The 143381-nt window shown below is 47.3% G+C and overlaps 3 protein-coding genes, 1 long non-coding RNA gene and 1 pseudogene across 4 annotated transcripts in view; 3 read left to right on the forward strand and 2 right to left on the reverse strand.

Annotated features, from left to right (window-relative positions):
- Positions 1-13602: 13602 nt before the first annotated feature.
- LOC119940796 lies at positions 13603-32409 on the reverse strand (annotated as a pseudogene).
- LOC119940797 lies at positions 19802-24885 on the forward strand. Its single transcript, XR_005455046.1, has 3 exons — positions 19802-19886; positions 24053-24243; positions 24547-24885. It is a non-coding gene; the product is annotated as an uncharacterized LOC119940797 (long non-coding RNA).
- Positions 29132-49956, forward strand: NR2E1 (nuclear receptor subfamily 2 group E member 1). Its single transcript, XM_038761129.1, has 9 exons — positions 29132-29156; positions 34044-34189; positions 37105-37192; positions 38283-38521; positions 39501-39647; positions 42871-42967; positions 43357-43506; positions 43785-43890; positions 48551-49956. Exons 1-9 carry the CDS (start codon positions 29132-29134, stop codon positions 48711-48713), a joined length of 1161 nt encoding a protein of 386 aa, XP_038617057.1. The 3' UTR covers positions 48714-49956.
- A 1680-nt stretch (positions 49957-51636) lies between these two features.
- On the reverse strand, positions 51637-76149 carry SNX3 (sorting nexin 3). Its single transcript, XM_038761436.1, has 4 exons — positions 75815-76149; positions 55416-55511; positions 53804-53928; positions 51637-52368 (listed from the first exon to the last, which is right to left on the reverse strand). The coding sequence occupies exons 1-4, from the start codon at positions 75974-75976 to the stop codon at positions 52263-52265; spliced, it is 489 nt and encodes a 162-aa protein (XP_038617364.1). The 5' UTR covers positions 75977-76149; the 3' UTR covers positions 51637-52262.
- Positions 76150-92548: 16399 nt separating this feature from the next.
- AFG1L (AFG1 like ATPase) overlaps positions 92549-143381 on the forward strand; it is a 77197-nt gene continuing 26364 nt past the window's right edge. The window contains 8 exon segments of the mRNA XM_038761165.1: positions 92549-92617; positions 92619-92679; positions 101143-101369; positions 108416-108467; positions 110732-110833; positions 111637-111767; positions 119905-120004; positions 128522-128580. Coding sequence (XP_038617093.1) covers positions 92549-92617; positions 92619-92679; positions 101143-101369; positions 108416-108467; positions 110732-110833; positions 111637-111767; positions 119905-120004; positions 128522-128580 — 801 coding nt within the window.

Below are 143381 nucleotides of genomic sequence, written 5' to 3' on the forward strand. Positions count from 1 at the left end.
AAGAATGTCAGCGTCCACACACACACATACACACACACACTCAGATTCCCGCACAGCGACTCACTCAGTCTCACGCCCGCACAAACTCAAGCGGACTGCCGCACACATAGTTTCACACACGTCACACACACGCAGTCCTACTCATACATACGTACACACACAGTGTTACACACACAATCGCACCCACACAGGCTCACATCCTTAGGCTCGTTTATCAGCAACATACACACTTTGCACTTCTCCCCGCCGCCCCCCTCGTTCTTGGAACTTTTTGTCTCTCTGCGTCTCCGAGTTGCTGCCCCAGGACCCTCTTCCCCCTCAACCTCCCCCTCCCCCTCTCCCCACACACACATAGAATAAAGTCAGTCTGTATTTAATGGTCATGGCGGATGTGAGGGGGATTTGGCAAACTAAGGGGCTTTTTTGCTCTCCGATATTGCTCCTGACGTCGTGTGAGTCTCCCAAGTCACTTGGCCCCACAGTCTTGGGCGGAGTCTGACTCGCATGACAAGCGGGCGGATTCCTCAGTTCATCGCTGGGAATTGGAGCGGCTGATAATAGAGATTTCGCTTTCATTTTTTACGCTTGACTTGGTTATTGTTGCTTTTCTTTTCCAGTGATTCCTCCTGAGGATTAGCCCTGACTCCCCCACTCCTGGCGGCCGCAGTGGCCCGAGCCGGGTGACAATTGACGGGGATCAAGGGATTGTCCTTCTGTGTTCTGCGTCCCTCTGTGTCCCCGTGCGTCCCTAGGCTTGTTCCTCTGTGTGTCCCTCTGCATCCCTGTGTGTCCCTCTGTACCCTTGTGTATCCTTCTCTGTCTCTCTGCCTTCCTCTGAGTCTCTGTGTCTCCCCCCGTGTGTGCCTCTGTTCCTCTGCATCTCTGTGTCCCTCCATGTGTCCCTGGTTGTCTTTGTATGCCTCTCTGCGTCCCTTCGAGTGTCCCTCTGCCTTCATTATGTGTACCTATGTGGCACATATGCCCCTGGTTTCCCTCGGGTGTCTCTGGGTGTCTCTATGAACCTGTGCGACCGCTCGGGGCCAGATTAGCAAAATCAATCGTCAAGGTCCTGGGGAGAGTGAGTGAAAGGCGAGAGGCCGGCGGGTCGGTCCATTGAAAACAGCTAGTCCAAATTGCCTCCAAGTTTCTTAATGAAAGGTAGCGATTGCTGCAATCAGCGGCTTTTTGGAGGATTACGGAGCGGGAAAGAGCTATGAGAGGCGGGCGGAGGGAAGGGGTGGGGGAAAGCGCAAAGGCAGGAGGCAAAGCGCCAAGCGGAGGTTTAGGGAGTCGAGGCAGGGAGGTGAGGGGGCTTCAGTGGAGAAGCGCGGCGGCCCGAGGGAAGGGACGGCTCAGTGCGGGGACAGGCAGACCCGAACACCCTAGCCTACTCCAAGCCCCGTCGCGGTTTCCTTCCTTTAGAGTCCGGCGGTCTGTCCACTTACACGGAACCGAGAAAGCCGGGGGAAGGCGAGGGGGAAGGTGGGTAGCGGGACCGCGGCACCCACCCGGAAAGGCGAGAGGGAAAGGGAGAGGGGAAGAAAAAAATAGGAAGGAGGGAAAAAATGAACTGAAGGAAGAAAGGAGGAAGCCGAGGAGAGGGGACTGGGGCTGCGAAGCAGAGAGAGAGAAATTCCCCCACGAAGTAAACCAAAGGAATTTAGAGCCGCGGAGATCTGAGCACTCAGAATGACTGTAAGGACTTGGGGTGGGAAGTAGCGGGGACGGGACCTCTCCTTAAGGCTGAGCATGGGGGACGTGTCGGGGCCAGGGGTCCTAGTCCCCCTGAGAATGGGCTCTCCCTTCCCCATCCTCTAGACAGCCGGTCCTTACGACCACCCTCCGCCTCTGCCCACGGGGAACGGCGTCTAGTTTCCGCCCGCTCAGCGTGGATTAGTGACAAGCGCACGGGTTTGGGAGTCTGAGGACGTAGGTTCTAATCCCGTCTCCGCCACTTCTCTGCTGTGTGACCTTGGGCAAGCCACTTAACTTGTCCGTGCCTCAGTACCCTCATCTGTAAAATGGGGATTAAGACTGTGAGGCCCACGTGGGACAACCCGATTATCTTGTATCTACCGCAGCGCTTAGAACAGAGCTTGACACATGGTAAGCGCTTAACAAATACCATAATAATAATTATTATTATCATCACGGCGCTTAACAAATGCCATAATTATTATTATTATCCCGGGCCCCAGGAGGAGATTGCCTCGGGAGGACTGACTCCCCTCCAACGGGGAGAGGGTGCCCGGAGAACCCCCAGGACCTTCCCAGGCTGGGGCCATTTCAGCGGGCTGTCCGCCCGTAGGCATCTCCCCCTACCCCCGCGCCCGCAACCGCCGGCCTCGGCCTCGGCCTCCAAACCGGCCAAGTTCAGTTCTCAGCTTTGGCTCCCGGACAGCTGGTGTCCCTCCATCCGTACCCCACAGCCCGGGGACAGCTAGCGAAAAACTCCACCTCTCCCCACTTCCCCTCCGCGAGTATCCCCATCCATGTAGCCATCCCAGCGCTTAGTACAGTGCCCGACACGTAGTGAGCGCTTAACAAATACCATCATTATTATTATACATATCCACGCGCTGCAGCCCCGCGGCGTCGCCGTGCCTTTCCAAGACTGAAATATTGAACAATCGATTTTTGCTCCCTTGTCGTGTCCCAAGGACCCAAAAAAGCACCCGTAGTGGGCAGCCGTGACCTCGAGGTCAGATGTGGGGGGATTCGCTCGCTCAACTGGGCCCTTTGGCGAAGGTTTACCGATTTAAGAGGGTTCAGAAGGAATTGTTTTAGAAATAAATAACCACACTTGCAAGCGTATGTGCCCTTAAAAGCCAGTTGAAGTGAAGAAGGGCAGTGAAATGGCCGGACAGAGCAAGATGAGGAAAGGGAAGAAAGGGGGAGACCCACAGCCGCCCAACTCAAGGGGAAAAAAGAAAACGGAGGGAAAAGTCGCCCTCCCTCTTTCTCCCTTCTCCTCTCTCCCTCCTCCTCCTCCTCTCTCCTCCCTCCTCCTCCTCCCTTTCCCTCTCTCTCGCTCCCTCCCTCCCCATCCCTCCACAGCCAAGGGCCATTTAACTTTGTTTCTCGGCCGCTTGACAACGCTATCATCGCTTTGATGGGAACTCCTCAAGGTGGCAGAGTTCTGAACTTAGCCCCCTTTTCAAACTAACTCCCTGCCTCCTTGTTAGTGCCCAGTTCTGAACTTCTGAAGAGTATTTTTGTGAGTCAGGACTCATTCACTGGTGCTCTTTGTGGGAGTTTCTTCCTTTGAGCCTCAGTGTTACACCAATTAAAGGGCGACGTGCTGTAAATGTAATGGGCCGAGGAGCGATTGTTTTTGACGAACAACAAAACACATAGACCCACCCCTTAGATTAGGCCGTTGAAGGGAGGTTGGGGCCGGTCAGCATGTTGAATAGATCACGGCTGTAATTCTGAGGGCTCCGGTGGAAAAAAAAAAAGTATCTCTCCCCCAAAAGCCTCCGATTCCCTCCGAAGTCCCCCAGGTCACCGCCCCCTCTAGCTCCCTTTCCCTTCCTGCCCCCCGCAACAGTCATTTTCCCCTACCCCTGGCGCCCCACCTCCCTAGGAAAGAAGAAATAAGCAACGGTCTTGGGAAGATTTGGATGGCGGGGGGTTCTCTGCTAATGGCTCTGGTCTGCTCGCAGAAATCATGCCAGCTGGGCGCCCCCACCCCCTTCCCTCAGGGATCGGGGTGGGTCGGGATGGGCCCTTCGGGGAGGTGCCAGGGTGGAACGGGGCCGTCAACCTTCTTTGCCAACCAGGACGCAGCGAGGTGTGTGTGGCGTTTTGCCAAGCTCGGGAAGCCCAAGGCCTGGCACCCTGCAATTTTTCCCGCCGCACCCTCAGCCAAATGCCACACAGCCTAGCTCTCCTGTCCCCTCTTCGGGGCGCACATCTAGGACTAAGTCCGGCTTTATGGAACATTTGCCAGGGGCTCGTCCTCTGCCTGATACCCAGAGAAGCAGCGTGGCTCAGTGGAAAGAGCCCGGGCTTTGGAGTCAGAGGTCATGGGTTCAAATCCCGCCTCCGCCAATTGTCAGCTGTGTGACTTTGGGCAAGTCACTTAACTTCTCTGTGCCTCAGTTCCCTCATCTGTAAAATGGGGATTAAGACTGTGAGACCCCTGTGGGACAACCTGATTGCCTTGTAACCTACCCAGCGCTTAGAACAGTGCTTTGCACATAGTAAGCGCTTAATAAATGCCATCATTATACCCACTGAACGCCCACTGTGTGCAGAGCGCTGTGCCAAGTCTGGTCTCGGCAAATGCTCCTGGACCTCCGGGGGCCGGGAGAGGAGAGGAGAGCCGGCCGAGGCCTCAGAGGGGCTGCGGGCGCGTGGGGTGGGGTGGGGTGGGGCGGGAGAAGCGGCCGCGGGAGCAGGCCTTGGAATCCCTTTGCAGGCAACCCGGCGGCTCTCTCAGCGTCAATCAATCAATCAATCGTATTTATTGAGCGCTTACTATGTGCAGAGCACTGTACTAAGCGCTTGGGAAGTACAAATTGGCATCACATAGAGACAGTCCCTACCCAACAGTGGGCTCACAGTCTAAAAGACAGACAATTCCCAGGCTCCCCCAAGGACCATGGCTCTCTCGCTCCCCCGCTCCATCTTCCTACACCTTCCCTCTCCCTCCCTGCACTCTCCTGTCCCCACGGGGCAGGACCGCGGCCTGCCAATCTCTGCCAATCCCGGGACAGATTCGGTGGCTCCGGTCACCACCGCGTGAAGCGTTGAAAGAGACTTCCCGAAAACCTCATCCCGCGGGCTTCATTTACAGAGCCAGGTCACATAGTAGGGCCAGATAGAATTCCAAAGGGGTGTCCAGGACCTCAGAACGCAGCAGGTGTCTTTCTTTGAACCCTATATCATTTACAGATGAGTGTCCTCCTACCACCTTACCTCCTCCAGTCAGTCAGTCAGATTTGAACGTGGTCTAGTGGATAGAGCATGAGCCTGGGAGTCAGAAGGACCTGGGTTCTTATCTTGGCTCCACCATTTGCCTGCTGTGTGACCTCGGGCAAGTCACTTAACTTCTCTGTACTTCAGTTACCTTATCTGTAAAATAGAGATTAAGGCTGTGAACCCCATTTGGGACAGGGACTGTGTACAACCTGATTAGCTTGTATCTACCCCAGCGCTTAGAACAGGCCTTCCCAGACCGAGCCCCCTCCTTCCTCTCCCCCTCCTCCCCCTCCCCATCCCCTCCGCCTTACCTCCTTCCCCTCCCCACAGCACCTGTAAATGTGTTTGTACATATTTATTACTCTATTTATTTTACTTGTACATATTTACTAGTCTATTTATTTTATGTTGTTAATATGTTTTGTTTTGTTGTCTGTCTCCCCCTTCTAGACTGTGAGCCCGCTGTTGGGTAGGGACCGTCTCTATATGTTTCCAACTTGTACTTCCCAAGCGCTTAATACAGTGCTCTGCACACAGTAAGCGCTCAATAAATACGATTGAATGAATGAATGAGTGAACAGTGCTTGACACATAGTAAGCACTTAACAAATATCATTATTATTATTATCTCAGGTCCTTCTGACTTCCAGGCCCATGCTCTATCCACTAGGCCATGCTGTTTCTTTCTCTTGCTCCCATGATTTGCAAATCCTTTCTGTCTTTATTTCTCCTCTTTAGACTGTAAGCTGTTTGAGAGCAGGAAACTAGCAGTTTTCTGCTGCTCTACTCTTCCAAGCACCCAGATTAACACTTTTCATTCATTCGATGCCCAATAAATACCACTGTTCAATCGTTGGTTGGAACAGTGGAATGAGAATATGCAATCCATTTGCAATGTGCAATTGAGAAGCAGTGTGGCTCAGGGGAAAGAACATGGGCTTGGGAGTCAGAGTTAGAGGTGGGTTCTAATGCCGGCACCGCCACTTGTCAGCTGTGTGACTTTGGTCAAGTCACTTAACTTTTCTGTGCCTCAGTTACCTCATCTGTAAAATGGGGATTAAGACTGTGAGCCCCACGTGGGACAACCTGATTACCTTGTATCTCCCCCAGCGCTTAGAACAGTGCTCGGCACATAGTAAGTGCTTAACAAATACCATCATTATCATCATCATCATCCACTAGCCAGGCTTCCATCACACATCTTTTCTTGGTCTGTGGAGAGCAGGCGCCTCTTTGAGCTTCGAGATCCCTGTATGAAAGGGGCAGACAGGTGCTACCTGCTCCCCAGGCCTGAGGCAAGGAGACTGATGGACTGATGTTCCCAGAGTCACCTTCCTGGCACCTTGCTGATTGAAGCCCAATTGGTAACCTAGTCATGCGAAATTCATACACCAAGTACTATTCAACTGATCCAAGGGTCCTGACAGCCTCCTCGGGACGCAGGCTCAAATAACCTGTCTGGCACTGAACTGAGGGCCCTTCAGTGGCCCAAGTGGGCCAGTCTGTAGCAGCACGGCTATTGGCTCTTCGCTTTGCCCAGGTTTATTGCTGGCTCCCGGCAAGAGAAGCAGCGTGGCTTAGTGGAAAGAGCACGGGGCTTAGGAGTCAGAGGTCGTGGGTTCTAATCCCGCTGTACCACTTATCAGCTGTGTGACTTTGGGCAAGTCACTTAACTTCTCTGTGCCTCAGTTACCTCATATGTAAAATGGGCATTAAGACTGTGAGCCTCACATGGGACAAACTGATTACCTTGTATCCATCCCACCACTTTCAGTGCTTTGCTCATAGTAAGCACTTAACAAATATCATCATTATACTGACTGACTTCTCTCTTCCCTGCACTCTCCTGCCTTCTCCCTTTTTTCTTCTTCCTCTCTTCCCTCATCCCTTCCCCTCCTTTCCCTTTCACCTCTCCTCCTCTTCTGTCTTGCATCTCCCCTCTCCTTTCCATGTTTTTCTTCTTCTTCTCCTCTCCCTTCACTTCCTTCCTCTCCTCCCTTCTCCTCGTCTCATTTCTTCTCCCTTCTCTCCCCTTATTTTCTTCTGTCCTCTCATCATCTCTCCTTCTACTTTTTGGGTGCTGTTACTTGGCACCCTGTGGCTCAGTGGAAAGAGCACAGGCTTTGGAGTCAGAGATCATGGGTTCAAATCCCAACTCTGCCAATTGCCAGCTGTGTGACTTCGGGCAAGTCACTTAACTTCTTTGAGTCTCAGTTACCTCATCTGTAAAATGGGGATTAAGACTGTGAGCCCCTCGTGGGACAACCTGATCACCTTGTAACCTCCCCAGCGCTTAGAGCAGTCCTTTGCACACAGTAAGTGCTTAATAAATGCTATTATTATTATTATTATTACTCTAGGGTCAGTCCCTACACCCCCCTAGAGAGGGCAGAGAGAGAGGGTAGCAGTGATTTTGTGCCAGTCTTGGTGAAGCTTCTCCCATTGATGGAGTGCTGGATGGTTTCTCAGAAACTGTCACAGATGAGATGGAAGTGGCGGGGTTCAGGTGCTTTATTTTCCTAGCTCCTGGGACCTGGGAATTCTGTGCTTTGTTGGCACTGGAGGCAAGCCCCTAGTTACCAGCTAAACCAGGGTATCCACTCAGATTTGCCAAGCAACAGGTTGAGGGTGGCCCAAGATAACTGGGATGCTAACTTGTCCCACCTGGGAGGCATCAGTCAGCAGAAATCTCAGTCTCTCTCTCTCTCTCTCTCTCTCTCTCTCTCTCTCTCTCTCTCTCTCTCTCTCTCTGTCTTCCTCTCATTCACGTTTCCTCCCTCCCTCTTTTGCTCTATTTCTACCTCTTCCTCCCTCTCCTCTTTCCTTCTTTTTCTCTTCTTTCTCTCACCCCTCTCTTGCTCTTTCTCTCACTTGCTCCCTTTCTCTTGCTCTCTCCCTCTCTCCCTCCCTCTCCCTCTCCCTCTCCCTCAGCTTCCAGGTTCAATAAAGATTACATCATGGAGAAACTATGCCCTGTAGCCTGAGAATCAAAGCCATCACAATTGGAGGCTGTTTAACTGTAATGTTGCTGAAACACGTCCTTCTCACCCCTTACTTTCTCCATCCCCCCCTCCCACCACCACCACCACCACCACCAAAGGCCTTCTGCTTTTCGTACTATTAAGGGTAGCATTACTGGGGAGAGGAAAATCTGATCAAAACTGTCGACCGCCAACTGCCGATTCTCTATGGTTTCAATAAAGGCCACCTTAACGATTTCCCTAATTAATGGATGACATCTTTGGCTGAAGGAGAGGCGCTGCATTCTGCTCTGCCTTAGTCTTTGTTAACCTTCTAATTAACTTTCGTAGGTCACCCAGGTCTCCCAAACCTAAAAGTGAAGAGGGCCATTGTGCTGGGAGCAGTAAACTTACTTTTTCTGCTGGGGTACTTAAAAGGGAGAATGATTATCGGCGGAGAAAAATAACTCCATTTAACATCTTTGTGGCGGCCAGAATGCAAAGGTCCCTGCCTCAGAAAATAATTGAAACACCTTTTATACCAATATTTCTATGCATAATAAAACAAATTAGCAAAATGCATCTAAATTTGGCTTTACTTTTAAATTACCTTTGGAGGAAAAAAGTAAACTTCGGCAGGTCAACAAAAGAAATTCAGTTTATGGAGAAAATTGTAGCTGCAAACATCTCAACTGTTTTTGCTGAGCGATTTTGGGACAGATGACTAGCCTCTCAGCTCAAATGCCCCAATTTAGCAGCCCTCTGATGATGTACTGAAAACATGATATCTTTAGCGGCACTTCCTATCAACTGACCTGAAGACCCAAACATCAAATATCCTGAGCAAATTCCTCTGCATCATGATCCTGTCCACTGTGTCTAGCTCTTTGTTTAGTGCTCTGCACAAGTTCAGCACTCAGTAAATACTGTTAGTTAATCATATTTATTGAGCATTTACTGGGTTCAGAGAGAGCACTGTAATAAGCACTTAGGAAAATACAATATAACAGACACATTCCATGCCCACAACAAGTTTACAATCTAGAGGGGAGACAGACATTAATACTGCTGATTGACTGATTGATCCAATTGGAAAGCAGTACTGAGGGGGTGGACAATAGCACCCTTGAGTAAGTGGTCTGCAGAATGCATTGTATTCAGTGGGTGCTCAATAAATATCATCATCATCATCATCCTCACTATTCTCCTCATCATCATTCTTACTCCTAATCTGAGCATTTCTAGTTATTCTTCCCACTTACTCTCTCACTACACTTGGATCCCAGTGGAAGCATGACTGGAAGAGACAAGAGGCACTGTAACCAATTCCTTCTTGTAGGCTTATCTGCTGTTCTCAATTGGAAGGCTCAATTTTTTTTCAATGGTTTTAGTAATAAACTGAACCTCTTTGGCCCTCCATTTCCTCATCTGTAAAATGAAGATAAGATTTCTCCTCTCTGTACCTCTTAGACTGAGACCTCCAATAAGGGACAGAGGTGGTATCTAATCAGATTTTGTTATATCTACCAGGCTACTTAACACCACGCTTGGCACATAGGCAATAACATTACCATTAATAAATACAATAATAATTAATAATAGAAAGCAATGTAGACCAATGCTGCTGTATTCCTACCTAAATAAGCCTAGTGGAAAGAGCAAGGTTATGAAAGTCAGGAGACCTGGCTTCTAACCCCACTTATGCCACTGGCCTATTGTGACTTTGGGAAAGTCATTTAACTTCTCTGGGTGTCAGTTCCCTCAGAGTGTGTGTGTGTGTGTGTGTGTGTGTGTGTGTGTGTGTGTAGGTAGCTGGTCTGAGCAGCACCATTTCTGTGAGAGGTCCTGAATAGTCCCTCTTCAGGCCTAGTCTAGAAACTACCCAGGCAACCTCTCTCAGGCGAATGTCTGGGAATTTGCTTATATTTCCATAAGCAGAATCATATATTCTGCACTGAATTATTCAGATTCAAATGCAACTATCAAGACTAGGTAAATAAGCGATTCACAGACTTCATCAGCATACATCTTTTGGGTCTTAGAATTATGAAAATATTTTCTTACACTTCAGTTGTATCAAGAAAGAGACAAAAAACAACAACTAATATCTTGTAATATGGGAATTGTTCCGTGCTCACAAGAGACTTAGCTAGCCCATGCTTAGGAACTGCATTGCATGAGCGAGCAGAAAATTGACGCTAATGTTGTTCCCCAATCTGCTTCAACCTCATGGCATTACTTTCCTTGTGTACCATTCGAATAGACAAGAGCTTCTAGTAAACTCACAACTGTTGCTCTACTAAATACCTCGTCCACTCCTGCCCTTTGGAAAATTGATATCTTCCGCTCAGCCAATTAGGATGAAGCCAGGTTGCCATGGCTATCGATATTTTGACCGATTTATTTTGTGAGCCAAATCTGCAGTGGAATCATGGCCAGTTTATTCGAAGAGAATCCTTTAAACGATTTCAAAGTAGCAAATAATTGAAATGACCCAAAGTTTAGCAAAGTTCATAAAGATTCCAAGTCTAGGCAACCTGGCTCCTTCCACAGGCTGTGGCTGTCACGGCTGCTTCGGGCGGGGGCGATGAGGCTTGAACGGAGCGCGGACATCTTCGGGGGCAGGGGGATGCCCGTTGAGAGGAACAGTTCAGATTAAAAGGCCCCTAAGACCCAGTGGGCAGAGCCCAACCCAGGTGGGAGCGAGTCCTGTGGTTCAGTGGGCGTTATATCAGACTTTGCATGGATCGGGCAGATGGTGCATTGCATTTCACCAACAGCATCTCCCTGAATGAGTGCAGGGACTGAAGGGGAGTGGAGAATTGAGGCCGGGGGCCCAGGACACCGGATTCCCAGTACGGCATTGCGGCCCCGAGCATGTGTTTTCTCGCTGCATTCCCGGGGCAGCCTTAAACCCTAAAGTGCTCCCTCTCCATGCTTCCTCAGACTCCACCAGCTGACAGCCAGAAACAACCAGGAGCAGCACGTTAAAGCAAGGGAAACAATGCGCTCCCTTTGCCCTGCTGTCATTTCAGGCTGTCCTGGGGCAAGACCTGAAGCTTCAGGTCTTGCCCTCACCCGCATACTTAGCAAAGTGCAGCAATCTGAAGCAAGAGGAGGAGGGGAGGAGGTGAGCAAGTCATTTACTGGTGAGCAAGATTAGCAACCTTCATCCCTACCCTATCTACCCTACCCTATGAGTAGTAGCATGGCCTAGTGGCAAGAGCACGGGCTTGGGAGTCAGAGGACGTGGGTTCTAATCCTGTTCTGTCACTTGTCTGCTGTGTGACCTTGGGCAAGTCTCTTCACTTCTCTGTGCCTCAGTTACCTTATCTGTAAAATGGGGATTAAGACTGTGAGTCCCACGTGGGACAATCTGATTACCTTGTAACCACCTCAGCGCTTAGAACAGTGCTTGGCACATAATAAGCATTTAACAAATACCATTATTATAATTACTATTATCTGCTCACATCTTGGAGGTGTTGAGTGGTTGGAGGAGGTGCAGAGGAGGCGGGGGGGACAGCGGCGGTCAGGGCCGAGCTAAGAAGGGTTGGATAAGCCCAGAAGGGAACTGGTGTTAGCTAAATATCCTGTGTCAGAACTGGGAATGAGGGCCTGCCTGCCGGATCTCTGCAGCACACAAGCTCTGCTACCCGTTCTTGGCTCTCTGGACCTTGGGACAGGGGGAACTAGCCCAGCAGAAAGGAACTGCCAAACAAACGAGAAAGTTGGTCGTCATCGCTGCTGAGAGGGCACATCTTGTTACGGGTTGACTCCTACTCTATTTTAGAAAGTTCCTGGGGAGAGGCCCTTTGAGACCCTGTCTTCCCTTTCGCAATTTAATCCCCCATTCACTTTGGTTTCTTTCCTCTTTACCCTTTCTTTTAACCCTTTGTTTCTTTTCTCTTCTCCCACTGCTTTCTCCTCCTTCCTCTCGTCTTCATTTCACCCTCTCTTCTCTTTCCACTCACATTTACTCAACGAATCCTAAATCGAACTATTTAAGGTTCTTGTTGAACTTCCTCCAACTCACACACCCTTTCTCCTGAAGTGAGAAATCTTTGACTCCGAGTTTCTGGGCACTAAATTCGCGAGGGTCAGGTCAGCCCGGAGACGTTAAAATGCACAGCACAGCGACCCTCCTGGCGCACAGACATTCAGTGCGCTTTTGGGTCGATTTAAACCATGCAAGAAGAGAACATGACAATTTTATCTTGGGGTTCAATTCAGAATTTGGTTATAATTTTTTCAAAGACAAGCTTTGCGTTTCCTTCTCGCTTTGATGTCTCGTCTGCATGTTAATTTCGGTGCTAATCCGGAGGCCACGACTCTTTGTAACACTTCAGCGAGGTCACTGAGCCTCCATTCCCGATCACGGTCCCGAGAAGACCAGTAGAGCCCAAGGCGAAACTTTTATGTTTACCAACGTTTGCGTGGCATTGTTTCCCTTGTTGACCTGAGATATCTTTTCTTCCCGACAAGAAAAGGATCGAGTCAAGCCCCCAGAGGTCTCGCCACCAGCACGCATTTTTCCAATTGTCTCCGTGTAGAAGCGGCGCTGAGGGGGAGTATGTGAGTGTGTGTGTGTGTGTGTGTGTGTGTGTGTACGCGCCTCGTGTGTGTGTGTGTGTGTGTGTGTGTGTGTGTGCAAATGAAAACTGCACAAATTCATTCTTACCCATGAGGGAATAAAAACATCGACAATTTTCCATCTGGAATTAGCTCTCTGAAATCTCCACATGAGTGAGACTGTGAGTCAAAGCATCACCAGCTTCACCACGAGTCCAACTGGGGACACAGTAATCACTCAATAAATACCTTTGATTGATTGATTGATTGGGAATTGGACTTTTCATTCCAATTACCAACCAATAGGGCTGGATTTAACGGAGGAGATGAGCCTAAGGAGACACTTTTCAGATGGCACAGATTATTGGTAGCAGATTAACATTAATACTGGGAAAAAGTCTGATTTTGGTTCCATAAATAAGCAATTTGCTGCTAAAGTAAACTACAAATTCACAGATTTTTCAAGGCATGACATTTTACTCAATTTTGTCAAGTTCCTTGGGTTCAATCCCATTGTTATGAGATTCTGCCAGATTTTTAGCTGAGCTTCTTATCTGACTTTACACATTAACTAGGGAAGCTATGACGGTGGCCCAGTGCATCTTCAATCAATCAATTAATTGCATTTACTGAGTGCTTACTGTGCACAGAGAACTGTACTAAGGCCTTGGGATAGTACAATATAATAGACACATTTCCTGCCCACAACGATCTTACAGTCTAGAGGAGATCATGGGCAGAGACCCTAATTATATGAACCATTTCTGCCCCCCCAAAAAAGGTTAATTTTTTTTTCAAATTATATAAATTCTTGTTTTCCACCATTTTCCTTCAGTGTGTGATATTTCTGCATGTTTCTTATAACTGCGTCTTGGAATAACTTTGCCATTTCCATAAATTTTTGGCTGGGTCCTCTGGTGCCCTCTAACCTTCTGCCCTCTACCTTTTGCCCTTTGCCCTCTCTCTGCTCTGCCTTCCTACAGAAACACTGCATTCCAAGGTCCATCAGGAAACCGCACTACTATGTTAGCTTAAGTCCATCCTACCTGAGAAGCAGCGTGGCTCAGTGGAACGAGCATGGGCTTGGAAGCCAGAGGTCATGGGTTCTAATCTCGCCTCCGCCACTTGTCAGCTGTGTGACTTTGGGCAAGTCACTTAACTTCTCTGGGCCTCAGTTACTTCATCTGTAAAATGAGGATAAAGACTGTGAGCCCCATGTGGGACAATATGACACCTTGTATCCCTCCCAGTGCTTAGAACATTGCTTTGCACATGGTAAGCGCTTAATAAATGCCATTATAGTTATTATTATTATTATTACCTGGCCCAGGGTGATCCGGTTGGTCCCAGTGGATCTCTCCCCCACTATCAGCAGCAGTTCAAGAGAGAACTTGACCAGTCCAGGCCAACTCCAGGCCAAGGAAACCCCAACAAAATTGGATTGTCCCTGGGCCCACACAAGTGCTCGGGGTACATCTCCAGTGGCCTGGGAACACCAGTGGCTGTGGGAGTTCAATGGGATATGAATGCCTGAGGCTCCTTGAGGACCCACTGTAAGCCAAGAATCCTCCAGAGGAGGCTCAACACTGAGCTCATCAGATTTGATCATTGCTTCTTTGTGCCTCTGGGTCCTGCATCTGCCTGTCCCTATGTCCTCTCAGAGCTTGGCTGGGATTGGACTGGTTTCAGGCACAGCAGTCTCTCACTTCTCCATGTCTTTTCTCTGATTGGCACCTGGAAGACATTTGGCTTGAACCGGGAAGTGAAGACATATCCGTGTGCACTTACCAACTCAGTAGTGATCCAGAAAACTGCTGGACCCCCATTCCTGGGCTGCCCCAATCAAGGCGAGTGAGGTGAGGAACTTGATTTACCCGCACAAAGGTGAGTGCCGCAGGTCCCATTGCTATTGGCCTTGGCCATCGTTGAGGTGACTCCAGTGACCCTGTCATTGCTGGGAGCAGCTGGAGGCCCCCCTCCCCCAGGAGTCTTCTGAGCATCAGAGTCTGTCCAAAGTTTTTCAAACTCTGATTTCTAACCTTCTTCTTTGTTCTTCCCCTCATATATCCTCACAAGCAAACAAACAGATGAATGGACAACATCCTCCACAACCTCTACTGCTATTCTTGATTCCCTTCCCCTTGAGAAAGAAGCCAGCCCAGGAGAAAGGCAAGTCTTGTAGCTACTGGGAATAGGAGGGACACAGGGAGTTGGAAACGGGGAGCAGTTGTTCAGGTAAAGAGATAGGGAAGGAACCAGGGGAGGGGAATGGGGGAACATCCTCCTACTCAAAGGTGGAAACTCTGTATTGGCCACCCTGGTTCCCCACTTGCTGCTGCCCTCACCCTAATATTGGGCGGTAACTTGGAAAATACACAACTGGGAGGAGAAACATTCATTGCCTAGCCTCACCCCTTCTCAAGTTGCTCTCATTCAGGGTCCAGGAGGCACTCAATAGTGCAGTCGTGGCAGTGGCAGTGGTGGTGGTGGTAGAGGTGGCTGTGGTGAGGTTAATGGCAGCAATAGCAGTGGTGGGGGGCGGGGGTGGGGCTAATGGCTGTAGCTGCCTTTTCCTCCAGACCTTTTCCACAGCCATCACATGCTCCCAGGATCCTGGAGTGGGAAATCCACCCCACATCCTCCCCTTGGATTGCCCCTCTTCATTAAAGCATTTCTGTACAGTTTACTGGTAAATTATGTGTGCATTTGCCTCAGACTGTCTATTTCTCAGGATTATTTCTCCCTGAGGCATTGTCTTACTTTCCTGCCAGCCAAGGTCCAACAGACAGAGACCTGCCCTTCAGACCCAGGCTCCATTTCTTACCAATATCCCTGCTAGGCATTTGTGTCCAGGATATTTTATAGTTGCCAGCTAATGCAAAGATTTCCTTGACTACTCTCACACCTGCTCACAGGAGGCAGAGGTTTTGCCTGGTTTCCAGTACCTTGGCTAGAGGCTTAGTCCCTTACGAGAAGGTTGCTGTCCCTTTTTAGGGACTGGTAGTCCAAGGCCCACAAACTTGCTGTTTCTTCCTGCAAGTACTTAGAGTAATGCAGGGCACCCAGTGGGTTCTCAATAAATATAATCACCACAACTGCCACTACTACTATTACTCTTACAACTACTATACTTCTATAAAAACTATTACTAACTGGGCAGGAATGAAGAGTGCAAGTGGACATGTAGTGGGAGAAGAGTTGATGCATAAGAGGTAGAGAGCTGATGAAGTGCTTTTAAATTCAGTGGTCAGAACTTTCTGCTTGATGCCAAGAGGAATGTGTTTTGAAGAGTGAAGGTACATGCTCATTTAGAAAAAGATCCGGGCAGCATCGTGTATTATAGAAGAGGGGAGAAACTGGAGGTGGGGAGCCCAATGAGGAGGCCGATATGATTCAGACATACCCTTGGTTACAGCCACCCCATGATACATACTTAGATTGGGAGGCCCATGTGGTATAGGTACTGTGTCCTTTCTGATTAACTTGCATCTCTCCTAGTGCTTAGAACATTTCTGGACAACTAATAAGTGCTTAACAAATACACTATTACTACTACTACTACTACTACTACTACTACTACTACTACTACCACCACCACTGCAACGTCTAATCTCTCTTTCCCTTTTCAGTGTAAAAATTTCCAGGTCTAGCATTGGAGTACACAGTCCTGTCCACTCAAAAAACAACTTCAGGACTCAATTCCTGCTCATTTGGTCTTTTCCTTGTCACTAAGTTCCTTCCCTCTTGTCACATTTCCAACACCAACAGTATCATTGCTTAGTCAATGAGAGTAGGAGGGCATTAAGGGCCTGCTAGTCTCAGTGGTGACTAATGGAATGATTAATGGTGGAGGCTGGGGGAGAGTGATCTAGGCTGAAGTTAGAGTGGGGCCCCTCCACCTGTAGCCTATTGCCTGGGAAGATAGGTCCTGGAGAGGCAAGGTAAATATCTCAGCTCCTGCATGTCTCTCAAGTCATCCTCCTTTTTGGGGGTCCATTGGAACTCAGGTACCAGCCTTGGAGGAAGTGCCAGTATTTAAGGGCACAGTGAGCACTATTGTGGGCTTCCAGCAGAGGATGCCTGGAGAAATTGGCATGGAAACATTTCCAGAGCTACTTTCAATGAGAAGCAGTGTGGCGTAGTAGATAGCACATGGGCCTGCTAGTCAGAAGGTCATAGGTTCTAATGCCGGATCCACCACTTGTCTGCTGTGTGACTTTGGGCAAGTTACTTCACTTCTCTGTGCTTCAGTTCCCTCATTTGTAAAATGGGGATTGAGATTGTGAGCCCCACGTGGGACAGGGACTGTGTCCAACCCAATTGGCTGTTATCCACCCCAGCACTTAGTACAGTGCCTGACACATAGTAAGTGCTTAATAAATACCACAATAATTGTTATTATTATTAATTATTAAATAATGAGTGTGTTCATTCTAAGAAGTCTCATTTCAGAGAATAAATAGGTGAATCCTTTGGCAATTAAAGCATGGAGCTCAGAGGGTTCTGGTTTAATTTTTTTAAAATTCAATAATTGCAAATACAACTCTTTTGCAAACCAACTCACAATTTTTCAAATATTATTTTCTTCCAAAAGCAGGGTGGACTAGTGGAGAAAGCAGAAGTCTGGGAGTCAGAAGGCTAATCCCAGCTCTGCCACTTGAATACTATGTGACTTTAGGCAAGTCACTTGACTTCTCTGTGCCTGAGTTATCTCATCTATAAAATGGGGATTAGTACTATAAGACCCGTGTGGGACATGGACTGTGTCCAACCTGATTAGCTTATATGTAACCCAGTGCTTAGTATAGTCCCTAGCACATAATAAGTGCTTAACTCATACCATAAAAAGAAGAAGAAAAGAAAGAAACCACCCTCCCCTTCCTGATGATCTCATAAGATCAGTTTGCTTGCTTTCACTCTAGGCTGGTGCTTCCCAAGCTGTGCAGGCAGGGCATGTTACAGGATATGAGCCTCAGTTGCTCCTCTTTGCCCGCTTTGGTACAAGGAAATTCACTTCTTCCACAGGTCATTAGGGGCCCTCCCTCAGCAGCTTCCAAATAGTTTGCAACCTATTTAAAGTCCCATACGGTTCATCTATGAAGCATTTATTGCAAATCTGAGCATGAGGAAACTTTATTGGTTTGGGGATGGCCTTTTCAAGACTTGACCAAATGATCCTCAGAAATTTAAACACCTGAAAAGCTATCAAATCCCCATGGAATCAGATTTGGTCAGGGGGCATGGCAGGGAAGAGGCTTCCTCCTGTTACAAGGAGGCAAAGAAATAATAAATTTAGGTAAATATGATGATGATAATGATAATAATAGTTGTTAAATTCTCACTATGTGCCCAGCACTGTGCTAAGCACCGGGTAGATACTCTATTAGCAGATCTGCATAAGCCTGATTTCCTACAGCTTCTAGAGTCCTTCAGGAACAAGCAGACTGTCCTGGAAACAAGCCGGTTCACGGCCTAGGCACTAATGAATATGTAAGCTCGTTGTGGGCAGGGAATGTATCTACCAATTCTGTTAATTGTGCTCTGCCAAGTGCTTAGTACAGTGTTCACCACACAGTAAACACTCAACAAGTAATTTTGATTGATTGACTCTGGAGACATATTGGTCCCTGAGAGGGAAATGATTGAATACAACAGTTGCTGGTTTCCTCTGGGAAATAGGAAAGGGTCCCTCTGAGGCCCTGGTTAGCATCTAGGAATGAGGGGCCACACTTGGCAAACCTCAGAGGTCAGGGAAGCAGCATGGCCAAGTGTAAAGAACATGGGCCTGGGAGTCAGAGGACCTGGGTTCTAATCCCAACTTTGCCACTGTCTACTATGTGACCTTGGGCTAGTCACTTCACTTCTCTGTGCTTCAGTTCCTTCATCTGCATAACAGGGTTTCAATACCTGTTCTCCTTCCTTTTTAGACTGTGAACCCCATGTGGGACCTGATTATCTTGTATCTACCCCAGAGCTTACTACAGTGGTGCACCTAGTAATTGTTAAACAAATACCACAATTAATTACCACAATTAAATGCCAATGCCACCTCACAAAATGCTGACTTTCTGCTCGCTCATAAAACCCCTCTTTTAAATAGCTCTGTGGCAATTTTCTGTTCATGAGGTAAAATGAGGATGCTTCCCAGACACCTTTGGAATTACAAATTATTACTACACATCAGCTCTGGATTCTCCCCAGAAATGAGCAGACCAAAGTCAAAAAAGAGCAGAAATGGAAAGTTGTGGCATCTCTCAAGCAGCGGTATCACCCCAGTGCATTCTCCTGGCTTTGCACCCACCTCAGGGGCAATGGGGGCATTTCCAGACCTCAGGGCCCGGTGGAGCCTGAGAACTAACAGTTAACTTGATGGGGCTTGGCTTGACCCTAAAGGAGCATTTTAAATTCCCAACAAATTCCCTCGCTGAGCTCCACTCGATGACCTCTTGCTCTCTGAAAGAAAGCCCAGAGCAGACCCTGCCCCGTTGGTCTGCTCCTGTGGTCTCAAACCAGCAGCCCTCTGGTTCCTTGTCTGGAACTGGGCTGCTGGGTGGTCTTGAAGGGTCTCTTCTGCCTTCCTCCTCAGTGACTGCCCCCTCCAGCTCAACCACAGGTGGGGCCAACTCTAGTCATGGTACCAGCCCAAAGCGTCTGGGTGGCAATAAGCTGGCCTCGATGCTCCCTGGGGTGGGCAGGGGGAGAGGGAGGGAGGATAATGCCCTCTGTCCCTTAAGCAGCTTTGGTAGAGCAAATGTCCCCAGATTTCTCCAGTTTACTGCCAGCTTCCTGAAGCAACTAGGGAGGTATGCAAGACTCTCCTCTGTCTCCGTCTCCCTGTCTTGCTCTTCTCTTCCCTCTCTGTTTCTCTTTCTCTCTCAGTCTCTGTCTCTTCCTTGCTACCGCTGGCTTCCTCACCCGCTCCCCGCAAGCAAACAAAATTCATTTACCAAGGAACCTCTGAGCTCCGTGTCCCGGCTGATGCCTCGTGTAACTGACCTCGATAGGGTAGGGCTTTCTTTCCCCCGGGGCTGCCTGGGTTTGCTTAGAGAACGAGCTCCGGGAGGCTCTGCTCGGGCTCAGCTCTTATCCGACCTGCCTCAAATCCCATCAGACAATCAATCAATTAATCAACCAATCAGTGGTATTTATCGACTGCTTACTATGTGCACAGCACTGTACTAAGCGCTTGGGAGAGTGCAATATAACGGAACTGGTGGGCGCTTTCCCTGCCCACAAGCAGCTTTCAGTTGCCCGCGGAACGTTGAGGTGTGCCGTTGGGGGCTGTGGGAGCCCCGTCACAGTCGGTCTGCAGGGCGTCCCCCTCCCCACCCCGTCCCTCGAGACTGAGAACGTCGCCGTGGTTAGCCCTTCTGACCAACATAAACTTTTAAAAACCACTTACACCTCGCGACAAGCCAAGAGGAAGTGGTAAGCGTCCTCCCAGATGCCCTGCCAAACCATCACCCCTAAATCCTCTCCCATTGCCTCCTGATCCTATCCTGACCTTATCCAAACCGTCACCCCTATTCCCACCCAGCGACGACCCTCCCCCCCGTCCTCAGCAACAGGCCCCCAGCTCCTAGCACAATCTGTGTCCGGGTGAAACTGGGTCCCCCCACCCTCCGCCCCCTCCCACGTCCCTCCTCCTTCCGGAGGGTAAAAGGACTGAGGGGGACGAGGTAGGGAGAGCCCGACACCCGAAAATAAACGTTGCTGAACCACCTTCTCCCCTTCCCCCTCTCCCCCCCCCACCCCAGCCTCCGCCGGCCGCACAAACAGGCTGCAGCGAGGGGAGTGGGATCTTCCCCGCAGCCCCCGCCTCCCCCTTATAAAAGAGAAATTGACTTTTGTTTGGAGTTTGTGAAAAGTGGGACTCGGGGCCCAGTCAATGGGGCGCCCCGCGGCGCGGGCTGAGTGGAGCCAACGCGAATCAGTGAGCCGCGGTGCCAATTAATCCGCCCTTTGTGGAGGCCCGGCCCCCCCCGGCCCCCCGCCCCTCTCCCCCTCCCCACCCCCGCCTCCCGCTCCCCCCAGCCCCCCGGACCCCCGGCTCACGGGCCCCCGGCCGCCCAGCCGCCCAGCCTCCGAGCCTCGTCCGCCCGCCCCCCGCCCCCGAGCTTGCCGGTGTCCCTCCCTCCCCCCCGCCTCCCCTCCTCCGCCGCCCCCGCACGGTCGCCCATTGTCCGGGCCCCCAGGCCGCAGGATTTACCCTTTTCAGACGGCGCGTTTTGTCCGGGGCAGTTCGAGCGGAAGTTTCTCACTGACAATTTGCCCCAAATACATAGATTTGTCAGCAGCGACCTCGGGGAGGAAGCAAAAAGCCACCGGCCGGAAAGGTGGAGGCAGGCGCCCCCTCCCCTCCCCCCATCCCGCAGCCAGGGGGGCCCGCAGCAGCCGAGGCGGCCTCACACACCTATCTGTCCCCGGCCGGCCCGGGAAGGGGAGGAAAAAGCGGGGGCTGTCCCCCCCCCACCCTGCTCCGGCCTCCACCGCTCCCTTCCACCTCACCTCGACTCGCTCCCTTTGCTCCCCCCCCCTCCCCGCCCCACAGCTCTCTCGTATATATGTATACATCTATAATTCTATTTATTTATATTGATGCCTGTTCATTTGTTTGGATGTCTGTCTCCCCTCACTGTCTGACTCCCCCCCACTCTAGACTGTAAACCCGTCCTGGGAGGGGATTGTCTCTCTTTATTGCTGCAGTGTACTTTCCAAGCGCTTAGTACAGTGCTGTGCACACAGTAAGCGGCTCAATAAATGCGATTGAATGAGTGAATCCGTGAAATGGGCTCGCGGGGCCCTGCCCACCGATGGCCTATCGGCAGGCGCGCAGGGCCGCTTCAGGGCAATATCTCTGGGAAGCAAGGCCCGTGACATTTGCCCCGGAGTGGGGTGGGGGACACGAGCAATGGGGAGCCGACGGCGCCCCTCTCCCGGTCCTCGAGGGTGCGGGACCTTGGGCGGGCCGGTCCCCGCTCTGACCTGCAGCGCCGCCTCGAGTCGCAGAGTCAGCCCAGAGCCATCAGAGTCATGAGAAGCCGCGTGGCTTAGTGGAAATAATAATAATAATGATGGTATTTGTTAAGCGCTTACTATGTGCCATGCACTGCTCTAAGCGCTGGGGTAGATACAAGGTTATCAGGTTGTCCCACGTGGGGCTCACAGTCTTAATCCCCATTTTACAGATGAGGTAACTGAGGCACAGAGAAGTTAAGTGACTTGCCCAAAGTCACACAGCTGACAAGTGGCGGAGCCGGGATTCGAACTCACCACCTCCGACTCCCAAGCTCTTGTTCTCTCCACCCTGACGGTGGAGCTGCTTCTCACGGGCACGAAAGAGCACGGGCTTGGGAGTCAGAGGACGGGGGTGCGAATCCCGGTTCCGCCACTTGCCTGCTGTGTGACCTTGGGTAAGCCACTTAACTTCTCTGTGCCTCAGTTACCTCATCTGTAAAATGGGAATGAAGACTGTGAGCCCCACGCGGGACAACCTGATTACCTTGTACTTACCTCAGCACTTAGAACAGTGCTTGGCACGTGGTAAGCCCTCAACAAATATCATCGTTATTATTATGATTATTATCCCGGAGACCACTTATTCATTTATTCCACGGGGGTCTAGTGCTTCTTGGAAGTGCTTCCCTCCGTGGCCCGTGGCCGGTGGCCCCGTGACTCGTGACCAGCGTCCCGTGATTCGGGAGCCGTGGGCCGTGCCTCGTGAGCCGTGGCTCGGGGGCTGGGCCGCTCAGAACGGATCCCAGCTCTAAAGGCATTTTTCTGCCCAGTGACCATGCTTAATATGCGAAATTAAAAGGGCGAAAAACGTCACACGCCGTTGATGAAAAGAATAGTTACTGATTTCTTCACACTCACGCTTAATGGCAAATATAAGCCTTTTAAAATACGGCTCCATCCAAAACAGCGCTGTGAATTTTAAGCAGAGCTGAATTGTATTAATCAGTGGACGGGCGGGTTCATTTTCTGCCCCGCGATGAGAAAGACAAGGACTGGGTCTTTGGGAGTGGTTCCTCTGAAGACCGCCCGTCCATTTCCCGAGTCTGGGAGTCGTCCTGAGAGAAAATGGAATGGAACAACCTATTCTTTGTGGACCCATCAGGTGAATAGACACTCAGCCACCACACAGACAAACCCCTAGGTGGCCTTTAGCCAGATTTCAGGAGTTAAGAGCCACAATTTACTGAAGGTGACAATATGCCCACAGCGTCTCTACTTGTTTTGTTTTGTTGTCTGTCTCCCTCTTCTAGACTGTGAGCCCGTTGTTGGGTAGGGACCGTCTCTATACGTTACCGACTTGTACTTCCCAAGCGCTTAGTACAATGCTCTGCCCACAGTAACCGCTCAATAAATACGATTGAATGAATGAATGAATGAATGAATGAATGTCAGCACTATTCAAACATCCTAGACCATTAAATAACGCCGTTCGCTACATTACTTGGGGCAAACAACTGCAAGATATTTTCCTTTTTAAACAGTTTGTAGAACTCATTGTTTGGAATTGTTCTAACAGAAATCTATTTCGGACTGCCCAGCCTCATCCGCAGCGCTTAGAACAGTGCTTGGCACGTCGTAAGCGCTTAACAATTACTGTTATTATGACTATTATTATTATCCCTAAACTGAAGTGGAGGGGAAAGGACCGGGGAGAGGGAACCGCTGCCAGGCGGTCGGCATTTGGGCACGACTGTACAGCAAGTCCTTGTTTTTTTGTATAGCGCCTTTTATTTTTCCAAAGTGCTTTCATGTCGGTTGTTTCCTCACCATATCCCCGAGAGGTAGAGAGAAGCCAGAATCTTAATCCTATTTTATAGATGAGGAAACTGAGGCCCAGGGACGTTAGAGTTGCCTAAGGTCCCACAGCAGGCCAGGGGCAGAACCTGGCCTAAAACCCATATTTCCTGACTCACCGTCCCGAGCTCGTTCCACCAGGCCCTCCTACCTCTCCTGAAGAACGCCTTCCAACCATCAATGGGAAATGAGTGCTTTCCAATCACTGCAACGCGCCTTTCAATTTGTGTGGGTCTTTTGCCGTTCCTCAGGTACTTCTTCCTTGGAGGAACTACCTGGGCTGCGACTCACCCTGCCCACGCTGGAGCAAAGGCGTTTTCGCAATAAATTAATTACCTATGGCTGTGACATCGACTTCCTGGGCTAAATTCAAAGCTTACGTTTTGAAATGCTGCAGGAAATCGCCGTGCTCCCAGACACTGATAGCCCCACTCCCAGCCTAAGGATCTGCCTGCCGGCCTTCCGGGACACTGATGCTCCGTTTCCGGATTAAGGGTCTATCACGCTCCCTGATGGTGCTCCAGGACGATGCTCCCTGACAGTGCTCCCTGACCCCGATAGCCCCCTCCAAGGATAAGGGTCGGTTTTGAGAGAGGACTGAATGACTGGGCATTCAGCACGATGGATTTTTGGAATATACAAATACTCGAATTCTGTAAATCGCCTCTCAATTTAACTTGATTGGTAATTATTATTTAGAAGTGATTAAGTCTCAAAAGTGCACCCTGTGCAAAACGTGCAAGAAACGTGCAGTTGACGATAAACATACTCCATATTTTCAGGAAACCTGGCCGTATTGATCTCCTCTTTTAGAGAAGAGCGAAGGATTCCCAAGCCCTGGCCAAATTAATCTAACCTCGTGGCCACTATACTGGTCGACAGCTGAGATTTCAGAGGCAGAGGACTCCGCACCTCCGGAGCAGCTAAAACTGAAGGGCAACGTCTTGCTCATCACGGCAGGATTAGTAAGAAGGTCAGTCTAATGGAAGGTCCTCTAGACTGGAAACTCTTTGTGGTCAGGGAATGTGTCTTCCGATTCCGTTTTATTGTACTCTCCCAAACGCTTAGTATAGTGCTGTGCATACAGTAACTGTCATCTTTCGCTCTGAGGCACGAAATCCGATTGCTCCCACTGTTTCCTAGCTTTTATGGGTCCGGGAGTCCTTAGGGGTTGTCGGTTGGTCCCGCCCCTCGGGGAATTCAACAGCGACCTCGGCGCTCCTGTGAACGTCCTGTGACTAGATGCTAAGCCGGCATTTTGTTTTTCTGATCCTAGCACCCTCCTCTCGATATCACCTCTCTGGACCTTATCTATGACCTGACTTGGAGCGTCAGCGAGGAGGAGAACAGGCCCACGGCTACAAGCCATATTTCCCGAAATGGCTAGCACTTTTACCTCCGATAGCTCCAGCAGGGTGAGCAGCTAACCAGTCGCGTGCGTTCCAGTAGCCGTAGGTGGCAGCTAACCCTCGCTGTCCCCTTCTAGATTGTAGGCGTTCCCGCGTTGTAAAATGAAACGGAGAGGTGAAATCCCTATCTGGCTCATTCAGCCCCCAGAAATGATTTTTTTCCAAATACTTGTTGCCCGCTGGTGAAATATAACTGCCCAACTCAGTCCTCCTTCACAGTTTACTCGGAACCTTAGTCCTTCTCCGGCTGCTGAGGACAGGAGGGAGGGAAGAGTTATCCCTGGGGACAGTGAAAACGGGAGGGGAAGGGTTAGAGCTGGGGGAAGGGGTAAAAGGTTATGCTTCAGTGTTCTTGGAGCCAGAAGCAGCATGCCAGAGGCATCAGTGTTTTAGAAGTCGTTGACTCTTAGTCTAGAGTGACTTCGCTGCTATGACGGGTAGTGAGGATCGATTTTGAAGAGTAAAAAAGAGGGGTGTGTGTGTGTGTGTGTGTGTGTGTGTGCGCGCGTCGGGCGGGGGGGGGCACGCTCAGTTTCCCCATCTGTAAAATAAGGATTAAGTCCTTGTTTTCTCTCTCTCCTTTAGACTGTAAACCCCGTGTGGGACAGAAACTATGATTAATCTGATGGAGAAACAGAATGGCCTAATGGCTAGAGCATGGGCTTGGGAGTCAGAAGGTCATGGTTTCTAATCCGAGCCCCGCCGCTTGTCTGCCGTGTGACCTTGGACAAATCACTTTACTTCCCTGGGCTTCAGTTATCTGTAAAATGGGGATTGAGACTGTGAGCCCCACATGCGACAGGGACTGTGTCCAATCCGATTTGCTTGTATCCACCCCAGTGCTTAGTACAGTGCCTGGCACAGAGGAAGCAATACCAATAAAAAATACCACAATAATAATAATAATAATGGTAGTGTACCTACCCCATGGTTACTACGGTTCTTAGCACATAGTAAGCACTTCACAAATACCACGATCATTATTACTGGCACTTGTTCGGGGGGTTCAATAATAGGGATTGGTTTGTAGTTTTGTTGCATTGCTGCTCTTCTGCAGGGCTCGTTAGAGAGGTGATCCTGCACGCCCCACTGCCCCTCTCCCCACACACACTTAATGTTCGGCAAGTGCCCGGAGAGATTCCAGAGACGAGGCCGCCGACTTTGTCCTAAGCGAAAACCAGACAAGTTGGTCTGGACTCCCTCTCTCTACCTGTCTGTCGTTCTAGGAGGCCGGGGAGAGGGCTCTCCGAGGCTCAACTGGGTCCTCGCTGTCCGAGGAACCACTGTCCTCTTACGGCTTCATGGGTTCGTGGTGGGCTAGGGTCTGGGGCAGGAGGGGCTTCTCCATTACCATCAGCCCCGCTGCCAAACCTCACCCACGCAGCTGCACAAGGTGTCGGGTCGAGGCTCCCGAGGCACAGGCTGCGTGGACCGTCCCGGCTGGCTGGGAGGGGCGCCGGGTGGAGGCGGCGGGGGAGGTCGGGGGTGGGGGGGCGGGGGAATCACTTACTGGTCGACCGGGAGCGGGCGGGAGAGCAAAATAAACATGGCCATGTGTAAACCTTCTCTTCAGCAACCCCTTCTGCCCTCCCCCGCCCTCTAAAACACTCACTTTCACCATCTTCTAGACTGTGAGCCCACTGTTGGGTAGGGACCGTCTCTATATGTTGCCAACTTGTTCTTCCCATGCGCTTAGTACAGTGCTCTGCACACAGTAAGCGCTCAATAAATACGATTGATTGATTGATTGATCCCACACGTACAAACGCGTACACCCGCACACGCGCAGGGTGATTCACTCAAAATCACGATTATCGCAAGACCCACAGTGTAGTAGAAAGAGCCCGGGCTTGGAAGTCAGAGGACGTGGGTTCTAATCTGGCTCCGCCATTTGTCTGCTGTGTAACCTTGGGCAAGCCACTTAACTTCTCTGTGCCTCAGTTACCTCATCTGTAAAATGGGGATTAAGACTGTGAACCCCACGAGGGCCACCCTGATTACCTCAGCGCTTAAAACAGTGCACATAGTAAGCGCTTAACAAATACCATAATAATAATAATTATTATTATTCCCCACGCGACGCGGCGGAGGGACCTTCTCTGCGGGAGTGAGACAGGGCCGGAGGCCGGAGCCGATGGGGGGGTGGGGCGGGGCGGGGCTGGGCCGGGCTAGGGGTGAGGTGGGATGGGGCGGAGCCGAGGAATCTGGAATAACTGGGAGCGGGGCGGGGCTGGAAGCGATGCGGGGAGGGCAGAAAAATGGCCAGCAGTGCCCCGAGAAGAGGTTGCCCAGATCTTTGCGTTGAATTCGAGCCAATGGGAGCAGTAGCCCGGGATTAACCCGGGAGATCGAAGGGCCCGGGCCTCACCGGTGCGCCCCTCAACCCCTACCCGTTGCAGAGGGGTGGGAAAGGGCGAAAGGGATCCTCGGGGGGCCCGGGAAGGGGGTCTGCCCCCGGAGAGAGAGGAGAGAGGAGGAGGAGAGGAGGCAGGTGTGAGAGGGAATACTCGGAACCGGCAGTCCTCCTGCAGAGAGTGAGGCCGGAACGTGGGGAAACGCGCCTCCCTGTGCCAGACTCCAGCAGACTGCAGAAAGCCAAATCCCCCAAACAGAAACTCGCGGAATCCCTTACCCTCATCCCCCCAAGCACAACTAGGAGCACACACACACTCACTCACAGGCACGCACACATACTGCACACACTCATGCTCCCTTACGTTGATACACGCGTACATAACCCCCCTTCTCTCCCCCCACCCCAAACACCCAGCGCACACTCCCGAGTCCCCTGATCCCGTGTTTTCCGCGTCGGTAACTTTCCGCACATAGTTGGGAACGATCAGCTACTCACCTCGGGCGATACCCCAGTTTTGCTCGAACAGACAGACCCGGATCTTTGCGGGATGAGTTGGACTGAAGCAAGCCATCTTCCCAGCACCACGTCTAGGATACACGCACGCCAACACGCGCAGTCACGAGCACACGTTCTTGCACACACCTCGCTAGGATTAGCCAAGAAAGGCAAACTACTTTGTTTTAGAAAATCTCGGTTTTCCATCCCTTTAGGCTGGCTCTCCTCCCCGCCCCCCTCTCTCCCTCGCTCTCTCTCTCTTTCTCTCCCCAAAGAAAAATATAGTAATTCACCTTTATGACAGTAGAGACACACCCCACACACTAGTGCGCGCGCACCCAAAGTCTCTCTCTCTCTCTCTCTTTCTCTCTCTCTCACACACACACGTACATCACACATACATTCACACGCCCCACAAATCAGCTCCGCGAGCGCTTGCATTTTCTATTGTAGCCGCTTGGAGGTTCATTAATATCATTAGCATTTAACCCCCTCCCCCCTGCCCGCCCCCTCCCAGCCACATGGCTGACGTCAGACCCCGCCAGGAGTTGGGGGGAAAGCAGGGGAAAGCTAAGCGCGAAGGGACGGCCTATTCCCCTCCCCGCCGCTGCTCCCGCCGCTCCTGCTCCCGCCGCTCCCGCCGCTCCCGCCGCTCCCGACGCCGGCCAGAGAGGCTCTGGCGACTCCCAGGGGATTCAGCCCGGAGCTCCCAGCCCAAAGTCACACAGAGTAATGAACTTCTGGAAACCTTTGCTGTTTCGTGCCATTCCGGGTCCGGAGGCCGAGGCACGGAGCCGCCGGAGCCCTTGCAGAGGCGGTTATTTCCTAGACTCCGCTGAGCGCGTCTCCCGGCTGCGCGCGGCCAACCACGAAGACTCGCTCCAGCGGCCCTGAGGCTCGGCCTTTTCGTTGTTTCCTTTGAAGACAGGACGCACTGTGTATATAGCTCGTATATGTCTACGTAGAGCCGGAGGGAGAAGACAGAGGGAGAGACAGAGACACACAGAGAGAGACAGAGACAGAGAAAGAAGGGGAGAAAGAGAGCAGGGAGACAGAGAGGCATGTGCCTTTCCTCCCTTGGCTTCTGAAGAAAAACCTCGTCGTCCCTGTCGCTGTCTGCTTTCCCTCTCTCGCTGTCCCCACTGCCGCCCTGCCACCCTGTCTGCCTGTCTGACCGCCTCCCTGCCCATGTTTGTGTCTGTCCCGAGAAATCTTCCCAGAAACCGCAGCAGGGCAGAGAGCCGGGCAGAAAAGCGAGGGCGCTTAGGCTTTTCGAGTGGACCGAGGTCTGACCGTCCAGAAACAGCTGTCGGCGGCCAGGGAGGAGGAGAAGCGCTGGGCCGGAGCGCCAGAGACAGACAGAAAAGCAGGCAGGCCGGCAGGCCGGCAGGCCGGCAGACAGACAGACAGACAGAAAGGCAGACAGGCAGACAGACAGACAGAAAGGCAGGCAGGCAGACAGACAGACAGACAGACAGACAGACAGATAGGCAGGTAGACAGGCGGACAGAGAGGGGCGGGGAGGAGGGGTGGGGGGAAAGCGCTCCCAGGCCAGACTCAGGAGAGCTGACGAGCCTCTTCGCTCCCTGACAGCCACCAGCATGAACAAGCCGGCCGGATCAACAAGTGGGTAAATCGCGGGGCGGGTGCCGGCCGCTTCCCCAGCCCCAGGCAGTGCGGGACCGTAGGGTGGTGGGAGCAGGGGCGGGGGGCGGCCGGGAGAAGGCCGGGCCCCAGCGGCCGACCACCACCCGGCCTCTTCGGGGGTGGGCGCAGGGCCGGCTCTCCGCCGACTGGGCCCGGAGCGCATGGATGGGAGGGACAGAGGCAGCGAGGGAGAGAGGGAGGGAGCGCGGGAAGGAGGGAGGGACAGAGGAAGACAGGGACAGGAGAGAAAGAGAGAGAGAGAGGGAGGAGGCCGTCCCGTTCCGCTTGGTGGGGAGGGGTTCTCTCGCCGGGGCTCACGGAAGGCGCGGAACCTTCAGCCGGGCAGCCCTCGGGCCGGCCCCTTTGCCAGGGCTCCGCTATGGGGGAAGGGAGGCCTCCGGGGGTCGATGGGAAGGGCAAACACTGCGGGGTGCTGAGCCTCAGTGTCCTTCCCGCCTCTGGCAATGACTTCGTGCAACTCCCCGAGGCAGCGCTGAACCCCACTCCCCCGGCCCGAGAGGGAAAGCGGATTTCGATGGGCCGCTGCGCCTAATCCTGCCGAAAGCGAAGCCGGAACAACGGAAAAGTCACATTTTCCTTAATCCTAAATCCGCGCACCTCTCATCTGGGGAATTTAGAGGATGCCGGGGGTGGGGGGGGGGGGGGGGGGGGGTCGGAACCTTCCGTCTTAAAGGGACCGAAAGTCCGCAGAAGGAGCGAGAACGAACGGGGCAGGCGGCCAGGGCGCAGGGCGGGCCGGGTGCTTGCCTGGCTACGGGTGACTGTCCCACTCGTGGGACACTGGCTCGTTCCCCACTCTCCTTGTCGCTTTCGACACTTAGAAACCGCTCGGCGGCGGGGTTTCCCGAGGGGTGCGGGGTTGTCATTCTCCGAGGAAACCCCGCAAAGTGGGTGCGGGCTCGGAGGAGCGTTTTCCCGCTCCCGCCCGCCCGAACAGGGGGGTCTGTCCCTTGGAATGGGCTGGACGCGGCGCCGCGCCGCCCCGCTTCGTTCCATCCACCTTCGTCCATCCCGGGTCTGCCGCAGTCCGAGGGGCCTGAAGCCTGTGGTTGAGGCCGGTCGCTTTTCCCCGGTGTTGCTGCTGCTGCTGTCGTTGTTGCTGTTGGGTTTTATTATTATTTTTGCTTTTCGTTTAGTTTGGGGGTGTTTTGGGGGCGGGGGGGAGGTGGTTGTTGCTGCTGCCGTTGTTGATGCTGTTTTGCTTTGTATTCCGTTCCTTCGGCACGTTGACTGGAGCTCGGGGTCCCAGTTTAGGGGAAGGGGAGAAGGGACAATCATCCAGCCCCGAGGCTCAACTTGATCTCGTTTGAGATTTTTATTTTGTTTCGTTTTGGGGTGTGTATGTATGTATGAAAGCGCGCGCGCTCACACACACACACACACACGCACACACACACACAAACACCCATGTTTTTAGAGAAAAAGCGAAATTGTAAAAAGCGATGTTTCGGTAGGAAAGAAAAACCCGGATTATTGCAGGCCTCCTCGAAAACGCAATCGTTTTTGATGGAAGGCAGGGCGGCGGGGCGCAAGGACGGACAGTTGGCGGATCGATTCTCTGTGTCTCCCTTGCTGGCAGAGGCCAAAGAGCCCCGCTCCCCCGTCCTTCCTGCCCCAAGCCTCCCGGAGTCTCAGCGTTTCTCTTCTCGGGTACACGGGCGGACCCGAGGGACCCAGGCTGAAAGCTGGAGGGGCCCCAAGCACCCAATGAAAAGTGGGGGGCGCGGGGGAGGGGGCTCGCCCTCCGGCCTTTCCCGTCCCTCCCGGCCTCTTGGAGTCTCGTGTCAACGTTTTTGGTCCTGCCTCCGGGGGCCAGGGAGGGAGGGGTTTTATCGGAGGTGGTCCGATAAAACGGGGGTCTTGCATTCCTGTCTACCCCGGTCAGCCCGGCCCGCGGCTCCGGGAAGGCTGGGGAGAATCCTGTTTTCGAACCGGCACACCGAAGGAAGTTTTACAGCAACTTTTAGCCGCTTCCACTTCCACTCCTGGAGGTCGAAGGGGCCGGAGGACTGAGGGCAGAGACCCAGAGTCCGGGGACCGGTTAGGGACAGGCCTCCACAACCCCACTCCATAGTTGAACCCCTTCCTCTGAAAAGAGGGAGTCGGGCGGGCTGGACCCTCGTATTCCCGGACCCTCCTCGTGATTGGAGGCTCTGCTGCCCGGCTTCCCGGCCCCTCAGCCTCTGGTATATGTTGCCGATTTGAACTTCCCGAGCGCTTAGTACAGAGCTCTGCACACAGTTAGCGCTCAATAAATACGATTGAATGAATGAATGGATGATGCTGAGGCGGACCGTCCTTTCCCTCCTGGTAGCCTGTCGCGGAGAGCCAGGGGAAGGAAGGAGTCGGGGGGCCGTGGAGACAGGGGGAGGGAGGCGGGGAGACGGGGTCTGAGGTAGCGGCAGAACCTCCCCCTTTCCCCCCCACGCCCCTAGGCCGATGCGCAACTATGTCAGACGTGTCCCCCTCCTGGGTGGTGTCAAGCCCACTAGCCCCCGCCCCTCCGCCCAGGCTCCCTTCTTTCAGCAGCCCCTGATGGTAATTACGGTAATCGAAGCTGCCATCTATCCTTAAGCAATTACGGCGCAGAAACAGCCCCGCGGGGACCCGGCAGGGGTGTGGGGGGGGGGGGGGAGGAGGTTGAAACGTTTCCCATTCCAATAGCCAGGAAACCGTTTCCCCTGCCTTCGGCTTCTCCGCGCTCCCGGGGCGACGAGAGCGACCGGAACAGAGTTTCGAAGACAGTTTGTCCAGTTTAAGAGTCGTTCTCGCGACCTTCCGCCCTCTACCCACTGCCCGCCCCCTTTCCCGGGGCCTCTGCCGGGAGGAGCTTCGGGAGAAAAGGCGGAAACAGGGGAAAACGTTGGGAGATGGGAGAAAAATGGGCGGCGGATCGGGTGTGTGTGTGTGTGTGTCGGGGGGATGAATGGGGGAGAATCGTGCCGGGAAACGGGGGTCCCCTCTCGTGACCGGGTCGCTGTTCTCCCACCTCCCACTTCCCCCGGGTCCCGGAGCCTCTTCGGGCCGGGGTCGCTTGGCGGGGCTTGTCTCCTCCCGGTCTAGGCCCGGGAGAACCGGAGGGGACCTTTGGGGACCGGAGGGGGCGCGGCGGCGGTAAATTGCCGCCTCTTGGAGGGCAGGTCGGCTCCCGGTCAGGACAGGAACGCAAGGAATCAGGACAATCCCGAGATCGAGAAGGAAAATAGGCCATTCGACTAGGAACCGTCTCCACCTTCTTCGATTTAACGGCGGGAATGGGAGTGGGCTGGGCTGAGCTGGGTTGAGGCTGGACTGGATCGGGTGAAACTGGGAAATGCCACTGTCTCCACACTCTTTCAAACGGTCTGCCGCTCCCCCCTTTCCCTTCCCTCCTTTTGCGGTGTGTATGTGAGTGTGTGTTCATGTGTGTCTGGTAGTGAATATAGGGGTATTTAGGCATGTTGTGAGTTTATCTGGGTGAGTTTGCGTTGGTATGTATGTGAATACGTTTGGTTGTGTTCTTGGTGTGTTTGGGTTTTAGAGTGTTGTGTGTGTGTTGCATTTGTGATTGTGAGTGTAGTGTGTGTGTGTGTGTGTGTGTGAGCGCGCGCGCGCAGTAAATTTGTCTGGGTTGGTGCCGCGCGGCGAAGGGGCGAAGAGGGTGAAGAGGCGGGCCGGGTCGGTGGGCATTGTGCGCGGCCCGCCGGGTTCCCACGCTTCTCTTTTTGACGGGTCACTGGTAAATCAATTGGCAGGTGGCAAGGAGGCTAGTAGTGACCCAACCCTGGGGACCTTCCCCCCACCGGCGCCCGGCGACCCCCTATCTTCTCCCTGCAGCCCTAGGCCCCCCCACCCTCTCCGAGCCTGGCTCCCTGCCAGTCCTAGCCGCCCTGACCCTCTCCGAGCCTGCCTCCCTGCAGCCTTGGCCGCCGCTGACCTTGCTCATCTTGGCCGAGAAAGTTGTCCCGAGCCCTCTGGGAACTACTGATCGTGGAAAAGTTTTCCATCCCGTCCCGGCCCGGCTTCCCTCCGCCTCCTTCCCCCGTCCCCAACCTAATCTCCCTTCGGCGGGCAGGACGGACGGTTGGCAGGTGCAGCTGTCGCGTTTTACTGGGGACGAGGAGGGCGGGCGAGCGAGCGGACAAGGCGGGCCAGTAAGGGCGAGGCCGACGCCTGCGGGACCACTTTTCCGCGCAGCTCTACTTACCCACCGGTCGCGGATGGGGCCAAGGAAGGGAGGGCGGAGGGAGGGGATTCATTTATTCATTCATTCAATTCAATCGTATTTATTGGGCTCTGACTCTGTGCAAACCACTGTACTAAGCGCTTGTCCGGAGGGGATTCCGGCCTCAGCTTTCGTGGTTTGAGGCCGCCCCTGCTCGGTTTCAGGCCGAGGGGTAGGGGCGGGCCGCAAACCGCGAGAAAGGGAGACTCGGGTCTTCCCTCGCTGCAGCGCGTTTCCCTCCTAGCTGCCCCCGTTGTAACGCGGTCGGACCCTGGGGCAGCCGGGAGCTGAACCCGCACCGTCTAGCCCACGTCTCGCCCCTTTTCCTTCCGTTTCGGTTAAGGCGTTAAGGTTAAGGCGTTAAATCGGTCAAACGGTTGGGGGCTGGAGCTTAGAGACCCTAACCCATGGCTGTGCATTCTCCGCCGCCGCCGGCAACATCCTGAGAGCCCTTTCTCTTCCCCTATCCCACCTCTCCTCCTTTCTCTCTTTCCCTTCTCCAACTCTCCCCAATCTCCTCTATTTCTCTCTGTCCATCTCTGCCTCTCTGTGGCTCTCTGCTTTTCTGTTTCTGTCTCTCTCTCTGTGTCTCCGTCTCCCTTCCTCTCCCCATCCTCCCCTTTCCTCGTCTCTGCCTTCAGGTCGTATTTTGGACATTCCCTGTAAGGTGTGCGGGGATCGCAGCTCCGGGAAGCACTACGGGGTTTACGCCTGCGATGGCTGTTCCGGGTTTTTCAAACGGAGCATCAGGAGGAATCGAACCTACGTCTGCAAGTCTGGAAACCAGGTGTGGGCTAAAACGGCTTCCGGTGGCTCGAGGCCCATCCCCTGGCTAAATGCTTCACCGGTCCCCGCTCCACCTCCTGCCCCCCAGTTCACACTGGATCTTGCCCCGGACCAGGATTCCCCAACCCCGGCTCACATTCAACTCGGATCCGTTCCTCCCAAAACTCTTCACTTCAACTCTCTACCTGAGAACAGTTGGGACGCGGGGCTGAAGGCAAAATATTTGCCGTGAAAAATCCCGAATAATAAGGTGTTTTCACCTTGGTGTAGTGGAAAGATCACGGGCCTGCAAGCCAGAGGACCTGGGTTCTAATCCCGCTTCTGCCACTTGTCTGCCGTGTGATCCTGGGAGAGTCACGTCATTTCTCTATGCCTCAGTTACCTCATCTGTAAAATGAGGATTAAGACTGTGAGCCTCATGTGGGACACGGACTGTCTTCAGCCCAATTATCTTGTATCTGTCCCAGGGCTTAGTAAAATGCTTGGCACACAGTAAGCGCTTAACAGTTATTATTATTATTATTATTATTATTATTATTATTATTATTATTATTGAGTTCCCGGCAGGTCACTATCGGACCTCCCCAGAGTCCTTGGAGGGCAAAGACCCTTGCAGGAGGAGTGAGAGAAAAAGCACTTTTACCCTAGTACCTGCGATCCAGTGGGGTTTCTTATTCTTCTTCTCCTCCCTTCCTCCTCATCCTCCCTCTCCTCCTTCTTCAATATGCATTTGCTCACCGCACCCCAGGCAACCTCGAATATTCAACTCCAAGAAAAGTGCTCTAGGAGGAGAGGAATGGAAACAAGTTAGTGACAAGAAGGCAGACAGAAAAATGGGCAAAAAGCAAGCAGGCGGACAAACAGGCAGGCAGACAGACAAACAGGTAGGTAGACAAGCAGGCGAGCAGATAGACAGACAAACAGAGGGATAGACAGCAAGAAGATAGGCAGGCAGAAAGACTTAGAAAGGGACAGAAAAAGAGTAGGTAAGGATGCAGGAGGGGTAGGGGCAGGATGTGTGCGACACAATGAGCGCTCAGTACATTCCACTTGGTCAGCCCAAAGGGGTGATGGGCACAGAAAGCAGAGGCTCCAGGTTAGTCAGGTTGGGGGGGGGGGGGGTGTCCCAGAAAGGCGCCCCCTCCCGGCCAGGCAGGGGCAGAGGTTGCTGTCTGCGGTCCTGAATCTGACCTGCCCGTGCCCTCCTAGCGCCGCTCACAGGTTTTATTGTTACTTTTAATGGCATTTATTAAGTTCTTACTATGTTCCAGACACTGTACTAGGCGCTGGGAAGATACAAGATAATCAGGTTAGACACAGTTCATGTCCCACATGGGGTCTACAATCCTAATCCTCATTTTACTGATGAGGTAACCGAGGCCCAGAGAAGTGAGGTGACTCACCCAAGGTCACACAGCAGATAAGTGGCAGAGCCAGAATTAGAACCCAGGTCATCTGACTTCCAGGCCCGTGCTCTATCCATTAGATTACGCTGCTTCGCGGTGCCAAGAAGAGGGCGAGTGCGAGGCGGGGAAATTTCTCCTTTCAATAGGCCAGGCCTGGGCCGTAATACTCACGGGATTCATTGAGCGCCTTACAAGCGCCTGCACTATACTACTAAGTGTTATGGCAAGCTGGTCGCAAGGCGAGTTCCTGGTGAAGGTGTGGGCTGAGGTTCTCTTCCCCATCAGAGTCTGCTCCGCCGGTGTGGAGAGGTCAGCCATCCCGCCCTCAGGAGCACCAGGCCACCATTCATTCACTCATTCAATCGTATTTATTGAGCACTTACTGTGTGCAGTGCACTATACTAAGCGCTTGGAAAGTACAATTCAGCAATAAAGAGGGACGATCCCTGTCCACGCAGGGCTTGCAGTCTAGAAGGGGGAAGACAGACATCAAAACAAGTAAACAGACATCAATATAAATAAATAGAATTATACATTTATACTTAAATACATAAGTGCTGTGGGGTGGGGAGAGGGGAGTAAGAGCAAAGAGAGTGAGTTGAGGTGATGCGGACGGGAGGGGGAGCTGAGGAAAAGGGGGCTTAGTCTGGGAAGGCCTCTTGGAGGAGGTGAGCCTTCAGTAGGGCTTTGAAGCGGGGAAGAGTGATATTTTGGCGGATTTGAGGAAGGAGGGCATTCCGGGCCAGAGGTAGGACGTGGGTCAGAGGTCGACAGCGGGACGGGCGAGATCGAGGCACGGTGAGAAGGTTAGCACCAGAAGAGTGGAGTGTGCAGGCTGGGCTGTAGAACGAGAGAAGGGAGCGTGTGCTGAGCACCGTACTAAGCCCTTGGGAGAGGACCATACAACAGAATTAGCGGACATGTTCCCTGACCAAGGTGCCTCCAATCTTTTCGGAGAAGACCGGGATGCCAAACCGGGAACGCAGGGTTTAGGCCGGATGCCACTTGTCAGGTCACTGGCCCGCTAGACGGTCCCAGCTAATAATAATAATAATAATAATAATAATAATAATGATAGTACTGTGGTATTTGTTAAGAGCTTACTGTGTGCCGGACACTGTATTAAACACTGGGGTTGATATAAGCAAATTGTGTTGGACACAGTCCCTGTCCTACATAGGGTTCCCAGCCTCAATACCCATTTTATAGGTGAAGTAAGTGAGGCGTACAGAAGTGAAGGTCATACGACAGATAAGAGCCGAAATTAGATCCCACGACCTTCTGAGTCCCAGGTCCGTGCTCTATCCTGTAAGCCATGCTGCCTGTCGAGGCTCCGGGGCTGTTCGGGGCTGTTGAAGGACTTGGCACTTGGGGCTGAAGTCTAGGGGCTGGGGGCTCGGGAATCGGGACTTTCTCTGGCCATCGGGCTGGGCTGGCCGCCCTGGTTGTGGCAGGCCTCGCTCGCCCAGGGCCTTCCTGAGTCTTGACTCTCCCTGTCTGCCCGCCGCAGGGAGGTTGCCCCGTGGATAAGACGCACCGAAACCAATGCCGATCCTGCCGTTTGAAGAAGTGCCTGGAAGTCAACATGAACAAAGACGGTAATGGGCGCGTCCTTGGCTCCTTTTCGCAGCCGATGCGGATCTAGCACCAGGTCAATCCCGCGTGCAGAAGGTGGCTTGCCCTGGAGCCCGCGGGAGCCTCTGTCTCCGGCCCGGGGACCTGGCCAGCGGCTCCTGGGTTTCCGCTAAAGTCATCATCATCATCATCAATCGTATTTATTGAGCGCTTACTGTGTGCAGACACTGTACTAAGCGCTTGGGAAGTACAAGTTGGCAACAAGTCCTTCCCCCGGTGGGGGCAGCTGAGCGCGCCGCACCCCTCCCTCCCCCTGCCCCGCTCCCCCTCCTCCCCTCCCGCCCCCACAGGCTCCTCTCCGCCGGCTCGGGGAAAGGGAAGCATCTGTTCCCTCTTCTCCTCCTCTCTCCTGAGCGGCTCCCGGTTCCCCTCTCCCTTCCCCGACCCCCTAGGCCACCCCCTTCGGCCCTCCTGCCCGCAGCCCCAGAAGGTGCCACAGCAGTCACTTCACTTCTCTGGGCCTCAGTTATCTGTAAAATGGGGATTGAGACTGTGAGCCCCACCTGTCTCTATATGTTGCCAAGTTGTACTTCCCAAGCGCTTAGTACAGTGCTCTGCACACAGTAAGCGCTCAATAAATACGATTGATTGATTGATTGATTGGCAGGGACTGTGTCCAACCTGATTTGCTTGTATCCACCTCAGCACTTAGTACAGTGCCTGACACACTGTAAGAGCTTAACAAATACCTTAATGATGATGATGATGATGATGATGATGATGATGATGATGATGATAATAATGATAAGGGGTGGGGATCTCCGAGCTCTTTGCAAGGCACCTTTGATTCTCCCTCTCCCCGGGAGGAGTCTGGTGGCTTCGGGGAGAGGGGCAGGGGGTGGGGTTGGGGGGGAAGAGGACGGGCTGGGGCAGTTTTGGGGGTTTAGGGCGAGCCCTGAAACCCCTGACCGTGGCTGGGGTCGGGAAGAGATCGCGGCTGAGGGGCTTCAGACAAGGCCAGGGTGGGAAAGTATCAGGGACGAGAGAGGCAGAGGTTCGGTCTCTCAGTCTCGGTGTCTCCGTGTCTCTGTGTCGGTGCCTGTCCGTCTACAGCCGTGCAGCATGAGCGGGGTCCCCGGACGTCCACCATCCGCAAGCAGGTGGCCCTGTACTTCCGGGGCCACAAGGAGGAGGACGGGACGGCGGCCCCTTTCCCCTCGGGCGCCCTGCCCGCTCCCGCCTTCTTCACAGCCGTGGCGCAGCTGGAGCCGCACAACCTGGAGCTGGCGGCCGCGGTGTCCGGCCCCCCGGAGCGTCAGGCCCTGGTGGGGCTGGCCCAGCCCACTCCCAAGGTCAGTCAGTGCTCAGGGCCCCGGCCGGCCGGCCGGCGGATGGGCGGCCCGGCGGGCACCGTGGACACCGCCCCTGATTCTTGTCAAAGAAATCGAGCCAGTTCCGGGCGAAGGGGCGGCGGGCAGGGCTGCTTTTAAAACCTCTGCCACCCACCTCGTCCATCCCACCACTCTCCACCCCGTCCCTCGCACGATTCACCCCGCCACTCCCTGCCCCCACCCTTCCATCACAAGAGCCCCCCAGATTACAGCTAGGCCCCGCTGCTTGTTTGCCGCTTGACGGCTGTGTGACCTTGTGGGCGCGCCTCTTCACTTCTCTGTGCCTGACACCTCATCTGAGGTAAATGAGGATTAATGCTGTGAGCCCCATGTGGGACAGGGACTGTGTCCAGCCTGGTTAGCTTGTCTCTACCCCAGGGTTTAGGACAGTGCTCGACACATGATCAATCAATCAATCAATCAATCGTATTTATTGAGCGCTTACTATGTGCAGAGCACTGTACTAAGCGCTTGGGAAGTACTTAATACCATTATTATTATTGCTATTATCATTATTATTGTATTTCCAGAGGGGTGGGAGGAAGGATTAAGTGTACCTCTCACCCTCTGCCCAAGGTTTCCTTCCCCTGAGGACTGTTTAGGAGCCCGAGTTTTTTACTACAAGAGAGAGAGGGGAGGAGGGATGGAGGATGGAGAGAGAAGTGAAGCCAAGAGGTTTCATCTGGGGACAGAGCCTCCACCCTCCCCCCACCCCCCGCCCCATTCAGCATTGTTCTGGGCTGTAGAGACAGGGTAGTGTTCTGGGTTTAGCTAGGCTGAGCCCCACCTGTGGTGGGTTTCCATAGGAGCTGAACCCTCTCCACCAGTCCTTCGTGCACCCTGCAGGGTGGAGGGGTGAGTGCAGAAGACACAAGCAGATGTTGCTTTTGCCTGTGGCCCCGCAATCTATCTTGCCTCCTTCTTACCCTGTTCCCATTAGTATCCACACGAGGTCAACGGGACCCCCATGTATCTCTACGAAGTGGCCACCGAGTCTGTCTGTGAATCTGCTGCCAGACTCCTCTTCATGAGCATTAAGTGGGCCAAGAGCGTCCCGGCATTCTCGACACTGTCCCTGCCCGATCAGGTAAGTCCCAGGGGCCTGGACAAGGCCACTCCAGAAGGCAGGCCGGGACTGCTCTCTCCAGAGTCCAGAAACGGGGCTCAGCTACCTCCTGGACACCACTTCCTTTCAACTAATCTACGCTGCCGTGATTTTAACAGCTAATATTTTTATTGTGTTTAGGAAATGGCAGGATAATTTTTTTTGGAAATTACTTTTTTTGATGAGTTGAGATTTTCTCATATAGTCAGTAAAAGTATCCACCACAAGCCTAAGCAAAATAATACCTCAAGGTATTTTCAAGTGGTTTTTCTGAAAAACATTCAGTCCGCATCTCCCCACTTTTAGGAACCTCCAGCGGTTACCCATCCAACTCCACAGCAAACGGGAACTCCTTACCGTCAACTTTAAAGCACTCTTTCATTCATTCATTGAATATAATTTATTGAGCGCTTACCATGTGCAGAGCACTGTATTGAACCCTTAGAAAGTACAATTCAGCAATAGAGACAAATCAGCTCACCCCCACTCCTTACCTTACCACACTGATTTCCCACTACAACCCACTCCACATACTTCATTCCTCCAAAGCCAATTTACTCAGTGTACCTTGGTCTCATCTGTCTCATTCATTCATTCAATCATATTTAATTGAGCGCTTACTGTGTGCAGAGCACTGTACTAGCACTTGGGAAGTACAAGTCAGTCTCATCACCGACCCCTTGTCAACATTCTCCCTCTGGCTTGGAACTCCCTCTCCCTTCACATACAACAGACCACCACTCTCCCCACCTTCAAAGCTTTAGTAAAATCACATCTTCTCTAAGAGGCCCATCCCCAACTAAATTGTCTTTTCTCCCTACTTCCTCTCCTTTCTATGTCACCTATGCACTTGAATCTGAACCCTTCAAGTAGTTGATACTCACCCCACCCACGGCCCCATGGCATGTCTGTCTTCTTTGCTAGACTGAGAGTTCCTTGTGGTCAGGCAATGTATCTACCCACAGTATTGTGCCATACTCACCCACGTGCTTATTACAGTACCCTATACATAGTAAGTGCTCAGTAAACACCACTGATTGATGGAAATCAATGTCTCCTTGTGAAAATCAGAAAAAGGGAAAAACAATACTTAAAGTTATCCTTATTGTTGCCCCTATTTTACATAGTAAAGTTTAAGGAATGTATTGTGGTTCAAAGGAGAGAAAAGAACCCTTGTTTAATTTTAAAAGTGTTTTTAGAATTTGTGCAAGGGTCTGAAACAGAGCCTCTTCTCTCCAATCCCACTGGAACTTTAGAAAGGGCAAGCGATGTGCAGACCAAGAAGACCATTTTTTTTAAAGCTTCTTAACCCTTCCCTTTCCTCTTCACTTCCATCTCTAACCTTAACCGCACACTGAAAAAAGAAATGGTGGAATGTGGTCAGCTGATGAGGTTTACAAAAACCTGCAAGTTGCTCTTAAAGAAAAGGATCAGCTTATCTACCTTTTCATTCCTAACTGAGTTGCAGCATAGACTAGTGAGAAGAGCCCAGGCTGGGGAGCTAGGGAACCTGGGTTCTAATCCTGACTTTTCCACTTGTCTGCTGTTTGACTTTGGGCAAGTCACTTAACTTCTCTGTGCCTCAGTTGCTTCATCTGTAAAATGGACATAAAGATTGTGAGCCCTATGTGGGACAGGGACAGTGCCAAACCTGATTCTCCCACATCTACTTCAGTACTTAGTACTGTGCCTGCCACACAGTAGAAGGGCTTAACAAATACAATAAAAAAAAACCCGAACCAAAGAGTTGTAATGTAATGGCCCCTACTGATTGACTTGTTGATTGGTTGGTTGATTGGTTCATTTGGTTCAGTAGTCTGAGTCCCATTCCCCCTGAGAAGCCTGGAAAAGCTCTCCCAAGTTCCACTGACCTGGTTCTGGCCCAGTTGATGTGCTCAGCAACTCTGACCCAGAGTGATGACCTTGGTGAATCTTGACATCTCATTCTGATTGCCAAAGGCCAACGTTTTGGGAAGGGGCCTGAGGAAGGAAGTTGGAATTCGGGACTGAGAAAGTTGATTAAGGAGGCAGCTCAAGGAGAGCCTCAGGCCAACTTAGTCATGCCTCAGGTGTTTCTCACTTAGATCCAGGCCCGGATTCCACCTTATCCATCACCTATTGACCCCTGATCCCTCTGTTAAGATTGAATCCATGTTCAATTCCCACACACGGGGATTTATATTTTCCCCTGGACATAGATCCAGAGGCCTGTCTGGCCAAATCAAAAGTCCTGCCAGCTGTGGCCCCAGGTGCCAACCCGGTGGCTGGCTGACAGTTGAAGGATGCTGAGAAGGAAATAGATTTGAATTTCAGAATTCCACAGCAGAACATGCTGGCTCTTTCACTGAAGCTCTCTTGCTGCTGTCCATCTATGCTTGGAGAAAAAAAAATCAAGCAATCGAGAGAAACTGAATGGGAAAAAATTGGTTCATTGTTTCCTGGTTCTTCCCAAAGTCTTTCTTCCTTTTGTACTTGTTGTAATAATCAATCAATCATATTTATTGAATGCTTACTGTGTGCAGAGCACTGTGCTAAGTTCCTGGGGGAGTAGAGACATTCCCTGCCCACAGCCAGCTCACAGTAACACTGATTGAGCACCTATTGAATACAAGCCCTTAAAAAGTACCAAACAAGCTAGGGGCATGCTCCCTGCCCACTGGGAACTTCCAATCTAACGGGGAAGGTGGCTATCACTCTTCAGGGATGAGAGACGACCGAATCCCTCTGGTCTTAGAGTGGCAGGCCCAGCAGAGAAAGCAGGCTGTCTTTTCTCCCGAATGCTTAGAACAATACTCGGCACGCAGTAAGTGCTCAATAAATAACCCTGATTGATTGACTGATTGATTGCCAGACAGACTGAGTGTGATGATTTGGAGTCGCCATCCAGTCCCCTGCAGATTTCAATCCCATGAAGCCCTGGTCTCCGCAGGCTTTTCCAGAGAGACCTAAAGGGTGCCTGAGCAGACAGAAAAATAAACCCTCTGGTTGGGGGAGCAAACTTGGCAGAAAGAGGAAGGGCTGAATGAAATGCACACAGTTCGCCCTTAGCACTGAGTCCAAAAGAAAACGGAAAACTGAAAATCATCGGGAAGAGATGGCCAAGACAGACAGTTTTTTTAAAAAAGTAATGGGAATTTACATATTGAAATTGTTCATAAATTTATCAGTGACACCCGATGTCATATTAAACATCCATTGTTCGCAGCTGATGCTTCTGGAAGATGCCTGGAGAGAACTGTTTGTTCTCGGGATAGCACAATGGGCCATCCCAGTCGACGCGAACACTCTGCTGGCTGTATCGGGTGAGAATTGTCCAATTTAATGACTTTGTTGTAGAAATTTCCATAAAAATACATTACTGAAAAAAGAACAACATGTAAAGAATAACAAATTCCTGCTGAACAATAGAGTGTACCTGTCACTTCTAAATCTATATTTAAATGCAAATAATGTTGTTTTGTTGTATTCATGACTGCTCGCATTGTTATTTAAATGCAAATTACTGTGTTTGTTACCATCCAAGAGAAGATGTTATATTAACTTTCATACAATATAGCGGGTTTACATGGAATCAGATCTCTAAGAGGGACAATTGAAGAGATATTGATCCACAGCACTTTGTCAAAAATCAGTATTAGATCTCAAAAAAACTCGAATACCGCTTCATTTTCATTCCCTGTTTCTATTTGAGGTATGAATGGTGACAATACAGATTCCCAGAAGCTGAATAAGATCATTGCAGAAATCCAGGCTCTGCAGGAGGTGGTGGCCAGGTTCAGACAGCTTCGGCTGGATGCCACAGAATTCGCCTGCCTCAAATGCATTGTCACTTTCAAAGCAGGTAAGTAGCCGCCTGCCCTCCCCCTGCCCACGCACCCACCGACCGTCCCACTCACTCACCTGTCCACCCATCCTCCACATGCCCGTCCCCCAATCCCGCCTCCCTCCTGGCTTCCCCAGTTCAGGCCCAGGAGCCATCCCAAACCTGGAGGTCGAGTGCTCCGGTCACTACGGCAGTTTCCAGATCAGAGGGGTATTGGATCGCTGCCAGCCCGGCGGTGGTCTCTCCACCCCCACCCCCTTGCCATCGCCCTCCCTCACCTCTTCCCCCTCTCCCAGTACCCACCCACAGCGGCTCTGAGCTGAGAAGCTTCGGGAATGCGGCTGCCATTGCCGCGCTACAGGATGAGGCTCAGCTCACGCTCAACAGCTACATTCACACAAGGTGAGTGGGGTGGGGTGAGCGGGGCCGGGCTGGGCCGGGAGGCGGGTGGGAAGAAGAAGCGGTGCCCTGAGGGCTGGGGCAGGACACCCCCCACCCCCTACCCCCAACTTCCAGAAACGCAGGCCCCGGCCTCAGGGAACGCCTGCAAGTGTCTTCTCCGGGGCCTACGACTTCCACATGCCACCTTCCGGGCCTGAGTGCCCAGAGGCTAAAATGGAGGGCACCACACTGCACCAGGGTAGGATTTTGTTTCTGTTCCCTTGGCGGCGATTGAGGGCCCCCTAGTCCCCAGCCATGGTGTGCTCAGGGGAGATCGCAGAAGCAACCCGAAATGAAGCCTTCAGGGGTGAAGTTGTAGGAATCAAACACAGATTGGAGTTAGGGCCCAGGGAGTCGAAAGCGGCAGAAAACTCTCTCCCTCCCCTCCCCACTCTCTGTTTTAAGAAATATTGGCATTTCATGGACAGGGCTGGTAGTCAGAAGGACCTAGGGTCTAATCCTGGCTCTGCCACTGTCGGCCGGGTGACCTTGGGCAAGTTACTTCACTTCTTGGTTCCTCAGTATTATCTCATCTGTAAAATGGGGATCAGGACTGTGAGCCCCATATGGGATGTGGACTGCGTCCAACCTGATTAGTCTGTCTCTACCCCAGGAGTTAATACAGCACCTGGCACACAGTAAACACTTAACAAATACCATGAAAAAATCTCTCCCCATCTTCAGAGCCCTTCTGAAATCCCATTATTTCCAGGAGGCCTACCTGGGTTAATTTCTAATCTCCCCACTTTCTATCTCCCCATCTACCATTTCAGCACTTCTGTACCACCTAAGCACAATTCCACTTTCTCCCTGTAGTGGTTATGTGCATATGTTATGCTTTATTGCTTTCTCCTACCTATAACTTAGTTTATATCTGTCTTCCCTGCTAGATTGTAAACTCCTTGAGATCAGGAACTTTACTTTCTAACTCTATTGTACTCTTTTAAGTGCTTAGTACAGTGCTTTGAACATAGTAAGCACTCAGTAAGTACCACTGATTGATTGATGAGCCTGTTTATGGCGGTGTAGACCAACTTTTCAACTACTGGTATGAGTGGAGCTTCCAGGGACTTTACAGCCCCAGCAGCACCTGCTACCAGAGCCCTGTTGTCCAGGACTGGAGAAAGCAAAGGGAAAGAGCTGAAGATGGGAGTTGACAGAGGGAGCTGGTGGTAGGGACGTATGTGTGTGCAGGGGTGGATTTTGCTGCCTTCCCGGGCTTGCTTATCAGGTCCTAGCCAGCCTCTTCCTGGAGTGTGGATCTAGATCATGATCATGATCATCTTGCATGTCAGGTGCAGGAGAAATGCAGTGAGCAGCACCATGGCCTCTACCCAGTTTTCGTAGACCTCATATGACCCCACTGGCACTGGAAAAGTTTGGCTCCCCAGAGAAGGGTATCAAGCTCCTAAAACATCTCATGACAGTTGGCCATGCCAAGCTGAGGGGGCTTGTCAGGCCCTTTCCCCATCCTTGTCAGAGTAAAGCAGAGCTGTGAGCAGTGCTGTCTGTGTGCTTGATCCACTGCTCTTCACCCAGCCACACTTGGGAACACAATAAGGGACCCAGAAGCTGGATTCAGAAAATCAATCCCATGGGCAACTCTTCCATCTTGGTAAACACACACAGGAAGAGTGGAGGAGTGGAGAGACATATGCAGAATGATAGTTTAGAGGGGTGACCCGGGCAACAGAGGGAAGAGTAGCCTGGAGAGGTGGGAGGCAGAGAGAACAGTGAAGAGGTTTGTTCAGTAGTCTGGCCAGGATATGATGAGTGCCAAGACAGGGGATTGGCCATTTGGATGAAGAGGGAGTGGTGGATCTGGGAAGTGCAGTGGAGGAAAAACCAGCAGGATTTAGTAGACTGACTGTGAGAGTTGAAAGAGAGTGAGAAGCAAAGGTTAACACCAACATTGCAGCCTTCTGGGTCAGGGAAGATGGAGGTGTTGTCAATTAAAATGTAAAAGCTGGGTGGAGGAGGGGATCTGGGAGCAAAGATGAGGGATTCAGGGTTATATATATATCGATCAGTCAATCAATCAATCCTCAAATGTATTGAGCACTGACTGTGTGCAGAAAACTGTACTAAACACTTGGGGGAGTATAATATAACAGACACATTCCCTGCCCACAGTGAGTTTACAGTTAAGAGGGGGAGACAGATTTAATTTAAATAAATAAATTACGGGTATGTAACTAGGTGCTGTAGGGCTGGGGTGGGGAGAGGATGAATAAAGAGAACAAGTCAGGGTGTCGCAGAGGGAGTGGAAGAGAAGGAAAAGAGGGCTTAGTCAGGGAAGGCCTCTTGGAGGAGGTGTTTCTTCAATAAGGTTTTGTGGGGGAGAGTAATTGTCCGTCAGATATGAAGAGGGAGGGCGTTTCATGTCAGAGGCAGGATGTGGATGAAAGGTTGGCAGTGAGATAGAGGAGATCGAGGTACAGTGAGTAGGGTAGCTTTAGAGGAGTGAAGTGTGAGGGCTGTGTTGTAGTAGGAGAGTAGCTGAGTGAGGTAGGAGGGGGCAAGGAATTGGGGTGCTAGTGGAGATGTGGAGATGTCTGGGAGGCAAGAGGAAATGCAAAATTAGAGAGGGGAAAGAGGTTGGAGATAGCTAGAGATTTGTCAGTCATCCACAATGGTGCAAGATGAGATAAGAAGGAAGACTGAATCCAGAAGATTGTATGTCTTTTGGAAGGCTCAAATACAGAGTGAGGCATCACCAAGGAATCGGGATTCAGATGAAACTGAAGTTACCCAGGGAAATTATAATGGCTAACTCTTCCTTATGCCTGTGAGCCCTGGATCTACCTCGGATGTCACATTCACCCCACCCCTCCCACCACTGAGACAACATGAACAGTGACTGGCAGGAGACCACAGTCACTGAGGAGCAGTTAGGCCAATAGGTGAAGGAGGAGGAGGAGTAGCACTAGTAGCAGTAGTGGTAATAATAGTATTTATTAGGCACTTAGTATGTGCAGAGCACTGTGCTAAGCGCTGGGAAAGAATACAAATGTGGGAATTTGATACAATCCTTGGTCCTCAAAGGAGCATGAAGGAATATTCATCACATCATAGCTGTGCTAACAGGCAGCACCAGAGAAATCCTGGAGGGAAATGATGATCCAAAACCTCAGATGCTGAACACAAGACAAGACTATTCCTAGGCTTACGTGGCTTTGATGTCCCCTGGAAACCAGAAGGCTGTTGGCATCAGAAAGGCCTGTATGAGTCCCCCATTAAACTGAAAATTCCTCATGGGCAGGACTGTCTTTTAACTCTATCGTACTCTCCCAAGGATTTAGTACTGTGCTCTGCACAGTGCAGGGACTCAATAAATATGATAGACTGGTTGATTGATAGCATCCCATGAGCTCATACAGCATTATCTGTGCCTCCTGCTTCAGAGGAAGTAAACACAATGAGCACCCTCTAATAAAAGGTCAAATAGTGTACACACCCCTAATGAATAGTATGACAGTACCTACTTCCCTAATAACAGACAGTATGTGCTAGGTACAGCATTCTTGTCCCGTTGCTGGATCAATCAATCAATCAATGGTATTTATTGAGCACTTACTGTGTGCAGAGTACTGTGCTAAATGCTTGGGAAAGTACAACAGCATTGGTAGATACGTTACCTGCCCACAGAGAGCTTACAATCACTCTACTGTGGGCAGAGTAATGGGAGAAAGTTAGACTACCTGATGGAGGTATTTTGATCCATGTTCTTGGACCAGTGTTTCTCAAATATGGCCATCATGTGATAGAGACCCAAGAGGAAGCAAAGTTAGGGAAGTGATAAGACAGAGGCACAACACAGTCAGTCAGAGACTGGGAGAAATGAAAAAACCAAACAATGAGTGATAGAACAAGTGCCTTTTAAAATGATGGAAATATACAGCATAGTGTGGTGGATAGAGCACAGGCCTGGAAGTCAGAAATTCATGGGCTCTAATCGCAGCTCTGCCACATGTCTGCTGTGTGAACTTGAGCACGTTGCTTCACTTCTCTGTGCCTCAGTTGCCTCATCTGTAAAATGGGGATTGAGACTGTGAGCCCCAAGTGGGACAGGGACTGTGTCCAACCCGATTTGCTTCTATCCACCTCAGTGCTTAGAACAGTGCTTGACACATAGTAAGTGCTTAACAAACACCACAATGATTATTTTTATTACTAATAATAATAACCCCGGAGCCGAGCCAGCCCACCTCGGAGGCGGGTTTCGGCATGCTCTCTGGCCAACATTCTGGTGCCTGGATTAGTACACTTGTACAGTGCCCTGAGCAACCCTGGCACAGCAGCCAGAGCCAGGCTCTCTTCCCCCCTTCCAACCCACCCATCCCAGATCAGGGGATTGCTGGGAGGGAAGGTGGGCAGGGCAAGCCAGGAGGAGGAAGCAGAGGAGGTGGAGAAGCTTGGCCCTTCTCCGCAGGGAACTCCCAACTTCCCGGCCCAGACTCTGCCTCACCCGTTCAGTCACGTCAGCACCCCAGATGGCCTGGAGACAGCAGGACATGCAGCAGGTCACCCAGAGTCGCCAAGGTGGCGCGGACCGCTTGATCCCAGAGAGATTTCAGCCACACTAACCCAGTCTCCTGTGCCCGGGGCCCATCTGTTCCAGGTACCCGACCCAGCCCTGCCGCTTTGGGAAGCTTTTGCTGCTGCTGCCGGCCTTACGCTCCATCGGCCCATCCACCATCGAAGAAGTGTTCTTCAAAAAGACCATCGGAAATGTGCCCATCACCAGGCTGTTGTCTGACATGTACAAGTCCAGCGACATATAGTCACCTGGGTGTCAGCTGGCCATCAATGGTCCGTGCCATTCGGACTCCCCCCCCCCACGGAGAATGCACCTCCATGACAGATGCCTGGGAAGCCTGGACCTGGGGGTGGGAGTGAAGGGTGTTTCTGCCTCTTAGACAGAAAATGGCCATGGTCACCCCAAACCCCCTGGACACCTGGCAGCCTGCTGCCTTGGCCGGGGTTAGACCGGCGAGGGCCGTCTGGGCCGGGCTCGGCAGGGAAGCCAGTGGGATCTTCTTTCCCGTTCTTTTCCTGGCTCCCCATCGCTCGGCTCCTGGGGGAGTGCGCTCACCCCCGGGTACCCAGGCCAGGCTGGTCTGCCACTTACTTGCAAGATTTTTCTGAGCTCAAAAGCCAAGGGTGGGTGCTTCCCCTTCCCGGCCAGCGCTGGGACGTTGGGTGGCCAGACGCAGCTGTTGGCAGCACCCTGTGGACCGCTCTTTCCCAGAAGCTTTGAGGATGGAATTCGTTTTCACTCCAACAGGCAAACCAGGTTCTCCCTCCCCTGGGCTTCTGCTGTAGCACATCTTGAAGTGGCCTTTGAACCGACTGAAAAATGGCTCCATGCCCGCATCCCTCTCGTGACATCCTTCCGTCCGTCGGTCCAGGGGCCACGGTGGCATCGCCCCGAGGGCCGGGGGTCGGGGGGATAGAGGGTCGGGGATGTGGGCGAGACTCAAGCCGTGAAGCCAAATAGATTGGAGATGGCACCCGAGAGGCCCGCCGCTGTTCCGCCAGCGTGGTGCTGAAACCAAAGGCAAAGGGCCCGACCCTCGGCGGGCCGGGAGCCCGGCCATGCGAGACGCAGGAAGCGCCGGCAAGGATTTACACAATGAACAAACAGTAAAGTATTCCTCATCCCACACACCCTGCTAACGGTCTCTGAGACTCTCCGATGCCTTGAAGAAAATCCTGGGTTTTATGAAACCCCTCATCTTTCTCTCTCCCTCTCTCTCTCTCTCTCTCTCTCACACACACACACACACACACACACACACACACTATATAAGCTGCTTATTTGAGAAGAGACTACCCAGTATTTACCGAAAATGTAGAGACAAACCTTCGGAGATAGCTGCTGTACTTTCCCGTTTTTGATTGGTATTTAGATAATAGCACTGAAAAAAAAATCAGCACTTGGGCTATCATAGGATGAGTAAAACTTTTCTTGTACAAAGTGAATTAACTGATTTGTGAAGTTAAAAAGTTGTACTCATTGTATTTACAAAGAATAAAACTATATTGAATTTATACCAACTTCCCCTTGTTTAAACTAGGCGATGCCTCTCCTATTTGTCACCAAACACGTAAATGCAGAGCCTTATAGGCCACTCCCAGGCCAAGTTCTCACACAAAAGCAACGTGGTCTAGTGGAACGAGCATGGGCCTGCGAATTCAGAAGACCTGGGTTCTAATCTCAGCTCTGCCAATTGTTTGCTGTGTGACTTTGGGCAACTCACTTAACTTTTCTGGGCCTCAGTTTCCTCAACTGTAAAATGCAGTTTCAATACCTGTTTTCCTTCCTACTCAAGACTGCGAGCCCCATGCGAGACAGGGTCTGTGTCCGACCTAGTTGACTTAGACCTACCCCAGTGCTTAGGACAGTATTTGACGCATATAAGCTCTTAACAAGTACCATAAAACAAAATTAACATGTGCCAGCCAGAGATTGGCTCCTAGAACCACTTCCTTTCTCCCACAACCCCATTTCTCAAATCTCAAAGAAAGGAACAGTACATAAAGATCTACTTTTCCGAGTCTCAAATGCAATTGCTTGGGTAAGAAACCAGAGGCAATTGAAGCAGCTATCAGCCCTCACTCTTCCATTCCCTACATTCTGCCTAAATGCCAATCTGATCAGGAGTCACAGCTGCTCAAAGGACAGAAATGCAAAATGTTGGAATGGTTGGAATGGGAAGGGGTGGTGCTCAAGAAAGGCTTATGATTCAAACAAGTAACTTTTCATGCGAAAGAAGTTAAAAATCTAACCTGAACCACATACCAGCCAGCATAACCTTCAGATTGATTCATGTCTTTTACTATATTAGGGAAACTGGCTATAAATTAGGCATATTCCCTATTTGGAGGAGGGTTAAACCACTGGGAGTGGAAAATTCAAATATGCACATGTAGAGTTGTGGTTAAAGGAGGAAACTGTCACCAGCCAAAGGGTCGCATTGCAACCAAGCATCCATTTATACTGGCTTATTTGCCAGCCTCAGCAGCAAATAATGGTGACGATGAGGATTTCCGATTCACCTTTTGACTTTGTGCTAGTAATTCAGTCCTGTCTGAGAGGGAGGGAAGTTCCAAGTTGATCAGTTCCCATTTGAAACGGTGGTTACATGGCACCAGTAGCTACTGCTTTCCATGACCAGTACCTCCCAACAGCCTTACTTACCCAAGTTCGAGGCCACTAGCATCCTCAGCACCATACTTAGCGACTTAGCTGTAGTGATATTGTGCAGAACAAGAGCAGAAGACGACATTCTAGCCCCTGCCCAGAGGTAGGCAGATCCCTGCTTGGCTGACCAGGCCAGCCAGACAAGGCTCATTGATGAACTGGGACAAGTTCCCTGAGCTGAGAAAGAGGGGGAACAATGCTAACCTACTTTAAAGTGTGAGGTGTAACTCGAGACCAAAAAGCATTTTGCAAGTAGAAGTGCTTTATGAATGATTCCGTCAGCTCTAAAGCTTGCTTTTTGTGCATTGCAGTATTTTAGATAAATGATCCACTCAGAGGTCTCAGTGTATTCAACATCAGCTTTACTTGGAGAGGAATGAAGTTCCACCACAAGTGAGGTATATAATTAGTAAATAATCCTCCTTCACCAGTGCCTTGGAAGGAGAACCCAAGTCAGGGTGGAAATTCCGAGGCAAAACAACAGTCGGGGACAACAGAAATATATTTTCCATTTTTATTTCAAAACAACTTAATTTTAGACAAATGATTTTAGTATATAAATTTGATTTTTTTTTATACAGAATATAAAGATTTCCCTCGTTCCTTTCCAGTATAAAGTGTTTTACAGGTTTAGAGGAAGCTACTTACTGCACAAGGTTGTGTTTCACACACAGGGTATTCGAAACCAACTGCATAACACTTCTACAAATAAAAGAGTCAGAAGAGGTGATATTGTGCAGAACAAGAGCAGAAGACGACATTCTAGTCGATCAGATACAAGAAATGAAGAGGACAGTGGAACTGTGCAAATTCAAGTAAGGCCAAGTCAGTATCTTTAATGGAGAAAGCACAGGTGGAGGACAGACATGCTGGAGAGGCTATGCAGCAGTAGTGTGCACCAGAATCAAACAGCTCTTCAGGGTGACTTTAGAGAAAAGTTGAGGGAAGGATTTTTGCTAAAGCAATAAACTTCTTGTCTGAATGGCCCAGACAAAGCAAAACTGAGTGTTAGTAGCCCACTGGAGGCCAACTGTGCTGGCTTCTGGGCAGCATGCTAAGTGGGCTGGGACCTCTTCACTGGCATGCCCAAATCACCAATATTCAGGGGAGTTGGTTTTTGTAGGATTCAAGCATGCCGGATTTTGGATGGCGTGTAGCTCTTATCTATGATCTCGTCTTGTAGAAACATATGCAGACAACGCTCATTCTGTGCCAGGGGGTGGCCAGCGACTCTAGAATCAAGTCGGGGGGAGCGGAGAGAGGGAGAGACAGCGCGTTAGTCCAGCATATCACAGGAATGATACACACCTATCCCTACCCATTTTTCCCCAGATCCAGTTCCTTCCCTCTTCATGCTGCCTCTGGGAAAAGCTTCAGTTCCAGGGTGATTAAGGAAATCCAAGACCAGATTATGCAGATGGAGTTTCTCCAACACCTTCTAAAACTGGATTTAGGAATTTCTATTGTTGTGCTGCCTTCTCCAGGTGTAAGGATAGATCAAAAACTGATTCACAATGGAAAACACTAGGATCGTTAGAGAGGAGCCAATGCAAACTCCTTTCATTACTCCATGCTTGCTTTGGAAAGACAACAGCAGACATGCCTTCAAACCATTAGACATTCCTTCAAAAACTTTTCAGACTACCTCCTTTCTTGAGTACATATGCAAGCAGACACATATACCTTCTAGGGCATTAAAAAAAGTCTTCAGTAGTTATTTCCTAAAGCCAGCATAAGTCCAGAAGCAGCCATATCCTGTAAAGTTGCATAAACCTTCCCACTACCTTGGCATTCAAACATTCATAAGTGCACAGGGATGAGCACTTATGTTGCCAACTTATACTTCCCAAGCGCCTAGTACAGTGCTCTGCACACAGTAAGCGCTCAATAAATACGATTGATGATGAGAGTGGTAGATGAAAATTACTGGTTTCTAAGTAAAAAAACCAAAAAAACAAAAAAATTGAGACAAATAATCCCTAGTGTTCTTGCAGCTTCAAATGACTACATGTGCCTGTGGAAATGAAAGGAGAACAGTGCACCTTTACACAAGGAATGTTGATAATGCCTCCCTCCACCTGCAATCAAACTAAATGATTGCAAGCACTTTGTGAGTTTCATTGTTCATGATAGAACATACCTTATATCAGAAAGAACCACACAAAAAACCCTGTATTTTTAAATGCTGTAATTTTAGAGGTAATTTGCATAAATTAACCAAGCAAAACAAATACAAAACTTAGGTCAACACAAAATTACTCATTTCCATCACTCAAGTCTCAATATTTTAACGTCACACACATTTGCCACTCATCAGGTACTTTTCATGTTTCTGAGGTTGAAATTCTGCAAAGTTTGGCACTCTCGGAACTGCCGACTTTTACTTCCCAAGCGCTTAGTACAGTGCTCTGTACACAGTAAGCGCTCAATAAATGACTGAATGAATTGAATGAATGAATCCAACAACGGAGCCCAAGCCGCCCAGCTCATTCTGCAAGATATTCAGGTCCCAGGAATCTATCACCGTCGGGGGGGGTGGGGTGGATGTGTGTGTGTGTGTGTGTGTGTGTGTGTGTGTGTGTGTGTGTGTGTGTGTGCGTGCGCGCGCGCGCGCGCGTGCCTGCCACAGGCTTGTGCCCTACACCGAACAGCACACAGAATACCTACTTGTTTATGAACTGCTCAAGTCCTTGCTTCCTTTCCTCGATAAAGGAATCATCAAAGATGCCATCGTCCCCTCTGAAAGGAAGCTGACGAAGAAAAGCTTTCCCTGGAAGGGGTGGGACCACAACCTGATAAACAGAAACCGATTTTAGCCATTTGACATATGAAACGTCACATCCCATGACCCAGCCGACCCTCGCTCACCACCACCACTGCCACATTCCAAACCTAAGTTACCTGGAAAAGGGACCAATCGACTTAGGAACTGACCAGCAAATTCAAGCAGATTCTGGGTGTCACATGGTGAGGAGTTACATGTCAAGAGCCCCTCCTCCCTCTCCAGTCAGGATTTCCTCCCTTCCCTGGCCCCATTAGAATTAGGTTGAGGAGAAAATTAGGGCCCCCTCATATAGGTTTACAGACCTATTGCCAAAGAAAGACGTTCACCACCACACAATTGAGTAAATAAGGACCTGCCAGAGATTGGTAGATGAATGCATTCACCTTCTGGAGATTACAGTCAAGTTTCATTCCAGCAATCTTGATTACAGCTCAGAGTGCACAAAAAGAATCAACTTCCTCCCACTGCCCTTCAGTTGCATCTCACCTTGACTGAACATGAACCTTGTTCTGCATCTCTGAAGAGCTACAACTGTTTGAGTCAAGGTTATTACTTCCTCTCACTGCAGTACAAGAACAGTCCTTTGCTCAGAACTATTTGCTGCAACTTGCAGTCCTGACAAAGTCCCGAAACAGGTTAGAGCCCCATTAGGCTGCATGTTCTCATTACAAGAGGGAGAAAACACTTGATCATGTACTCAAGAAATACATGACGATCTCAGTCACCAGGAGACAAATATCCGATTAGGAGATTAGTTATGTACAGAACTTCGGTAACCTGTTCAAGCTGAAAACTAGGAAGAGGGCTTGATTCACAATGACAATTTTGTCAATGGTCTAAGTGGGGTTAATGGGAGCTAATTAGCATTCTCTCTACTTCCAAAGTCTAGCTGTGGGCTTTAAAGGCAGTCCCAGTTCAGATGTGGCAGTAAATACTAAAAATGTTATTATTCACTGAAACCAAGATGCTTGGGAGGGTAGAGATGCCAAACTACTAAAAATGGCTATGAACTCAGGCCCCCAAATTTAAACATGTGACTCCCTTTCACTATCTCACTAAGGTTGGTCTAGGTAGGTTGGCCTTTACCAATTTTAACCAGGAAAGAATTAAAGCTCCTCTTGGTTTGTAAAGGGAGACAACCCTTCCTTTCCCCTACAAAAGCTCTCTCTCTCTCTCTCCTACCATACAACTTTTTCAGCTAAAGTAAGAACATCCAACTTAGCACTATGGGAACCACTATAAGCTGGACTTGTTCAAAATTATAAGGGTTCTATGCCTTGTCTCATTGTTAAAAAGACAGGTTTTGTTTTGAGATGCATACAATCAATTCTCCTCTGCTACTCAACGGCTCAAAAAAAAAAAAAAGGAAATTTGGAAGGTGAACTGTTGCATTTTGCAGTCAACAATATTAACTGAAGAGAACTTCAGTTTGAATTTGGAATGCTTAGCTTCCATGACCTGAAGCCACATGAAAACAAAGCCAGTCTCTCTCACCTTGCTCTCTCGTTCTAATTCACTGCGCAGCCATTCAAAATCACTGTATCTTCTTCTCACCGAAGATTCTTTTAACTTGAAAATAGGAAGATTAGTCTGAAAGAGAATTGCACATATTGATGATTTGCAGGAGAAGCAATTTCTTTCCTTTTTGAGGACATGCCAAGTAGTCAGGTTTAACGGAGTAACATGGTAGCTAGATTACTGTTCTTTTACTATTTTAAAGGTCTTCTTGAAGCACTGTTTTCTGTGCCACCAAAGGACAGAAAGATTGTTTGTTAAAATGCAGGTTCTTTTTAAATTCCAAAGACCTGACCTCTGCACTTTTAAGAAGAAAATGCCACTTCTGCTCCTAGTGAGTCCCCAAAATTATGCATCTACTGTTGGTTTCTTGCCAACCATAAAATTAGTTGATATGAATGATATGATAAATGATATGAATTTAAAGACAAGCTATGACAGGTGAAAAGAAATTTCACTAGAACTGATAGTTCAATTATTCTATATTACATTCAAAGCTTTGGGTCACAAGCCCAGACATTAAGACACTCGTCAGGCCCAGTAATAAGCGCTATTAGTGGAATTGCTAGAAATTACGGAAAAATGCAGTGCACATCTTGGTACTTCCTGGATTTAGGCTTGGAATGAGTGAAATCTCACTGGTAATGTTTTGGGAGAGCAGGGCTCTTTTCTCCTCCAGTGCACTCCTAAGATACTGCAAATACAGGAGAGGAACAAAAATTTGTGTCATTAGCTTCTCGTGTAAAGAAGAAAATGAAAGCAAACAAGCAGATTTTCAGCAGATACACAGGCTGTTCCCAGCAAGCTGTTGGCAAATTTGTTTTAATAAATACTTGAATAATTAAGGCAACACCTGCGGGAACTGGGGTTCTCTTTGGCACAACACCGGTAACACAGTGAGGATGACTGGTATTCACAGACCCCGACAGGGGAGGCTTAAGTTCAAGAAATAACACAACACAGTTGAAACAGATCACGATTCAACCAAAGCCTCTAACTGCCTGTACACTAGAAAGCTACAAAAGACAACCTTGGAGTATCCACTACTGAAGGTCATCCAACTGTCCATGTGTTACCAATTCCATGTTCTGAGCACATGGAATCCGAGACAAATAACAGTTTGTGCAGTGAAGATAGTCCTCTAATATTTAGACAGTACAGAATAAATCTTATTGCAATAAACATTTCATCTGAGACAGATAAGCAATGCCTTTAATCATCTGAGAACAAGAACACCCTGGCCTACCCAGAGCATCCCAGAGGGGAGAATGGCTTCAGAGATCATTGCTCTACTCGTACCACAACAGCCTCTGCCCTGAAAAGAAATCAGAACTGTCGGCCAACTGATGGGCTGAGGAGATGCCCCCAAATGGTGTGATAATAATGATGGCATTTGTTAAGTGCTTACTATGTGTAAAGCACTGTTCTCTTCCTCTATATCCAATTTCCATAGCTTTCGTTGACCCCAATATTTCACATGGAAAAATTAAAAATGGATTCCCTTGAACCATGAAAAAACTAGAATTATAAACCAGGTACCTTCTTCTGTTACCTTTTACCAGTGACGGGACTGAGGCTTGCCTGTCTGACAGGAGACTCTACCATCACAGTCACTACCACTTAGGGATCTCTGCAAGCAATACAGGGGGCATCAATACCAAACATGTGCAACTCTAAGCATGTGTACCAAAGGAGGACACGGATTTAGCAAACTGATTTTTCATTTTATTCCAAGATCATTCCCTAAAAGCAAATGGCTTAAAAGAGGCAGTAACTGAAAAAATTGCAGTTTTCAGTGAACAGGCAGTTACTGTCAGAGAGAAAAGGAATTCATTGCTGTACTCTTCTAAGAGTAGGCATCAATTACAAGTTTAGGGGCAAAAGTTATACGGTGATACTTATCTGTCAAAGCAATTTGCCCTAAAAACTCAGCAGAATCTCTCAGAGTTTAGGATTAGCAAACTGAGGAAAAAGAAACAACCCCCAAAACATCCCCCCCTCACAAAAAACACCAACCAAAACCTCCCCACCAAAAAACCAAAAATAACTTGGACATCAATTCAAATACCCCAATCCTACCTAGATGATAATCATCTGCCTTTGAATCCCAAATAATGCACTGGAGGCTGAGCCTCTCCTCTTGGGAAAGTTGTATAGCAATGAATGCAGGGCAGGGGTCATTATCTTATGGAAGTTTTACCTTCTAGCTGCTGTTTTACGTGAGTGCAGCACTTTACAGTAAGGGCAAGAAGTTCAATCCTTTGCTCCGTGGTTTCACCAAGAGGCTGTTTTGCTCTGCACCTCAAACACTACACCCTGCCTGAATTACCAAAACCGCCCCCCCACAAAACCAAACCATTAAAAAAAAAAAAAAAAAAAAGGTTGTTTGGGCTCTAACACTTATGAAACAAAATAAACTGTATTCCAGTTGAGTGCTATCTGAAGCACAGAATAGATTAAGCTTGAAGCATAATGTTTACGCCAACCCAAAACAGTGATGCATGCCAAGTGGAATTGGCTCCTAGGAGGGTTTTGCTGTAAGTTTAACATCACAACTGCCAGCCAGTTTTTTTGGGTGGGGGTGGGGGGCAGGAAAGGGAGAGAGAAACGGTGTTAAATAAAAGCTTTGTGTTCGGCCCTTTTAAATCCATTTTGCAGTAGTCTCAGCTTTTCCCAAAGCTTCTATGCTGTATAGTTTACAGCTTGGAATCCTTTACAGATGCTGCTGTGCATAACACTGTATAGATTTCATGCCTGAAACCAAATCTCACAAGAGGTTTAAAAGCACTTGAGTTTTCTTTCCCAGGTAACCACAACATTTGTTCATTGTATTAATGACTAAGAGCAAAATTGCACTTAACAAGACTCTTATTATGCTAAAAGTCACCCTTCTATTTAAAGATGCATGCTGGCTTTCTGGACAGAAGCGTATTCTTCTCCCCAACAGGGACTAAATCAGGTCCCCCAGAGTGCAGGATGAAGAGTCCCAGAAATAAAGCACTGGATTATTGCTCTCTAATTTCACCCATTGGCTTTTTAACCAAGTTCAACCTTCCGCATTAAAATATTAAGTCTTAGTAAGTGTCTAAAGATAGAAAGGCCTATACAATATTGAGAGCTTTCTGCAGGTGAGATTTTACATTTTGAATTCCCTCCTCTCAAATTACTTTACAAAAGGGATTAGCTGCTCTCTTTTATTCAATAGGTTAAGATCAAGCCTGTGAAAAGAGTCCCCTAAGAATTTTCATACTTCTGGGTACGGAAGTCTATAAAGTTAATCTCTGAAACAACATATCGAGCTTACAGGTACAATGTTGGGGTAAGAGTGCCAATTCAGCTCGTTTTACCTTCCATTTTCCCTTCTGAACTTTTGACACAAGCGTGATTCCATCAGCCTCATTCTAACAGCTCCCCCCCCCCCCCCCCACATTTTGGAGGTGAAGAAAGCCTCTATCCTTTAGCAGTTAGCTAACAGTTTGTTCAGTTGTTTTAAAGTTATGGCTCCCTTCTGTGGAATTTTGGGAGCTTTCTTTTGGAACTAGCATTGTCCCCACTGGCAGAGGGGTTCCTTGTGGTTTAAGGGCTGTCCTCTCCTAATTCTGTTGGGTCACCTGCAGACCTCTGAACCAGCCAGCTTCCAAAGTAGTCAAACACATGACAAGCCTGTAGATGATTTTTCCAGGTCACTGAAGGAACAGGCAAGCCTCACTGATCAAGATTAACACAGTGAACAACCAAAGTCTTTTACAATTGATTCACCTCATCTGATTGTTAGCTATTAGGTTTACTTGCAAAAAAAGAAAAACAAACACCCACCACCAATCATCCTGCTCCCACCATTTTAGTCCTTGTAAAATTTGACCTTCCAGCGAGTAAATCTTCAGCCTCCTTTGCCACTGGCCTTAAGAAAGTCAGGCTTGAAGCAGAGCTGGTTCTTGCCCCTTGGTGTGCTGGTCAGGTTTATTGGAAAACAGGCTGAAGTGCTTTCTATTCACCCTGACCCCTTTCACTCAGCCCCTATAAATGTGTAGGGCTCTGCTCTTGAAACTAAGGAATGTACAGAACATCAGCAATGGAGTAAGACATGCCCACCCCCCCAATTTGGGGAGGGGAGAAAAACAACAACACAGAAACTAATCAACATCAAAACACTTAGAACATTTAAAAAAGCCCAGAGGGAAGCTGTAGATTCCACCACTCAATGGCATTTATTGAGGGCTTCCTGTGAGCAGAGCACTGTACTAAGTGCTTGAGAGAGAACAATACATCAGAGTTCGGGATCTGACGGTCCCACCTATTGGAACTTTCATAAGGGTGGGGAAGGGCCGCTTAGACTCCTGCTTTTCCTCCATATGGGGCCACCCACCTGTAGAAAGGCCACTATCAGCCAAAACAGAGGACAGAAAATCATGATGAGACTAGAAACACCTCCCTGTTACCCTCCCAGCCACAAACCGAGCCACCCTGTGCTGGCCCCAATGAATCAGGCCTCTGGGTTCGTGTCAGCAGGCTGTTTGGGACAGTCCTTGCTCAAGCTTAGCTCAGTGATGATGATAATGATGGTATTTGTTAAGCGCTTACTATGTGCCAAGCACTCTTCTAAGTGGAGAAGCTCCTCTTAGAGACCAAACTGTCACTTTAGACAGTTGAGAGTTGTTGGCATCTTTCAGATCCATCCTTGTACTAGGCATAAAGAAATGCAAGAGATTTTCAGACTTACACGCCAACCTATATTGCGAAAACCGTAACTGAAACCCCAAAGTCCACTGGGACACTTAAGAAAATAATAATAATAATGGCATTTATTAAGCGCTTACTATGTGCAAAGCACTGTTCTAAGCGCTGGGGAGGTTACAAGGCAATCAGGTTGTCCCACAGGGGGCTCACAGTCTTCATCCTCATTTTACAGATGAGGTAACTGAGGCTCAGAGAAGTGAAGTGACTTGCCCAAAGTCACACAGCTGACAATTGGCGGAGCCGGAATTTGAACCCATGACCTCTGACTCCAAAGCCCAGGCTCTTTCCACTGAGCCATGCTGCTTCCCCAAAGCAAAGAAAAGAAGAGGCACTGCCACCTGAGCACCATAATAGTCCCAGACACAATGCCAGGAAACACGAAGGGCAAAGTGGCATCCATACAGCCTTTTGGCACTGGGGGCACAGAACACAGCGTCAGCGTGCTACTGGACCCAACTGATTTGGAGGTGGAGGCCCAGCTTTCTTGATGGCAGTTTATATCATTAGTGTTTCTTAGGGCCATACTTGATGTCATGGGGCAAGGAAAGGTGAGCCAGCAAGTATCCCACCACTTGGACCTGCTAAAATTAAACTGTCCCGGGTGGGACACCTGGGACAGTTGAAGCAGATGGAGTGGATGATCCTGGGCGCCGGAGGAGTTGCTGTATTTCATGCCGAGGAGAGATGAGAGCCAGCCTGACCAACAAAAGAGATGAGGACACCCAAAAGCACAACCCCAAGCCACGTGGTATAGCTGGGAAAGGCATAAAGAAGCAGATCACCGACAAGCAATCGTAGCCCAAGCCGCGGGACAGTTCAATTGTGAGGTAAAGGGGTCCGCGGCTGCAGCAGCTGACGGCTCCCATCAGCCTCCGGAGCCCCGACATGCACCTGGGGACAGTGCCGCCTCTTTCCTCCAGACAAGGAGAGCCCAACCATCTTGCCAGAGAGGAATGGAATTTCCAAGAAAATAAACTCTAGCCAGCCAATAGTAACAGGTTCTCTTTTTGATATCAGAGTAACAAAACAGTAGTTAAGGGAAACAAACATTCACTCTAGCACTGGAAGTCAGCATGCGATGGAAAGCTACTAGACAATGGTCAAATCTACTACTAGTAAGCAAAAGGCAGGGGAGTTTGGTGGGCTGCATGTTATGGATTTTGGTTCATTTACATTAAAGAGTTGTTAATTTGATCTTGACATTCTGGTTCCAGCTTTGATTTGCTGCCGCTTCCTCTACTACAAATTTCCGAAGGATAAACTTTGCTTAGCCAAGCTTTTCTCTCCCTCTAGACTGTAACCTTGCGGGCAGGGAACATGTCTACCAACTCTGTTACAATGTACTCTCCCAACTGCTTACAGTGCTCTGCACACAGTAGGTGCTCAATACCAGTGATTGATTGACTAGGCTTTAATGTGTTTTACAAAGGCAGATTTTTAAAGATACTTCTGTCATGGTTAAAATATCCTTTCACAAAAAAGTTTTTGAAAAATCCTAGGAGGCACTCCCACCTCTCTGGCTAGAGTTTCAGCATTTTTAGAAAAGCCATTTTTCATCCTTTCTTGGCCCAGACCCATTCTATGTCCTTTTTTGGAAGAACTTACGGCCTAGAATAAGTTCAGATCCATCCTGCATAGGCCTGGGGGGAGTTCCCCAAAGTTGGTAGACTAGGGTAACATTTCAAGGCTCTTTTCAAGGCCCTTCTGCTGCTGTTTCTTTTTCACTTGCCTCCTTTCAGTCCTCTAAACTTGGTACTTAGTGTATTTCCCCCACATTCAGATTGCCCGAGGCCACCAGTCAAGTGGACAAACACTGGCCTGGTTAGCCAGAGGCAGAAACCGCCTTCCAGTCCATGGAAGCATAGTCCTCCTATTTGGAGTAGGGGGAAAGCCTCTTCCTAGATAATCAATCAATGGTATTTGAAAGCTTATCGTGTGCAAAACACTGTACGATGCACTTGGGAGAGAACAATATAAAAGAGTCGGTAGACACATTCCCTGCCCACAAGGTCTTGTGGCCTGAAACCTGCCCTCCCTGACACCCTTCATGCTCTCTCAACCCCACACAGCTTTTGTCGGCAAAATCAAGCTCCTTGTGTTTTTTGCTTACTTATTAAAATATCAAAACTTTCCAGCTGGGGAAAGAGTCCAGGTTGACAACTGGGCCAGTGCCCTGCAGCCTAGCTACAGCCTTTTTCCGGGTCTACTTCCTGTTGCTTCAGTTCTCACTTCCTCTCCCCTTTAAATCTTTGCCCTTTGGCTGTGGTCTAGAGGGTCAGAGGAAAAATGTCTGCTGAACTCAGCCTGCTGTTTGACTAGATTTCCAGGAAGGCTGTCACACTAGAAGATGCAAAAAAGAGGGGGAACCCACGGGGAGAGAACTGAGGGTGAGGATGGGGTTCTAGCTCAGCTGGCTGTGATTATGTGTAAAGCAAGTCAGGTAGTATTTCGGTTTCTGGCTCCTCCCACTTCCCCAAAGCCCATTTTATAGCCACCCTGTACTTAAAATATTCTGAGAACATCAACTGAAACTGCACATGCTCTCCTATGGTCACCAGGCATTCAGGAGGTGGGTCTCCCCCTTCTAGACTGTAAGCCTGTTGCTGGGTAGGGATCGTCTCTATATGTTGCCGACTTGTACTTCCCAAGCGCTTAGTACAGTGCTCTGCACACAGTAAGTGCTCAATAAATACGATTGAATGAATGAATTAATGAATGAATGATTGGCAAATGGAGCCATCATTTGTTGAGCACAATACCTAGGTGACCAGTAATCATGAGTGCAGGAAAAGAGGCGTTAAGACATGGACAGGATTACAAGTCAGAGTCCATGAAACATTGTGTTTACCCAGCCCAGTGCAGCAGACAACTGTTTTCTGTGGGGAGAATGATGGAATGAAGCATTCCACCAACACAGAGCTTTTCTCTTCATCACGGATCCCCACAGGACTTAGCTCTGGGTTCTGGTTAGTCTCAGGTCACACTGGCAGCTGGCAAACAAACAGCTGTTGAACTGACTGCATATGGCAAAACTGGGAAGGGCAGGGGTTGGGCTCCTGGAAGAGGCACAACCACCGCCTCACACAAAGCTTGTCCTGCACTGCCTTACTTCCGCTCTTGGGTGTGTACTTACTAAGCATTTTGAGATTTAGCCCCACAGCACTTATGTACATAACCTTATACTATATTTCCTCTATCTGTAATTTATTTTAATATCTCTCTCTCCCTGTAGACTGTAAGCTACTTGTCGGCAGTGATTGTATCTACCAAGTCTATTGTATTGTTCTCTCCCCAGCACTTAGTATAGTGCTCTGCACACAGTAAGTGCTCAGTAAATTCCACTGACCGACAGACCAACCCAATTAACTTGTACCTATTCCAGCCTTCAGTCTATTTGGCACACAGTAAGCACTTATATACCACAATTATTATTACTGGAAGCACTCAGATCCAATGAGAACAAAGAGGCCAACCTGGGGAAGGCCATGCAGTTGGCCTCCGAGGGTGAAAGGCTGAAGTAGTTCTTCCCTTTGCAGGCAAATGACCGCTGATGACTTCGGAAAACCAAACCTTCCTGTAATCTCCTCAGAGCTGATCAGATAGGGAGACAGCAGCACACATTTTTCTAATATTTCAGACAATCATGTGAACTCTCGACAAAACTGGCACCTACATCAAAAGTATTACCCAATAGGCCATACTACATTTAGCCAATCCTAAGAGATGTAAATGAATGCCCCACTAAAGTTCTCATTAAAGGGCATATTTCATAGATCAACAACTTAGAAGATAAGAGATAAACTGAGAAGTGCTCAAGCCATTACCCTTCTCTTCGATACTTTGGATACTTGTTTAACTCCGCTTGGAACAGCATGAATAACTGTAGACATGACTTATGACCTACATGAACTTCATCTATACTGGGGGAGAAGTCATTTAAGCCAAGAGAAAGCTTTCATTTAGGAAAGTCTTTGAAATGTAGATGGTCCCTAAGGCAATTCGGTTTGGTCTCTTGCAGGTTCGAGGCCTTTCAGTGTAACAATTAACTAGTTATTTCAAAAAAAGGAGTGGTCTCTAGAGGACAATGTCTACCTGGTGCAATGGAAGTTATCTAGGCCCGTTCAATTGCTAACCCATCACCCACTCCAACTTCCCAATGCTCTTAACTCCTTAGAATGTTGGAAGGTGGAGCCTTTGATTCATTCATTCATTCAATCGTATTTAATGAGCACTTACTGTGTGCACAGCACTGTACTAAGCTCTTGGGAAGTACAAGTTGCCAACATATAGCGACGGTCCCTACCCAACAGCGGGCTCACAGTCTAGAAGGGGGAGACAGATGACAAAACAAAACATAGACTTGGGACCTGAGAGTCTCCCGGCTCTGAGAGCTGTTTCCCTTGCACTGGACTTCACTTCCAAATTTTCTGTTTTTGAAACAGCTCCAATAATTTAATAATAATAATAATGGCATTTATTAAGCGCTTACTATGTGCAAAGCACTGTTCTAACTGCTGGGGAGGTTACAAGGTGATTTACGCCTGCTCTTCTTCGGGTGTACCTGCCCTCCTGCCCTAAGCCTACTTGGGAAAGAATCCGACCCTGACCCTGACCCGTTCATTTATATCTATTCCAGTATTTACCAAAGTGCTCAGCACACAGTAGATACTTAATGCCACAGTTAAACCCATCAGTGGTATTTGCTATGCCCAAAGCACTGTACCAAGTGCTTGGGAGAGTACAATAAAACCTTCAACAGGGATTATAGTCTGATTCAGTGCCTTGCTTCCCCCCCTCACCCCTCCACTACCTTCAGTCTAAGAAACAGTAACAGGTGATGTTCTCTAGTTCATTCACTCAATCAATTGTATTTATTGAGCACTTTCTGTGCGCAAAGCACTGTACTAGGTGCTTAGAGTAAACTCGGTTCTGCTTTTCCAAAGTGTCAAAGTAGGCCACTAATCAATTAACTATGCTAAGGTTGGGAACCACACTTCAGAGCCCTTTCTCCTATCATTACAGTTGATGACAAAGGGGTTCATCAGGGTTAATGACCCTGAATGAAATTGGGCTGGTTAAAGAGAAAAAACAAACTACAAAGAGATAAGAAAGGATACAAATTTGGAACTATGGTCTGTAGCCCTGGTTCTTTGCTTCTGAAGGCTATCAGTACCCACTGGCACAAAACTGTGGTCTTTCAGCTTTAAAACAAGAAACTTTGCTTTATAACAATCCCATAGAGTGTCTCACAGACAAGTTTTAATTAAATCTGAAACCTTCAGGTGACACTGTGGGTACTAACTGAAGAGGAACCCATGAAGCTGTGTTTGATTTCCCAGGAATAGCATAGTTCTAAAGGCACTGCACTCCATGTCAACAAAGGGAATCCAAAAGGCAGTGAGTGCAAGTGGTGCTAAATAAATCTCCCGCATTAGAATCACTTCCTCCATGCAGATTCTCCAATATTAAGGCTCAGGGTCAAAGTTTGTCTATTGTTTCCAATGGGAGCCTTCATCATCTTATTTTGGGGCAACTCACCAAGTGGGTGCTCAAGAAATGCCACTATTAAAGAAACATCTAAGCATAACCATGTCCAAGTACTAAAGGCAAGGAATTCTTGTAAATATTGGTACTATGTTTGAAGTTTACATACACTCAGTGAACTAAGTACTTTACTCTTCTTTAACAGGCACAAAGATTGAGGGTTGGGGACCGGGGAAGGGGAAGAAAGGAGTGTTTCACATTTATAAAACTGGGTATTAAAAGGAGATATTTTTCCCCTCCTTCAGCATCTAATCAGTTCAGAGCAACCTTTGCAGTCGATATTTCAACTCAATTGTGGTGCAATCTGCCATCCAAACTACAAAGGAACCTTTAGAAAGATGAAGCTAATGTTCTTCTTTTGAACATGAAACATTACTTGGCAAACAAACCACAAAAATATGAAAGGGGAAGCGTAATGGGCCTTTTAATTTTCTGAAAGATGACTGATACATATACTAATAGACTCCTTTCTTTTCCAGTCAGAATGATTAGCTATAATGAGAAGAGCTAGACAATGACATTAAACATTACACATGTGCATGTTTTAGGTTTTCAGATTGGCAGCAGTGCCATTACAATACACTATTCCTTTCAAGAGTGCCCCATAAATAGTAATTATTGTTCTCATAGTCTGACAGTGCTCAAAGCATAGATCTTGACTGTCAACTTCTACTCATTTATTAAGACTATTGCAGCATGACGAATAACTCCCCAAGAACTCCCTAGTAACAAAACACTGGGAAAGTACCGAAGAACAAAAATGGCTAACTTGGCCAATCAACTGTATTTATTGAGTGCTTACTATGTGTAAAACACTGTACTAAGTGCTTGAGAGTATAATACCACACTATTAGTAGACATGTTCCCCACCCTCTGTGGGTTTACAGTCTAGAGGGGGAGACAAACATTAATAATAATATTTGTTAAGCACTTACTATGTGCTAGGCCCTGTACTAAACACTGGGGTGGATACAAGCAAATAAGGTTGGACACAGTCCATGTCCCACAGTCTTAATTCCCATTTTACAGATGAGGTAAGAGAGGCACAGGGAAGTTAAGCGTCTTGCCCAAGGCCACAAAGCAGGCAAGTGGCAGAGCGGGATTAGAACCCATAACCTCCTGACTCCCAGGCCGATGCTCTATCCACTATGCCATGTGTCTTCCCAAGCCCTATATATAGCCATTAGCTGTCATTTTAAAAACTCGGCAATCATTACCTCAAGACAAGGGTTGGGGACTACCTCCTCCCTGCCTCAGGTGAAAATGTAATAAGACTTTCTTCAGTGGATAAAGCTCAGGTGACTACTCTGAGTAATGAAAAAAGTCATGTGACATCTTGGCATTCCTTGGAGATTTCCTTTTGACTGACAGCTGAGCTCACAACTTTCCTGCAGTACAAAAAAAAATCATCACTGTGGCCCACAAGCCCTTGTTTGGTAGAAGCTGGAGGACTAAGAGGTTGGGACTATGATAAGGAATATTTTTTCCTAGTTCACCTGTTAAATTTTAACCCAGCTCAACACTGATCAAGACTCATAACCTTTCAACATTTCATACAACACTGTATGAGTAGCCCACCTGATATTTCACTTCAAAGGTACTCTACCACAATAGGAAGAGAAATGAATTGAACTGGAAGGAAAACTATGCTGAGCTCACCCTAGGCCTCTTGAAAATGCAGGGTTGCTGTTCCTGGCCCATTTTCATTGCTAATTTTGCACCTGTGCTTTGAGCCAACCTACCTAGTACTTTAGGTGGGGGCTGCAGGAGGCATCCACCCTCTTCACTTCATCTTTAACCACTCAAAAAAGTGTTGGGCAAGGCACCAGAAAGCCAACATTAAGGGCTTTCTCCTAAATGGAACTACTGCCCAATTTTCTAAAACTAGTAACATTAGTTCTAAAACTAGTATCAAAATAACTAGTAGGTTATTTTGTTCATTTATATCATGTGGGATCTGATAATCAGATTTTAAAAAATTAAGGTAAAAGTGGGGTTCAAAATTCAAGCCTTTCAGGTTTTGGGGGATGCCTTGCAGTTTTTGTGGGTAAGTGTTACTTCTCTTCTCTGTCACATTCCCGTGGCTAAACAGGCACATGACACTGGAACTACCTATTCCATGCACAGTGGTGTTGAGCTCACCGTGCTATGCTTACGGGATTCCAGCTAGACAAGACCCACACCTTTAAGGATATAGAATTTGAGGTCAGGACTCAGAAGGATGAAACACTGTAGGTGGAAACGGAGGAGCAAATGAAATACTTTAGGGGCCCAGAAAAAAGGCTTCCAAATCGTATCAGTTGTGAGTTTGCTCTCAAATAAGAAGGAAGAGCAACTCTTAATAGGTGAGGGATGCCAAGGCATCACCTGGTCTGTGCCCAGTAATAATAATAATAACGCACCCTAGGTATAGCATGGCTGCTCCACTGCAAAATTTATGGTCAAAAACATATCTCCTCTGGGTTCCTAAACACCCATCACTTGCTTAGAAGTTCAAAAGTTCACCTGTTAAAGCCAAGCAACACATGGTCATTTTACCTTTTAGATCTGGAATGTCTGCAAGTGCCTCTTTCCTGGTCCAAAAGCCACCAGGGGGGCTCTAGGGCCCTGGGACCAGCATGGTCTCCATCTTCCTCCCTGCATAAATCACCTTAAAGGCTGCAGGGTCCCAGGTAGATCTGCCACCTACAGAGCTCCTACTCACACACCTGAGGAGTAGGATCCTAAGTGCTTCTTGGTTTGCTTGCCTCATCTCCATTAAGCCCACTCTGGGGTCGGGGCGGGGGGAGCCAAAAGGCACAGCTCAGCTCCACATGCTAGCTCCTGCATTTGCCAGACTTGCTTCTGGCTCTACCTTCCTCCTCCAACCTCTCCAACTCCACGGGCCAATCAGGCAGGCAGAGTGGACAGACTGGAAAGTTCTTTTTGCAAGAGAGACACAAATTATGTCAAGTTGGTAATTTAAAGTTACTTTTCTTCCTTTTTTCCTGGAGCACTCGGGTAGCTTTATTACAAGAACTGACGAGGCCAGACTGTTTAAAAAAAATTTGGTTAGGCAGTTTTAAACAAGTAATTTTTTTAATCAGTTTATTACAAAGGATGCATGGAATGCCTGCCACAAATGCTGTTTTAGGAATGAGCAGAGCCTCTGGCCCAAACCTGACTCCTTGTCTTCCCTTCCAAACCCTGCCCTCTCCCTGACTTTCCCATCACTGTTGACGGCACTACCATCCTTCCCGTCTCACAAGCCCACAACCTTGGTGTCATCCTCGACTCCGCTCTCCCATTCACCCCTCACATCCAAGCCGTCACCAAAACCTGCCGGTCTCAGCTCCGCAACATTGCCAAGATCCGCCCTTTCCTCTCCATCCAAACTGCTACCCTGCTTGTTCAAGCTTTCATCCTATCCCATCTGGACTACTGCATCAGCCTTCTCCCCGATCTCCCATCCTCGTGTCTCTCCCCACTTCAATCCATACTTCACGCCGCTGCCCGGATTGTCTTTGTCCAGAAATGCTCTGGACATGTTACTCCCCTCCTCAAAAATCTCCAGTGGCTACCAACCTGCGCATCAAGCAGAAACTCCTCATCCTCGGCTTCAAGGCTCTCCATCACCTCGCCCCCTCCTACCTCACCTCCCTTCTCTCCTTCTACAGCCCAGTCTGCACGCTCCGCTCCTCTGCAGCTAATCTCCTCACCGTGCCTCGTTCTCGCCTGTCCCGCCGTCGACCCCCGGCCCACATCATCCCCCTGGCCTGGAATGCCCTCCCTCCCAACATCCGCCAAGCTAGCTCTCTTCCTCCCTTCAAGGCCCTACTGAGAGCTCACCTCCTCCAGGAGGCCTTCCCAGACTGAGCCCCCTCCTTCCTCTCCCCCTCCTCCCCCTTACCTCCTTCCCTTTCCCACAGCACCTGTATATATGTATATATGTTTGTACGTACTTATTACTCTAACTTGTATGTAGCTATTCTATTTATTTTATTTTGTAATATGTTTTGTTTTGTTCTCTGTCTTCCCCTTCTAGACTGTGAGCCCACTGTTGGGTAGGGACCGTCTCTATGTGTTGCCAACTTGTACTTCCCAAGCGCTTAGTACCGTGCTCTGCACACAGTAAGCGCTCAATAAATACGACTGATTGATTGGCGGAGAAGGATGTGGCATTAATGAGCATCGGTGACCCTCTATAGACTGTAACGTTGTTGTGGGCAGGGAATGGGTCCTCCAACTCTGTTATACTGTATCTCCCAAGTGTTTAGTACAGTAATCTGCACATAGTAAGTGTTCAATAAATATGATTGAGTGATTGATCAATGTGTGACTTCAAACAGGACACTCTCACAAAAAACAAGCAGGAGAGAAGTTTTCAGTAGAACTATTGTCATCTCATAACGATTCCTTTTAAAAGTCTATCTTGTTCCGATTTCCACCTATTCATTCATTCAACCGTATTTATTGAGTGTTTACTGAGTGGAGAGTACTGTACTTGGGAAAGTACTATACAGCAATAAGGAGTGACAATCGCCGCCCATAACGAGCTCACAGTCACCCCATGGCTTTGCTGATGCTGTTTGGCCTTATTTACCTTGACAATTCTTTCTCCATAACCCTTTTCGATAGAGCCTCCTGTTGGCCAAGGACAATGTCTCTGTTAATATCTTGTGACCTTTCCCCAGTGCTTTGTGGTGCACCTTGCACTTTTTAAGTATGACGATGATGACAACTATACTTTTCTCACACGTGGATTTTTCAGTAAACTTACTGAAGCTCCTTGAGCAGTGGCACTCACCCAGGTATAGCGGTGAAGGGGAAGGAGGGTGGGGGAAGGAGTTGGGAACAGTGAAGTAGCCAAGAAACAAGAATCCCGCCACCAGGCTCGACCTAGTACAAGCACCAGGGCTGCAACACCAGGCATCAAATGGCCATTCACACGCTTTCCTCCAAAGCCAAAAAACTGACAAATCCTAATACAGAATATTTTTCCTGCACTTTGAACTACCTTTCCTAAGCCCATACACACAGTAACCAGGATAGAGTGGCCTTGTAAGAGAAGGACTTGGTTTTATCGATAAAACCCTGGGGTGGGGGTGGGGGTGGGGGAGGAAGAGAGAGAGACAGAGAGACAGAGAGAGAGAGAGAGAGACAGAGAGAGAGAGAGATATCTACATGTTAAACTGGGCTCACTTTTATTACCACTCCCTGCCCTGCCCTCCCTTCACACATACACTCATCTCCAATTCTCATAATTCAGAAGATGGTGAAGGGGGAATACTTATGGCAGTGGCAAAGGAGGTTCCCGGAGCATGGAATGAGCTGCAAAACATTCCAAAGAGGGAGGGTGAACAGGCTGAGAGAAAAAGACTAAGATGGTGGGGGAAGATAAAAAACAACCTCTAGCCAGCAAGCTGGCAGTAGATAAGGGGGAACCCATTGAGCACAGACTCTGTTCCTCATTGAAGCCAGGAACAAGAACTAAGTAACTGTGAAATAACTCAGCAACAAGGGCAGGTGATAGTTAGAGGTGCACCAGCACGGCTGCAACCCAGTACTCCAAGTGGGAGCAAACCACCACCATAAAATTTTTGATAGACTACCCCTGGAAGCATGAATTAATGCAGAATGAGCCCATGCAAAAATAACCTGAGACTGTTTTTACCCCCGCTTTCCGATTCAATATGAAGAGCTTCTATTCCCTGCCTGCCCTCACCCAGATTCTGCCTCCCACTTTTGAAAACATCATGGCACCAGAAGAGTTGGTGCTGCACCTCAGCCCAAATCACCTTCATAGAATCCTAATAGGTATTAACGGACTGTATTGAGAAAATCATTACAATACGAATATGGATTTCCTTTGCCACACTAATTCCCTAAAGAGACTTCTTTGGTGTTTTAAGTAAGCACAGTTGAGGCATATTTCAAAAATTTACAAATTAACTGGCTCCATGGGAATTTTCTTTCTTCATTTATAAAAATAAAAAACCACTGAGGGGGGTAATTGGTAATACATTAGACAAAAAAACTTTACATCACAGTGTTTAATATGGAAGGAACTGGATGCAAGAAGAGGATTTTGATTCAACTGTTTGACAGGATGTACTAATTATGAAAGTTTGGCAGCATTTGACAGAAACAGAGTTCTGCTTTAGTGAAAAGAGAAAACTCACTAATGAATATGGATGCCAAAAGAGGAAGCTCCATTTAGGGACTGTCATGAAAACATTTCAGAGCCAAGTGTCCCGGTGAAGGTCCCAAAGATCAATAGTTAGCAGCTTCAGAATTCCATCATCATCATCAATCATATTTATTGAGCGCTTACTATGTGCAGAGCACTGTACTAAGCACTTGGGAAGTACAAATTGGCAACATATAGAGACAGTCCCTACCCAACAGTGGGCTCACAGTCTAAAAGGCTCATCAGCCTCTGAGAGTCAAAGTTTGTAAGGTTAAAGAATGCTTTACCTAACTATAGACTTCATAATCAACAAAATAGTCATTGGTGGGCATTTTTTGGGTGAGTGTTATCTAGGGACTAAGAATTTTACAGTCAAGTGTACATAAGACTATGTGCCTTCACCGCTGACGAGCTTTTAAACATTGAAGCCAATACTAGGGGGAAAGCACAGAGTTTCATCCAGGAGTGTTTGACCTATGCCAAAATAAAATAGGGTTACTGACTTTAATTTTGCATCATTCCAACAAAGGTGATGGTAGCTCTGAACCACTGTTCTTTTAACATTTGTTAAAAGTCACACGTTTATATTAAATTTACTTATACACAGTATACAGTAACAGTATACACTGTTGATTATTTTATTTATTTTTTTGTGTGTTTTAACAGTTTGCATTTGTTTCATGTAATTACTTCTTAAAAGATACTTACCTTGCTACACATGCAAATTATTTCATCCTCACCTAGGGAACGAAAAGCTATTCTCAGTTAGTATCTCTCAAATCACCTGAATTACTCTGCAATGAACACTAGCTAGTAAATTATAAATGAGCATTTCTAATTCAGCTGATTCAAGAAGCAGGGTGGTTTAGTGGATAGAGCATGGGCCTGAGAGTCAAAAGGACCTAGGTTCTAATCCCAGCTCTACCACATAGATGCTGTGTGACCTGGGGCGAGTCACTTCATTTCTCTGTACCTCAGTTACCTCATCTGTAAAATGGGGATTCAGAGTGTGAGCCCCCTGTGGGACAGGGACTGCGTCCAACCCGATTAACTTGTATCTACCCCAGCACTTAAAACAGTGCTTAGCAAATGGTAAGTGCTTAACAAGTACCATAATTACTACTATTCCTTCACGCAAGAGAGCGCAGACTTCGAACGTTTTCGCTTAATACGGTGCTCTGCACGTAGTCAACACTCAAATTTCATCAATTGCTTGAATGAAGGAAGGTGCTCTAACAAGGCGGGATTTTCCAATACTGGGTCGGATTTGGGGCCTAGACCATCACGCTCAGCCCCACACCATGACCACGGTCAAGGGCCCACAGGGCAATACAAAAGATTCAATTACAGGAAGGGCCACCCCACTTCGTCTCCTGGTCCAGGCCAGTTGGGCCTCCGTCTCCTTGGAGACGGGGGCCCAACCGAGCCGGAAGAAGTGGGGGCCAAGATGCAGAGCGAGATGGGCAGGCCTAGGCAGGGCAGACTGGTCAGCCGGTCACCCTCCTCCGGGTTCCCTAAAGCCTGCAAAGCAGCGTGGCTCAGTGGAAAGAGCACGGGCTTTGGAGTCAGAGGTCATGGGTTCGAATACCGGCTCCGCCACTTGTCAGCTGTGGGACCTTGGGCAAGCCACTTAACTTCTCTGTGCCTCAGTTACCTCATCTGTAAAATGGGATTAAAACTGTGAGCCCCACGTGGGACAACCTGATCATCTTGTATCCCCCCAGCCCTTAGAACAGTGCTTTGCACATAGTAAGCACTTAATAAATGCATTATTATTATTATTATTCAATCCAGAGAGGCAGCGTGGCTCAGTCGAAAGAGCACAGGCTTGGGAGTCAGAGGTCATGGGTTCAAATCGCAGCTCAGCCGCTTGTCAGCTGTGTGCCTTTGGGCAAGTCACTTCACTTCCCTGTGCCTCTGTGACCTCGTCTGGAAAATGGGGATGAAGACTGTGAGCCCCATGTGGGACAACCTGATTACTGTGTATCTATCCCAGCGCTTAGAATAATAATAATAATGTTGGTGTTTGTTAAGCGCTTACTATGTGCAAAGCACTGTTCTAAGCGCTGGGGGGAACACAAGGAGATCAATCAATCAATTGTATTTATTGAGCGCTTACTGTGTGCAGAGCACTGCACTAAGCTTTTGGGAAGTACAAGTTGGCAACATACAGAGACAGTCCCTACCCAACAGTGGGCACACAGTCTAAAAGATGAGGTTGAGATGAGATGAGGTTGTCCCATGTGGGGCTCACAGTCTTAATCCCCATTTTACAGATGAGGGAACTGAGGCACAGAGAAGTGAAGTGACTTGCCCAAGGTCACACAGCAGACATGTGGGGGAGGTGGGATTCAAACCCACGACCTCTGCCTCCCAAGCCCACGCTCTTTCCACTGAGCCACGCTGCTTCGTCAGAGCTTGGCACATAGTAAGCGCTTAAATGCTATCATCATCATCATCAGTCACGTTTATTGAGCGCTGTACTAAGCGCTTAGTACTGTAGCAAGTCTTTTAGACTGTGAGCCCCTTTTAGACTGTGAGTCCACCGTTGGGTAGGGACTGTCTCTATATGTTGCCAACTTGTACTTCCCAAGCGCTTAGTACAGTGCTCTGCACACAGTAAGCTCTCAATAAATACGATGGATTGATTGATGTGGGGGAGGTGGGATTCGAACCCACGACCTCTGCCTCCCAAGCCCACGCTCTTTCCACTGAGCCATGCTGCTTCGCCAGAGCTTGGCACATAGTAAGCGCTTAACTGCTATCATCATCAATCACATTTATTGAGCGCTGTACTAAGCGCTTAGTACTGTAGTAAGCGCTTACCGTTCCCTCCGGGGGGGGGGGGGGGCGGTAGTGTCTACCAGAGTCCTCTCAATCAATCAATCGATTGATTCACATAGCACATTGATTCTCGGCCAGAAGTGGTTTCCCCCAAAAGGGGAAAGGGGCCACTAGCGTAGCCACTACCTAACTGGCCTCGGAGAGCTCTCCCGGCCCTTCCGGCGCCTCTTTCGGTTCTCCCCCGTCCCCCCCATGTTACCTCCTTCCCTTCCCCACAGCACCTGTTCATACGTATATATGTTTGTACATATTTGTTACTCCATTGATTTATTTTACTTGTACCTATCTATTCTATTTAATTTATTTTGTTAGTATGTTTGGTTTTGTTGTCTATCTCCCCCTTCTAGACCGTGAGCCCACTGTTGGGTAGGGACCGTCTTTCTATGTTGCCAACTTGTACTTCCCAAGCGCTTAGTACAGCGCTCTGCACACAGTAAGCGCTCAATAAATACGATTGGTGATGATATCTATTCTATTTATTTTATTTTGTTAGCATGTTTGGTTTTGTTCTCTGTTTCCCCCTTTCAGACCGTGAGCCCACTGTTGGGTAGGGACTGTCTCTCTATGTTGCCAACATGTACTTCCCAAGCGCTTAGTACAGTGCTCTGCACACAGTAAGCGCTCAATAAATACGACTGATTGATTGATTTCTCCCTTCAAGGCCCTATTGAGAGCTCACCTCCTCCAGGAGGCCTTCCCAGACTGAGCCCCTTCCTTCCTCTCCCCCTCATGCCCCTCTCCATCCCCCCCATCTTACTTCCTTCCCTTCCCCACAGCACCTGTATATATGTTTGTACATACTTATTACTCTATTTTACTTGTACATATCTCTTCTATTTTTATTTTGTTAGTATGTTTGGTTTTGTTCTCTGTCTCCCCCTTCTAGACCGTGAGCCCACTGTTGGGTAGGGACTGTCTATGGTGCCAACTTGTACTTCCCAAGCGCTTAGTCCAGTGCTCTGCACCCAGTAAGCGCTCAATAAATACGATTGATGATGATGATGATGAACCCCCCGGGGACCAAGGCGGGCGGATGGGCGCGGGAGTGGGCCTGGACGGGCCGCGGCGGCGGCGGGAGCCTCACCTTCACCCGGATCTCGTAGGTGGTGAAGCGGCCCCGCCCGACGCCCACGGTCTGCGGGTTGCTCACGTCGATCTCCAAGAAGTTGCTGGGGGGCCCGTAGGCATCGTTGAGGTTCTGCGGTTTGGTGATCAGCCGCCTGGTGTCCGCCACCGTCTCCGCCATCGCCGCCCCCCACTACTCCTGCAGCCTCGCTCGCTGTGGCGCGGAGCCCGGGGGCTCGGGCGACCCTACGGCACGCGGGGGGCCTCCTCACCCGCTTCCGGCCGCCTCTTACGGCCCCGCCGCTCCTCGGGGAACAGCTGATCGGGCCCGGGAAACCGTCACGGTCCCACAAGGCGGGCCGCCACGGGAGGGAGGGAGGGAGGGAGGAGGGCGGGGAGTCGCCAGGCACCCTGGGACTTGTAGTCTTTCCTCCCGCCTCCGCCCCTCCGTACAGCCGTTTGGGGGCGGGTTCCCGGAAGCCTGCTAGAACTACAAGTCCCATAAGACACCGCGCCAGCGCCGGGCAGCCACTACGAGTACTCGAGGGCCCATCCAGGTCCCAGTCTCTTTCCTCAGCCCGGGAAGTTCCTCCCCCGGGAATTCCGAGCCCTCGAGGGCATTAGATTTATTTTATTTTGTTAGTGTGTTTGGTTTTGTTCTCTGTCTCCCCCTTTTAGACTGTGAGCCCACTGTTGGGTAGGGACTGTATATGTTGCCAATTTGTACTTCCCAAGCGCTTAGTACAGTGCTCTGCACATGGTAAGCGCTCAATAAATACGATTGATGATGATGATGATGATTAGATAAGCGGGGGAGATAAAGTAAAGGGGAGGTCGTCCTCACCGGGAAGTCAGGGAAGGAGTGGACGGAAAAGAGGCGAGTTAGGTGTGGCTGCAGGAGTTAACTCAGCGACTCTCCCAAGTGTCTTTTTCCACGCATTGACTTTTTTTTTGATGGCGTTTATTAAGCGCTTACTATGTGCAAAGCACTGTTCTAAGCGCTGGGGAAGTTACAAGGCGATCAGGTTGTCCCTTAGGGGGCTCATAGTCTTAATCCCCATTTTACAGATGAGGTAACTGAGGCACAGTGAAGTGACTTGCCCAAAGTCACACAGCTGACAATTGGCAGAGCCGGGATTTGAACCCATGACCTCTGGCTCCAAAGCCCGGGCTCTTTCCACTGAGCCACGCTGCCGACTTTTCTACTGTGTTTCCCGCCTCCCCATCCCAAGTGAGGTTGGATCAGTCAGTAAGTCGTATTTATTGAGCGCTTACTGTGCGCAAAGCACTGTGCTAAGCGCTTGGGAGAGTACAGGAAGCAGCGTGGCTCAGTGGAAGGAGCACGGGCTTCGGAGTCAGAGCTCAGGAGTTCAAATCCCGGCCCTGCCAATTGTCAGCTGTGTGACTTTGGGCAAGTCACTTCACTTCTCTGTGCCTCAGTTACCTCATCTGTAAAATGGGGATTAAGACTGTGAGCCCCCGTGGGACGACCTGATTACCTTGTATCCCCCCAGAGCTTAGAACACTGCTTTGCACATAGTAAGCGCTTAATAAATACCATCATTATTATTATTATTGTTACAGTGTAACAATGTAACAGACACATTCCCCGCCCACAGCGAGCTTGCGGAGGGAGGCCTTTAGGGTCAAACTCCAGAGTCAAGCTATCATTCAGTAGTATCAGCATTTTCTTGTGGCTGTTCAGGCCCAAGGTTGGAGCAATAATAATTGGTGTGGGAGGCGATGAGAGAGTCACATCGTCAGGCCGTGCCTTATGAGTTCCCAGGCAGTAGTTACGGTCACTTGGCCACATCCCAGCTCACTCTGGCCCCAGCTACTACCTCTGGACATTCAGACACACGTGGCACTTTAGTATGTATCCATGTCTGCATCTACTGTTTAAGCACTTAACAAACGTATCCATCTTTCCTCTTTCTTTCGTCCTGCTGAAAAAAGAGTCGTGTCTGCCGGACCCACGAGAGCGTCAGCTGCTCCAGGGCAGGAATAACATCTTGTAGCTCTAGGGTACTTTCCCAAGCTAAGCAGCTTCAGCCGGTCTAGGAACATCAGCCATTCCAGGGGATGTGGCTTTTGGCCACTCAATCGATCAATCAGTCAGTAGTATTTATTGAGTGCTTACGCTATATTGAGCACTATACTAAGTGCTTAGGTGAGTACAATAGAGTCAGTTCCATGATCCCCACTCCCACACCTTCCCCACCCACCTGCCTGTCTTCTGGGCTCAGACGTGTCATGTGAGTATGCATGGCCTAGTGGAAAGAGCATGGGCCTGGGAGTCAGAAGGTCACGGGTTCCAATCCCGCTCCACCACTTGTCTGCTGTATGACCTTGGGTAAGTCATTTCACTTCTCTGGGCCTCAGTTACCTCATCTATAAAATGACTGTGAGCCCCACGTGGGACATGGATTGTTTCCAACCTGGTTAATTTGTGTCTACCCCGGCACTTAGTAATAATAATGGCATTTACTAAGCGCTTACTATGTGCAGAGCACCATTCTAAGGGCTGGCACTGTTCGTGGCACATAGTAAGCACTTAACAAATGCCATCATTATTGTTATTATTAGTAGGGAGCACACTTTGGGGGAGAGGGACAAGGCCTCTCACTGGCAGGCTGCCCAGGAGGTTGCACTGGAAGGACAGCTCCGGTACTTTCTACCTGGGGATTGCACTTTGTCCCCAGGGACTGTGTATGTGAGTGGGGGTATGTGTATGCATGTGGCAGGGAACATGTCTACCAAATCTGTTGTACTCTCCCTACTTCTTAGTCCAGTACTCTGCACACAAGTGCTCAGTAAATATGATTGATGTGTGTGCATGCTTGGATCTGTACGGGTTGAGATTATATAGTGGGTCATGTAAGCCTTGACTCCCACAGGCTTGCAGAAGGAACCTGAAGCGCACTCATAGTGTCAGGTGTCCCTCTCTGTGAGATGGTAGAAGGCACAGGCGCTCACCATTGTTACCCCCCTTCTGCCCTCTCTATCAGCTTCACTGCAGCCATGAGAGCTGTGTGTGGGGGCTACAAGGGAGAAGAAAAGTGGGCAACCGCTGCCCCTGTGGGGATCCGTCTCCTCCTCCTCCCTTCAGCAGAAAGTCCGGGAGCTGCTTTAAAACAACAAGAAAAAGTAGATTCATTCATTGTCATATTTATTGAGCGCTTATTGTGTGCAAAGCACTGTACTAAGCACTTGGGAGAGTACAATATAGCAATAGACTCATTCCTACCCACAGTGAGTTCACAGTCTAGAGGGGAAGACAGACATTAATATAAATAAATAATAAATAAATTACAGATATATACATATGTGCTGTGGGGTTGGGAGGGAGGATGAATGAAGGAGCAAGTGAGAGTGGTGCAGAAGGGAGTAGGAGAAGAGAAGAGGAAGGGCTTAGTCAGCGAAGGCTTCTTGGAGGAGATGTGCCTTCAATAAGGTTTTTAAGTGGGGAAGAGCAATTTTCTGTCTGATATGAGGAGGGAGGGCATTCGAGGCCAGAGGTAGGATGTGGGTGAGAGGTCGGCGGCGAGATAGACGAGATCGAGGCACAGTGAGAAGGATAGTGTTAGAGGAACGAAGTGTGTGGTCTGGCTTGTAGTAGGAGAATAGCGAGGTGAGGTAGGAGGATGCAAGGTGATTAAGTGCTTTAAAGCCAATGGTGAGGAGTTTTTGTTTGATACGGAGGTGAACAAGCAACCACTGGAGGTTCTTGATGAGTGGGGAACATGGTCTGAACATTTTTGAAGGAAAATGATTCGGGCAGCAGAATGGAATATGGACTGGAGTGGGGAGAGACAGGAGGCAGGAAGGTCAGCAAGGAGGCTGATAGAACAATCATGGTGGGGATAGGATAATTGCTTGCATTAATGTGGTAGTAGTTTGGGCGGAGAGGAAAGGGCGGATTTTGGCGATGTTGTGAAGGTAGAACTGACAGGATTTAATGATGGTTTGACTATTTAGATGCAAGTAAGTGTTGGGGGAGATGGAGAGGGGAGGGAGACCAGAGCAGAGGTTAGGTCAGAGGTTGCAAAACCATCCAGCAATAGCCTGCCTCTTCTGTTCAAGAACAAAAGCAGGAGAGGAGACCAGGGAAAGGTTAGGAGGAAATGTGGGAGCCGCTGGAAGCCCCACTGTTTCCTCCTCTGTCAGGAAAGAGGGAATGATGGGGAAACTCCTTTCCTGCAGCTCCTCTTCCAGCAGGCCTCACAGCGAGGGTGGGGGCCCTGAGTAGGTAGAGCCTTTTTCCCTTCGACCGTGAGCCCCACGAGGGACCAAGAACTGTGGCCGACCTGATTGGCATGTAGTAAGTAAGAGCTTCAGGAATACCACCATTTAAAAAAATGACTGCTGTTATTTTGTGCAATTCCCAGCAGGTTCGCAGAGCAGACAGCAGCTGCAAGGAGACGGCTTGGGGAGTTGGAGGCTAGATCTGACCCCCGTTGTCCCCTTCAGCCCCTTGAGCAGACCTGTAATAGGGCCCAGGCTCTGCCAGGGCTGGGAAGGAGGCCAGGACAGGAAGGGGACCCAGGTTGGGGCAGGAAAGGGACACAGGCTCTGACAGGCTCTGAGTGGGGAAAGAAGTAATTCAATGAAGGAGGAGCAGAGGAAAAGAGGATTTTAGTCCATCAGTATTCCACTCTTTGGTCCTAAGAGATACATTCTGCTTGACCTTTTCAGTCCTGGTATCGATGCCTGTGTTTGGGCCATGGGCACACAGGCCGTCGTGCCCACTCCTGCAGGCCCTGGGACGGATTCCATTCTGAACGCTGGATCGGCTCCATCTTTGGGAATTTGATTCCATTCTCTATTTGTGATTTTAATGATACATTTAAACCTATAATTTGGTTTAATTGTTTAAAAATGAGGAAAGTGTTTTGTTAATTAATAGCATACCAAGAGAAAAACAGCAAATCTTGTTAAAACACATGTTCTTGTGATTTGCAATTGAGACATTGAGATATTGTGACTTTTAGGAGGAAAATCAGAACCTTTTCTTCGAATGATTGCTGGTTTGCAGTCGGGGGCTTTGGGGAACAAGAGAACCTTCCATTAGTCAGGTTCTGGAGTAGGTTTGAGTGGTGGGGGCTGGAGGGAGGTTGGTGTTTTACAAGTCGCTGACCTCCAGATCCTTAGGAACCAGAACAGGATTCCATCCTGGGATCTGGAATGGCTGGCTGACACCAAGCAGCAGGTTATGAGCCTTCCGGTCTGGTCTCTCTTGTGGCTTTCTAGAATTTTTGAATTGACAAGAGGAGAGGTGTTGTTACTGTCATTGTTGCTGTTTTTTATTATTATTCTTACTTGTACTGCTATGGTAGCCATGGCGGGGGTCAGGAGAACGAGCCCGGCTCTGGGTTCCAGTTGCAGCTGTGCCGTAGGGGAGTGCCTGCTGGAGCTGGGCCACCTGGGGGAAACATTTCTTACTGAAGAACCACAGGAACCCTGAGAAGCAGAGAGCCGATGGGGGCCATGAAGACCCCAGCAGCTACCGAGGCAACTGCCAGCCAGGTCTGGGCCCAGCTCAGCGTCGGCACGATCCTGCCATCACATTGGCAAACAATGGGTCTTATATTTCAGAAATCCTTCTCGTGCGGGGAGTAACTGGTTTTCACAGAAATCCATATGACATAAAAAACCCCTCTGGCGTCAAGCACCTATTGAGATGAGCACCCATTGAGGCGAGGAGTGGATCTGGGGTATGGGGTGCAAACCTTCCACTTTGGGGCTGTTGACCCGGGCCTCACAACCTGTCAGTCAATTAGCCAATCAGACAATCACATTTATTGAGTGCTTACTGTGTGCAGAAAACTGGACTAAGTGCTTGGGCGAGTACAGTATAGCAGAGTTGGTAGATACGTTCCCTGTCCACAATGAACTTACAGTCTAGAGGGAGAGATACACATTAATATGAAAAAATGAATTACAGAAATGGACCTAAGTGCTGTGGGGCTGAGGGAGGGGTGAACAGAGGGTGCAAATCCTGGTGCTAGGGTAACACAGAAGGGAGTGGGTGAAGAGAAAATGAGGGGGAGGCCTATTAGAGATGTGCTTTTAATAAGGTGGGGAGAGCGATCGCCTGTCGGATATGAATCGGTGGGGGGTGTGGGCGTTCCAGAACAGAGACATGTTGTGGGTGAAGGTCGACGGTGAGATCGAGGTACAGTGAGTAGATTGGGGACAGAGGGGCAAAGCTTGAGGGCTGGGTTGTAGTCGGAAATCAGGGAGATGAGGTAGGTGGGGGTAAGGTGATTGAGTCCTTTAAAGCCAACGGTAAGGAGTTTCTATTTGATGCTGAGGTGGATGGGCAACCACTGGAGGTTCTTGAGGAGTGGGGAAACCTGGACTGAATGGTTTTGTAGAAAAACGATCTGGGCAGCAGAGTGAAGTATAGACTGGAATAGGGAGGCCTTCCCAGACTGAGCCCCTTCCTTCCTCTCCCCCTCGTCCCCCTCTCCATCCCCCCCATCTTACCTCCTTCCCTTCCCCACAGCACCTGTATATATGTATATATGTTTGTACATATTTATTGCTCTATTTATTTATTTATTTATTTTACTTGTACATATCTATTCTATTTATTTTATTTTGTTAGTATGTTTGGTTTTGTTCTCTGTCTCCCCCTTTTAGACTGTGAGCCCACTGTTGGGTAGGGACTGTCTCTATATGTTGCCAATTTGTACTTCCCAAGCGCTTAGTACAGTGCTCTGCACATAGTAAGAGCTCAATAAATACGATTGATGATGATGATAGGGAGAGGCGGGAGGCAGGGAGGTCAGCAAGGAGGCTGACGTGGTAATCAGGGCGTGATAGGATGAGTGCTTGGATTTACATGGTAGTGTGGATGGAGAGGAAAGGGTGGATTTTCAAGATGTCATGAAGCTTGAACTGAGACGATTTGGTGACATTAAATATGGAAGTTGAATGAGAGAGATGAAAAAGTCAGTGTTTTGGGGGTAAGGTAGGTTTCTCAATGGACTTTTTCGATATACTCCTTTAAGCGCCACATTGGGAATTACAAGGTTAAGTAGAGGTTCTATTAAGACAAACAGTGACAATTTAAATAAATCAGATGTTTTTGTCGAAGATTACTCTGTGATTTTCTCCAATTATTCATGACATTTCACCCATTCATATTGTGATCTGCTTTAATAGTGGAAGAAAAAAAAAAACCTTGTCTCCTTGTTTATTCTTTGTTCTCAAGGAGATAAGCTGTTTATAAAGATATGTTATTTGTTATTTAAATCACTTTTACTGAAGTTGTTTATTTCCTTGTTTCAGTTTCTAAAAATATTGCAACAATTGTAATGCTTTTTAGAGATGCCTATTCAATTCAGAGTGATTTGAACTGAAACTCATTGCTAAATGGGCACAGGTGCCAATGCTGGAGTGAGTCAAAACTCATATATGTTCTGAAGAATAAAGAAGATATAAGCACAGACTCGTAAATAAACTTTTCCAATCTATGATTAGAAGACATTTTAGACTTTAAGTCTCTTTTGCATTTGCACAAGTCCACACGCCCATCCTCTATTAAATATTAAAGAAAAATAATCTTGTTACTAAATTAGGTATAACACCAAAACCGCATGTGAAAAATGGCATCATTTAAAAACAACAAGGTGTCTTAGAAAGTGCCCTTTAATCACTTTGCAGGCTTTCAAGATCATAATTATTATAAAAAGTAATTGCATTAAAACATAATTTCCCTGGTTGTAAAGTGTCAAATTAAGGCATTAGAAGAGTGCTTATAAACATTATTATACAACAAAAATTGTTGAATAGCAAACACTGAAAATTACAGCTCCTATTTCTCTCCCTGCTGTGACTACAATTACCTCTAGAATCATTTCTGAAAATTTGATCTAATAAATTCCGTGTTTCTATGCCCATAGCCTGCAGGGCCCGAGTACCCTTGCCTTAACTGCACTCTACTGATCAATCAATGGTATTTATTGAGTGCATACTGTGAGTAGAGCACTGCGCTAAGTGCTTGGGAGAGTACAACATAACGGAAGAAGCTGCGTGGCCTAGTGGATGGGGCGTGGGCCTGGGAATCAGTAGGACCTGGGTTCTATTCCTGGCTCTGCCACTTGTCTGCTGTGTGACAAGTGCAAGCCCCTTAATTTCTCAGAGCCTGTTACCTCATCTGTAAAATGGAGATTAAGACTGTGAGCCCTGTGCGGGACGTGGACTCTGTCCAACCTGATTAACTTGTAGCTATTATTACTATTATTATCATCAAATGCAGTCGAGTCGTTTCCAATTCACAGTGACTCTGTGGCTATAGTTTCTCCAGAACGTCCTATCTTCCACCATAATGCATAACCTCGCTAACAGTTCTGCCATTATTGTTATGGTTTCTATCCATCTAACTGCTGGTCTGCCTCTAACACATTTTCCCTGGACTTTTGCTAGCATTAGCTACCCCAGTGCTTAGTACTGCTTATGTGCCTGGCATAGAGTAAGCGCTTAACAAAGACCATTAAAACAAGCAAACAGGGAAGTAGCATGGCCTAGTGGAAGCAGCTCTGGCCCAGGAGTCAGAGAACGTGGGCTCTAACCCCAGCTTTGCTACCTGCCTGCTCTGTGACCTTGGGCAAGTCACTTATCTTCTCTGTGCCTCAGCTAACTCTTCTGAAAAATGGGGGTTAAAACTGTGATAATTAAAATCTGGTTATCTGGCACCTTGGATTTTAAAGGTATCTCCTGTTTTCTGGGGAGAACCAGGCCTAGACAAGCTCAGCCCTATGGTGCCTCTGGCCCCTTTTGACAGATGAAATGAGAACCATGGGTGCCTGTACTGATCATTGGCCTTTGCCACCTAACAATTACGTTTTGGTTGCGAGCTCTTTGTTGGGTTTGAAATAAGAATAAATTTGGACATTTTGAATTGCCTCCTGACCCAGGCTCAGGCCAGTACACTGACCTTGGTGGCTGGAATTCAAATCCAAACTGGAAAACCAACCTGAACCAGCTGGCTATTAAGCTGCTTCAGCTAAATCACTGACCTTTAAAATTCTCTTTTGTAACTCTTCGCAGATCCCAGCACAGACAGTACAGAGCTTTGCTCACAGAGCTCAGTACTCACTGGCAACTGACTAGTGTTAATTAAGAATCTTAAGCCAGGGCAAGTGGCAGGTGTTTGATGACGAGGATCAATTCACCAAAGCTGTTCCCGAAAGTAGCAGTAGGGAAGTTGTAAGAGACTTTGAGTATACTGGGCTTTTGAGGGACAGAAGAAGGGAGAGTCATGACTGGGCTGTTCTGAGCAGTACCTTCCCCTAGCAGCACTTGTTCAGCACTTGACTGGTACAGTGGTACAGTCCCATTCCCCTGCCTTCTGTGCCCAGAATGGTAATAGCAGGGTGAGTGCTCAATCCAGGCCAGGCTCTGAGGCCCAAGGGAGAAGCTCTGGGCCCTGAGCATTAATTCATTCATTTAATCGTATTTATTGAGCACTTACTGTGTGCAGAGCACTGTACTAAGCACTTGGGAAGTATAAGTTGGCAACATATATGAGCAGCTCTGGTGGCCCTGGACATCTTGCCACAGGCAAGGGAAGAGACATGTCCTGGCTTCGCTCTAAGGAGCATTCTCCCTTCTTTGCTTTTTGTGCTTTATGGTATTTGTTAAGCACTTACTTTATGCCAGGCACTGTAATCAGCACTGGGAAAAATGCAAGCTAATCAAGGTGGACATGCTCTGTATCCCTCATGGGGCTCACCGTCTTAATCCCCATTTTATAGATGAGGTAACTGAGGCCCAGAGAAGTGAAGTGACTTGCCCAAGGTCATTCAGCAAACAAGTGGCCGATCCTGGATTAGACCCCAGGTCCTGTGACTCCGAAGCCCGTGCTTTATCCACTGGGCTACACTGCTTCCCTGGGTCACCATTTCATTGGCTAATGTGGATTGTTAAAATCCACTGGGTAAGGATTATATCCAATGCTGTGTCGATTGATGGATGGATGAGTGGATTAATGGGTGAATGGATGGATTGATTTGGAACAACTCCAGTGCAGTGTTGGAGCTAAATACAAACATAATTGATGAATAAAGCAAGATTTGCAGCAATAGTAATAAATGGGGTTGATAGTATAGTTTTGGGGGTTCAGAATGGTGAATGGTGTAGTTTAGTTAGAGAGCATTTTAAGCAAAAGCTGTGAAATCTGAATGGTGTCTGTTATTGAAACCCTCTGTCACCAATGGCTTTTATGATTTTTGCTAGGACTCAATCAGTCATATTTATTGAGTACTTACTCTGAGCAGGGCACTGTACTAAGTGGTTGGGAGAGTACAACACAACAAAATAACAGACACATTCCCTCTGAAAATATCAGGAACCTAAATCAAATGAAGTTCTAAGGTGCTGCCTGTGAATGCAGAATTGATATTGAGACATTCTCAGTTGCCCAGAAAATATTAAAACTCATCTACTCATATTCTGTGATCATTTTGTGGGGAGATGCCCCCCAAGTCAGCTGAAGTCGCCGACCAGAGGGAGGCTCCGGGTTCTTTAGATTGGGCGACGACAAGCCAAAGACCAAACATTGAGCCAGAGTGGTCAGTTCTGCCTCTTTATTAGGTGTACTCACATAGCTGTAGCGCAGCAAGCAAGCCATGGAGGGGGTCTGAGTCCTAATCAGCAGGGCAGGCTCTGCAGGGCTTGGTGTAAATACCTACAACTAAAAATAGCAGCAATGCCTCTTATAAATGAAGCCCCCTCGTACCAGTTAGCCCTCCCTGTATTCCCAGGATATCTATCTGATTGAGACAGTTCCCGCTCCGCAACCTTATAGTGTAGCAGTTCTGTGTGTCCTTGCTGTGGGTTGCTCAGGCGGAGGGAGGGGGTGAATTCACAGATAGGGCACTCTTCCCACAATTTCAATGCATCTTTTTATGCAAAATTAATTTCTTTATAACAGCGATGTTCACAAGCAGTTCTCTTGGAAAAATCACTGATCAAATTATCCTAGAGTGATGTCTAATGACCATAATGAGAAGCAATCATCCTGCTGGTAATTGACTGGTTTTACCTGAATTACCCAGGGAAGACAATGTAGGATTTGGGGTCTGGAGGATCCTTTTCATCAGCATCACTGCCATTTCTTGAGGGCCTATGGAATTTGTCACCAGTACTTGGCTTTGGGGAAGGGTCATAGAGCATTGAACATAAAGCAGCCTCTATCTACAAGGAGCTCATAATTGGGAGACAATGAAACATGGAAACAATTTAAGCCAGCACATCTGAGACATTTGAGCAAGTGCTGCTTGGCGAGATCGCTCTAAGAAGCCTGGTGATCCCCTCACTTACTTCCCTGTCCCTCCCTCCTTCTCTCTCTCCCCTCCTCTTCTCTTTTCCTCTCTCCTTTATCCCATTTCCCAGTTCAGGAGATAGACAAATCCCCTTTGTTCTGAAGTTGTACCAAGATTCTGCTCCTCCTCCTCCTCTGTTCTATTCTTCTCTGTGGGGAAGGGAGTCAGGGAGGGAGGAAGGACACTTCCACACCGTAATGGGGGGTATTCTCGATATGGGAGTAAGACTGGGATCAGCACAGTGAAGTGGCTATAGACTCTTGGAGGCTAAGCCCCAGCTAGTAAATCATTGGTTTACAGCGGCATCCACTAAACTTCATCCCTCCCTCTCTTTCAAACCCCCAAGAAATATTTCCTAACTAACCCATCCCTTCCTGGTCACCAATCCCATCTACAGGCATAGACTATGAATGAATATATGTGTGTGTATATATATATATATATGCACATATATTATAAATTAGATCATAATAATGTATGATCTACCTATTAACTTTTATCCTTTTTATCTATGCTCTTATTCTTTTACCTGTTATAAATTTGGTAATTCAGTTGTGCTTATCTCCCTCATTAAGCTATAAGCTCCTCAAGGGCAAGGATCTGCCATAAACTTCTAGGGCATATTCCCCAGCAACCAGTAGGAGCCCAATAAATACTATTATTGATGATGATGATGGTGAGGGTGATGAAGAAGATTTACTATTTATTTTATTAATGATATGCAGATAGCTATAATTCTATTTATTCTGACGGTTTTGACACCTGTCTACATGTTTTGTTTTGTTGTCTGTCTCCCCCTTCTACACTGTGAGCCTGTTGTTGGGTAGGGACCGTCTCTATATGTTGCCAACTTGTACTTCCTCAGTGCTTAGGACAGTGCTCTGCACACAGTAAGTGCTCAATAAAAACGATTGAATGAATGACTGAATGGGGAGTAGGGAGGCTGGAGGCAGTTTTGGGTGTTGCATGAATTGGATCGGAGCAATCAGTTAGTAAATATTTCTATTTACTAGTTTAATATTTACTGTTTACTAACTGATGCTCAGATAAAGCCTTGATATGCATTTCCTACCCTCAAGTTCTGTCTTCCCAGAATGGACTCAGCTCAGTTTTGGGCCAATTCAGATCCTGAGGTTTCGGTTTGGAGAATTCGGGATGCAGGCTGCAGCAGTCTGGCTTCCCCTTTCTCTGTTCTTGCGGGAGCTGGGGCTCAAGTCCCTCAATACAGGAACATCCGTCCTCCCTCCCAAACTGTCAGGGAGTTGGGACCAGGTCACGGAGTTAGGAGCAGTCCTATCCAGAGGGGATGTCGGTCCCCCCCCCCCCATGGACACTGGGGTTTGGGACTGTGGGTTCATAGAATATGTCAGGGCTGTGCTAGGCAGAATTATTACTGTGGCCCCTTCCTGCACTGAGCACTATTGTTCAGGTTCAGGTGACACTGCTGACCCAAAACTGGATCCACAAATCTGGGGGGCACAGAGAGGGGAATCTCTTGCACACTGGCCCACTTGTGCCCTCCGGATACTAACCGGTCCAGTCTCTCCCCTCTCCTGTCTGCCCTTCATGCTTCTGCTTGGATCATCCTGTTGTACAGCGAGCTGTGGGCAGTGTGGTCTAATGGATAGAGCACAGGTCTGAGAGTTAGAAGGACGTGGGTTCTAATTCCTGCTCCATCACTTATCTGCTGTGTGACCTTGGCCAAGTCATTTAACTTATCTGTGCCTCAGTTACGTCATCTGTAAAATGGTGATTAAAACTGTGAGCCCTTTGTGGGATAGGGATTGTGTCCAACCTGATTAACTTGTAGCCACCCCAGCACTTAGTACAGTGCCTGGCACATAGTAAGTGCTTAACAAATACCATGAAAAAAAAAAGCTTATGGTGTAGAGGGGGAGACCGATCATGTCCTCTTAGAGAGCTTAGTGCAGTACTTTGCATCCAGTAGGCATTCAATACTAGTAGTTGATTGAATGATTGATTGAGACAGCATCCTGCCTGGCCGGTGACTCTCTACTGGCCTCTTGGATTCTCTGGGAAATTGGTAAAACTCAGGTTCGGGACAATAAGGGGAGCTATTGACTCTGGGATGGCGGCTCCTGGCTGATCACTCTTTGGTTGGTCAGGAATAATAATAGTAATTAAGGTATTTTTGAGCACTTACTATGTGCCAGGCACTGTAAACATGTGGTGGATATGAGGCAAATCGGGTTGGACACGGTCCCTGTCCCACGTTGAGCTCACACATCTTATCCCACCTGGATTACTGCAGCCTCCAGTCTCTCTCCCTACTACAGTCAATATGTCACTCTGCTCCCCAGATCATTTTTCTACAAAAACATTCATGACATGTCGCCCCACTCCTCAGAAAACTCCAGTGGTTGCCCATCCAATTCTGCATCAAACAAAAACTCCTCACCATCTGCTTTAAAGCACCCCACCATCTTGCCCGGTCCTACCTCATCTCACTACTTTCCTGCTACGACCCAGGCTGCACATTTCGCTCCTCTGCTGCTGACCTTCTCACTGTGCCTCGATCTTGCCTGTCTCACCCATGTCCTGCCTTTGGCCTGGAATGCCCTCCCTCCTCAAATCTGACAGTTATTCCTCTTCTTCTCCCCCCTCCCCCTGCTTAAAGCCTTATTGAAGACACCCCCCCTCCAAGAGGCCTTCCCAGACTAATCACCCCCATTCCTCCTCTCTCACTTCTTTCTGCATCGCCATGACTTGCTCCCATATTTCTTTCCCCCTCCCAGCCCCACAGCACTTAGGTACATAGCTGTAGTTTATTTCTTTGTATTGATATCTGTCTCCCTCTCTCTAGACTCACAGCACTTAGGTACATATCTGTAGTTTATTCCTTTGTATTGATATCTGTCTCCCTCTTTCTAGACTGTAAGCTCCTTTTGGACGGGGAATGGACCTGTTTATTGTTCTACTGTGCTCGCCCGAGCACTTAGTGCAGTGCTCCGCACACAGTAATTGCTCAATAAGTACGGTTGAATAAATGAATCCCCATTTTACAGATAAGGTAACGGAGGCACAGAGAAGTGAAGTGACTCTATTACCCTGTTTATTTATTTATTACTCTATTTATTTATTTATTTTACTTGTACATACCTATTCTATTTATTTTATTAATATGTTTGGTTTTGTTCTCTGTCTCCCCCTTCTAGACTGTGAGCCCACTGTTGGGTAGGGACTGTCTCTAGATGTTGCCAGCTTGTACTTCCCAAGCGCTTAGTACAGTGCTCTGCACACAGTAAGCGCTCAATAAATACGATTGATGATGATGATTGACTGATTGATTGATTGACTCGCCCAAGGTCACACAGAGATTAAGGGGCGGAGTGGGAATTAGAACCCATGACCTTCCGACTCCCAGACCATGATGGTCTGCCTTCAAACCAGTCCTTGGTGAGGCAGACCCGAAATCTGCGTGCACCCCTGCAGAAGGGAGGCCTCCTGGGTCTGTGGTGGTTCTGTGTGTCTGTGAGACTGAGCCCCTTCCTTCCTCTCCCCCTCGTCCCCTTCTCCACCCTCCCCATCTTACCTCCTTCCCTTCCCCACAGCACCTGTATATATGTTCGTATATATTACTCTATTTATTTATTTATTTATCTTGTACATATCTATTCTATTTATTTTATTTTGTTAGTATGTTTGGTTTTGTTCTGTCTCCCCCTTCTAGACTGTGAGCCCGCTGTTGGGTAGGGACTGTCTCTATGTGTTGCCGACTTGTACTTCCCAAGCGCTTAGTCCAGTGCTCTGCACACAGTAAGCGCTCAATAAATACGATTGATTGATTGATTTTATTTTGTTAATATGTTTGGTTTTGTTCTCTGTCTCCCCTTTCTAGACTGTGAGCCCACTGTTGGATAGGGACTGTCTCTAGATGTTGCCAACTTGTACTTCCCAAGCGCTTAGTCCAGTGCTCTGCACACGGTAAGTGCTCAATAAATACGATTGATTGATTGATTTTATTTTGTTAATATGTTTGGTTTTGTTCTCTGTCTTCCCCTTCTAGACCGTGGGCCCACTGTTGGGTAGAGACTGTCTTTAGAGGTTGCCAACTTGTACTTCCCAAGCACTTAGTCCAGTGCTCTGCACAACAGTAAGCGCTCAATAAATACGATTGATTGATTGACTCGCCCAAGGTCACACAGAGATTAAGGGGCGGAGTGGGAATTAGAACCTATGACCTTCCGACTCCCAGGCCATGATGGTCTGCCTTCAAACCAGTCCTTGGTGAGGCAGACCCGAAATCTGCGTGCACCCCTGCGGAAGGGAGGCCTCCTGGGCCTGTGGTGGCTCTGTGTGTCCATGAGACTGAGCCCCTTCCTTCCTCTCCCCCTCGTCCCCTTCTCCATTCCCCCCATCTTACCTCCTTCCCTTCCCCACAGCACCTGTATATATGTTTGTATGTATTTATTACTCTATTTATTTATTTATCTTGTACATATCTATTCTATTTATTTTATTTTGTTAGTATGCTTGGTTTTGTTCTCTTGTCTCCCCCTTCTAGACTGTGAGCCCGCTGTTGGGTAGGGACTGTCTCTACGTGTTGCCGACTTGTACTTCCCAAGCGCTTAGTCCAGTGCTCTGCACACAGTAAGCGCTCAATAAATACGATTGATTGATTGATTTTATTTTGTTAATATGTTTGGTTTTGTTCTCTGTCTCCCCCTTCTAGACTGTGAGCCCGCTGTTGGGTAGGGACCGTCTCTAGATGTTGCCAACTTGTACTTCCCAAGCGCTTGGTCCAGTGATCTGCACACAGTGAGCGCTCAATAAATATGATTGATTGATTGATTTTATTTTGTTAATATGTTTGGTTTTGTTCTCTGTCCCCCCCTTCTAGACTGTGAGCCCGCTGTTGGGTAGGGACTGTCTCTAGACGTTGCCAACTTGTGCTTTCCAAGCGCTTAGTCCAGTGCTCAGCACACAGTAAGCGCTCAATAAATATACGACTGATTGACTCGCCCAAGGTCACACAGAGATTAAGGGGCGGAGTGGGCATTAGAACCCATGACCTTCCGAACCCCAGGCCCACGCTCTATCCGCTAGGCCATGCTGCTTCTCGGCCGGCCCGGAGGAAGTACACGGTCACTATGGTCACGGCCTCCAGGGAGTCCCGGAGCCGCTCGAGGACACACCGGCTGAGGCGGCGCGCGGCGCACGTCGGGAGTTGGAGTCGCGGCCTTGTCGCCTCAGCCAGGGGAGAACCCAACGAAGGCGAAGGCGGCGGGGGCGGCGGGGCTGAGCCTCGCCGTGCGGCTCGAAGGCCCGGGCTCCCCGGTTGGGTGGGGCGGGATGCGGGGCGGGGTGCGGGGCGGGGGTGTCCGCGCTCCTGTCTCCAGCGTGTCAATAAAGTTCTCTCTCCCCCGTGTACGGACTCTTGCTCTCGTGTCGGCCGCAAGATGGCGGCCGCCTCGTCGCCCTTGGTTACTGTGCGCTCGCTGGCCCGGCCCCGAGCCGGGGGGGAGCGGCGCCCCGTGGCGACTGAGGGCCGCCGCCATCGCCATCGCCCCCGGCAGGTCCCTGTGGACAGGTCAGTGCCGGGCGGGCGGGCGGGCGGGGGTCAGGCGGCCCGGGGACCCCGGGGTCGGTTCTTTGGCTCCTGGAGCCCAGCTCGCTCTCTTCCTCCCTTCAAGGCCCTACTGAGAGCTCACCTCCTCCAGGAGGCCTTCCCACACTCAGCTCCTTCCTTCCTCTCCCCTTCGTCCACCTCTCTATCCCCCCATCTTACCTCCTTCCCTTCCCCACAGCACCTGTATATATGTTTGTACGTTTATTACTCTATTTATTTATCCTCTCCCCCCGTCCCTCTCTCCATCCCCCCCATCTTACCTCCTTCCCTTCCCCACAGCACCTGTATATATGTTTGTACATATTTATTACTCTATTTTACTTGTACATATCTATTCTACTTATTTTGTTTTGTTAATATGTTTGGTTTTGTTCTCTGTCTCCCCCTTTTAGACTGTGAGCCCGCCGTTGGGTAGGGACTGTCTCTATATGTTGCCAACTTGTACTTCCCAAGCGCGTAGTACAGTGCTCTGCACACAGTAAGCGCTCAATAAATACGATTGATTGATTGATTGATTCCTCCCTTCAAGGCCCTACTGAGAGCTCACCTCCTCCAGGAGGCCTTCCCGGACTGAGCCCCTTCCTTCCTCTCCCCCTCGTCCCCATCTCCATCCCCCTCATCTTACCTCCTTCCCTTCCCCACAGCACCTGTATATATGTATATATGTTTGTACATATTTATTACTCTATTATACTTGTACACATTTATTCTATTTATTTTATTTTGTTAGTATGTTTTGTTTTGTTCTCTGTCTCCCCCTTTTAGACTGTGAGCCCGCTGTTGGGTAGGGACTGTCTCTGTATGTTGCCAACTTGTACTTCCACACAGTAAGCACTCAATAAATAAGATTGATTGATTGATTGGAGCGGCGGGTGACAGCGAGGAACAACCCCGGGTTACGTGGGCTCTGTGGATGAAGGTCGGGAAACTGGGAGGGGGCGCTGTGTGTGTCCGTCCGTGGGCCCTGCCCCCCTCACTTCTCCTCGAGAACCCCGCGGACACCCCGGGCATCAAGCCCCTTCTGCTGGGTAATAATAATAATGGTACTTGTTAAGCGCTTACTATGTGCCAAACATTGTTCTAAACGCTGGGGTAGTTATAAGGCAATCAGGTTGTCCCAAGTGGGGCTCACAGTCTTCATCTCCATTTTACAGTTGAGGTAACTGAGGCCCGGAGAAGTTGTGACTCGCCCAAAGTCACACAGGTGACAATAATAATAATAATAGTACAGTGCTCTGCACACAGTAAGCGCTCAATAAATACGATTGATGATGATGGCATTTAAGTGCTTACTATGTGCAGAGCACTGTTCTAAGCACCGGGGAGGGGGGAGGATACAAGGTGATCAAGTTGTCCCACGTGGGGCTCACAGTCTTAACCTCCATTTTACAGATGAGGTAACTGAGGCTCAGAGAAGCTAAGTGACTCGCCCAAGGTCACACAGCAGACATGTGGTGGAGCAGGGATTCAAACCCATGACCTCTGACTCCAAAGCCCGTGCTCTTTCCACTGAACCACACTGCTTCTAAGTGGCGGAGTCGGGATTAGAACCCACGACCTCTGACTCCCAAATCCAGGCTCCTTCCACTAAGCCATGCTGCTGGACTGACGGACTCGGTTGTCCCCGTGACCCCCACATCCCGCCCTAGGACCCCGTGAAGCCCGCTGCCCCACGGGAGCCCAGGGACAAGTACGGAAGTGCCCGAGGAGCCGGACGCTCACCGTGCCCTAAGCTCTGCTCCAGGCCCGGGGAGGGCGTCCAGCCGGGCCGGTCAGAAACGGGCCCTCCGACCCGGGTCTTGGAATTTGCAGCCTGGCTGAATCAATCAATCAATCAATCAATCGTATTTATTGAGCGCTTACTGTGTGCAGAACACTGTACTAAGCGCTTGGGAAGTACAAGTTGGCAACATATAGAGACAGTCCCTACCCAACAGTGGGTTCAAATACCTAAGGTGGCCGGCCAGCCCAGCAATTACTGACCGTGGACCCACGAGCGGGTTCTGCCGTGGCGGCGGAGGCAGAAGGAATGAGTGACAGCTGGGTCGGTCCTGAAGGCAGGGCGGCCTCAACCAGCCCATTGCCGCCAGCAGAACGCTGCCAGACCAGCCGCCCGCCACACTATGCCGTGCCCTGCTTCCCTGGACCCCCACTGCCCAAGAGGAATCCTGAAAGGGCTTCTGCCTTTTAGGCCTGCCGGCACGTAGGACAGAGCCTCCAAAATCCACGCCGTCCTAGTCAACTTAAGTAAATGCAAAAACCCCAAATGGTGTTTTCTCTGCCCCTTGCCTGCGGTTTGTTGCCCTTCATCTCCCTCCCTCCCGGGGTCCCCCGCCTCTGCCTTTCTTACCCTGCCTCCCCGGAAGGTTGGGGCGAGCCAGAAAAAAACCCAGCAGGAATTCCATTTCCAAGTAAAGAGGTCACCTTCTCTTCATACCGCCCGCCCGCCCCCCAACACCCTACACTTTCTTTGATCCAGGCAGTCCACCTGTCACTGCCCAGTACACTTCCTCCCACCCAGCATTCATTCATTCATTCAATCGTATTTATTGAGCGCTTACTGTGTGCAGAGCACTGTACTAAGCGCTTGGGAAGTACAAGTTGGCAACATATAGAGACGGTCCCTACCCAACAGCCGGCTCACAGTCCAGCACTCACCCCCTTGCATGGTACAGCCCCCCCCCGCTGCCCGCATACTACGAGACACATAGCACCAACACCCAATCTCCTAGAGTCAGAAGGTCGTGGGTTCTAATCCCAGCTCTGCCATATGTCTGCCGTGTGACCATGGGCAAGCCATTTCACTTCTCTGTGCCTCAGTTTTCTCATTTATAAAATGGGGATTTAAGACTGAGCCCTATGTGGGACAGGGACTCTGTTCAACCCAATTATCTTGTATTTGCCCCAGCGCTTAGAACAATGCCTGGCACATAGTAAGTGCTTAACAAATTCCATCATTATTATCATTATTGTTACCTGCCCAGCCCTGCCACTGTGTTCATTAACTTAACTTCTCTGTGCCTCAGTCACCTCATCTGTAAAATGGGTATTAAGACTCAGCCCCCAGTGGGACAGCCTGATCACCTTGTAACCTCCCCAGCACTTAGAACAGTGCTTTGCACATAGTAAGCGCTTAATAAATGCTATCATTATTATTATTATTACCTACCCAGTGCCTGCTACCCTGCACACTTCCACCTGTCCAGTGTCTGCTACGCTGCCTGCTACCAATTATCTTGCACACTAATGCCTCCCACCCTGCATGATTCTGCCTGTCCACACAGCACCAACCACCCTGCACGCTAAATGCCGCCACCCTGCATTCTGCTGCCCACCCAATGCCTGCCACCCTGCTTGCTAGCACCCTCCAATTGCCTGTCACCCTGTACATTACCACCTGCCAGCATGTTACCCTGCATGCTACCACTCAACCAGCATCTGCCACCATGCCCACTACCACTGGTACAGTGCCTGCCACTCTGCACATCAGCACTCGCCCAGCACTTGCCACCCGGTATGCAACCAGCCACCCAGCGCTTGCCACCCTGCACATTACCACCCACACAGCACCTGCCATCCTGCATACAGTCACCCATCCAGCCTGGCCTGAGGACCTCGGACCCTCATACTGGACCCATTCAGTAACACTTTTTGATGGTCTGTTGTGTACAGAGAATTTTATGAGCCCTTGAGAATGTGCCATAGAGTTAGTAGATATGGTTTCTGCCCTCAGTTTAACTGAGAACAGATACCAAAGTGAATTACAGATAGGAGAGCCTGATAGACTATAAAGATATGTACGTAAGTAACTCGCGGGGGTTATGAGTACCCTCCCTACCTTCAAAGCCATATTAAAATCACGTATCCAAGAGGCATTCCCTGACTAAGCCCTCATTCAATCATTCATTCATTCATATTTATTGAGCACTTACTGTGTGCAGAGCACTGTACTAAGTGCTTATTTCTTCCCCTTGTGTCACTCTTGCCCTTGGATTTGGACCCTTTATTCCCCCCAACCCTCAGTCCCACAGTATGTATCTACATATCCATTATTTATTTTAATGTCTGCCTCCCCCACTAGACTGTCAGCTCCTTGTGGGCATTTAACATGTCTACCGACTTGGTTATATTGTACTCTTCCAAGCACATGGTACAGTGCTCCGCACACAGTTAGTGGTCAGTAAATATAATTAAGTGCTCAGGGCAGAAATGCTGAAATGGGAGTTGGGCAGATGAGAGACTTATCAGTCAATCAGTGGTATGTATTGAGCACATGTGTAGAGTATTCTGCTTTGGGCTTGTGAGTGTACTTTAACACTGGCATAAATCAATTGCATTTATTGAGCACTTACTGTTTGCAGTGCACTGTATTAAGTGCTTGGGAAAGAACAATATAACAGACACATTCTCTGCCCACATTCCCTGCCTTAAGATGTTAGAGTGTCTAGAATCCTGACACTTTCGGGGAAGGACAACCAGCAGGCAGTCCTGCTCACTGTTCCTGTTGTTTCTTTTGAAGTCAGAAGCACCCTTTGTAGGCCTTTTGCCAGTGAAGGAGTATTGTCCTTGATGTGTTTCTTCATGATAGCTTATCCTGCCTTCCTAGAGGAAGTGGGATTTTCTTGTCGGGGCTTGGTACATCAGGGGACAAAATCTATCAGGGAACCAAATGATGCCACTGGTGATTCTGACTCCCTGGACCATTGGTGGAATGGTTGCCAGTTATTTTATAAAAGGAGGTTGATCGCTCTCAAATGTGGATAAGATCCAATACAGTCACAGAGCACAGAACAGCGGACTAAGACCTGAGCATTGCTATGGCTCTTACATGGTAGCAGGGGGTTTCTGGTCAGTGGCCACTGTTTACGCTGTTTTCCCATCAGTGTAGCATGGTACCAGTTCATGAATAATTGTGAATGTGGTATTTCAGTAGACATTTAATAAATATGCATTTAAAAAATCTAATTACTGTAATGAGGTTTACAGCTGAAATTTTAATTTAGCCCTTTAGAAATATTAAAAGTGCTTTTCCTGATTGTGCATTTTTCTTCCAGCAGTGGGTAAACATTTTAAACAAGAAATCTAAATTTCCTTATATAATATTGATTTCATTTACTCAGCATGCGATCATTTTGGCACAAATTTTCTTTTCCTTTGCAATGAAGGGCGCCTCCTTTTTGCTTCGTCCTTATTGCTTTGGCTAATTCTCGTCTGATTTATGTAAGGAGGAGTAGACACCAGGAGATCAATCAATAACTATCACTTACTGAGCACCTGCTATGTGCAGAGCACTGTACTGAACAGTTGGGAGGGTATAGTAGATATAGGAGACACGATCCCTGCCCTCAAGGAACTCTTACCCTAGTGAGCGCATATATGGTAAGGTGACTGGAGAAATTAGGGCTGGGCTAGATTTGTTTTATTCATGCAGTTTAAAAAGGGGAATTAAAATTGTGAGGGAAAAGCTAAGAATCTCCCAGAGACATAGATGACAATGTGAGGCTTGACAAGATCTTCGGGGAGCTGAATTTAAAGTCTGGGAAAGATAGGACAGAGCAATGCTAACTTGCTAAAATACCTTCGATGAAATATAAATGGAGGAAGAGGATTATTTAGATAATCACAAGATGATAGAGTCCTAAGTAATAATCCAATTCTGAGGAAGGGAAGAAAAAAATTGAATGGCAATTGCTGTCCAGAAGAATGCAAGGGAGATGGCTGAGATGTCCTCTCTGAACTCAATTTCAAACAGCAGTGAAATGAGATGAGAAGGGTGAAATCTACAAAAACCGAGGAGGAAACTGCCTGGACTTTGCTGGATCTCTTGAAATCATCTCTTCTGCCCAGAGAGGAGATGGTAGAACTTCAGACCACCACTGCCATGTGCAGGGCAATAGTGGGGATGAGTCCAAATCAAACTCATCTGGCAAGACATTGTCTGCTGAGCTAGCAGCAGATTTGATATAGGGCGGCTCTTGGGAAGTCTTTTGAGTTCCGATGCTTAACCATGGTGGCCTCGTGTCAGAAGTGAACGGTGAGCCTTTGTCCGAGCCTTCAGGACGAGGAAGTAGAGCGGAGGAATCGATGATAGCACTAGCAGCGTGGGCCACTTGTACTCTCTAGCCCTGATGGGTTGGGTTCCCCTTGGGGCCTGGAGTGCAGCAAGCGAGTAGGGGTTTATGGGTACCGACCCAGAGGTGGCCCCCAATGGCCAGCTACAGGCCCTGAGAGTGCCTCGAGAGTCTCCGGCTGGATGATAGGGTCCCAGTTGTAGAGCAGGAGCGTGGGCATGCGCTTGCCATGGATGGGGCCTTTCTCTGCCTGTCAGAGAACTGGGTGGGTGACCTCTCCTCTGGGCATGAGTCATGAAGTTCAGTTTCCATTAGGCTTGTAAGTGTACCACCGGGGGATTCCCAAGCCCAATACTACTCACCATTTTTAGGAATCCCAAAATAGCTGTGGCTTATGTGACTGCTTGCCTGTTCACCTTTCTAAAGATTTGACACAGTTCATCTATCACCTCACCTCCCTTCTCTCCTTCTAAAGCCCACCCCGCACCCTCCGGTCCTCTGCTGCTAATCTCCTCACCGTGCCTCGTACTCGCCTGTCCCACCGTCGACCCCCGGCCCACGTTCTCCCCCGGGCCTGGAATGCCCTCCCTCTGCCCATCCGCCAAGCTTGCTCTCTTCCTCCCTTCAAGGCCCTACTGAGAGCTCACCTCCTCCAGGAGGCCTTCCCAGACTGAGCCCCTTCCTTCCTCTCCCCCTCATCCCCCTCTCCATCCTCCCCATCTTACCTCCTTCCCTTCCCCACAGCACCTGTATATATGTATATATGTTTGTACATATTTATTACTCTATTTTATTTGTGCATATCTATTCTATTTATTTTATTTTGTTAGTATGTTTAGTTTTGTTTTCTGTCTCCCCTTTTTAGACTGTGAGCCCACTGTTGGCTAGGGACTGTCTCTATATGTTGCCAACTTGTACTTCCCAAGCGCTTAGTACAGTGCTCTGCACACAGTAAGCGCTCAATAAATACGATTGATTGATTGATCTATTCTTCCTAGTTGATTGCCGGTGAGTAAGTGAAGTAGTGGGCAGGATACTGTCAGGGGAAAGGGCTTCTTTATTCCATTATAAATTTTAGGAGGGAAAGGGCTTTATCTAGTCTTCACAGTAAATCTTTCTAAAGCAATGTCTCACTGCAGTGAGGGCCTGTCACATCCCTGAGGGTAGCTGGCAAGGAAGGAGACTCCCTCTGTGTAAATTGGACACTTTTGGATGCATTTTTTTGGATTGTCTTGAAAATAATATTTTTAACTGGGTTTGAATGGGACTTTCTTTAGGCTTTTGCCCCCAGTATTTTGCAGCAGTCTGAAATAATAATAATAACAACAACAACAACAAAGTTCTTTATTGCATTGGCCAAGCATCCTGTTGTGCCCAGCACTGTGCTGAATGCTGGGGAAAGGCATAAGGATAATTTTGATTCTGTCCCAGGCCCACTTGAGGCTCACAGTGTGAAAGAGGGCTGGGAGGACAGGCTAGGGGTCGGGGGTGGGCGGGGAGAGGCAGCTTTCGTGACTCGATCGGCTCTTATAAAACCCTCAGCAGATGACCAAAGACTGAGCTGCAGTATTGTGGGGGGTTTGGGGTGGGAACCAGAGACCATATTTGTCAGCTCTTCTGGGGACCTGCTCAAGTTTTGAGCAAATTCAAGGAGATCAGGTAATTGAAATGTGTCAGATCGTTTAATGATGAGCTCCTTATCATAACTGGATTTTAAAGCAGTTGACTGGGGAATAATAATAATAATAATGTTGGTATTTGTTAAGCGCTTGCTATGTGCCAAGCACTGTTCTAAGCATTGGGGTAGGTACAAGGTAATCAGGTTATACCACATGGGGCTCACAGTCTTCATCCCCATTCTACAGATGAGGGAACTGAGGCCCAGAGAAGTTAAGTGACTTGCCCAAAGTCACACAGCTGACAAGTGGCAGAGCCAGGATTTGAACCCATGACCTCTGACTCCAAAGCCTGTGCTCTTTACACTGAGCCACGCTGCTAGTGCCTGGTGCAAATATACCGTGAGCTGTGTAACTCTTTTCCCTCTGAGCTATTTTGACCCTCTTCTATTGCAATTAAAATTTGAAAGTGTATTTAGGGACATATTTTACATATGAAGAATAACAGCACATAGAACAGTGCTTTGCACATAGTAAGCGCTTAATAAATGCCATTATTATTAAAACAGTCTTGAATCAGAAGGACAACCTAATAGACAATTAGAGTATTTCCTTAAAGGGTCCAAATGTATTGTTTACAGTCTTCTCATGGGCACTGACAGCTATTCATGGACTTTTCCAAATCATTTTTCCATCAGAAAATTCAGAATTTTTGCTCTCCATTTCTGGTTTCCCAGCGAATGTTGTTCAGCAGGCGGAGCATGCAGCCACCACCCCAGAGCCCAGCGCTGTGTACTCTCAAGCTTTGTCTGCCTGTCGTGGACCTCTGGAGCACTACAATTTCCTGATAGGAGCTGAAGAACTGCGGGACGATGAGCACCAGAGAAGAGTTGTGCAGAGTTTGCAGAAGTTACACGAAAGCCTTAAGGGATACAGTATTGGTTCCCAAACCTTCTTTTCCAAGGTGAGGTTCTGGGGACAAGTCAAGGGTGGAGCTAGCAAGGAGGGGTGTTAAAGTGGCTATTTGACCCAATAGATCTCATAAAGAGTTTATCCTCCAGTGCTTGAATGGCATTATTTTTTGGTCCATCAAATATTTAGAAAGCAAGGTTCCAGAGACGTGCCTATGACTAAGGAGTCCATCCTCCATCCTGTGTGGGGAGTAGCTGCCTGACGTCCTTAGAGGTGATCCTGGATGGGCACCTAGCTCAGCCACATATGAGGTACCCTTGCTGAGCAGGTATCCCGGGCCTAAGGTGCCGCTGGGGGGCAAGGGTCCCGGTCTGCCCTCCTGGCCACTTAACCTCACTCACCCTTTGAAGACATCATTGGACAGATGCTTTGAGGGGGGTGCCCAGATAGAGAAGGGGCAAGAGAGGAGAGAAGTAGATTTCCGCCCTCTGTTGATGATGATGATGATGATGGCATTTGTTGAGTGCTTACTGTGTGCGAAGCACTGTTCTAAGCTCTCGGGGGGATACAGGGTGATCAGGTTGTCCCACATGGGGCTCACAGTCTTAATCCCCATTTTACAAATGAGGTAACTGAGGCACAGAGAAGTCAGCTATGTGATTTTGGGCAAGTCACTTAACAAGTGGCAGAGTCAGGATTAGAACCCATGACCTTTGGCTCCCAAGCCCATGCTCTTTCCACTGAGCCACACTGCTTCTCTTAATGATGATGATGATGAAGTCTCCCACGGACAACAACTGATTAGTTTGGGTCCTGACCCTTCAGCTTCACCCAGAAGCTGAGTGGAGGAATTGATTCTCAGGCTAGTGGTTAGCACCATGCCACTCCCTTTCTGGGCTGTGTTCTGAGCAGGGACAGCATGCCCCCATGGGTCTCCTCTGCCTCTGCCCCGCCCTGGCCTCTGTTCCGCTCCTGCTGCTCTGCTGGTGGTGGCAGCAGGAAGCAGGGAGACAGGGCTCAAGTGGCAGAGGTGGTGTGGGAGGGAGGCGCCAAGCTGCTCTCACTCAGATCACAGCCTGGGGTTCCTCACTGACAGGAGGACCTGGGCAACAGAGGTGATGTTGGTATTTGTGAATGTGTCTGCTTTGGATATGGCCTCTGGCCCATTTTCTCAGCCCCTTTTTGCTCCCTCATTTCCCTTTTTCTGGCCCTCTTTTCTCATCTGTTTTTCCCTTCTGTCTTTTTTCTTTGTCCCCCTTTCCTTTTTATTCTCTCCATTTCTTTCTCTGTCTCCACATCTCTCTCCATCAGACTCTATGTCTGTCTCTTTTTCCCCTTCCCTCTCCCTCTGTCTTTTAGTCCATTCAGCTTTTTCAGTTGTATTCCTGCACTTCTTTGAGCCCCCAAGTCTGTTTACTTCGATTATGGAGGAGAGTAGGTTCCAGCCTAGCCAGGATGAAGGAGGTTTTTACCAAAGCATTTTCCAAATCACTGCATTTTTAATAACTTTGTCACAATCAGAAGTATTGGTGCTCACCCAGTTTAGTATGCTTGGTTTAGACTACCTTTCCTACATTCCCAACACCCCCACCCCTGCTTGTTGGTTATTCAGATACTTAAATTAGGCTTAATTATGCCAGTAAACTGAACAAATTAGTGTACTTTAGGCTACCAAGAGGCCTTTTTCAAATTAGCTAAATGTATTAAAAAGGATTTTCATTTAACAGCAATTTATGGGTGCTAACGTGTAGTTCAGCTTTTTAGTTTTAAAAGATGTTCTTGGAAACCTGAAGTGATCTACTTTTATCAAGAAGTGGCCTATGTTGAGAGTGATATAATGCCAGTTCTTTTTAAAGAAGTAATTATACTCAGCGTTCCAGCTGGAATCATTGTCTCTGATTCTGTCATTTTTGGAGATAATAATGGATTGGGGCCCGGGGATTGGGGGGCGGTGGGGGTGGGGGGAGAGAAAGAGGAGGAATAGGAAAAAAAAATAGTGTTGCTGCATTTTAAACAATTTGAGAGCTGCATGCTTGCCCGTTTTAGCAGCTCCACCTTTATCATTTTCCTTCTGCAGTGAAAATCACCTGGAGCAATCTGGGGACAGAAAACTAAAGTCGGTAGAGAAAATATTGTCGTTTATAACCTTGGCAACAGTCACCTTTGACCAAGTGCCCACTGTTGGGTAGGTACCGTCTCTATATGTTGCCAACTTGTACTTCCCAAGCGCTTAGTACAGTGCTCTGCACAAAGTAAGCGCTCAATAAATACGATTGAGTGAATGAAAGTGTACTTGGGAAGGAGAAAATAAGAAAAAAACGATGACAGAAACCAGGGGACAAAAGCGGGAATGTTGAAAAAACACCGTTGTTCTGGGCAAGGTTGCATGGGCTGGGTGAGGTTACCCATGTGGAACGCGGGGCCCAGGAGCTGATAATGAAGTCGATTCTGAGCCATATCAGAACTGTTAGCAGCATCTCAGGTTCCCCAGGGAGCAAACTCTCACCAGCTAAGGCATGTCTTGCACGGATGGGCTTAGCAACCCAAGAGGGCTAAAGGCTCAGCGGCTTGGTTTGGTTCAGTGAGCCGTCCGCCTCCTACCTGATCACTCTCCTTCCGCTACAACCCAGCCCACACACTTCGCTCCTCTAATACCAACCTCCTTGCTGCACCTCGGCTTGTTCACCAGTGGCCCTTTGCTCACATCCTCCCTTCTCCCTGGAACACCTTCCCACTACAGAGCTGGCAGACCAGCACGTTCCCCATCTTTGGAGCCCTGCTAAAATCTTATCTCCTCCAAGAAGCCTTCCCTGACTGACCTCTCATCTCCCCTCCCTACTCTCTTCAAATTCTTTGTCGTCTCTGTACCCTCTGTGTGCTTCGTTACTCATTCCAACCCCACACCTACAGCACTTATGTAACATACCTGTATACTCTGCTCCTTACCTCAGCTATTATTTATTTTAACATCTCTCTTCCCCACTAGACTGAAGACAGGGATCGTGTCTACCAACTATTTTGAATTGCAGTCTCCCAAGCGCTCTGCACAGTTTGTACACTGCTTGGCACGGAGGAAACACTCAATACCATTGACTGATCAATTGATTGATTCCTCCATGAATAAATCTAAGAAAGCAACATGGCCTAGTGGAAAGAACATGGGCCTGAGAGTGAGTCACGGGACTTGGGTTCTAATTCTGGCTTTTCCAGTTGTTTGCTGTGTGATCTTGGGCAGGTCATTTAACTTCTTTGTGTCCGTTTCCTCAACTGTGGAAAAGGGGATTAAGTATCTGTCCTCCTCCAGACTGTGTTCAACCAGATAAACTTTGAATCTACCCCAGTGTTTAGAATAGTGGTTGTCACATAGTGAATACTTAACAACATCAAAAATAGTAATAATAATAGTAATAATAATAACCATAATAATATTGAAAAGCCCCTCTGTCTTGGAAGCCTGGCCAAATCCTATTGATCCTTAAGCCCCACTTTGGCTGTCAGCTGGCAGAAGTGATATTGATTTTGCACATACCTACTGAGTGCCCTGCACTGTTCTTAGTGTCTGAGAAGTAAATCAGAAGCACAGTACCCACTCCCTGCCCCCAAGGAGTTGACAATCTAGAGGAAGAGGCAGATATTATTTACGAATGGGGTAGCACTAATCTATCATTGATCTTTATAAACCACTTATTTTGTGCAGGGCACTGTACTGAGTGCTTGGGAGACTACAATGCAGACATGAACCCTGTAGGAAGAACAAGCATCAGGTAGGGAGTTCAACAAATATAATAGGATGGAATCTTAGAATAATTAGTTGAATGTACAATTGAACATGCATAGATCCACAAATGCTGAGAATGGGTACAAATACATAAGTGATAGGTAAGTGCTGGGGGTGCTGTTGGGTTGAGTTGCTTCATGGTGATGGCAGTAAATCAGGGAAGGCTTCCCAGAGAGGATGGGATTTTAGGAGGATTTTGAAGATGGGTAGAGCTGTGCTCTGGGGGATTTTAATGGGGAGGGAGGCCAGGCGGGGAGAGCAGCATGAGAGAGGGAACGGTTACAGGAGATTTGAGAGCAAGGTCCAGTCAGATGGCGAACTGTGGAAGAGCGAGCCCGCTAGAGGTGGAGTGACCTGCCTTTGGCCTGCGACGCAGTGAGGAGTCGGTGGGCATGCCAGATGGAGTACCCTCGGGCTGGAGTCTTCACTCACAGTTGATTGACTGCCCGCCTTCTCTGCAGATTTGGTTTGCTGATGAAGAGACAGCAAGCCTTTTGGAAGCATGCTGGGGTCAGGAAAGCAGGCAGGCAGGCAGCACCGCTCAGCCCAAGGGGAGCCTGGGGCCGGAAAGAGCGGGGCCAGGAAGCTGCCTGCCTCACCCAGCCTGACTGGACTCAACCAGGACCCCCCCCCAGCGAGCCCTGTTGTCGTGGGGCCAAGCACCACAGCGGAGTGCCTAGAGCTGAGAAGGTGATGTCGATGTCGATGAGACCTGGAACACTCCGGTGGTGGTGTTCCAGACAGGGCTCGGGGTGGCTGGGCTGAGCAAGGATAGCTTTCGCTGCAGCATGAAGGACAGCTCCACTTTCTGATGCAAAGCGGCTCCCTGAGACGGGGTCAGACACGGTTTCTGGAGAGAGCGATTTCAGAAGAATGGCTTTGAGGGTGGGATTCACAACCTGACAGCTTGTAGTTGTTCCAGCCCCACCTTGGGTGTTTTTGTGCAGGCCACCAGCTTTAGCAGTTGGGTTTTCAGCCACTCTTGTACTTGATGGATTCATTAAGCCGTTGATCTTTCTTGCTTGGGCCATCTCCAGCTGAGTTTCTGTGTATTCTTCCTGCTCCTTCTGTAAATGATTTGGGTCTGGCTGTCTCCCCAACTAGATTACGCAGACTATAATATGGAAAGCAGCGTGGCTCAGCGGAAGGAGCACGGGCTTGGGAGTCAGAGGTCATGGGTTCTAATCCTGGCTCTGCCACTTGTCAGCTGTGTGACTTTGGGCAAGTCACTTTACTTCTCTGTGCCTTAGTTCCCTCATCTGTAAAATGGGGATTAAGACTGTGAGCCCTTTGTGGGGCAACCTGATTACTTTGTATCTAGAAGCAGTGTGGCTCAGTGGAAAGAGCACGGGCTTTGGAGTCAGAGGTCATGGGTTCAAATCCCCGCTCCGCCAATTGTCAGCTGTGTGACTTTGGGCAAGTCACTTCACTTCTCTGTGCCTCAGGTCCCTCATCTGTAAAATGGGGACTAAGACTGTGAGCCCCCTCCCCCCCACCGTGGGATAATTTGATCACCTTGTAACCTCCCCAGCGCTTAGAACAGTGCTTTGCACATAGTAAGCGCTTAATAAATGCCATCATTATTACCCCAGTGCTTAGAACCGTGCTTGGCACATAGTAAGCACTTAATAAATACCATCATTATTATTATAATGGGGTTGGGTCAGAAACCCATCTTCCCCAAGAGTGCTGGAGAGTCTGTGCATTGGAGTGCTTTGAGGTCAGTGAATGGAAGATACTTGCTAAGGGAAAGAGGGTAGCTGAGTTTGGGGAAGAATTTCACGCCTGGAAAGTAGTAAAGCTGACCCACAAACTTAGTTAAAAACTTGAAAAATTGTTGCGTATTATGTATTTGTTTCAAAGTACCATTTTATTTTTTCCGAGAAATTGGAAGTAGAGTAACTGCCTAGTTCCTGGAAGGACTGATAGAATAAAATAGCAAAGAGAGAGAAATATTCAAGAGGTTTTGGCAAGGGAGGAAAAAAATGTTTTCAAATGAGATTTGGAAATAGATGGAGCATTGATGGTCTAGAGAAAGGCAGGAGTTTTGTTCCAGCTGGCAGAGCTAAGGAGAGAGGATTCTTTTGCCCCAGTGGGGGAGATGTGAAGGATAGAAAAAGGTTTGTGCTAGATTTAGTAAAGGAAACAAAGGCAAGAGGAGAGAAACAGGTTTGTGTGGTAGATTGGAGTAATTCCAAGAAATTTTAAAAAACAAGAAAGCTATTTGGAATTAGATCCTGAAGTGAACAGTGTTGGAGGAAGTGCACCAGAGTGCCATCCCCATCGCTCCCCACTCTCCGGCCCTCGGGCAGGCCCGCCACTCTACGTGAATGGTGTGTCCGACCCTCGGGTAGGCCCGCTGCTTTCACCCTGGACGAGGCATTTGGCCATAGGTCCTGCTCCCCCAGTCCTGAATACCCCAGCCCTGTCTCTCTGCAGCTACATTGGAGCCCCTGAGGTGCAACTGGTAAAAATGTGCACAAGAAAGTATTATATGCCCTGTTTTCAAAACCTGATGGAGTAGCCCCTCCAAAGGGAAAGCAGTGAAATAAACCCTTTATCTTTGGCCCTGTAGTCTCTTTGATGCAGGGGAGGTATTTGAAATAAAAATTTCATTTTAATAGTAGATAGTGATCTAATACCCTCCACCTGCCAGGGTTCCGGGGGGCAAGAATGATAAGTGACCCTGGTAACAGATCAGCAGGGACAGAGAAGGATGTTGGCAACAGGGCTTAATTAGTTTAGTTTAAAGAAACTAATAATCTGGAGCCAACCTGATAGGTTGGGGGGTTGGTGGGGGCAGGAGGGCCACACTCAAGGTCATGGGGTGGGTGGCATGGCAGCAGAAGAGTCAGAGAGAAGAAAATTTAAAGAATCAAAGGGATCGGAGAGTAGAGTGGTAAGTGTGATGTATAAAGGGAAGTCAAATAAATTACAGGGCATACCTGGGCAACAGGAAGTGGGCCTTGAAGAAGGAGCATGAGATACCCTGCTTGTTGGGGAGCTCTTGCCAGCACCCATTTGGCTATGTAGAGTTTCCCATTCCTTGCCTTCTTCATTTATCAAGTATTCATTCTCTGTCTTATCTGAGGAGAGAGTCTCCTGTCATAAAGGAGACATGAGCCTTTGTTCAGTTGTGAAGACTTCTGGCCAGGAACCTCCTGGAAGCAGCTGGTTGGAATGCTAGTGGTCCATTTGTGCAGGCCCATGCCACTCTCACAAGCCTCAAAAGAGCTGCAGTTGGACTGGCATAGTCTCGGTGGGCAATTGTTGGTGGGACCCCTTGAGTGTCGAATTACTTTCCTGTTCTTCATTTGCAGATTTTTGCCCGAAGCAAGCCTCCAAAGGGCCTTTATATCTATGGAGATGTTGGTAAGTTGTTACTAAAAAAAAAAAAAAAAGTCAGAAGAGTTAAATAAGCGCCAAAGTAATCAAAAATTCAAATTTAGTGGAATTTCATTTTTTCAGGTTCCATGTCAGCTACAAATTTGCAGTCTTACATTCAGTGATTTAGTTGATTGATTTAATGGGAGCTCACTACGTGAAAGTGTGCAGTGCACTAGAGGTGGTAGACGTGATCCATGCTTTGAAGGTGGGCAGAGTGGAGGTCTGTGGATATCGAAGTTGTAGTTGTTCCAGGCTCAAGAGAAGATGTAGGCAAAGGGTCAGTGGTGCGATAGACAAGACTGAGGTACGGTCAGTAGGTTGGTGTTAGAGGACAAAGGGTGTGGGCTGATTTGATTGTAGAAGGAGATCAGCAAGGCAAGGAAGGAGGGGAGATCTGTTTGAGTACCTTAAGGCCTGTGGTAAGGAGTTTCTGTTAGATGTGGAGGTGGATGGTAATCATTGGAGGCTATTGAGACGTGGGGAAATGATAATAATGATAATAATAATGATAGTATTTGTTAAGCGCTTACCCCACAGTCTCAATCCCCGTTTTACAGACGAGATAACGGAGGCACAGAGAAGTGAAGTGACTTGCCCAGGGCCGCAGAGCAGACAAGTGGCGGAGTCGGGATTAGAACCCATAACCTTCTGACTCCCAGGCACGTGCTCTATCCACTACACCATGCTACTTCCCGTGCCTTCTGGGTCCTGTGCTATGATCCCTCTGCCCAGCCTTTGGGACCCTGGGGCATTGTCCTTGTTGCTCCAGTGGCCTTGGAGCAGGCCTCGATTCCAGGCACGTGGACAGAGGAATTGAGACAGTAGGTAGGCTAGCCCCAGTTCCCATGGTAAGCATTTGCCTATCTGGTGGATACCCAGGCTAATCAGGAGGCATGCATGAAGATGTAAGCTCCCAGAAAAACCCTGGATGTTTGACCCCAAACCAATACTTGTCAGACCACCCATACTCCCTGGTGACAAGAAGTGCCAGGCTCAAATTCCAGGGAAGTCAGCAGACAACTGGTGGTTTTGGTGAAAGCTCTTGAGACAGGAGACGTCAGTGACATTTTCTACCAGAGCTCATCTCCTGCCAACACTGATTCAGCTGACAAAAAGCAGGCTCAGAAGTTCTAAACAAGCAGATGAGAAATTGGGGAATTCAAAAAAAACTGTGTATGGGATATTAACATTATATTTGTTCACCTCTAAAATTTTGTCTATGGTATTTTTGAAGCACTTACTGGTGTGTATCTCAAGTACTGTTCTAAGCATTGGGATAGATACAGATGAATTAGGTCGGGCACAGTCCCTGTCCCATGAGGGCCTCCCAGTCCAAATTCTGTTTGTGTGTTATAGTCACTGGACTCTAGGAAGTTAATGATAGCTCTGAACCCAAAGAGATTTGTGAGTGAAACTTTGTCCTTTTGTTTTCATCAGGAGCTAAAAATGAGATGACAGAATGGGGAGTTCCATGATTTCTTTGTTTAGACGTGAACCCACGTAAATTTCTATGAGCTTGCACTTCTGCAGTTATTGCCAAATATCTTGTGGTCATTAAAGGTTTCCATTGAGAAAGGCAGCACCTATCTACTATGCCATACATTTTCCTAAACCTTTCAACTAGCTACTGTCCATAACCTATTACTCTCAGCTCTCCTGTAGTAGATGGGGGAAGATTGGGGAGGAACACAGATTGCATTCTCATACAGTAGCAATCGCAGAGTTCAGCATCATGTGTGTGCGCATGATAATTTTTTCCAAAACCATGGTGTGCTCTATCCAGCAGGCTCATGTCGCTAGGCTTTCCTAGCAGCATTTGCACCAAAACGTGCTTTGAAAACATGGGCAGTGCCTTCAATTTCTTCTCTTTTTATCTTGGATTGTTTTTCAGATAGTTTTCTTTTACTAGATGGTTTGGAAAGAGAGAAAGCAGAGGGATAATGCATTTCACTTACTTCTCCCAGCCTCTGAACAAACATGCCTGTGGGGAATGTTGCACCCGGGAATGGTGTCATTATAATTATTAGCACAAAAGTTGTATTTAGGGAGATCAGATTCCAAGGGAAAAAGGAACCCTCGATTTTTCTTCTTACCTTAGGTTGCATGCTAGCCTTCTCCCAGCAATGTAAAATGTTTGTTCCATTCAGTACAAAGAAGTTTGGTTTCATCAGCTTAAGGCTAATGAGCAATCATTCCAGTAATCAGTACATACTGCTTAAATTAATAGTGCATTTTTTTAAAATTTGAAGGTACGGGGAAGACAATGGTGATGGACATGTTTTATTCTCACATAGAAGTGGAAAATAAGAAGAGAGTCCATTTTCATGGTTTTATGATAGACGTACACAAACGTAAGTGAACTTTCTAAGTCTTGCTTGAAGGTGTTTGCTGGGTAAAAAAACTTGCAAAGCAAACAGACTTTTCTGTTCTAATCATTTAATTCTTCCTCTCTTGTAATGAATCTTAGCTTAAATGGATTTCAGTAGCAAAGGAACTGAAGGATGGATTTAATTTGTTTATGTCTTAATAGCCAGTAACTGACTTCATAGAATTGATTGAAGAGAACGCCCATAGATGGGCAACAAACAAAAGACAGATAAAAAGTTCTCCACCTTTAGTCTGGATATCCACAGGGAAGTAAAGTGAACACTCCTTGTCCAGTATGGAGGCAAGTCTCCACACACGGACTTTCCAGAAAATGGACATTTCTATTTTGAAGGTGTATATCCTGGTGTCACTTCAGGGCCCTCGGTCTAAAGAGATTCTGGATTCTCAACCCCAGTGATATCAGCGCAGCAGTCGTGCCTGATATAATATGCCTTGTGCTTTGATTCAGAGAGTCCACAAGTCTGGATAGCAGAGCCCAGAGACGTGGGGAAGAGGCAGAATGGGATGGTGGGTAAGGAGGCGAGATCTGGGACTTTGAATCCTGGTCCTAACCTACTGTTTGATTTTGTTCATGATCTCTCTGCTCTTCTGTTTTTGTGCCTCAGTAATGACAGTCAGGCAGAGGGCAGTTGTGAGGATTCATCTTATTTCTTTTTAGGAGTTCCATTCTTCCTTATATATTTGCTTCCTTATATATTTCCTTATATATTTGTTTCCTTATATATTTGTTTTACGTGCAACATGATCTCTGTGTGTTTTATTTAAGGAATACATCGTCTTAAACAGAGTTTGCCAAAAAGGAAACCAGGACTAATGGCTAAATCATATGATCCAATAGCTCCCATCGCTGCAGAAATCAGTGAAGAAGCCTGTCTCTTATGTTTTGATGAGTTTCAGGTACGATGTTAAGTAAACACTCCTTTTCTTTAGCAGTAACGTGGTATTTTGGATGAAGTGCTGGATGAGAGAGGATAGATCTGGATTCAAGTTTTGACTTCGTTGTTTCTTGCTTTCTGGCATTTATACTTTCCTTGCATCAGATTTGTTATTAAGTAGGCCTGATAATTATAGTACTGTTCATTATTTCTCTGAGTGAAAGTGAATACAAATATTGCCAAAAACCCTTGGAGAGGTTTGGAAGAAAATGAAAGAAGAATCTATGTAAGGACTTAGTACAGTCAGCATTTGGTCCAGTTCATTACAGTTAATTGGTGCTCAGTAAATTTTGTTATAACATGTAGATAGCAGCTCTCCTTTAGAGTGTATCAGTAGCCCAGTGGAAAGAGCCCAGGCCTGGAAGTTAGAGGACCTAGCTTCTAATTCTAGCTTCTAATTAGCTTCTGTCACTAGTTTGCAGTGTGACCTTGGGAAAGTCATTTAACTGCTCTGTGCCTCAGTTCCCTCATGTGTAAAGTGGGGACTCATTACCTAGAAGCAGCATGGCCTAGTGGATACAGCATTGGCCTGGGCCTCAGAAGGACCTGGGTTTTAGTCACCACCACCAGCAGGAACTGTCAAAAATGAAATGTCCACTTCTTCCAGGTTGGTCTTCGGAAGAAGCTCCTTCTCTCCCCTCGCCTCCCCTCTCCTCCCCTCTTCCTGTCCTTCCATTCCCCCCTTGCCCCCCCCCCCCCCCCCCCCCCATCCACCCCAAGTGAAAGCCTCACCGCCAGGTCTGTTACAATCCCCACACCACTGGGCATCTGTCTGGAAACCCCAATAAAGCAGGAATCCTGGACCACTGTGGTCAGGAGGATGTCAGAGAAGGCGATTGGCTCCTGCTTCTGCACCCCGAGCCAAGAGAGGAAGGGAACCTTTGATGCTGCTCTCGCAGCCCCAGGGTGTGGCAGGAGCCCAAGTTCCCAGTCGCACCCAATGGGACCCCGTTGGGTCATCCCTAGGAACTTGAGGCTCCCTGCCACTCTGGGATAGGAAGCCTCCAATTAGTTCACCGTAGTGTCTCCCCTGCATTTTAATTGTCTATTTGGATTCAGGAGTGGTTTCAGCAGCTTCCTAAATGGTGGTGCCTTCTCAAAAGGTTTGCAGCGTTTTCCACACTCTGAAGGTACCGAAAATGGATCGAGAGTTTGCCTTTGCACTTTTATAACAGTTCCAGTTCACATTTAGTTTTAGTTGCTTCTCCAATGCTCCCTAAATCAGGGAAAATGAACCCCAGGGTTGCTGGGGAGAAAGACAGTGCTTCAGTTAGGGAAGTAGCATGGCCTAGTGGAAAGGGCATGGCCCTGGGAGTAGAAGGACCTGGGTTCCAGTCTCAGCTTTGCCACTTGTCTGCTGTGGAACCTGGGCAAGTCAGTGAACTTCTCTGTGCCTTAGTTACTGCATCTGTAAAATGGGGATTAAATCCCCCTCCCTCTGACTAAGATTGTGAGCCCCATGTGGGACAGGGACTGTGTCCAACCTGATTACCTTGCATCTATTCCACTGCTTAGAACAGCGCTTGATACACAGTAAGTGCTTAACAAATACCAGAATAATAATGATAATACAGTGGTGGAATTCTGCTGTAAATTGTAATTATTATAATAATGACTGTAGGAGATCTGGAAAGTTTCTGTGGTTTAATATTTGGGGCCTGTAACTATCTGCTAAGGAATGTCCATCTGTCAAGTCTAGATCGTTTCAAGCAGGTTGTCCAGGCTGTAGCATGTGCAGCTGTCCCTGGAGAGCTGGGGGTGTCAGGGTAACTAACGCATGCAGTTCTCGGGATAGCTAGGTGTTACGGGGAGCTGCCCATAACTTTTGGCCTTGCTGCTCTGTAGGAAGAGTCAGTGAAGTCGGACTGGGAGTAGAGGTGTGGGGGGAGCACCTGATAAATCAGGTTATCTGGCTTCACCACCAGCTCAAAAAGCCATCATGGAAGTTTGTGTCTCTGAAGTTTAGGGGCGGGGTACCGTTGCCCAAGGGGATCTCTGGTTGTTGGTAGCACTTAACCTTCTTAATAAATGGCGGGAAAGATTCCTCCTTCTCCGAGACTGGCATTTCCAGCTCTTGATTTCTGAATTTCTGCCTGTCTCTTTACCACGTTTGGAGACTGAGTTCAATACTTATTGTGGACTAAAACAGTATTTTGTTTATGGGCACTGTAAATAGCATATATCTATTTGCCTACTAATGGAGACACCAACAACCGAGTTAGGTTTAATTTTATTTGACAAGCCAAGTTGTATTTGAGACAGTGCAGGTCGATAAATAGATTGAAAGTGAGAAAAGGAGTATGGCACAGCTCTATAACATACTCTGAACACTAAGCAGTTTGAATTTTATATGAGTTACATGTTTATGGTAATGGTGTACCTTTGTAATGTTTGATGGAGAACCTATCCAAGAGTTGCAGCATATCACTGAAAACTCTTGTTACCAAAGCCATGCCTCTCCCTCCCACATTGGTTTTCCTGAACTTATTCCTAGCTAATCTTTAAGGACAAGAGGGGAAGTGGTGGCAGTGTTACAGTGTGAGGTGTCAAGCCATCTCGTGTTGGTTTGCATTATCCCAAACTTGGTCCACTTGTCTTACCTTTAAATGAAGGTCAGTGGGGTCTTAGGCCTCCGCAGCAGCACCTGCTGCCACCGCTCATTCTCTTACGGATTCCGTGGTAAACTGCCTTGCAGGGAATTCTGGGAAGTTAACAGTAGGAGCTCTGCTTGGCTGTTGTTTCTCATACATACAACTCACCATGGTGGTTAAAGGTCAAACAGCCAAAAGTTGGGGAATGCCACCTGAGGCTGTGCCATCAGGGGTGAAGATGGAGAGCCACTTGGGGCATTCCATGAGGTGGGCAGAATCTTGAAAGTAGCTGGGTAACAGGGATGATGAAGGCTGCAGTGACCACCATTTTTAACAGCATTAGGATGGGTGGTAATAAAATCCTGTCAATGAGAACAGTAACTTGCTCAAAAATCCATTGGAGATCCATCCCAAGAATGGAATTTTAACTTGGCCGCTTATCGGCCTGTACCTATTTGTGATTTTCTCTGAAAACCCATACTGCCAGATGGGGCCAAAAACCTTTCAAGACAATCACACCTTTTGGGCTGGGTTTTCCTAGGGCAGTGACTGTCGGCCTTTGTGTTACTCCAGTAATTTAGCACCCATGTTGGGCTATTGTCGTTGGGCTCAGGGTTTTGTTAAGTCGATAGTTCATAATTTTTAAACTGGAATTTTCATTCTTTGAGAAAGCCCTCCTGGTTATGTAAGTGCTGCAGCAGTCCTGAAAGGAGAATCCAGGTTTTCCGATGAGCAGAATAGCATGCAAAGATACTTTGGATAAACAGTCAATATCATTAAAAAACACAGTTTAAACAATTTTTGCGAACTAGCAAAGCTATTAAAAAGCTCTAATAAAAACTAGGCCTTAGTTTTGTGCTAATACTAATTACTGGTAATACATGCTTATATTTGTCATTCATTATATGGTGCAGTACCAATCAGTGGATGACTGAGTCCCAAGCACTTACACATGCAAATGAACTATTAGATTTTTTTTTTCTCTTTTACTTAAGTGAGTCATAATGGAAAGCAACTCTAGGTCATAAAAAAAATCTTTTCTCTTAAATGCTAATGAAATTTCTCCATTCTCTCCATTAGCAGAGTATCCTTATTGGTAATTTGTAGCCTTCTCTTTTGTTCCTGCTTCTAATGAATGTTGGGTTCTGAGGCTGGCTGAGCTACCAGAATGCTCTTGGCAGTTGTCTTCTGATCACTTTTATACTGTAAAATTGTGGCTCCCTTCTAAAGCTGTACAAGTGAGGGTGCAAGATCAAAAGAGGCCATATTGGCACACAGACACACCCGGTGACTCTTGGTTTGTTAATTAGTTATGCCCCGCACAAGTTCATTTCCTCTAGTTGGTAAGGAAAGAACATAAAATTCTGAAACCTGGAGATACCAAGTTAGAGTTCCATAACCAGCCTTGATTTTTTGCCTATCTAGTCCTTGACTTCTAAGGTAAATGCTGTCATCACCCTTTCAGATTACTAAGTCATATGATTTGTTTAGTTGAATTTTTTTCAAAAAGGCACCTTGCCATCGGGGTAATCACCTGAACAGTTCCATTCATTTAACTGAGTAATTTTCAATTTATAGCATGCATTTTCAAAAGTCAGTACCTAGCTGTACACATTAGCCCTCCGATTAAAAATGCAACTACCTTGAACATTGGCGAGCACACTCCGTCTTCTCATCAGAAATGCCATTGGGCCTTCTCTGGGAGTGTTTTTGCCCAGACTAAATTTGACAGTGATCCTGAACTCCAGATGAAATAATGCCAGCTTCACTTTGCTGTGCGTGTCAGAGGGCTCTCAAGGTACTTGGGGAGTTCCTGATGTCCTAATCACTCAGGGACCCTTGGGGAGATTTTCCAGAATGAATGTGTTTTAAAGCCGGAGCTCCCGACACAAATCACATCTAGGTTTTGATCCAGAGAAAAAGGAAATCTGGATCTGATAGGCTTAACTGCTTTGCCCTCCCTCCTAACCCCACATTCTATTTATTTATTTATTTCTAACAGTCAGTTGTATTTTTTGAGTGCTTACTGTGTGCAGAGCACTGTACTAAATCCTTGGGGGAGTACAATATAACAAAGACATTCCCTGCCCACAATGAGCTTACAGTCTAGAGAGGGAGACAGACATTAATATAAATAAATAAAATTACAGATACATAGATAGGTTCTGTGTGGGGTGGAGGAGGAATGAATAAAGGGAGCAAGTCAGGGTGAAGCAGAAGGGAGTGGAAGAAAAGGAAAAACGGGCTTAGTCAGGGAAGCCGTCTTGGAGGAGATGTGCCTCAATAAGGCCTTGAAGAGGGGAAGAATAATCGTCTGACAGATTTGAAGAGGGAGGCCGTTACAGGCCAGAGGCAGGACGTGGGCAAGAGGTTGACAGTGAGATAGATGAGATCGAGGTACAGTGAGAAGGTTAGCATTTAAAAGAGCAAAGTATGTGGTGTGGGTTGTAGTAGGAGAGTAATGAGGTGAGGTAGGAGGAGCCAAGGTGATTGAGGGCTTTAAAGCCAGTGGTAAGGATTTTCTGTTTGGTGTGGAGGTGGATGGGCAACCACTGGAGGTTCTTGAGGAGTGGGGAAACATGGCCTGAACGTTTTTTTTGTAGAAAAATGAACTGGACAGCAGAGTGAAGTGTGGACTGGAGTGGGGAGAGACAGGAGGCAGAGAGGTCAGCAATGAGGATGATTTGGTAATCAAAATACTTGGATTAACACAGTAACATTAAGGATGGAGAGGAAAGAGTGGATTTTCATGATGTTTTGAAGGTCGAACTGACAGAATTTAGCGATGGATTGAATATGTGGGTTTGAATGAGGGAGAGGAGTCAAGGATAATGCCGAGGTTATGGGCTTGTGAGACAGGAAGGAAGGTGGTACCATCTACGGTGATGGGCAAGTTAGGGGTAGGACAGAGTTTGGTGGAAAGACGAGTTGTTTTAGACATGTTAAGTTGGAAGTGACAGGAGGACATCAAAGTAGAGATGTCTTCAAAGCAGAAAGAAATGCAAGACTGTAGAAAGGAGAGAGAACAGGGCCAGAGGTGTAGATTTGGTAATCATCTGCACAGAGGTGGTAGTAGAAGCTGTGTGAGCGAAAAAGTTCTCCAAGGCAGTGGCTGTACATGGAGAGTAGACTGGGACTCGGAATTGAACCTTGAGGGACACCCAAAGTTAGGGCTGAGCGGCTAGAGAGATGGGAGGACTAATTATTATTATTATTATTATTATTATTATTATTATTATTATTAATCAATCAATCAATCGTATTTATTGAGCGCTTACTGTGTGCAGAGCACTGTACTAAGCGCTTGGGAAGTACAAGTTGGCAACATATAGAGACAGTCTCTACCCAACAGTGGGCTCACAGTCTAAAAGGTGGGCTCACAGTCTAAAAGGACTATTATTATTATCATTATTAGGGGGAGAACCAGGGCAGAACAGTGTCAGTGAAGGTGAAGTTGGGTAATATCTCCAGGAGAAAGGAATGGTCGACAGTATTTATTTGTTTGTATTATTATTATCATAATAATTATTATTAATAATAATTTTCTGTAGTTCAGGTACAGACGAACCTCAACCTTGAAGTGGATTGATTGGCAAAGAGCTTTTGAATTACAAATGTGAACTGGAGGAGGGTGAGAGTGGGTTTATCCAAACTGCTTTTTAACACTCATGATAGCAACTTTTAAAATTTCCTAAGGTGCTAGATCAGTCAATCAATCAATCGTATTTATTGAGTGCTTACTGTGTGCAGAGCACTGTACTAAGCGCTTGGGGAGTACAAGTTGGCAATATATAGAGACAGTCCCTACCCAACAGTGGGCTCACAGTCTAGTCATGCTTTTGTTATTTTAAATCAACTCAATCCCTTGGGGCTTCAGTGTTCTGAGGACTAGAGAATATTCGAAGGTGCTTTGGGGAAGCAGAAGCCCAACTTGGTTATGAAATAAATTCTCTGAAATCCCATTAGAGTAATTTTAGAACTAAAAAAATACTTCACGGTAGTTTAAACTAATATAGACATTATTAGCTCGGTAATTACGTTTACGAATGAGAGACTCATGCCAATCATATAAAAAGGTGCAAATGGTATGTGTGTGTTCTTTTTTAATCAGTCAGTAGCATTTGTTGAGCACATACTGTATGCGGAATACTGTACTAAGCATTTGGGAGAGTACAATACAAGAGAGTTGGTAGACAGGTTCAAGCGCTTAGTACAGTGCTCTGCACACAGTAAGTGCTCAATAAATACGATTGATTGATTAGACATGTTCCCTGTCCACAATGAGTGTACAGTCCAGAGAATGTAGAGGTAGTAGAGGATGAGAAGCAGCATGGCATAATGGATAGAGCATGGGCCTGGGAATCAGAAGGTCATAGATTATAATCCCGGCTCTGCCACTTGTCTGCTGTGTCACCTTGGGCAAGTCACTTCACTTCTCTGTGCTTCAGTTACCTCATCTGTAAAATGGGGATCAAGACTGTGAGCCCCATGTGGGACTGGGACTGTCCAACCCAATTTGCTCGTATCCACCCTAGTGCTTAGTACAGTGCCTGGTGCATAGTAAGCACTTAACAGATACCACACTTGTTATTGTTAGTAGTATTAGTGATTAAGGGTACTCCTGCTAAATGACTTACCTTTATATCTAGGTCCATATTTTGGTATAAGAAATAGTTAAGGTACTGTTTAGTAGTGGATGCCTTTAGGAATCTGTAATTCATCTATAGTTGCTTTTGTGCAGTTTTTATTTTGTTTGGTCTTTTTCAAGTATTGACTGTGGTTCTATGATTGCTGTTGGGTGGGGTGGTGGATTTTTATTATTATTATTATTTTTTAGGGAGAATATTTGTGTTTGTGGAGGTTATAGGAGGGTGGCTGTGCTGGAAGTGACTGCAGTGCCTTTTGATTATTCATGGACAGTAATAGAAGGCACTTAAAAAGAACAATGAAATTGCTTATTTCTGTGATGGGCCATCTGTTGAATTGTTTTGTGCAACAATTGCACAATAGTATCTATGTCATATCATTCTATTTTCAACAGCAGCTGATTATGTCTCCCTGGCTACTTGTCCTTATTTCTAAAGTTTCATGACCATTTAAAGTCACCTTTCTGGGGACCTTTGGCCAGGAAGGTAATAGAAATGTAAAATAGCCAGGGGTCTCCCCTCCCCCCCCCTTTTCCTTGTTTTATGTTTGTTCTAATTAATTAGGCCTCCGAAATGTTTAGGGCGGCTCTGCGGCGCCCACCTGTAGTTTTATAATAGAAGTTAACATGGAATCGTTTGCAATCTGGATAGAAATGACAGGCCTGCCATAAAGAGGCAGCCTATTTTAAAAGGCTGCCCTACACTCCTTCCCTCCCTCATTAATTACCCTCCCCTCTCTCCCTGACAATAATTAGAATCCTTCCCAAGGATTTCACATTCAGGCGTACAAAAATGAAACCATTAGCACATTTGTTAGCGTAGACTCGAGATCGAGATAAAACAAGTGTGTTGTTGTCCCCAGGTCACTGACATTGCTGATGCCATGATTCTGAAGCAGCTTTTTGAAAATCTGTTCAAAAACGGGGTCGTCGTTGTGGCAACATCCAACAGGCCACCGGAAGGTAAAGACAAAAACCGTGCTGATTTTACCCAATTAGGTTGAAACTAACCAGCTTTTAAAGATCTGTGATTTTGCACTTATTCAACTTCTGAGGATGGTAAATCCAGTAATGTTTACACCTTCCTCGGTACCTTTTGGAAAATGTTCTTACTTAAGAGTTGCATTTGACCAGTTAAATCCAAATGGATCTGTTTTCTCTCCATTCGCACCTACGGACAATCTGTGAGCGCTTGTAAATATTGCACATGTGAAGCCAAAGAATACAGGCCTTCTTTCTGGCTAGAAAAATGTGTCTTAGTGGAGCATAAAAAAAAAAGATGCAGCAAAAGGACAAAATTTCCAATTGTGTTCAGGGCCAGTTTTCAGGAGTGGCATCCATGGTTCCTTAAAGTGGCTGGCAGATCAGTTTATCTTTTCACAGTAACTGTACAAAAATCAGTTGCACCAAAGAAACGAGACTCTTTAGTTTAAATCTTGGAACTTTCTGTGGTTAACGTAAGGCCTGAGAAAAACCAGGAACAAGAGGAGGAGCTTGTTCCAGATCCTTTGCATTCCCCTTGCAGGTCTCCCTGAATACATCACCATTCCCAAGCCACAGGCCCCTTCAGCAGGAGTGGCAATGAAAGAAGGCCACGGCGGCACCCATCCACGGAGGTGGGAAAGAGGCCGGAGCCTTTTCCCACTCTGCTAAACCAGGAAGCTCGCACAGGTTATGCATTTGCTTCTTCCTCCCCAGCGCCCCCCCCCCCCCCCCCCCCCCCCCCCCCCCCCCCCCCCCCCCCCCCGGCCCACCTCCTGCCCCCCGGGGAATCTTGGGTTCATTGATCTCACTCCCTGTGATATTGCAGTAGAGGTGATCTGCCTGCTGAAAGCATGCACCTCCCAGAAGCCAGAGACTGCCAAGGGCATCTCCTGAGTAGCTGCTGCTGCCATTCTGAGGTTCAGGTCCATCAAAGCTTATCAGAGCCTGAGCTCCCCTGTCCCACATTCCTCACACCCAGATGTGACTGTGGAATATGTCCACTGTGGACAAGGACCTGGGATCCTGAAAGGCTATATCGATCCTGGAGCCCAGGAAACTGGCAGTCCCTAGTGAGGACTAGACTCCACTTTTCTCACTGTAGTTATCAAGAGCTTGACGGTCCTAGTTGATGGAGTCTGCGCCCACCCAGACTCTGCAGTTGGCAGCTGGATGAGAAGCCAGGCACTTTGAACTAGTTTCCTCTTGGGCTGCCAATGCTGCTGCTTGCTTGCCTAGACAACACCAAAGAGACATTTCCCCCTCACGCATCCACATCATCAGCACTGGCACTCCTCTGCTCTTGGGCACGTGCACGGAGCTAGCAGCTCTGGGTCCTGAGAGCCCACCGTGGTAGGTTCCGTGGGGCCACAAAAGAAGAACAAGACATGAGCCACTTCCAACAAATTGGGGAAGAGAAAATCCAGGACAAGTTTATTGACCCAAAAGAGGGCAAAATCCTCCAGTGACAGAGTAGAGATGAAGCCAGAGAGTCCAGTCAAATATGTATGCATTGACTAAAGTGCTGTAGTTGGAGTGACCAGAGTCAAGTAGTGCATCATATCCCACCTTCCGTGAGGGCTCCATGTTGCCCCCAGAACACTTCTGTTAACTCCTTAACCCCACAGTGGCATGTGCCCCACCCCCATCCAGACCCTTATCTCTTCTACTGTCCCACTCCCAGCTCCATTCTCCAAAAAAGACAGGCCACACTTGACCAGCCTGCACCTCCAGACCCGCTCCAGCCACCTCCAGCTCCCCATGGCTTTCTAAAACCAAGCTTAGAATAGAGCTTGAGGTGACAAGAGCTCATGTCACTAAAATGGCTCCATTGGGAGAAGGTGCTCGAAGAGAAAGAATGGAGATCTGGGAGCTGCCCCAGGAGTTGGTTTTGCCTCCAGCTGTCTCCACTGACCCTAATTTCCAACAAGTCAACTTTGGTTTTTCTTTGGAAACGTTTCCTCTGAGAGGGCCCTTTTGAATATAGTATCTCTGCTTAGACTGAGACCTGCATTCTCCAAGCCCATCCTTGAATAGCCTGGTGCTCGCACCTGCTCCAGTCTGGGGCCTGGACAAGAGAGTAAAACAAACCGTCCTTCTCTGCTCTCAAGGAGCTTTTCACGTTGAAACACGTGGCCTGGACACTGTCGGACAATAGATGACAAGTGTGCAACTCCATAGCCACTGATGAGAGTGGAGAACAAGCTATTAAAATGTCGCCTTGGTCTGCTGGTGGTGCAGAGTGGGATGTATGTGAAGTGTGTTAAGAGCATGTGGGTGAAGCTTAGGAGGTGCAAACTCCTCACATCCAAACAAGAAAGGCTTCCAAGCGAGAAAGGTGGAAATGGGAAGCAGCATGGCCTAGTGGAAGAACATGGGCCTCGGAGTCAGAGGACCTAGGACCTGGGTTCTAACCTTGGCTCTGCCACTTCCTTGCTGTGTGACTTTGGGAAAGTCACTTAACTTCTCCATGCCTCTGTTTCCTCATCTGAAAATGGGGAGACAAAATCTGTTCTCCCCCCTACATAGACTCTGAACCCCATGTGGGACAGGGACTATGTCCAACCTGATTACCTTGTATCTACTGCAGCACTTAGTACAGTGCTTGGCTCACACCGCTTGACCAATGCCATTATTATTGTGGGGACTTTCAGGAAGAGACTTGTTAAAAGGGAAGGGAAACTTAACTCCGGTCCATAAGTGACCGGCAGCCGCTATAACATTTCCATATAAAAACACAAATAGAATTCACATGCAACTCTCTGCTTAAAGAAAATTTCACTGTACTGGTAGTATGCTATATCTTTAAGCATTAGGAAAGTGCCTGAAGTGAGAAGGAAGTGTTCAAGCAGAGGGAGTTGATTAGAGAGCAGCATCCCAGATGGAAAGACTGTCATTAAGTCCAATTAATAAACAACTTATTAGTTAATAAAGTATGTCACGTCCAATTTTCTTCTCATTGTAAACACTCAGCAAGGTCCTAGGAGTAAGCTGGAAGCAGACTAGACTGCGGAATAAAGAATGAAGATGGAGTTAGACGCAGAACTCAAGGCAGCTGGTAATGTGAAAGAACAGCAGAAACTTCTTGGTGCTGCAAGCAATTGAGGCAAGAGTTTGACTTGTCCAAGGAACAAGTTGATAAAATTTAAAAGAGGATCCTCAGAAAATTGCAATATTCCATAAATGCCATGGATTGCTTGATAAGTAGAGAAGGGGAAGATTGTTTGAAAAGTCTATTTTGGGCATCATTGTTTAAGTACCCTAGTCCACCAGGACCTGAAAAGTAATTGTTTCCTGGTAATCCAGAGGAGCACATCTGTTTGTTTCCCAGATTTAAGTTGTTTTAGATTTTGCCTGCCCAACAACCCTAAGGAATTTGTTGAAGCTGCCATTTTGGAATTCTAAAGGATTCCCTCATTAGAGATTGGAATTAGAAAAATGACATTCAGAAAAATCTACTGTTAATGGATGAACTGAATTAATGGATGAACTAAATTAAATGAAGCCTTTGAAACATGAGGCAGGTGAGGTTAGTCCATTCCTTAAGCAATTGAAGGGAAACAACAGTGGCTAAGTGTGTAAGTAATAGGGTATGTTAGAAATGCAGAAAAGTGCTGTGGAAGGTGGTGAGGGTACCAGTGTTTAGTTGGCTATTAGTATTTGATATTATTGGAGAAACCGAATTAACAGGATGTTTCAATTTCAGGGCCAAAAGCAGTTCTAATGCTGAAACATCAGAAATGAGAGCTCTGTCCATGCAGACCTGGGTTTATGACAGGGAAAGCATGCACTCAAGCTGAGAAGCAGACTACTGCATTCATACTTGCATAAAAAAGTACATCCTTTTTGTATAGAACAATTTTAAATGAAGATGTTTGACCCATTTCCCCTTGCACTGCAACTTTGGGATGGTAAATGAGGCAGGCTCCGGGAAGCAGTGCATTCTGCTAGCCCTGAGTAGTTTTGCACAGAGGTTGGGGGTCCTTGTGGGGAAGGTGGGAATGCAAGTTATCAATATGGTTGTGTCCCAGTAGGTTTTAATAATTGGGTTGTCAATGCCCATGCATTGTCCAGAAGAAGGTTCATGTGCATTGAAATCACTTAGCTGACCTCCCATTGCCATGTGTTTCCTTACCTAACAACCCCCCGGGATTGCCTGCGTGTTATGTTTGTCCTTTAACCCCTTGGCTCCAGTCTCCTTCCTGCTGTTCCTATTTCTGCCTAGTTATTTAATGTCAGAAGCAACTCGTTATTTAGTTAATTATGGCATTAACCCCTTGCTGTTTGTCATGCACTGTGCTAATTGTTGTGGAAAGTTGAGGTTTTTGCTATGCCCAGGTGATCTCAGAGTCTGATCAATTCCTGTGTAAATGGAAAAAGTAAACTAAATAGCACTGTGCACATGATTTTATTAGACTATAAAACCTGTGAAATCTGTGTACCACAAGTAAATGAAGCAGGTAAGTTAGCAAAACAGTTTGATAACAAGACAGCATGAGAAACAGCATGGCCTCATAGAAAAAGCACAGGCCTGGGAGTCTGAGGACCTGACTGCCACTTGTGTGCTGTGCAACCCTGGGCAAGCCACTTAACTTCTTTCTACCTCAGTTACCTCAGCTGTAAAATGGGGATCGAGACTGTGAGCCCCACGTGGGCCGTGGATTGTTTCCAGTCTGATTAGCTTGTATCTACCCCAGCACTGAGTGCTTGGCACATATTAAGTGCTTAACAAATACCATAATTATTATTATTACTACCCTTGCTGGCACATAGTAAGCCCTTACAAATACCATTAAAAACAGTAATAACAGCAAAAATACATGTTTGAGTTTGAATATTTTTATTTGTGGTCAGATTTTTTCCTAAGGACAAATCAAATCTACTATGCCTTGGAGTTGTTTGGCTTTTATTTAATATGTGACAACAGAGGCGCCTTTTATCATGCCACCTGCAACCATTTCTTTTTCAAACCACACAGAAATAAGAAGCCCTGACCCCTTTGCTTTGGGCCCTTTGGCTCCTATCAGGAAAGGTATAGTGATACTGCATGTCCATAAGAGTTTCCAAGGCATTTTATGTCGATCTCCGTAATTACTTTCAAAATCCTCTCTACACATATTCTTTCATTGCTAAGTATTATTATGGTTATTCACTGTGAAGAGTTTAGAGGTCCTTACACCATTCTCGACAAAATGAATGTCCTGAAATTCGAACCCTCTATCTCCTTTGACCAAGTGCTCATTTAACTCTGTTTAGAGATCTTAAAATTTTCTTTTGTAAGATGTTCATGATGTTTTTCAGTGGTACTTTATTTAGTAAATAGCAGAAAAGGGCTGGCATGAATCAGCTAGAAAGCCTCCAAGCCCACAATGCTTTTTAGCTTTTAAGAAAGGTCTAAAAAAGTAATCTTAAAATTTCATGGTAGCTAAATAATTGGCATAATACTTGAATTGTTAAAAAAACTCTTCAGTTTAATGAATTTGACCTTTTCTTTAAGTATCTTACAATAGCTAAGAGCTTTCAAATTAAATTAATGTGATTTATTTCATAAAGACCCAAGGATTAAAATGCAGAATTCGATTCCTTACTAAAGCCACTGGCAAAGTTATCTTTTTTTCTCAGTGAACATTTAACAGGAGAAATGGTAGTAGTAGTAGTAATAATAATAATAATAATCATGGTATTTGTTCAGTGCTTACTTTGTGCCAAGCCCTATAAGTGCTAAGGTAGATATACAAGACAATCAGGTCCCACATGGGGCTCACAGTCTAAGTAGGAGGGAGAATGGATATTGATTCCCCTTTTTCAGATGAGGAAACAGACACAGAGAAGTTAAGTGACTTGCCCAAGGTCACACAGCAGGTATGTGGTGGAGCCAAGATTAGAACTCAGGTCCTCTGACTCTCAGGTCCTTGCTCTTTCCTCTAGGCCATGGGTATTGTGGAACCTCTACCTGCCTGAGTCTTGCTAGTCTCCTAATCTGAAGTATAGCTGGAATCGGGCTGCTTCATGTCCTTGTGGGAGGTAGCCACTTGAAACAGGCCATTTTTTTAAGCCTTGCCATCACATTTCCTAGTGATGGGAGTTAATTTTAGGTTTAGGGTGGAATCTGCAAGGACTGTACTAAAAATCAGCTGCTATACCCCAGATTGTATTTCAATTTTCTGAATGCTGTTTGGCCTGTCAATGGCACAGGATGAAAATTCCCCTGCTGGACCCAAGCCAATGTGAACATGGCTAGTCAATCAATCAATTATTGCCATTGCCTGGAATGGCTTGGTTTGACCACTAGATGCCCAGCAGTACCCTCTGCAGCCATGCCTCATCCCTGGTTCTGACCCAGTCAGGAGCAAATGGTGGGGTTCAGGGACCCCCTTGCTAGTGCCACAGTAATGTCTGTCCAAGCTCCTGCCCCATGCCCCTGACATGGCAGGAACCTCTATGCATTGCAGGACTGGGGAAAAGAAGCACTCGGGTAGAGATTCCTGCAAGATCGGTAGCCTTACCAAGCCTAGCACTACCATTATCGACGGATTATCCCTGAATAAAAAGAAACGAAACATAAAGATAAAAGATGTAGGAAAATTGCAACTCCTAGTACTTAATTAAGCAAAGAGTTCATGTAAATTTGTCTCTATAATGACATTATGTTGAATGTTGTTCGAAAGAGAATAAATTTGTATCTTAATGCCCATATTTGACTTCCAAAGTAAATCTACGTAAACTTGCAGAATGCCTCTACGCAGTCCATGTCTCACAGGAAGCAATGCTAGATGTGATATTTTTGTTAAAAGGAACAATTAATGAAATTGGACAGTTCATTTCACTCTTTTGCCTGGATCATCCGTCAAAAAAACCCGTTGAGGCCATGTTTCTCCACTCCTCAAGAACCTCCAGTGGTTTCCCATCCACCACAACATCCAAACAGAAACTCCTTATCACTGGCTTCAAAACACTGACTCAGCTTGACCTCTCCCATCTTAACTCACTGATTTCCTACTACTACAGCCCGGTCCACTCACTTCACTCTTAACGCCAACCCACTTACTGTACCTCAGTCTCATCTATCTCGCTGCCGAACCCCCGCCCACATCCTGCCTCTGCCCTGGAACTCCCTACCACTCCATTTGTACCAGGCCACCACTCTCCCCACCTTCAAAGCATTATTAAGGTCACATCTCCAAGAGGCCTTCCCCAATTAAGCTCCCTTTTCCCCAGTTCCCTCTCGCTTTTGTGTCATCTAAGCATCTGGATCTGTGACCTTTGGCAACTTGGTATTCACCCCACCCTCAGCCTCACAGCATTCACATACACATTTGATATTTGCCCGACCTCCAAATCCACGGTACTTATGTACATATCTGTAAATATTTATTACAAATTACTTATTCATATTAATGTCTGCCTCCCCATCTAGACTGTAGGCTCATTATGGACATAGAACATGTCTACTAATTTCTCTTGTATTGTACTCTCCCAAGCACTTAAAACAGTGCACATAGTAAGCACTCAGTAAGTACCATTGATTGATTGACCCACAATTTATTTTAATATCTGTCTCCCCCACTATATACTCCCCCACTATAGGACTATATGCTCCTTGTGGGCAGGGAACATGTCTACCGACCCTTTTATTCTACTCCCAAGTGCTTGATGCAGTGCTCAATAAACACGATTGATTGCTTGAACAGTCCTTACATCTATAGAAACGTTTTCATCTCGTTTGCGTAGTAAGAGAAACCCTGATTCTTTGAGATTCGTATATCTCCCACCCATCCATTGCTTTGAATGGCAGCTCACTCCTTTCATGAAACACTGCTTTTCCCAGAAGAGCTCTTTCTTGGGAAAATATTCTTAGGTGCAAAACTGACATCCCATCTCCATTTTTCTGTTGTGTCCTAAAGAATGGTTTCTTCTTTTCTGAGATGAAATAAATGTACATTTAGAATATCTGACCGTTTCCTGCTACAACATGATTTTGGGCAGTATACTGCAAAGTGAAGTGGAATTTCTGTAATGGGAAGCCTCTGGTGACCCTCATAGAAAGGCTGCATGATCAATCCTACAGATGCATGTTTTTCCTTCAAGTATTACTCCACTTTTACTGAAAAAGAGGGAATATCAGCATGTTTCCCGATACATTCATGCACATTGGAATGTGTGCAAAATGCTTCTGTCTACTTTCGAGTGCTGATTTGGGATTGGTTTTAATATGTATTTTGTCTGCTAAATTCATCATGACTTCTCGTTACAGATTTAAATCTAATTTGATTGAATGCCTTTCGATAGGATTTCTTGGACTGTTCTGTTTTTTTTTCCTTATTAAGAATGTAATGAATTTCGTGCACCGTAAGAATAGAAATCAATTTCAGCTCCCTTTTCTTTCCTTTGGTTCCTTTATCCCTCAATCAGCAGAGAGCTTTATTTGCTGGGCTAAAAGACAAGCTAGCATTATCAATGAGGCTAAGTAGCAAAGCTAATACCAATTTTCTCTTTCAGATCTCTATAAAAACGGGCTTCAGAGGGCTAACTTTGTGCCGTTCATCGCCGTGCTGAAGGTAAGGGAAGTCGCTCGCTGACTGCGCTACTGTTTCTGTGTCATGTCGATAAGAAGGGGCTTGGGCAGGCTGCTTTGATCTTGCTTGGAAGAAGATGATTTCACTTTGTGAGAGGATTTAAGCAAGTGGAACTAGAGGTAGAAATGAACTCTTCAGCTAGAAACATGAACATGTGTGTTTGTGAAAAAGGAGCAGAATATGGTAGCCAGCAGTATTTGAGTGGAGTCAAATAAAGCCCTACAATTCTCTTTTTTAATAATGTTTTGCTATATTTAAAACTTTTTAATTAGCTTGTAGTAGTTGCTATAAAGTTAAATTGTTATGGAAGAATTCTAACTTGTTAATGCATGTTGTATCAAAAGAATAGTCTTATTCCACAAGACCACGATAAAAGAAGTGTGTTTGGCCTCTTGTTTAGGGAATATTGATGACTGTACTATTTTTTTGTATGCTTGCTATATGCGGATGCTGTGGTTTGAAGTAATGTAGCTAAAAGGTTTTTCTTTCCCTCTTTTAAATTTTCACATAGTTAAGTTGTCAGGCAGCATTTACACCTCTCTACCTTTTTAAGTGGAGCAAGTTTTAATTTGGTCCCAAAGAGGATCATTTTTAGCATATGTTAATCTTTCTTGGGATGGATGATGTATCATTTTTTCCATTGGTCTAAGCATTTTAGAAAATTCTTGTCTCTGCAAAGAATGGGCAAGATCTGATAACTGGACACTTTCTTTAGGGAGAGTTTTTTTAGTTTTTCTTAAATTGCATTTTGATTGCTCAGAAGATGCCAGTATTAGTTTTCCTGCTAACCCAAGAGAACCTAAACATCTGTTATCAGTGTTCATACTACCAGATTTGCTTTAATTTCTCTGAGGCCTCAAAGGAAATGGTGGGGGCGGAGTGGTAGGTATTTTCCCAAAGAAGTTTTAGGTTGATGGCAGCAAGAGTGTTCTTAATCTTTAATAGGAAGCAGCATGGCCTAATGGATAGAGCATGGATTGGGAGTCAGAGGACTTGAGTTCTAATTCTGGCTCTGCCTCTTGTCTGCTCTGTGACCTTGTGCAAGTCGCTTAATTTTTCTGAGCTTCTGTTATCTCAACTGTAAAATGGGGATTAATACTGTGAGTCCCATGTGGTACTTGGGCTGTGTTCAACCTGATTAGGTTGTATCTACTGCAGCACTTAATACAGTGCCTGGCACATGCAAAGTGCTTTACAAATGCTGTTAAAAAAAGTCTTTAGTCACCTGAGCTCTTTATGTTCTCAGCTACTTTTCCTTTGAGCATAAGATGGATTTGCAAAGGTTTTGTCCAAAGTAGAAATACAAAGCAACACAATATGCAGATTAGAAAATATATTCAGCGAAAGGGCACAAAAAACCTTGACTTAGAAGGCATTAAAGTGTACAAAATGCAAAAAGAGATAGAAGGATCCCAGAATGCAGAGCATCCAATTGGAGTGAGAGGTTTCGCAGCTGTGCATGAGGTACTAGGGAGTCAGAATTTGTTTCCCCAGCACATAATTATCAAATATGGTCCATTCCTTATTGTGACACAAAGAATCCATTTCAGCCATTTTTCCATTATCTACGGTCAGGAGGGCCAGGGATAACTTGGACAAATGGAATCCACAGACACACATTTTCTTTTGAGCAAATAGTTTAACTTCCTTTTGTTAGTACTACTCACAAGTAGCAAACTGGACTCATTTGAATTTAGCTTCTTTTTCCCACTAATGAATAGTGAAATATCCAAAAGACAGAAAGCTATAGGGAAAAGCAGAGGCAATGGGTGGGAATAACTCAGCAACTAAATAATTATTATCTATAATAATCAAAAGTTAGTAGTGACTTCCCCATGAGGTCAGGAGGTGGAAGATGTGACCTGCTCTGCCTCTCCTCTAGGTGTTTGTTCTGTCTCAGGTCTAGGGAAGCCTCCTAGCCTGGTCTCACATCCCCAATTCAGTCTATGACAACTTGGCTAGAAAGGCAAGTCAAACAGCCAATGTTCAGCACACTAATTCCCCCCAAGCCCAACTATGTTCCCCTCCCATGATCCCCAGCCTTTCTGACCAGTCCAACTGCTCCTAGACTCTCAACTCAGAGCCAGCTGTACTGGGTTGACAATTTTCTCGGGGTCAGCTCAGAGAGGTGCTCCCAGAGAGCACCACCACTGCAAGTCTGGGAGAGGCAAAGTTTTCAGGCGGTGGAGGTGGGGAGACCTCAAGCAAGCTTGGGGAGACCCAAGGTGTACAGGGTAGAGACTGTAAGCAGGTCTGGGGAGACATAAGGTCTACAAGGTGGAGACTGAAAGCAGGTCTGGGGAGACCCAAGGTCTACAGCAGGGAGACAGGAGTTTCCAAAGTCCTGGGGTGTGTGGGAATAGCACACGCATCAGACTCTGTGGTAATTGTCACCAACTCAAATTTTGCCCAATGATTTCAAAGTAATAATAATGATGATGATAATAATTGTGGTATTTGTAAAGTGCTTACCATGTACCAGGCACTGTACTGAGTGCGTAAATTATTTTACAAATACTGGAAGCAGAAGGAAGAACAAGGATATAACAGGAAGTTGTACACGTAAGTCAGGATGAAACAGCTGAACAAATTATTGAATATGCAAACATAATTGTGCATATATACATAAGTGCTCAGGGTAGGGCTAAAATACACAGGTCGTAAGGGTGCCTTGGAGTTGCTGTAGTGTGTGATGCTTAAACACAGTTGTTGTGAGCAGCGGGGTCTGAGAGTCCCAAGTAAACACCCAGAGACCTCCAAGGATTCTGATCATTTCCAATTGGGCGACCGCCCCCTTGGAACTGCTCAGGTCCTCCCCCTATTTGAGAAATGCCTGCCTAGACTATGTCTTCATTCCGCTGGCTTGACTATAGCATGAGACAGAATCAAATTTCTGACTTTTACATCTTCACTGAATTTGAGCCCAAGCAAGTGGAGTATTTAATTCAGGACTGGAGAATAAAGGGGCCACTGCTAGGTTCTTTCTTTAGGAGGGGGTAGTAGGAAAAATACCATCAAAAAAGGCAGTATTAGAGTTCTTTTAGGTACATTGGTTTCTTTGAGGCTTAATTTAGGGAATTGGGATATTTGAGTAGTTTTTCCTAGTTGGAATAGTTTTTCCTAAGTTGAAAACCACCACTTCTCCAGGAGAGAAGAAGTTGAAATAAAGGCCTGCTTGTAGGGAAATGCCTTCCCTCATAAAGAAGGATTTAAAACAATCAGCGTGCATCACCAAAGTGGTATATGTGCTTAAGTTACAGTAATCGCCTTGGCTGCTGCCGCTTCACAAATTTTATCCTCAAAGAATATGTGTGTGCTGTACTCTGGACTTTTAAGGCCCCACTGCCCTGACTTACATTGCCACTGAAATAGGAGAGCCCAAAGGGAATTGAACTTTCTTTCCTTGGTACCCTTCTATTGCAGAATGGGAATCATCAACATCAGGAACATTCAGGAACCGCTCACCTCAAGTATAGAATAGGTCAGACAAAGTTGGTTACATACGGCTTCTCCCCTTGAGGTGCTTCCAATCCAAACTCAGAACAAGTGACATGTAGGTGAACAAGCCTGTACAACCCCTCAGACTTGCATCCACCTGCCAACAGTGAACCGGCTCACACGTTCAGTTTGTCACTTCTATTTCCCTATAAGCTTTTGGATAAATAGGCTTCGTGTCTACATGTCGGAATGGGTTGGTTAGTGGGGCTTCATGGAAAGGTGGAATTTCAAGGGCTCTTCATGTGATGGAAGAGAGGAATCAAGTTATCAAGTTATCAAGTTATCAAGTGCTTCAGGTTCTTTAACAACATATCCCTCTCAGGGTGAGCATTTGCCCTAGGAATGGTGATGTTATGGAAGTGTCTTTGAAAATTCAAAAGTGCTCTTAATGTAGTTTTGCTTTGTATGTATGGCAGCACAGAATCTGGTTGTAGAACAAACATTAAATTGGATTTCCATATAGAGGAGGGAACCAAGAAGTGCTTTCTGAAAAGAGAGAATTCTTTGTAAACACTGCCAATTTCAACTGGGCTGTTGAGGTCAGTGTTCACAGGATTTATTGAAAGTAAAAGACACTCAGTTCTGCACTATAATTTTGCTAGAACAGCATCCGGGAAGTCGGGGATGTTCTTCTGGCCCCACGAACCCGTTGGGTACAGAATGTTGCGGTGTTGGAAGAGACAGTTGTACACGGGCATGAGGTGTGGCATTGGAGCAGATTAGTATCACAGCATGAGCTTTCTGCACCATGGGGTCGGCAGTCACTCAGTCAACCAATCAACTGTATTTATTGAGCATTTACTCTGTGCCGAGTACTATACAAGGTACTTAAGCTCAAGAACCCCACTCTTGGGTTATAGGGTTGCCAGGTGTATAAGACATGATCCCTGTCATTGGGGGATAGCAGTCTAACAGGGGAGATGTTAGGCAACAATTGACGAGTATTCCTAAATTGAGCAAGTCACTTCATTTCTCTCTGCCTCAGTTACCACATCTGTAAAAGTGGGGATTAAGACTGTGAGCCCTATGTGGGACAGGGACTGTGTCCAACCCAATTATCTTGGCACATAGCGCTTAACTAATACCATTTAAACAAAAAAACCCCACCTGACTCTGGTTCAGAGGAAAGAACCATCAGAATACACCCCAAGCTCACTCTCTCTCCCTCACATGCTCCAAAGGACTCTGTCTCCCAGGCCCTTGGGACCCCTCCCAAGGAGAAGAGAGGGTGCGGGGATGGGAGTCTCAGTTTCCATCGCAATGAGCAGCTGTCAGCACAAAATCCTTTCGCACCAGGAACCCCACACAAGCTTGCCGAATGCCGTTCTTGTAGAAATTCAAATACGCCATGTACAGGCGAGAGTGCGGCTTTACTTCCTTGCCGCCGATAATCTCCCCTGAAACAGACCCACCAACCCCAAGGAAGAGGTTATTCCCACACCCAAACCTGAATCTTCCCGACCCAGGAGGCCAGAAGTGAAGCCAGCACCCTGTTTTGGAGAAAGGGCCCACCAGTCAGTCAATAGTATTTATTGAGTGCTTACTGTGTGCAGAGCACTGTACTAAGCTTTTGGGAGAATACAATATAACTGAGAGCTCACCTCCTCCAAGAGGCCTTCCCAGACTGAGCCCCCTTTTTCCTCTCCTCCTCCCCATCCTCCCCGCCCTACCTCCTTCCCCTCCCCACAGCACCTGTATATATGTTTGTACAGATTTATTACTCTATTTTACTTGTACATATTTACTATTCTATTTATTTTGTTAATATTGTGCATTTAGCTTTAATTCTATTTGTTCTGATGACTTGACACCTGTCCACGTTTTGTTGTCTGTCTCCCCCTTCTAAACTGTGAGCCCGTTGTTGGGTAGGGACCGTCTCTATACATTGCCAACTTATACTTCCCAAGCGCTTAGTATAGTGCCTGCACACAGTAAGCGCTTAATAAATATGATTAAATGAATGAATGAATGAATAAGAAAAAAAGCAAATAATTGGCACAAATGAATCAATAAAAAGACCTAAATAAGTCTGTAGGTGATATAAATACCATCTAGTGTTGTCAGGCTTTGAGAGGTTAAATTGGCCAGAATATACTGGTTGTATGTTTGGCCAATCTGAGAAGGAACTCCTAACTGACCCTCCTTCCCCATGTCTCTCAACTCCCTGGCCACTGACTGATTGGTCAAGCCTTTCCCTTTGAAGCAGCCCGGCCTAGAGGATAGATCACAAACCTGGTAGTCAGAAGGACCTGGTTTCTACTCCTGGCTCTGCTACTTGTCTGCTCCATGACCTTGAGCAAATCAAGTCTGTCCTCAGCTGTAAAATGGGGATTAAGATTATGAGCCCCATGTGGGACAGGGACTTTGGGGAAGCAGCATGGATCAATGGAAAGAGCCCGGGCTTTGGAGTCAGAGGTCGTGGGTTCAAACCCCTGGCTCCGTCAATTGTCAGCTGTGTGACTTTGGGCAAGTCACTTAACTTCTCTGTGCCTCAGTTACCTAATCTGTAAAATGGGGATGAAGACTGTGAGCCCCCCGTGGGACAACCTGATCCCCTTATAACCTTCCCACTGCTCAGAACAGTGCTTGGCACATAGTAAGCGCTTAACAAATGCCATCATTATTATTGTTATTGTTACTAACCCTATTTGCTTGTATCCACCCCAGCGTTTAGTACAATGCCTGACACATTAATTAATTAATTAATTAATTCAATTGTATTTATTGAGCGCTTACTGTGTGCCAAGCACTGTCCAAAGCACTTGGGAGAGTACAACAACAAACAGGCACATTCCCTATTCCCTGCCCACAACGAGCTCAGAGGACTGAGGCACATAGTGCCTAACAAATAGCTAGTTTTTATTAATTATTATTTCTGTGGGCTTGGAGCATCCTCCCACTGTAACTCTGCTCTCCTCCCCACTCTTTTAAATTCCTGATGAGAAGCCATTCCCTGATTAACCCCCTCACTTTCTAGTAACAGTAGTAACAGCCGGGACACCCCATTAGCCACCTCAGCATTTGTGTTTGTCTTTTTAGTTGTTAACTGATTTTTTAATTTATTCAAGCTTATCATTCCTTTCTATCCTCTGTCAAACCGTTTTGTTTCTCTCTGTTATATTGTCAACTCCTGAAAGGCAGGCAGGGCTCACCATCTTTTGCCTCTTTCATATCTTCCTTAAGAGCCTAGTTCAGTGCCCTGCACATAGCAGGCACCCAATAAATGCAGTCGATACTGCCACTGCTTTTGATACTGATACTGCTTGTTTCTGCAGCCTGTAAAATGTGCTGCTTGTATTTGTACCAAGTCATATGGGTTGAAGTAGCCTTGAACCATCACATTTGTGCAGATGAGTATTTAGCTGTTTTTGAGTCACTCAGCACTGGTCCATAGGAGGCTTTGAAAGTGACTGATTGTAGTCAAACTTTTCAGTAAAAAATAAAAAACTTTCACACTAAACTCAGTTTTTAATGAAGGTAACTTACTTGTTAACCTTGACCAGTATGGCTTTACACAGAGGAAAATCTGAAACTCTTTTCTCACCCTGTAGTCCTGGTCAGATTCCTTTGTAATAATGAGCAGGATGCTTTTTGAAATACTTGGGTTAGTATTTCTCCCCAAAATGGGCTTTCTCTTAAGTTTCCCATTTATTTCTTTTGTAGCCAGGGCCAAAGAATCTCTATACGGATTTTGAAAAATGCATTTGTTTCTTGGTAGTGAACTGAAATTATGGTTATAAAACTAGATGCCGTTGTGGTCGATGTTGTTAAACTGTGCTCTTTCTTCTGTCTTTGTGAGTTGGATGAGAAATAGTTGGGGAAAAAAGACATGCTAGCACTTGTGACTGGAAGTGAGATTTTTCAGTCAGGCCAATTTTTTTTGTCCACTTTGTGGCATAAAATCCCCAGTTCTCTGTCACCTTGTTGAAATCATTTTTTGAATTTAAAAACCACAAAATCTGCCGTGGCTTCATGTTGGCTGCCTTTTTCTGCTCAACAATTACTTGTTTCTAGAGTGATTTTATTTCTTCCCGTCGTCCTTTTGTGTTCTCAATTTCTGCTCGTCGAAAACACTTTTCCCCCTTTTATTCTCGTGGGGTTTTTTTCCCCTCCAAAGCAGCCCCCTCTGCTTGACAGTGGCAAGTTGAGAATGATCCCTTCAGAGAGCCCTGGGTCAGCCCCAAGGGAGAGCTGCTGTGGCCCCTCAGCGACAGGGGCTGAATGCCCCCCCTTTGTCCAGCCACCTGCATTGGGATCCATTGGCTGGATGTTAAGCTGATAATTTGCTATTTTCCCCCTCCCAGATTTTCATTTCACTGGCGAAATTGATTTGTCAGCTCGATCATTACAATGCTCCGATAGCCCCAAAGCTTTCAGTAGAGCAAATAATCACCACCAGTTTTCGAGGTCAGTGTCAGCCTCGCTGGCCTTCACTGGCCACCTGAGTGGAAATCGCTGGAATTAACCCTCGGCCAGTATGATGTCTTTTCTGTCAGTTGTCTTTTGCTATTAAAGAGAAGCAAAAGATAAAACTTGAGCAGGTAACCAGGCAAACTCTAGAGAAGTTAAAAGCCTTTTTTTCAAGTTGGGGCAGCAATCATTTATTTTTTTGTAAGCTTGTAGAATATAACACAGAGTAATTGTTCGGCTTGATAAACAGCTCTCAGTTGCTTTCCTACTTCTAAAGTTATCAATGCTATTGGTAAATTTGGTGAATGAGTTAATGGCATTTTTGAAAGCAACCTTGATTGTTGTCTGCATATTTGTGGTAAATTCCTCAAAAATATTATTGGCTACAGTATATAAAACTTAATTTGAATCGCTTTGTTGGCTAATGAATCTTTGCACTTAATAGAGACCTACATGCAGATAGTGTAGAGAAGCATATGATGTATATGGAATCAAAAATGCCTTTGGCATATATCATAGTAGACTTTTTGAGTATTTTATGGGAAACAGAATGTATGGGAAAATAGATGTGCATCTTTTAATACACAAATCTTGGGTATATGGTCTATTTCTGATTGTTTATTTAATCTTCCCATTGTGTACTGAGTAAAATAAGTCAACTTTTAGCCAAAGAACATTTCTCCCAAGGAAATGTGTAACATAGAATAAAAATCCCATATATTTGGTTTAAAGGCAGTTAGATTATTAACAAGTAAAATGCCTACTGTACAAGTCTTCAGATCTTTTTGCATTTCAATTCCTTCGATTTAGTTCCAAGCAAGTATGTTGCAGGTTAAAAAGGTCTAATGAAAATATATTGTAGATATGTAATGGTTAGTTCTTTGAGCAATGGGATAAATGAGTTGAATTACACGTGTCAGTTTTCTTTTCTTGTGATGTAATGTGAAATAAGGTCCTCTCTTCCCCCTCCCCAAAAGCCCAAGCCAATTAATAAAGCCTTTAAGCTCTTTGTCACGGGCCACCGTGAAGGTCTGCAGAGAAGAACTTTAATCCAATAAACATTTCATTTAGATCATGAAAAGAAATCAGGAGGAGAAGCAGCTATAAGAGAGGGTGTTAGCAGTGATTCTAGCCATGAAGAGGACTGAAGAATTTGCCAAATTAACCAAGAGGTCTTCATATTTAACGCATAAATGTGTCAAAACTAATAGCATAATTATTGCATTTGCTTGAACTCTGTATTGTGAAAATTCCGAGAAGCCACAACTGTTTTCTTCAAAGACTTTACTGTTGAGCTGGACGGACAGGGCAAGGGAAGGTTGTGAGAAAACCAGACAGCAAATAACACTGGCCGAAGTTGGTCAGAAAAGGAATAGATAATTAGGTGTAATTAGCGTGTATGAATTGTTGTCTCTCTGCCCTTAGCTTGAATAAATTTGGAAGAAAAAACCCTAGTGGTGAAAATGCTTTGATGTTGGAAGAGTCATTGTGGCCTGGCGGCATAAAGGCAGCGTTTTATACTTCTTCCATAATGGTTGGACTACAGCCCTAGTGAATGGACCCACCCCCCACTCTGCTTTAGCTTTACAGCGGGGACTTTGGGGGTCTCTTGAAACCGAATGCATCAGAAGTTTTCAGTTGTTGGTAATGAGGGAGTGGACCTCATCAGAGCGAAGAGTAAGCCATCTCTAGTCTTTGTTTAGATCTTAATCACATTTTTTTTTATTCTGGGAAATCTATTTTCTTAAATCAACACTTTTTTCAACCTCATCCCCCTCCACCCCTCCTTTGTCCTCTCCCCCACAAGTCTTCCCTCAAGCAAAGGGTAATTCTCAGGAAAGAAAGAGAAATAGAACATTTAAACCTCAAGTTGTGTTGGGTGTTCAAGATCAGTAAATTCGTACATTTGAAGACAATATGAAAATAAATGTGACCAGGCAAGTTCATTTTGCCTCCCATCTTTTTTCAGTTGGGGGAGGTCCTCTGCCAGAAACTGGGATATTTAAAAATAAAAACAAAATTAATTGGAAAAAGTTAAATGAGAGTGTGTCCTGGCCGAGTTTTACACTATTTTCTCTTTCCAGATGGTACTGAGCCCGATCAAAGTGCCGCACAATGGCTTCCTAGCTTGGATTCTAGTGGTCTCGTTTGAGAGAGCAGATGGGACAGGGAATCGAGAGGCCAGTGAAGTGCCCAGAACTGGCCACTTATTCTTTACCCTCCCTTGAAAGAGGAAAGCTCTTCTTGGGGAAGAATCACATTTTGCCTTTTATATCTGAACGATCTGGAACAATGCCAGCTGAAATACAAACTATTTCCAGTTATTGACTTGGGAACATATGCCGCCGTTCAAAATTGATATTGCTTACTGTAATTTACATTTCTGAAAACACAGCCTGAAATTAGCCATTTCAGGATTGTAAAACGCTTGATGTTCTCCAATGGCAGTGCCCCAATCAGTTTTAAATTCACTAATCTTTTACAGTATTTCTTTTTTCCCTCTTTTTAAGTACATATAGTAATCCTCAGCATCTGAATTATATATCGGCATGGGTTCCATTATTGTAGTTCTGATGAATGGCTTGAAAAAGTTTTCCTTGGGTTTAGAAATGATAGGGAAAATTCGTTCTTTCAAGTGCCTAAGGATTAAGATTTTCTCTGGTTAATATTCTATTTTTAATATTTTTGATACTGCATTTGTCATCAGTGATGCATTTTTTTAATGAGCAATAAGTGAATCTATTTGACCAAGTGTTGCATTGCTCCCAAGTGTTTTTTATTTCTGTGTTTTTCTCTTTATTTTTAGTGGAACAGGTATGTTACCTCCATTCAAATCACAGGACCCGGGAATGTTTTTGGTTAGTTAACTAGTTTTGCCCACTCCACAGTCAGGTAGAATAAAGTAGCCTTTTGTACTTGAAGTTGATTTGAACTCAGAGAGGTAATACCTGAGCATCACACAAGATGGAATAATTAAGGCTGATTGTGTTTTTCAGGTATAGGTCACAGGAAATTCATTGGGGTAAAGTATGTACAAAGCTAAGAAATATGCAGATTTTCTGTTGTAGGATTGTGTAAAAATTATTTACAGTTAATACTTGCAGAAAGGTTAGAAAGGTTGATGAAGTGATATTTAGTTTTGCTTTACTATTCACTGCATGTCAGAATGTAATTATGACTGATTCATGAAACTGTCTTAGAAAGGAACCGTCTTTATTAAAATGCTGATCAAGATAAGAGCTGACAGTAATAAAGAATAGAACATTTTAGTCTTGTTGCTTTTGAATGATTGCTAATTACCCTAGAGGTCATGTATAGTGCCTGGTAGGATTCATTGACATTATTTCTTTGAAGTCTGCTGTTTCAACAACATCTGAGCAGGAAGACACAAACTGAGTGCAAACCGAACAATAGTTGGTCCAAGTTTTTCTAGATGCAAAATGTCCAAGAATTCCTCTTTTGTTATATATAGTAGGTGCAATTTTACTCACCTACATTGAAATGTAGTAAAAAATTATTTGGTGCAAATTATCTTGCCTGTTGGCAAAATACCTGTTGTCCGTTAGTTGTTAATATTTATATTTCCATTTTATCTGGACTAGTTAAATATTGAGCGAGTTTAGAGAAACAGATATTTGGCACATGTATGTCTCCATATGGGGATGGGACCTGCCTTTTTCCAGGAGATCCCGAAACCAGCCCACTACTATATGTGGGGTGATAATAATAATAATAATAATAATAATGGCATTTATTAAGCACTTACTATGTGCAAAGCACTGTTCTAAGTGCTGGAATGTGTGCTTGGGAACAACCCATCCCCTTCCCCATTCCTCCTGACACCACACCTCCCTCTCTCTGCCCTCCCCCCTGCCCTTCAATCACTGGCATATTCAGTTTAGTTAAAATTCCTAAGCAGAGCGCTTTGCTAGGAGGATGCAGTGACTGACAGGCGTTCCTTAACTCTCATTTCGCTAATCCTGATACTTGGTCATCTGCCCACAATTCACTTAGGGAGTTTGTCCTACTCCTCATTTGGGAATGAAGTCACTCCTACAGTTTGATTTGCCAACTTATGGTCTAATGTAATGCAGCTAACATTCTTTAATAACTAAGGGTGTATATGTGTGGTGTGGGGAAAGGGAGGGGAATGGTAGTGGAGAATTGTAATATAAACATTAGAAAATTGCAGTTACTTCTAAAAATCCTCACAGTATGTCTCCTCTGGGGAATAGACTTTAAGTCTTAAGTCTCTGTTTCACAGATGGTGGTGGGCTTTATAGGTCGCTGCCGTTTTGATCGAGTTAGCTCTACATCCAGCATTGGTGTAGTCACAGGGGCACCCAGTACTGACACTTTGGGAAGCCTCCCATCCCACTCCCAGGAAACCCAGGGCTGTCCATCCATTTGACTGACAGGTTTTGGAACTTCTCATCTCCCTACTTGTTACCATCCACGGGGCTTCTGGCTGGCTCCCAAAATACGGCTAGGTGCTGTGGGCATGGAGGGAGGAGCCTGGGGCCCCTAGAAGGTGGGCCAGCACCTGCCTATTGGACAAACCCTTGCACAGCCAAGTACAAGCACAGGACACCATCCCCTATGGTCGGACCTGAACTGAGTGCATTTCAACCCGACTCAATGGCATAGCATCAGAAATGCAACTCAAACCCCTGCCGATTCTGTATAGCCTTTCCAAGCTGCCATTAGGGTTGTCCCTGTGAGCAAATGTGGCCATTGCCCCTGTCTTTCATTCTGAGACTTTGGCAGTGATTCCTGCATGTCCTCCTCTGGGGAGTGCTCCAGGGCACAGTGTGGGAAGACTCCTGAGTGACAGTCAGCTTGAAAGACTGCAGCGGAGGCTCTCAGCACACAGCTGTGTGAGAGAGCTCGTCTGAGGAACAGGAAAACATCTTCCAGGTTTGCCGCTTGTTTGTTCTTCACCTCGGCAGCCAGAGCATGTCAACAGTTTGAGCCTGGGAAGGGAAATGGCCTCACAAGGTGCCATTTGTGTGACTTGCACAACTAGGAGGTTATCACCAATTACTCCAGTCAGCAATTCTTCCTCCCATCTATCCTGCTACTGATCTCAAGTTTGGTCAAGTTGCATGGTCTAGTGGAAAGAGCATGGGACTGCCAGTTAGGACACTCCAATTTTTAATGGGAAGCTTGTTTTGGGTGGGGAATGTGTTTACCTACTCAGCTGTATTGTACTCTTCCAAGCACTGAGTGCAGTCCTCTGCACATATTAAGTGCTCAAGAAATACCATTGATTGGCTGATTGGAATCCCGGTTCCACTACTTGCCAACGATGTAACCGTGGGCAAATTACGTAACTGCTATGTGTCTCAGTTTCCTCTTTTGTAAAATGGGGATAAAATTCCTGCTCTTCCTCCCTCCGAGACTGTGGGTCTGGTGTGGAACAGTGACTCTGTCTGATCTGATTATCTTGTATCAGTTGCAGCCCTTAGCACAGTACTTAGCACATCATGAGCACTTAATGCCACAATAATAATTTTTATTCTTATTATGAAAACTGAAACAGAATCTTTTCCATCCAAAATACTACCATGCTGATTCTAAACACTTATCCTACCTATTGTACCTGCCTCCTCGCTGATCTCTCAGCCTCCTGTCTCTCCCCACTCCAATCCATACTTCATTCTGCTGCAAAAATCATTTTATCAATAAAAATGTTCAGTTTATGTCTTCCCACTCCTCAAGAACCTCCAATGCCTTTCCATTCGTTCATTGTCATATTTATTGAGTGCTCATGGTGTGCAGAGCACTGTACTAAGCACTTGGGAAGTACAATTCAGCAACAGAGGCAATCCCTACCCAACAATGGGCTCACAGTCTAGAAGGTGTTTGATCCACCTCTGCATTAAACAGAAACTCCTTACCATTTGCTTCAAGGCACTCTTTCAGCTTATCACATCCTAGATCACCTCATGTAATCTCCTACTACAGCCCAGCCTGCACACTCCACTCCTACAGCACCATCTTACTCACTGTGCCCTGATCTCATCACCGACTCCTTTCCCATATCCTTCCCCTAGCCTGCAATTCTGTCCCCCCTCCATATACACCAGACCACTACTCTCTCCACCTTCAGAGCATTACTAAGGTCTCAACTCCTCCAAGAGTCTTCCTGATTAAGCTCTTGTTTCCCCGGCTCGGTCTCAATCTATGACCTTTTGACATTTGGTATTTGCCCCACCCCCAACCCCACAAAACGTACGTACATCTCTTCCCCTCCTTCCTGCCCCACAGCACTTATATGTGCTTGTGTGTGTGTGTGTGTGTGTGTGTGTAATTATATTTATTTATATTGATTTCTGTTTTACTTGTATTGATGTCCGTCTCCAACTTGTACTTCCCAAGCACTTAGTACAGTGCTCTGCACACAGTAAGCGCTCAATAAATACAATTGAATGAATGAATGAATGTCTCCCCACTTCTAGGCTGTGTGCCCATTGTGGGCAGGGATTGTCTCTATTGCTGTATTGTACTTTCCAAGTGCTTAGAACAGTGCTCTGCCCACAGTAAGTACTCAATAGATACGATTGAATGAATGAATGAATAAATACATTTAAATTGTGTTATAAATTACTTATTCATATTAATGTCTGTTTCCCCCTCTAGATTGTAAGCTTGTTATGAGCAGGAAACCTGTCTGCTAATTCTGTTGCAATGAACTTCCCCAAGCACTAGTATAGTGCTCTGCACATAGTAAGTGCTCTATAAATACAATCGATTGATTGAGAATTCTGATGCTATTTTCTACATTTTTCAGCATCTGGCACTTGACAGAGGTCAGATTTTCATCCCTAGGACAGACTCCACCTTCCCCAGTGACTTTTCCCACCTTCTCAAGA

This window comes from Tachyglossus aculeatus, chromosome 19 (assembly GCF_015852505.1).
Source record: "Tachyglossus aculeatus isolate mTacAcu1 chromosome 19, mTacAcu1.pri, whole genome shotgun sequence".
Taxonomy (NCBI): domain Eukaryota; kingdom Metazoa; phylum Chordata; class Mammalia; order Monotremata; family Tachyglossidae; genus Tachyglossus; species Tachyglossus aculeatus.

Bases quoted from the DNA above. Each gene is read 5' to 3' on its own strand.
- SNX3 (XM_038761436.1), bottom strand. From the start codon at position 75,976: ATGGCGGAGACGGTGGCGGACACCAGGCGGCTGATCACCAAACCGCAG. The intron at 55,512-75,814 runs GTGAGGCTCCCG...ATTCTCTTTCAG, and splicing joins CCTACGAGATCCGGGTGAAG to ACTAATCTTCCTATTTTCAA. The intron at 52,369-53,803 runs GTAGGTATTCTG...ACTTGATTCTAG, and splicing joins CTTGAGCAGTTCATAAACAA to AGTCGCTGGCCACCCCCTGG.
- NR2E1 (XM_038761129.1), top strand. From the start codon at position 29,132: ATGAACAAGCCGGCCGGATCAACAA. The intron at 39,648-42,870 runs GTAAGTCCCAGG...CATTGTTCGCAG, and splicing joins CACTGTCCCTGCCCGATCAG to CTGATGCTTCTGGAAGATGC. The intron at 43,507-43,784 runs GTAAGTAGCCGC...CCCCTCTCCCAG, and splicing joins CATTGTCACTTTCAAAGCAG to TACCCACCCACAGCGGCTCT.